The sequence below is a fragment of the Pagrus major genome, chromosome 10, assembly GCF_040436345.1.
Source record: "Pagrus major chromosome 10, Pma_NU_1.0".
Classification (NCBI taxonomy): Eukaryota; Metazoa; Chordata; class Actinopteri; order Spariformes; family Sparidae; genus Pagrus; species Pagrus major.
This window is the reverse complement of record NC_133224.1, coordinates 14,871,017-15,006,045: the sequence shown is the minus strand read 5'-3', so window position 1 is coordinate 15,006,045 and position 135,029 is coordinate 14,871,017. Positions and strand designations below refer to the sequence as shown.

The 135,029-nt window shown below is 41.1% G+C and overlaps 4 protein-coding genes across 5 annotated transcripts; 1 reads left to right on the top strand and 3 right to left on the bottom strand.

Annotated features, from left to right (window-relative positions):
- Positions 1–17,787: 17,787 nt before the first annotated feature.
- Positions 17,788–27,058, bottom strand: LOC141003166 (BPTF-associated chromatin complex component 1). The gene is made up of 5 exons (XM_073474449.1): positions 26,802–27,058; positions 26,396–26,490; positions 23,621–23,847; positions 21,477–21,584; positions 17,788–19,321 (listed from the first exon to the last, which is right to left on the bottom strand). Exons 1-5 carry the CDS (start codon positions 26,820–26,822, stop codon positions 19,254–19,256), a joined length of 519 nt encoding a protein of 172 aa, XP_073330550.1. The 5' UTR covers positions 26,823–27,058; the 3' UTR covers positions 17,788–19,253.
- A 43,408-nt stretch (positions 27,059–70,466) lies between these two features.
- On the bottom strand, positions 70,467–108,049 carry alox12 (arachidonate 12-lipoxygenase). The gene is made up of 15 exons (XM_073475352.1): positions 107,867–108,049; positions 96,557–96,703; positions 93,942–94,143; positions 93,241–93,322; positions 91,043–91,165; positions 90,698–90,804; positions 88,442–88,614; positions 85,117–85,260; positions 83,312–83,515; positions 82,050–82,136; positions 81,251–81,420; positions 79,073–79,194; positions 74,690–74,790; positions 74,359–74,529; positions 70,467–71,580 (listed from the first exon to the last, which is right to left on the bottom strand). Exons 2-15 carry the CDS (start codon positions 96,701–96,703, stop codon positions 71,401–71,403), a joined length of 2,013 nt encoding a protein of 670 aa, XP_073331453.1. The 5' UTR covers positions 107,867–108,049; the 3' UTR covers positions 70,467–71,400.
- Positions 108,050–113,845: 5,796 nt separating this feature from the next.
- Positions 113,846–131,694, bottom strand: pelp1 (proline, glutamate and leucine rich protein 1). The gene is made up of 19 exons (XM_073475304.1): positions 131,518–131,694; positions 131,220–131,284; positions 130,251–130,356; positions 129,945–130,094; positions 129,278–129,349; positions 129,039–129,098; positions 128,076–128,232; positions 127,623–127,755; positions 126,684–126,771; positions 126,263–126,351; positions 125,576–125,689; positions 125,051–125,201; positions 124,134–124,287; positions 123,991–124,046; positions 123,520–123,653; positions 121,884–121,986; positions 118,475–120,112; positions 114,576–114,884; positions 113,846–114,426 (listed from the first exon to the last, which is right to left on the bottom strand). The coding sequence occupies exons 1-19, from the start codon at positions 131,656–131,658 to the stop codon at positions 114,334–114,336; spliced, it is 3,813 nt and encodes a 1,270-aa protein (XP_073331405.1). The 5' UTR covers positions 131,659–131,694; the 3' UTR covers positions 113,846–114,333.
- On the top strand, positions 131,298–134,819 carry med11 (mediator complex subunit 11). 2 transcript variants are annotated; one of them, XM_073475306.1, is made up of 3 exons: positions 131,298–131,467; positions 132,969–133,099; positions 133,707–134,034. In XM_073475306.1, exons 1-3 carry the CDS (start codon positions 131,326–131,328, stop codon positions 133,935–133,937), a joined length of 504 nt encoding a protein of 167 aa, XP_073331407.1. In that variant the 5' UTR covers positions 131,298–131,325; the 3' UTR covers positions 133,938–134,034. The 2 variants fall into 2 exon arrangements, with proteins under 2 accessions (XP_073331407.1, XP_073331408.1); XM_073475307.1 differs by lacking the exon at positions 131,298–131,467 and adding an exon at positions 131,767–131,993 and having other exon boundaries at positions 133,707–134,819.
- The last annotated feature ends 210 nt before the right edge of the window (positions 134,820–135,029 follow it).

Here is a 135,029-nt window from a genome sequence, read left to right as displayed (position 1 = left end):
ATTAAGAAAAACTCAATCAAGTCCTTAAGTATTATCATGTGTAGTTTTACCTTTTATGGCTTGATTTATTTATTAGGGCTCAAGTACTGACAGTGCGAAGGCCCTATTGTATTTGTAAGGATTATTATTATTATTCATCATTCTGCGAAGTAGGCAGCTTTTTGGAGGCCTTAGGTACACATGTCTATCAAACCTACGCCTACAAAAAACTCTCCTGTGGCCATGACCAAAACCCAACAAGAAGTCGTCGATTTTGAGTTTAGGGCTTTTTTTTCACTTTAATGGACTCATCATACAGCTTCAACCCATTCAACATCAAATTTTGTCAGGGCAATCTTAACAACTTTGCCATTAACAATTATTAAAAGCTTAAGTTTTTGTTGAAGGGCATGGCCTTAGCGGTGTGGCAAATATCTAAATTGCTGTTAATCCACTGTGCATGCTCAAATCTGTACCAAAATTTACACGTTTGGTAAGACTCCCAGCCTGAATACATTTACATGTCAATATTCTGTTACAGACATAGCACCCCCTACTGGCAGGAGGAAATTACATTTTTAAAGAGTGATGTAGTCATCCTGGCCGGATGACCAAATCAGCCTCTAGCACATTGAGAAAAAACTTGACATTTAAACCTAACCCTACCTTGATGATGCTGTGTGGTGAGCACTGTGAGTTTTTGTTGTGGCAGCACGGCAAAGGCTGATGTGGCACCATTAAACAGGAAATTGCCATAACTCCACTGTACATTGTCAAATCTGCACAAAACTGCACATGCTTGGAAAGAGTCCCAACCTGAAGACATTTACATGTCAATATTCTGTTACATTCATAGCGCCACCAAGTGGCAACAGGAAATTACATTTTTCTATAGTTCTTTCAACAGCCCCTGCCACTAGTTTGATGTACATGCATGAAATTCGCAATTTGCACTTCCTCTACTGACTGACAGCTGTGTTGCTGTAGCTACCTGTTAATTACTGACCCTCAATTCTTCCTACGTCCACGACTTTGGCAGACTGCATGTGATGACTGCACTGACCGACTCAGAGAGAATAGTCAAAGGTTTTTACAGAGTACCAAAGATAACGATAGAAGATAAGTAAGATATGCCCACTATTCACTTTCTAACTTTCCACAAAGTTGAGAACACAGCTAACAACAAGCTTACAACGCATAGTGTGATAAAAGTACGACATTCAGCGGCAACAGTCCCTACCACGAATGAGCTCTTCTGTCTCTGTTATGATTTCTGGCCTACCTGCATGTATAAATGAAATGCTTTTGTCGAATCTGATGAATGACAACATTTTCTGAATGATGCTGCTAACTTTAACCTCTAACTTCAAAGTATCAGAAAGTGATGCCTCTCTCTTCTACAAATGGTCTTACCAGTGCCTAAGCTGAATGATTACTTAAAAAGAAAGCTATTAGGCCCACCTGTTTATTCCAAATGTTCATTGGTAAAGTTGGAATGCCCTCCAGTGGACAGAGCAAATAACAACCACATGGTGGCATCTGCAATGCTTATACCTGTGTCTACAGTGTAGGCTTGTAGTAAATATTAATAGTCAATAATAATAGCTTTAGGATTCAGAGGACTACTGAAAGCACTTTACAGCCTTTGAGAATCCAAAGAACTCCTGCTTTTCTTGTGTTTCTATTGTTATTCTCCAACTGGATTTATTTTGTCTTATTTCTATTTTTTTTATTTATGCAAAAGTAGATTATTTATTTCTGATAAAACAAAAGACAATTGTGAGCAGCAAACTTTAATTCTGGGATTTTACCAGGTGCTACCATTGTACACTATATATTTAGGGTATGGTTATTTTTTGTATGTGGTCATATTTACTTAATTACATAAGACAATTTTGCAATATATGTCAGCCAATACCTGCTTCCTTCACATCTATGTATTAACAATGAATGCTGACCAACATCCTTCTTTATTTTTATTTTTGCAACTTGTAGCTACATGAAAAATAAGATGTTAAGTCACTTGATCAGGTTCAAATAATACAACATAAAGGATGTTAGTAAAACAAATCTTACTTATAAAAGTTCATGACATTTGGTATTTCTAAAATCTTGGTTACGGACCTGCAATTTTCAGTTACATAGCCATGGACAGGTTAATCTCATGATATGAGGTCTAGAACTTCTATATATGTCATGTTTGAATTAGATGTTTGTTCAGACTTCTTGTCAGGCTGACCTACAGAATGTCCATGTCCACCCCTGCATGTACAAAGTTTGACTTGACAGTCACAAAGTTTGCCCTGACACGCGCGCGCGCACACGGCCCCTGCAGGGGGAGACACTGCCCTCCTCTCTGTCAGACCGGTTAGAAATTCAAAACACAACCGCCTTGCACAATTTCCCGTCCTGCACCGCGGCCTACAAAAGCCTCTGACGGTTATTTTAATTTAACATAAAAAATAAATAAAAATCACAGGCGCAATATTATTCAAAAGTAGCGACAGGGATCGATTGTGCTGGTCGACGGGCACATTTTGATACCGGTGAAATATTGCTGCATGCTCATTTGATTTTCTATTTATTTTTTGTGTGTGTGACGGCTGTGTGGGGAGCTGAGGAGCAGAGCGATTGGCGCCACTTTCAAATTCTCCACTGACACAGAATGAGAGTCCGGCTTCAAATACATTTTACACACCACTTAATTTCTCCTTTTCATATTTACTGTAAAACGAGGAGTAACTTAACACAATTTTCTTTTGGACAGTTTTTTTCTTCGGAAGGTAAGCAGTTCAGTCATTACATATTTTACATTTTTTATTATAGTGAGATAATTATTTACGTTTTAATTCTTATTTATCGTAAAGTACTATAACCTTTGGCATGTTACAATGTTAGGGGACGAAAACGAACTGCTTCTGTGTGAATTTGGTGTCACTGTATAGTAAAGCCGCTGTGTAACCTCCTGCTCAGTAGGCTGTAATGAACTGCTGTTAGAAACAAAGGTTGTTTCGCATTACAAACAAAGCTTTACATGGCTCCTTTGTCGGACAGCTGCTGCTTTAGCCTTTTCTACATTGAGGCAGAAAGGTTTTTATTTTATTTTATTCTAAGCCGTTCCTCCATGTAAGCTAAAATTAACACTGGATGAATTGTTTTATATTTCTGTACAAAAGAGTTTTAAGCGATAACTTAGTAAGTTTAGGTGGCGGACACTCCCCCAGTCACAGCCCCCTCCCCAAAGACCCCAGCCCACTCCGGCCGTCCACTCCAACTCAGTACGCCTCGAAATTACTCTTAAAGCTGAGTAAAATGAAGCAGCTACTTCTTCTTGAGTGTCATTTTGAGTGACAACTGGCTTAATCCAGTTTAGACTGTGTGCAAAAAATGCTCAGGCAAACACGTCGGTTCGCTAGGAAAAGCCTTAGTCAGCAGTTTGCCGAAGGCTCGCCCGGTCTGTCATCCTGCCATTACATGCAGAGACTGTCGAGGCACATTTCAACAACTCATCCGATACAATCTTACAGAGGCAGTTCTCTTAGCATCAGTTAAAGACTTTTAACCTGCTGATAATTCCGTTAACAACCCACTTACCGTCTTTATTAGACATTAAACACCACATCAAAAACTAAAGTGTTAAGAGTTGATTTCAGGTAAAAATTTGGCACAACAGTTCTGATGTTCAACTAATAAAACAGGCCCTTTCACAGAATAGTTAAGTAGATCCACACTAGAATATTAAATAGGCTAGCTGGTGTAATTTTCCAGGAAATTTAAAAATAGCTATAGCATAGTTAAACTTCATAAACTATCATTTAGTAGCATCTAATCCAATAACATAATGTATAGTAATGACTAGCCTAAAGGTACAGTGCAGACAGTTCTAATGCAGAAAGCCAAAACCTTTTCATACAGATCAAATAGGAAAAATGGTGGTCTGTGGAGCAATGTGTTCCCTTTTTGAAGAGATTTGACTAAGTGAATATAATAAGAAGTCCATATTATTCCTCCATCTCCCTCCCACTGCTCAGCAGTAATTTAGTTAAGACTGGTGTTCAACATCCAATGTGTAGTCTCACTATCTGATAAGCAGAATCAGCAAACTGTACAAAAAAAGTACCACCCTCTCAGCCCTACATTTGAGTTAGCTCATTGAGTGCAGATAATCATATAATGCATGCCTGTGTCCTGTTTATCTTGAAAAATGTTTTAATTATGAGTTGAAGAGTTTGTGTTTATTAATTGAACCCATTTTTAATGATCTACTGAGATTCAGAGTAAAGGTCAAGTAGTCAGCTATGTCTTATTATAAGGTATGGTATCTCTGAGGAAATTCACGTAATCTGAGCTAAATAGAGCTGAATATTGCTAATACGGGTGCTTACATGAAAGTAATGTGACATGTCTTTTCAAGGGCTGCACCTAGTGTTTATCTTTATTATGATATACTATATTGCTTAAGAAAATTTAATAGATTTCATCAATAATAAGTGAAAAAGTATTCCAAATACCCATCAAATGTTACGGCAGCCAAAAGTGATGTCTTCTAATAGCTCTCTTGTCTGAGCAACAATCCAAAACCCACAAACACAAACAAGAAATTTACAATGAGGTTAATAAAAAAAGAAACAAATATTCATGACATTTGAAAATCTATAAGTATTACTTTACTTTATCACAATTGTCATCGGTCTATTTCCTGTCAACTGACTGATTATTTAGGTGATAAAGATTTTAGGCTCTAATTGAATTACCAAGGACCGAAAGGATTCACCATATTCTCTTACGAAATGTATAACAATGTCTGCACTGAAAGAGTGTTGACAGTAGAATTTAACATTCAAATAGTTCAGAAGTATGAAATTGCCTTTTTACATTAAATTATAATGATATAATATTCATCATCTTAGATGTGCCACCAATCTACCACATGGTAGGATGTAAACTGAACATATCTTTCAGAGCCTTTAGAGTACAAATGTACCTTACTTTCTTTAAAGGATGAAATCTTCTAAGCAATTTTTGAGCTAAAACTACAGATATTTTTTACTGAATTGACAATTATTTTTTGATCAATCATTAAGTCTATAAAATGTCAAAAAGAAATAGTGAAAATGTTCCCCTCCCCAAGGTGACATGTTCAGGTTGCTTGTTTTGTCTGACCAACAGTCAAAAACCTGAAGAGAAAAGCAGCAAATCCTCACATTTCAACTTGATGATTTTTTGCTTAATAAATTACTTAACAATTAATTTAAAAACTGTTAACCAATTTTAATCTTCAAGGAAAGGAGCAGTTTAAACTTAAATGCAAAACTAGGGCTGGGTATTGATATTGAAATTCTTTGATACTAGTGCCAATGCCTGGTTTTTGCTACGGATATGCAAAATCCTACCTTCTTGAATGGCTCATTTATTAAGGAAAACAACAGTTATCTACCAAAACCTTATTTCTTTTTCACATGATAAAATAGGCCAAACTTCTAAACAGCATCAGTCTTTGATATTGTCTCAATGCAAAAAGACATACAAGAACTATAATATAACTTCAGAATAAATGTAACAATGTTTTGAATTAATTTTTCGAATCAGGAAATGATGAAATAAGCAAGTCTGAGAGTCTCACCAGGTACAGCATTTAGTTCAAATGTTTAGGTTGACAGTTTGTCATTAGAACAAATATAAATGTAAAGTTTTAATAAACATATCAACAAACCATGCATAGTTCTAGCCAGTTTCACTAACATCACCAACATTATTATCAGCATGGAATGATGGAATAGGGATAGTGTGGAGCCTGGTGATCATTATTACAAACTATAAGGGAGGTACTTTCTAGTGTTACACTGAGTAATTCTGAGGATTAAGTCCTTTGTATGTCTGGTTGAGGATTTTTTTCAAGTCAGAATTTAACCAACACTAAGAGCAGAGTCTTTTTTTATTATGTGCAGTTTTTTTAGTGTTTGTGCGTGTCTGTGTACGTACGCATGCACGCCTAACAGAAAGGGAGTGGGCAGGGCCTCGGCGTCCTCTTGGTAAAGCAGTGTAGTTTGAGAGCAGCACTTTCAGCCGACTGAGAGCCGGCCTCCTGTTCACCGATTCCTATCTAATGACCGAATTACATGAGAAAATGCAGGAGAGTCAGGCAAACACTGAGTCCAGCCGTTAGTGCAATTAACAGCATATTTCGGCATTAATGCGAGTCTACCTGTGTGTCTGTTTAGCCCTTTCCTTCTGTGTTTGGCTGTGTAAAGGTTGGCCTGTTGCACTCACTTTCCCCATGTCTCTGCTGTGGTTTATGGCTTTTATTTTCCTGTGAAAGTAGACTTCATAAACTGTGTGTATGAAAGTGTAGCGAGCTTCCTCTCTGAGCCACACTTTCTTCATTTTATCTCCCTCCCTCTCCTTCCTCTCAGTCTCCTCAGTCTTTTTCTTCCAGTCTGACAGCCGAGCAGCTTGGCAGGCTTACAGCTCAGCGCTCAGCACAGCGCAGCAGCCCCCTCACCTCCCACAAATTAATTTTTTACTCCTGACCAGTAGCTCCGTCAGACCCCTTCTTTCACACCTATCTCAAACACACCCACAGGGGTGACCTGATTTTTTTTCAGATTTTTCGGCGCCCCCCAAAATGGTGATTTGTATTGTAGAAAGTGATGGCCAGGGAAAAAGGCTGCAGCCCTGTAGGTTTTTATGCCTACTGAACCTCCTCACTGTCTCAGTGTGCGTAGCTGGGGCTCCAGCGAGGCAGCAGGCAGCACTGAGGAGGACTGGGACACACACACTCACATAGCTAGGAGGTGAAGATGTGAAGGGCCAGGATGGAAGGATGGAAGGATGGGGGTGGTGGTGGTGGTGGTGGGGGGCACTCAGTTTTTGGGGGGACATTTTTTGGAACTGGGACCAGAACCCCCCGACACTCCCCCTCTTACTAGAAACAGAAGCAGGAGCAACCAGAAAACCCTAACAGGCCTTTTTTCTGCTCTCTCTCTCTGTCACTATAGTAGACTGAGTATATTCCCATTGATGTGTGTGTGTGTGTGTGTGTGTGTGTGTGTGTGTGTGTGTGCGCGTGTGTGTGTGCTGTAGTGACGTTTTTAGGCCTGCCGTTTTTCCTGTTTTCATTTCAATACCTTTGTCATTCTGTAGCTTAAATGCAGCGTGTATGTGTCTGTTTGCTGTTTCTTTTATTTTTTAGTATTCATTTTTTATTATTTTTTTTGATGACTAGTTCTAACTGTAGACTAGTTTGTGTCCGGTTCGTGACACTGGCCTTATGGTAAGAGCATCCACACAAAGTAAGGGGAGAGAAAGTGAGGGAGACTTTCTTCAGATAACTACCAGTGTTGTTAGACAGCAGTCAGTCCTTGCATCATTTGGGTTATGATCTTAGCAGCAGAAGGTAAGTGAATCTTTCTTTTTCTCTGAAGCATTTAAAATGGCTTCTGTTGCTGTGAATGGGAGAGCAGCAGGCCATAGACAGGAGCTTTTGCTCTGCGTTGCTCCTCTCTTTCTTCCTTTCCCTCCACCACAATTGTAGTTGTGCCCTTTTTTCCCTCTGTCCCTCACCCCCTCCTCTGTCTACCTCTCTCTGTTTTATGTTTTTTTTCTTTTCTTTGAATGAGGCTGGGACTTTGGATCTAAATCTAATGCTTGTCTGTTGCTGCTGCCCCTGCTGACATGACCTCTAGTTTCAAAACCAATCACCTTCCATCTTTCTGATTGACAGTGTGGCCGTCTGGCTGTGCAGTCCTGGAGGCTCAGCATAAGTAACTGAGTTATTACTTTTTCCACCTCATCACGTTCAGATTTGTCTTAAATATTGACCTCTCTGTTCAAATTCCTAATCAGATTTTTTTCAAAGTGCATTTGATTTTCCAATATTTAATTTTGGGGCATAGTATTTGATGTATTTAAGCAATTTTATCACCTACACCCAACTTTACTGAAAGTGAAAGTCTTACATAGAGGCGGGTGTGGTGCTTGCAGGCCATGATTCCCTCCTCTGTCCTCTCCTCAAACTTTATTTCAGCATTACAGATAGAAAGGGAAGGCACACATTTTGCTTAGCAGTCGCACCATACTGTATATATTTTATATTGTCATTTAATTCATTTATCAATTGACAGAATATTAATGAGAAACATTTTTTATAATTGATTAGTCTTTTTATAGGCAAAAATGGCACAAAAAAATTCTCGGATTCAAGCTTTTTCATAGTTTTATATTATTGTAAACTGAATATGCTAAGCTAAATACATTTGGGTTTTGTCACTTGGCTTTGGGAACCTAGAATTGGGGTTTTTCATTATTTTATGACATTACTGACAAATTAATTAAAATTGGAGCTGCAGCAATTAATCGATTAGTTGTCAACTATTAAACCAATCTGCAACTATTTTGATAACTGATTAACTGGTTTTAGTAATTTTCAAGGAAAAAAAGTCACCATTTTTTGATCACAGCTGCTAAAATTTCTGGTTTCTTTACTCCTCTGACAGTAGACCGAATATCTTTTGTTGTGGACAAAACAAGACATTTGAGGACGTCATCTTGGGCTTTAGAAAATGCAGATCTGACATTTATAGACCAACAATTAATCAAGAACATAACTGACAGATTAATTGATGAAGGAAATAATCATTTGTTGCAGCCCCAGATCAGAAATTGTAAAAAAAAAAAAAAAAAAAAGATTGGCAGATTAACTGTGTTAGTCACAGTTTAACACAGCACAACTCAAAGTTTGCACCTACATCCTATTTATAGTGCAGTTTAATGCTAAAATAATGAATTCATTGGGCTAAATGGATTGTAGATCAACGGAAAATAACAATCTTTAACAATTTTGATAGTCAATTATTTGTTGAAGTCATTTACAAGCAAAAATATCAAACACATCTTTGACTATTGGTTGAAACATACATTTGAAGACGTACACTTGGAGTAAAAATTGTGAATAGAGGATTTTTACCCATATGGCCCACCCATATGGCCCACCCATATTACTGGTAATTATATTATACATTTTAAAGACAATGGTTTTATTCCTCTTGTTTACACACCTACTGTATGTACCAGAGCTGAAGTGAGTCCACTGTAGTGACAGTGTAAAACTGCTCACCCTACTGCTCATTTAACTGACACATAATGTAGTAATTGAGTGCTCTTTCATTGTTCCTATTAGAACCTTTTTTATGTAATATGGCTGGAACCATAGTGTAACAGCTTTATTCTGCTCACATGGCTCAGCAGCTCTCTTTTGGTTATGTTGCATTAATATGGCTTCATTGAATACAGATAAGGAATCTGATAACTTTACAACTAAAAACACTACTTGTGAATCTGATTCATTTTAGGTTTTCTTGTGTTTTATTAATTCTGATTTAAACTGGTGTCAGTTTGTCCAGTATGAGGTTTTGCTGGTTTCTCTGTTAAATATCCCTGTTAATTAGATATCATTGATCAAAACCAAATGAGTGATTTAAAGACCTCAATCCGACATTTTATAGACATTCAATTCATACAGCAGTAATTGGTGGCTGTATAAAATAATAGTTAGTTGCAGCTGTAGCTGTCCGTGGTGGCATTGTATTCAGAAGTTTGGATAGTTCTGCATCACAAGCCAAAGCAGGATACCCCTTTAGTTTTGACTTGATGGATCCTTTTCCAGCAGCACATATTTTCTTATCCTCTCACCTGACACATATGTTAGGCTATATTCCGATCAAACCAGCTGGTGCAGGAATAACCCAGGTCTTCCCATTCATTTAATGAGGGTAGTTCATTTTGGCTGTGGCCAAAAAGTTAAACAGGCTCAACTTCTGGAGAAACGCAACCCGACGTCACATTGCGGTGGCCAGTCACGTTAACTGGTGATCAGACTAGCAGCATGAATGGCTAAAACCACAGTGGATTATAATGTCATGTGTTATGTGTATTCACTCAGTTTGGCATTGTGCACCAGTTACAAACTTTTTTTTCATTAAAAAAATTTATATATTTCTTTTAATCAGTAGATGCTGACGATCACTGCAGGACTAGCATGCTTAACCTGATCTGGCAGAGGCATGACTGGAGATCAGTGACAGAATAGAACGGGTCGGTAGCGTGGCATGCTATTTAGCATGGATAAATGCTGCAGAAGGAACACAACAAGCATTCCTCTGTGTAGCACTATGTTTCACTTGTGATCAGTCGGTTTAGTCTTGTGCCCCAGTTTAAAACACACATCCTGGTTGTTAACCATTGTTTTTAATCTGTCAATGTGGACAAAAACGATCACTAGTAGGACCAGCATGCTAGTAGCATAACAACATAGCAGTTTCATCTTTCAGCAAACTGATCGGGGGGGTTGCTAACACGTCACACAAATGGACCATGGAGTGACACTCACGCCTGATTTAGTCTGAATGTACCCTTAGACTGAGCTCTATCTCTTCAGTCTGAGGAATAGATGCAATAATAAAGTCTGGTGAAAAACGTGCGTAGAGATGGAGAGCCAGTGAGCTGGACCAATAAACAGTCATATATAAAACTATTATATGTGGCATGAGCCTTTGATTATTTCCAAGGGCCACATCAGCTACACATGACCTCTCACTGGTCTCATACCCCTCTCATTAACTCATCTTCTCCTTTTCCAGAGTTTAATGTGTGACCCTCTGCGGGCCTGCAGGTAAGATGCTCATCACACCTTCCTTCTAGTTCTTTTTGTCTTGTAGCTACAAACCCCATCTGCTCCACTTTTTATTTTAGCCTGTGTCACACGGCTATTTTTGGGTTCTTCAAATTGCAGTATATGTTGATGCTCTTTACCATGCTCATATGTGCTAAATTATATCAGCTAAATTAGCATTTCCTTCTCATAGGGGTCTTGTATGGGCAGTAGACACTAGATCAGACCAAAATGGGGCCCACGGGCAAAAGTTGGCCCACCATAAGGTTTGATTCAGCCAGCCACATGCTTCTAGTTAATTTTAGAAATATATCATATGTCATAAAAATATATGATTTGAGTCAGTGTTTGCTGTTTTATTTTTTGTACAATAAAATGCTCTGTAAAAATATAGGATTTCTAATTATTCATTATTTTTCATCTGAGCATGGTGGGTAAGGTGACACTTTGTTCAAAAGTCAGCCAATTCAGGGAATTCGGTATCCTAGTATTATGAAAGCCCTGAGAGGCAATTGAAAAAAATATAAGGAACTTTAAAAGATTCCCTGGCAAAACATTTTTTCACCTGATCTTAAGTCATAAACACAGGAGAGAAGACAATTTAGATCACACTTGCCTCTCAGGGCCTCCATACAGTACCATTGTGCATCTTACCAATACAATACAATATAGTACAATATAATAGGTGTTCACTCTTGGCCCGTGATCCACCATTAAGTTTCAGTTTGGGCCCTCCAAGGGAAAATGTTTGGACCTCTGCATTAGAGTTTTAGAAATGAAAAAAATATTTTGCCACATCTGATATGTCTGATTAGAAAATAATGTAAGAATATTGTTTTATACTTCCAACAGAAAAGAACACATGTGCAAAGAAATCTCACATTTATTTAAAAAAAATTTTAAAAATGGCTGACTAGGTATGATTATTTCACTAATAGAGCTGTCTCTAATTGACACTTAACTGTAGAAAATTCTTGTAACAAGGTGATTTGTGTTGTTAACTAGTCAATCTCATCATTGGCAGATATACAACTTGTGTGTAAAAAGGTCCAGATGAGATGTTTGCATGGGTGAAAATATACCTTCATGTATAGACACATCAGCGTTAAAGATGATTTTTTTTCAGTCTTGCACTTGTTTCTTGACAGTTTTTTCTGCTATTTCTGGTGTTTTGTTTTGATCAGCACCATGCTGATTTTCACTTTGACTTTTTCCACTGTGTTGGGCCTCTGCTTTATCACAGGCAGAATGTAGTCATATTCCACAGTTAATGTTTGATCTGTTTTCTGTGCTTCTTCATTTTTATTTGTATTCAATGTAAAAAAGGAATTTTTTAGAAAATACAAATAACATGAAATCTGTAATATGTGAAATGGACCTGAAAAAATACATGAGCAGATTGATCTGCAACCACATGTTTTTTCCTCACCAAGCACTTAATACACAGTGAATAAAAAAGACAAAAAGGGAAAGAAAGTGAGAATATGGTTTCACACATATAAAATGGTTCTGAAAACAAATTCCTTTTATTTAAAATGTTCCACTATAATTCTAAACAGATATGCAGTGTTTCTCATGTCCTCTTCTCTTCTGTTCTTCCTCTTTTTTCTTCCTCTTCTTCCATTTTGACCTCTTCAACCATTTTGTTTGTGTTAGTTTTCCTTTACAAATAATACAGAACATTCCAAAATGTAATGTGTGTGTCAATCTCCAGAATAATTAAATTAATTCTGTCATTTAAAACAGATTGTTACACTTTTGGCTGAAATTATTGAATTGACTGAAGCAGTGTGCAAGCATAATAGTTATGCTTGTATTATAAATTTACATTAAGATATTAAGGAGTGTTTTATGTAATCTAACAAAATTAATAAGTAAGAAAAAAAGCATAACATATGGACTTCCCTGCTATGTTTTCTCCTAGAGTGTGTGCAGCATGAGCCAGTAAGTCTGATGGACTCATGGCCTCAGTATGTCCAGGGTGCGCTCTAGCAGCACATCATGTTTTGCAGATATGTGCTGATTCACTCCAAATCATTATGTGCTGCCACCGTGAGCCCTGGGATTCAGCTCCCAGTCAAACTTGACATATCTGACACTCTTGTTCCTGCTTCTTGTCTTCTTAAAGGTCAGAGCTGTGTTCTGCCTATATGTGGATGTGTGTGCATATGTGGGTTTTCTGCCCTGTGTGAGCAGCTTCATCTGCACCATTATGTGATTATTGTGTTGAATATTGTCCAAATTCTTTTTTACAAGTTTGGTTAATTTTCTCCTAAAGCTTTTGTAGGAAACATCTTTCTGACCATGGTAAGGCTTAGGGGCAGCATCAAGCTGTGTAAAATCAATGTTGAGATCATCAAAATTAAATGACTTTCCACCCATCTAATGGTTGTAGTTGCTCCCCAGTGGACTTGTTAAGCAAGTTTTGTCTTTGTCTTTTTTGGAGTGTTTATTTATTATCTGCTCTAGCTTTTCTAACTTTTTGTACACTGATATGGTCATAATAATGGTCCAAAATTATGTTTAATTGCATACTTTTTTATTGGAATCTTATTGTGTTAATAGTATGTCAAAGTACCAGTAGTCATCTCTACAATATTGTCACAATAATTATATCGAGGTACACTGTACTCGGTCATAAATATTTGATTTTGTCATCAAGTCCTAGTCCTAATTTATGAAGTGCTTTAGAGGAGATTTCAAAATGTTGATTTATACATATTGTGTGTCACAATATAGCCTAAAATATCACAATATTATTTTAAGGCTATATTCCCCAGCCCAACAATACTCTTGGTACCACCACTGAATGTTTTTTGGTGTGTTTTAGTGTTATATGTTGTGTATATGTTCAGCTCTGTTAGCCATTACAAACTGGTCAACTTGTGATCCTATGTACCACACAGTTCCTACCATGGTGACTAACACTGCCCTAACAAGGCATTTAGTCTGAGCCTTTTCTGACAACAAGCAACACATTATGCAACTTCTGCTCAGATCACTCACCGCTTCCCAGTTAGAAATGAGTATAAAGTACATTTGAAAATTAGTAAAGTTGTATTGGAAGTAAAATGTATATGATTTATTTGATTTTGTTAATTTGGACAAAATGAGGTTGAATGAAAGACACTGACTGAATGACTTGTTAGAGTGGGCATTTTTGAAAACTTCTGTCATTTATCATTAAAAAGATTCAGCGTAAAACCAAAGAATTTAAAGCCAGGATTTAAAGTGGTGTAATGAGTGACTGGAGTAAAATGCTGTTCAGCTGACTATCTGTAGTTACTGTTATATTGCTACCTTCATAAGGGCTACAGCAGGGAGACGGTTTTACTTTTCATTAACAAAATGGCCACAAACATTTTGGTAACAAAATTAACCAAGGTCAGAGTTTATTGAAATAATAATTTGTTAAACATGAACTGCGTCTTACTGTTCAGGTTTCTTGTGAGCTACAACCAAGCCCACCAGGGGTCGTATGGTAGAAAACAAAAGGTCTTGAAATATGTGAGTGAATGGATTAAGAAACTGTAAACATGGATTGATGAACTTAGAGCACGGTTCAGGGGAAAGCTTGAAGTAAAAATGATGGTACATGTATCAGGCAGTCACTTCACTGTATGCAGTTTTTGTAGTATCCTGTTTGCTGAAGCCAATAATGAATCCATCCATATCAGGAGAAATTAGTCATTTGTGTTCTTGAACTGCCTACATTTTGATGAATAATTTTCGCACAAATACAAATATCAAACCGTATTTTTAACATTTTATCATGTCAAAGCACAGCTGCCCAAACTTGGGCCCATAAGGTTTGATTTGGCCTGCCAGATGTTTGTAGTATAAAAATAAATTACAATACTTTTTTTTTTTTTTAATTAATCGCAGGTTATTACTGTTACTATTATTATTAAAAAGTAAAAATGCTCTTAAAATATATAGGATCCCGGATTATGTATTATTTTTCATAATCTAAGCACGGCTAGTAGAGTGACTTTTTGTGCAGGAAGTCAGGCAATTAAAACTAGGAACTTCCGATCCTAGTACCATTTTTAGATATTAACAATACAAGTGTTTTCTTATTGCCCATGGCTCACAATTAAGTGGCAGTTTTGGCCGTCCAAAGTTAAAAAGTTTGGGCACCCTGTGTTAAAGAACTGTCAGTCATGAAACAGCTTTGTTATCTTTGACATCCACTATTAAAATAGAGAAAAGCATATCCACATACAGTATGTCTGGCTAAAACCCAAAATAAATATTGTGTAGTTTGTTACAAAATGATACAAGAGCAAGTTGTTGATCCAAGAGCACATGTAATAAGATTGTGTGAATGATGAACGAATCAGACAATGAACGGATCATAAAAAACTAGGGAGCTGCGACACCTGGCAATATGTTCATGTTCTGACCAATAACTCTTCCACAGTCACAACTACATTATTACATGAGACCACACCCATCTTCAGCCTTCATTTTGATGTCAACCACACACCTGTAAAGTTTAGTGACTACATCTTGCACAGTTTTAACATTATCCCATATAAACACCTGGCAAAGTGCTCAGGACTAGTTCTTTGGCAGTCTCCCCCCCCCCCACAGTAGGTGCTCCAGAACCACATTTTATCATGGTGACGCACACAAACTGACAAGGTGAAAATATCACCAGCCAATGCTGTTGCGGCTGGTAATAACAGTGGGGACACACTATGAGGACATGTTTACTGGTACCAAATAACAAAAGATGTCCATGGTAACTGTGGCTGATGATAATAGAGATTTTTTTCCCAGCATCATTGCTTTAATGTGTCTAGCTGCCAGTGACTGACCCCAAGCATCTGAGTGATGATGAGCGTTAGCAGAGCATGCTTAACAATCTGTGTATCAAAGCTACCGAGTAAGATGTTGACCGACACTGTCACCATGACTGAGTTTCCATAAATGGCAAGAGGAAATCTGTTCCCTTCAGTCTTTACTAAGATAGCAGAAACGCACCCAATTTAAAGTTTAACATCCAATCATACATCGCAAATCATATTTCAGCAGAAATAGCACATCCTGGCTAAAATAAATAAGAACATTACGATTAAATAATCAAAACCTCTGCAACCCTGAACATTAAAGTCAAAGTGCACTTCATGAGTCAATGGATTAATTTATTTTGTATTTCTAATCATTTGATATAGATTATAGGAGCCATGGTTGTCACTTCTGCCCGTTCACACACATGCAGCAGTTTGTTGAAATGTATACCAGCGTCTCTTTATTACACATATATGTATAAAATTTAATGTCACACACACATTCTAAAAAAAAAAAAAAAAACCTTGAATTAAAACTTCCTGTCCATTAGCAATCAGTTAGTTAGCAGTTTCCTCTCTCCTCTCTGCTTCACCACATGACCATGCAGCAGTAACCGTCAAACATAGCAGCAAATAGAAGTCCTGCTCTCTGTGCGTTTGATAAAGTGGGCAGGGACACCAGAACATTTCTTTTCTCTTACTGCATGAACGGAGGGAGGAGAGACATGGGTTACTGACCTAACACTAACAGTGATTATTGTTGGAATATAGAGCTATTTAACACTTGTTTTGATAAAAAATAAATCACGTACAGCAGCTTTAGGTATTTGTTTAATATTTATTTTTGGTATTTCAATTACTAAATTCTTTCCTTCACTGTATGCATGAATATTTTTGGACCTGACTTGTCAAAGGTCTTCTTAAAAAATAACAGTAAGAATAACCATGGCCTTAACCTTAACCTACCATTACTTGAAGTAATTTTGCCTTGTTGCTATGTCATTATTTGACTAAAAGAAATTCGTTGTACAAACTGAGTATTCATTAACCCACTTGTGTTCACACACCCACTACAGAGCTTAGGTACATGCTACAAAGATATACAGCTGTAGTGAATGAACAGTCTGATACTTTTGAAGTGTCGTCACACTGAGCCTATCTTGATCAACAACACAGTGGAAGTACACGTTCTGGATATTGTTTAATTTTTCTACATGTGTGTGTGTGTTGAGGCAGTGTGTCAGGCATTAGCAGCACATCATTACTGGTAGTTCTCTCTGCATTGCCAGTATGATATGTGCTGCTCCTGTCAGACACATACACAATCTCCAACATCAGCTTCTCCTGACAAATAAGGAAATTATTCTGTGCTTTTTATTATTTTCTTCTAATCTGTGAAAATATGTATGTGTCATTTACTAAATATTACCCATTACTTCAACATATTGGAATTTGAAAGCAGACAGGAATATTATTAATCTGTTCATTAACATAATGTTTGTTAATTAATAAAGCCCACTATTTGAAAAACAAAATGTCTACTCCTTTCATGTTTTACACACTTCTTTATACCAAACTAATTAAGGCCAATGAAAGAGAGCCAAGCCACTTTCACTGAGGATTTCTCAAAAGGATTATTTTTTTCTAATTTTGGAAAAGGAAACATCTTCAATGGTTTCCTTAGTTAAAAATGAATACACACAGAAAACAGACAATTCAGATTAAATTGAGACCGAAAATCTTAATTTATGAATTAAAATCGTAGTAATTATCTCAAACTGCCAAGGAGGAGGTGGCTTCACTTGATTACAAAATAAGGACTGAATATGATTGTGTTGTGGTTATTTTGGTCTCTAGTGGTTGGATGAAATTTAGTGTGGATGCAAACATGAAAGAGACTTAATCATCAGTACAGTCAAATCAGTTTTATAAAACAGCATGTAATCTCATACAGTCATTTAATCTTAAAGGGCCTCTATTAAACTGCAGTGGTCTACTTCTGTACACCTTTAAAGGAAAATACCACTGTTTTTGCATGATTTCAAACTAATGACCTGTGTTGTATTTTAGATTGTCATAGCCACTGGTTTCACATCATTTCAGCACAATATACATGTTTGAGATGGATAGTTTATCAGAGTATGATGTGTGTGCATGTATATAAAAAAAAGTTACATTCTACTCAAATCCTTTTTTTTTTTTTTTTTTAAATTACATTTAAGTATTAAATACTTTTTACTACATGGCTGTGAATACCTTAGTAAATATTCTGACTTATTGATACAGATCATTTTGTGATTTTGCATTATCATCCAGCTTTCAATGAAAGGCAGACGAGTCAAGTGTAACTATACTTGTATCAACATCTCATGATAACTTCAATAAAGTTAGACATGATGATACTGGAGTGCCAAACGTAAGCAAGGCCCAAGTCCAAATAAGAGGGGGAAATCACATTAAAAAATCATGTTAAATATTTGAAAATAGCTCTGCATTAATCTCAAATATACCATACATGATGTAAAATGCTACAATAGCTAAAAAAGAACAGTTTGTATATACATTATTGACAGAAGCAAAACAAACTTCCACAGTTACGTTTTATATGCATGTTTGATTATAAATATGGGTTATTGCTATAATACATCCACATGGAAATATAGCTGAAAGCCAGGCCAGGAAGATGTTTCAGCACACATTTCCCTTTGTACCTGCACATTCTTCTTGCTTACATCTTTCCGTTGGTGTGAAAAGAGGAACAAATAAGGAACAACATATTAACCAGTGAGTCTTGGAGGTGCTGGTAGGGGTACAGACTAGCTGTTTTCTCCCTGCTGAGCCCGATCAACTGTCTGTATTTGAAGCAGTCATGAGATTGAAAGAAAGTAAAAACAAAAAACAATGACAAGGTCCACTTTTCCAAGGCTTTCCTCCACTTCTCCTTTATCAGCTCAAGTTTGATGATGTCATCTCTATGACAACTTTGGTTCAAAGCGCAGAAGAAAAAAAATAGCAAATGGACCTTGAATTAAGGGTGTTTTATATTACTGTTTTTTACTGTCACCACATGAACATATTTAATCTCCAGAAAATGAGATAATTATGGAATAAAAATAGTCGAGAGTATGATCTGACCCATTTGTGTCGCACACACTTTCACCAACAAGTTAAGAAAAGGGGAAAAACATTGACAGTTCACATTGAAAACATACTGGAACCAATTAGTCTGACATGAGTCCAACATGTCTTTGTTCTTAATACTCTAATATCTGACAACATTCTTATATAAACTGAGGCTTGTGTTAACATACACCGATACACTCATTTGTAAAATGTAGCAGTACTGTACTGAACCTGAAATAAATATTATTGTTGATAAAAATATCTGCTGTCCTTTTGCAATACTGGTACATCAGTGGGAAGCAAAAACTGAGTATTTGATCTTGTTGATGCAGCTGAAATTCTCTGCTACTTTCTCTGTTTTTCTCTAAAGAAACTAAGTATATCTAAGGAAGGGTTTCCCCACCACAAAATGTCTTAATTTTCAGATTTTCTGGACGTTCCTACAAAAAGAAAAGTCAACGAGAAGGAGAGGAAACCATCTAAAATAAAAAGTAAAAAAGAATCTCGGGAGGGGGGGTAAATGATCCTTTAAAGTTTCTAATAGTGGTCTGTCATGACAGTACAATGTTCAGTACTACTATAGTTCCTCTAATGTGTGTGGTCAGTCTGGCTCAATGTCCAGATCATTACAACTAATTTTCATAGTTTAGTCCATCATAGCAATGAAGTCGACAGAAAGTGAACGGTCAACGGGAGAGCAGAGGAGGAAGGTCACTGGGGTTCATGATTAGGCTTGAGTCCAGGTTCAGGTTATCTATGGAGACACAAAAAACAGCATTTTTAAAGCTCCATTTAAAGAGAGTTATTCTATTTACTATCTACTTTTTTTTAAAATTGTCAACAAATTCCATGAAAATAACTAAATTAACAATGTGTCAGTCTGTCTATCAATACTTTCTGATTCTGTACCCGGTCTGTGGCTCTCTGCTCCAAGCCTGTCCAACTGAATGTAAAAACATAAATCTGTGAAGGTTCTCAGTCATCCAGGTCATGATATAAAACTAAGGCAACTGGACTTTCTTAGGTTCTTGAAAACATTTCACCTCTTATCCAGAGGGCTTCTTCAGTGGTAACAGACTGGTGAGGAGTCCGTAGCAATAAATCATCTGTGAGGTTGTTAAAATCTTGAGGTTTACTGAGATCTCAGGTGAGTTGTTGACACATCTCTTGTGTGAGGTGTTAAGGTCACATGAGTTCTTTGTGCGCGGGAACACCAGGCTGACAGTCGACTGTCGCTGTGTGTGCGGGCCGACGGTGAGCGTCTGTTGCGTGTAGTTGTTGCAGTGGTCACCAATTGTTGGCACTATTCAGCCCTTGTCAGCAGCTTTTTGGCCATTTGAGCATGTAGAATTGGTGGAGGAGGCTGTCGGTAAGAGAAATCACTCTGATTGGCTGTTCTGCCAGGGGAATCAGTGCACTAGAAAAGAAATAGGGAAAGAAAGGGAAAGCCCTTTGAGCCTTTTGCTGTAGTATCCATGATTTCACCCATTTAGTGCGGTTTCTCCTAATCTTTCTGCTCTGCCCCTTCATCAGTGCCACTTACAACTTTTTATCAGACATGTTCTTGATTAGACAGAGTGGTGTCAAAAATGCTGCTTTATTATATCAACGGTTATCAGCAGTCCTGGGTCATCCGGTTTCCCTTTTTGAAAGACTAATACAGGCTAGCACCACCTGGTGGCATGGAGTTATACCTTCTCATGCAGACGCAGAGCATACGAGCTAGATGGCTGTCGGCTGTAATCTTCACAGTGTGTTCAAGTTCAGCTTCTTCGCGGAGACACAGGAGTTGGAAGCGATGCAACAGTCAGCCTTCGTCAACACTATTTCTTAAATGTCAGTTTGATGTCTCTGGGACCTGAGGGTGGACAAGTTTCTGCCTCAGTGTGTTACTGCGCTATGCCTGGGCAAAATACACAGGCAGAAGAAGGGCAATGTAGTGAAAAATTCCCTGTGTCAGTGACTCAAATGATGAACTGAGTGTTAATGACCCACTTTAGAGCTCAACAACTCTGAAGGTGTTAACAACCCCACAGAGGATAAACTGCCTGGGACCAGTCTGTTAGCACTGAAGAAGCCTTTCAGATGAGAGGTGAAACCTATTCAAGAAAATCAAGCAGGTCACTGTGCACTTTGATATCTCACAAATATAGTTTCATTTTTTAGAAAAGGCTCCATATTTTTTTTAAACAGCTGGCAACTGTAGTTTGTAGTAGTGGCTGGTGAATGAATCCATATTAGGTGGTAATGAAGGACCATGTCGTCACCCAGTACTACAGTGAAGTGACGTTCACATTTTTCAGACAACAACGGAGCTCCATGGCACAGAGGAACACAATTTATCAGGCTATCATACACACAACTTGTTAGAGGGATACATTATTTGATGGTTTTGGTCTGCACATGAGATTTGTTAAAAAGAAGAAAAATATAGTAATACAGTAAGTGCTGATCATGTTTACCTTTAACACATATAATCAGCACTCTATCTGTAATGAATTGTACTGTGTGTTTTTTTTTATGTAACTATCACATGAGGTTTTTGTTTGTTGAAAAATGTATGCATCAGAATTCTTAAAAGATTCCATAATTATATAAAAACTGTTATTTTTAACAGCACTGCTGTGGTAACTGATGGTGGAACATCACAGTTAGTATGGACAAATATCATCTGACTCAGTGGCATGGGACAGGGCTGTGTGTTATTTGAGAAACACTGGATACAACATCAGTGTTTCAGTACGGATACAAACATTTCTTTTCTGAACAGGTTTTTCTCGCAAACTATTTTTTTTACGTTCAACAAAGTTGTCAAATGTTTGATGTTATCTAAACACAAGCAGCCATGAAGCAGCCGTACAGACTTTACATCAGAAACCGATTGCAGAATTATAGTTCATGAACTTTACCTTGGTCAAAGTTGTTTAGTTTTTTGGAGTTGGATCCTTCACCCAGCCCCTCGATGTCCACAAGATCACTGTTGACATCTGAGTCATTCAGAGCACTGAGGGTCACATCTATACACACACACACACACACACACACACACACACACACACACACACACACACACACACACACACACACACACACACACACACACACACACACACCAATGGGAATATACTCAGTCTACTACACACACCAAAGCTTAGTCCTGTTTGTAGAAATCAAAAGGAAAAACTCTTTATACCAGTTAAAATAAGCTAAATTTATTATATATATCTATATATATAGATATATATAGATATATATATTTTCATTTAAAAAGGCTTTTAAATAAATCTTTTGATTTTATTAGAATTAGATTGATACTGTAAGGTTCTACATAAAGCTTAATATTCTGATGAAGTACATCTGTTACCAAATGTAGCATACTTAAGCAGAAATACAAAAAGTTGTGTGCCTGATGCCACCATTGATATTCTGCCAGTTGTTGATTTTAAAAAAGAAAATAAATTGTCTTGTCTTGTATTTCTGCTTTATAACACATGACAGACACAGCTCATAAGAAAAACTGTGCCACAAATTGATCAATTTAATTACTGCGAAAAATTTGAAAAGTTCTGTAAAATCAGTCGTCTCCACAGATAAATGACAGCTAGAATTTGTCTTATACTTGTTTACAAAAGATGTTATACATATTTTCACAGTTTAATGAATTGAATTATGTTACAGTCGTGGTCAAAAGTTTACATATACTTGTAAAGAACATGTATACCATGGCAGTCTTCAGTTCTGATGATTTCTACAGCTCTCATTTTTCTGTGATGGAATGAGACTGTTGGAAGTATAAAGTGCATGGCACAGTTGTGTCACTGCAACGATCAGGAAGAAAACACAAACTATCACCTGCTGCTGAGAGAAAATCGGTCAGGTTGGTCAAGAGTCAACCAAAAACCACTAAAAAGCAAGTCTGCAATGAATTAGAAGGTGCTGGAAGACAGGTGTCAGCGTCCACAGTCAGGTGTGTTTTACATCAACCTGAGCTGAGAGGCTGCTTGTTAGAAAGAAGCTCTTGATCCAGATGCAGCATCTTAAAGCTCCACTGAAGTTTGCTGGTGATCACATGGACAAAGAAAAAACCTTCTGGAGGAAAACTCTGTGGTCAAATGAAACAAAAACTGAGCTGTTTGGCCACAATGAGCAGCAATATGTTTAGAGGAGAGAAGGCGAGGTCTTTAACCCCAACAACACCAGACCTACTGTCAGGCATGGTGCTGGTAGTATTTTGCTGTGGGGCTGTTTTGCTGCCAGTGGATCTGCTGCTCTAAAGAAAGTAAATGGAATAATAATGAAGGAGGATTATCTCCAAATTCTTCAGGAAAACCTAAAATCATGAGCAGAAGATTGGCTGTTGGGTGCAGCTCGGTGTTCCAACAGGACAATGATCCCAAACACAAATCAGAAGTGATCAGTCAACAAATCTAGTTGAACTTCACCGATTCTGTCAAGAGGAGGGGTTAAAAATTCAGAAGACCTACAATAAATTAATTACTGAAGCAAACTTTTTTGTGACCATGTATTACTCTCATTCCATCACAGAAAAATACATGAAATACACATTCTTTACAAGTGTATGTAAACTTTTGACCAAACTCTATATATCATCTTACATTTCATAAACCTGAACTAAACTACAAGCTAGCAGTTAAACAAGTTCAGTGATGTTATCACTGTCAATAAATTCAAGTTATAAGTAATATGATGCTTGTGGAACTATATGGTGCCAAGAAAGGATGACTTACTGATCAAAATATATTGTCAAGTAAAGAAAGACTATGTGGATTCTACTTTGTTTTGCTTCAATATTTCCTGTTTTTGTCCAGCACCAGTTGAAGAGGTTTTTGGATGTACAAACCTCTGTAATTAAAATGTACAAAACTGTCAAAAAAGGGAGAGACAAGTCATTCATATTAAAAGTGATATTCTGTCTGCAATATGGAAGGAATATTTTTTATTTACCTATAGGAATGGACAATCACTTCATGATGAGGTTTGATGAAGATGTAATTGACTCATCAGCATTATTTTTTGTTGTACAGATGTATACCTGCAGTCTTCTGTTTCTTCAGCGAGGGCTGGCTGGAGGGGGAGCTCTGTAGTCCTGAGGCTACAACAACCTGAGCTGTGGGCACAGAGATGATGGTTGGAGTGCCCTGCGTTGCCATGGCAACAGTAGTGGTGACTTTCTTGATAACCTTCTTGGAGCCCTCAGAGGAGGCAGGCAGAGCACCGTCTTCATACAGCTTCCTCTTCACTGGGGTCTTTGTCTGACCACTGGAGGGAAGATGGAAATTACCATGTTAGCAGCAGCATCCACATGGGTTAGGATGCTTTACACATTTTTCTAGATGTACAGAATGAATCACTAGTCTTTGTGCTAAATTAACCCACACAGATTCACAACCGACCACTATCTCTGCTGCATACACAGACATGATAAAAACTTTTTTTATATGACTCCAGTTTACTGCATCCCCAGCAGTAGTATCACTCCTTCAGCTCCAAAAAGTGCCTTTTTTCACTGCCATGTGATTATAAGTGTAATACTGTATAACTGTATGGCCCCTGTTAATGATGTGGAAATAAAATAAAACCAACAAAGTACCTGGGCTCAATTGAGCCATTTGCTTGATGGGAAGAAAGGAGCTACAAAAATCTTCCACGGACTTGTAGTCTTAACAGGCACAGGTAGTGTGGCAGATACCAGAAATAAGACTTCCCAAGTGGGAAATACTCGTAAATACCGAGTGTTGATATTGTGTCATTCCATACCAACTCACCTAGGCCCTCCTAGTTCATGTCATGGATTTTCTTGGATGTTAGTAGAATCAGTTTTTCTGAAAACCTAGCACATGTATTTTTTAACATAGTCCCCTCCAACATTTACACACATTTAGCGGTTGTGGAGCATACCGATCCCTTATTTGGTGTCTCGGATCTCCAGAAAGTAGTCCACAGCACGTCATCATCACTATCAAAATAGTGACCACTGAGCTCCTTCTTCTTCTTGGGGAAGAGGTAGTAGTCTGAGTTTGTCAAATCAGGTGAATAGGATGGCATCCTGGATAGGAGCCATTGCCACTGTGGACTGCTGGAGCACTGTCTTAGACAGTCCTGACTTGCAATTTTCAATTACCCAAAACAGAAAGGCTGCAAAAGTTACTTACTTCAAACTTTCTGCATAGTCACTCAAACAGTTGAACTGCACATGCATGGAACAAGAGCTGTATAACTCATCTCCTTCTAGCAAAGCTGTGAGCTTATTGATCACCCCTTGTAGTATGCAACAAACCAAGCCATTACAAGCTGAGCCAGTCTCTTAAGGTAACACACAGATAGAAAACCTTGAAGTCAACACAGTACAAATATCTACCTATTAAATAAAAAGCTGAATGCAATATTACAGCCACTGGAAAGCCTTAAAAAATCAACTATTTTCCCAAAAATATTAAATGATGAAGGTGTGATATAACATCTTTGATTTTTTTGTATACTGTGTATATACACCGATCAGCCACAACATTAAAACCACTGACAGGTGATGTGAATAACATTGATCATCTCATTACAATGCGATGTTCTGCTGGGAAACCTTGGGTGCTGGCATTCATATGAATGCCACTTGACACGCACCACCCATCCAAACACTGTTGTGGACCAAGTACACCCCCTCATCACAACAGCACTACCCGATGGCAGTGGCCCCCCAGCAGGACAATGTGCCCTGACACACTGCAAACACTGCTCAGGAACAGCTCGAGGAACACAATAAAGGGCCCAAGGTGTTGACCGGGCCTCCAAATTCCCCAGATCCCAATCTGATCGAGCATCTGTAAGACGTGTTGGAGCAGGTCTGATCCATGGAGGCCCCAGCCCCCAACATACAGGACCCAGAGGATCCACTATAAAACTCCCTGGTGCCAGACACCACAGGACACCCTCAGAGGTCTTAAGTCCAGGTCTTGACAGGTCAGAGCTGTTTTGGCTGCACAAGGGGAACCTTCACAATATTAGGCAGGTGGTCATAATGTTATGCCTGATCGGTGTATATATGCAATGGATATTATACTCACATAAAAGTCAAGTCAAGTCAATTTTATATTTATAACCCAAAATCACAAATCACATTGTCTCAGTGGGCTTCCAAGAAGAAAGAAGAATTAATTCTACTTGGCAAAATATTCAGCTAAAACGTAAAAAACTGGGTTTTTCAGCACTGAAGCTATATTTAACAACACCTGTGGAGCTCAATTTTTCTGCTGGACCAAGTAACTTACTACACAGAATCCACATTTGGTTACAAAGAAAGTGGATACTAGTTGAATTTAATGTTATTAATTGGTTTACTGTAAACATTTTGCAACAACTAGTTGAATGAATACATGTTGTAAATAATCCAGAGGCTCTCTTAGATGTTCAGAACAAATTTTAACTCAATTCAGTGAAAAACAAGCAAATGGTGAGGTTTAGAATACACATACAAATAATTATAAAATGATTACATTTTGCTGTGAGGGCCAGACTTCAAAAAATCGTAATACAAAAGTATTTGGACTTTATAAGATATTTAAAAGACATTTTAATATGATGTTATTGAGAAAATCCATGACATGAAGTGGGAAAAGTTTCTGGATTCTGCCTGAGCTGGCATGAACGGACCCTATTGGAACAGACCCATTGGCGAAGATGCTTGACCACTGTCTGCCACAGAAAAAAAGTCTGTTTGGAGCATCACCACACCTGCAAATGTCTCTGTTCAACTGGTGATTAACCAAAAAGGAGTCTGAGCGTGTGTGTGTGTGTGTGTGTGTCGGGGGGTTACCCTGCAGGACTGGACTCTGCCACTGGGTGAAGCTGCATGGTGAGCTCTCCTAGTTTGGTGAAGGCAGCCCCAGCTGCAGAGAAAATCTCCCCAACCTGTGAACACACACCAGCATCAGAACTGGACTGAGTGCCTGTCAGTTTCACTGTCCCTCACACTGTTTGCACAGAAATAACTGAAATATTAAGTGAAACTGGAAATGTAGTTCTATGGAATCATTCAACAGGGAGCAGATACAATCACATGAAAAGTGCACAGTGTAACAGGCATTGTGAATGATCCACTGCAGGACCAGAAGTAGCAGCGGGGCGCATAGTGAGTAGCAAAAGGACACTGCTCACACGGGGCTCACTTCATTCTGTGGCGACAAACTACATCTCGCTGGTCCGCATGTAAAATGACTTACTTTAGTGGAAGCTGAGGTCATTGTGCTGATCTCTGCAGTACCACGAACTGTATAGCACTCAATGATGCCTTCGGGCGGACGGAACAGCTGCTAAGATGCTAACAGTGTAGCTAGGTAGCATTTGATGCTCCGTTTGATGTAACGCTAACTAGCAGAACAGCTAGAAGTCTGCTCTTCCGTTGCTTTCAGTGTCGATGGCTGGAACAGTCCAACAATCGAACAGACCACTGCATGACGCTATTACCGCTGTATCTGGTGAATTACCGCGGGGAACAGATGGGTCAGATCAGTCACTGAATGCAACGATAAGGCTAGCGTTGCCTTCAGAGTCACCTCGTAAATTCCTAGTTTGTATTGTGTATGGAAGCCCATTTCCGCCAATGCTGATTAAACAACGAAAGAGATCCTTACAGTCATTACAATGAGAAACTTTCTCAAAATAATAACTTGGTACCTCAAAACTATCTAGACTATCTCAATATAGTAACTTAGTATCTTAAAGTAATGAGTTAGTTTCTTAAAATAATGAGATACTTTCTCAAAATTATGACTTACCATCTCAAACAAATGCTCTCAAAATAAGGAAGGTTCTCAAAATGTGCATAGGTCCATGTGTTGTCCCCTCATATGCCCCAAAGTATCAGAAGCAGGTGGGTGAGAAAAAGTTTAGCAGACTTAATGGATAACGTAGGATCCTGAGGCTTACTTTGATACAATGTGATTCCTCCAAAACCACTCAGTTTGTTTCAATTTGTGAATTCACATCTAAAGTGGTCTTCAATTTGGGTCTGCTAAGCGTTGTCGCAAACACTTCTTCTTGTCACTTTGGCACATATCAGGAAACAAAACATAGGCCTATGATAATTTCAAGACTGTTTCTCATTATTTTGAGATACTAAGTCATTATTTTGTTGTCATCATTTTGAGAATGTTTCTCAATACTTTGCAGAACTAACTCATTATTTTTAGATACTTAGTCATTTTTGAGGTACTAAGTCATTATTTTAGGATAGTAAGTCATTATTTTTAAATACTAAGTTATTATTTTCGAGATACAAAGTTACTTCCTCTCTTCTCTCATGGTCTGTTGTGAAAGCTGGTGTGGAGCAACAACAATAACAATGTTTTATAAACCCTTTTCGATAGTACACATAGATACATAAGATCAACTTAAGAAAGAACAACATAATTGTATCATTTTCCATTTTGCTGTCTGTGTGGGCTGAAGTTTGTTTTATCCGCTAGTACCCGAACGCAGCCTAGTAGTACGTCACGCTGCGTTCGCGTCTGGCTTTGTAAAAACGTCCCTGGGGCTGTGACTGAAGATGTTAAGGCCACATCATTTATATCATTATTGCAGAAGGATAATTAATGTTAAATAGTTTGTTAAAACATCTTAATGAAGTTTTGCTTTACACTAACAGTTGACAGTTTTAATAGTCTGATGGAAGCATTTTATATATATATATATAAATAATATATATATACACACACACATATATATATATATATATTGGGGATTACTGGGGTCCCTCAGCTCAGATGAGGAACAACTCACAGACAATAGAGGAGGGATTCCTCTCTGATGCATGTAGAGATGACACATGTAAAGAGTATACCAACATTAGTGTACAAGTATCTATATGCAGACAGAATATTTCGCAATGGAAATGATGTACTGAAATAACACATGCCAATATAGTGATAACCTCAATCTAGCCCAAAATACACTTAATACCTTTCATTAAATTCCTTCAGATTTTTCATCACATGTCTTATGAGTCTGGACTAAAATGGATGTAAACTGTAACTTGACTGGTTAGCAGGGGGATATAACCGTGAGGCTGTAATTCTAGTGTTTGTCTGCACCCTCCCTGCATCACTGGAGTGATCTGCTGAGACTTTTTTCACACAATGCTGTTGTTTGTGTGAACACAACCTTAGACTGTGTGTAAAGCTTCATTAGCTTCCCTCACAGACTTTAGTGTTTATTACACCGCACAGTATTACTGTCTTGGACCGAACAAACAACAGTTAAGAACAGAGCTTGTATGAAAGTGTAATCGTGATTATTTTTAATCCATTCGTAGTCAGTTTAATGATTCGACAGATTCAGGATGGATCAAAATGTTCGGTGCCGCCTGTTGGATTGAGGAGCTCCCAGCAGCACCCTGACAGCATGAGGCGGTGTTTGGACATTCACCTGTTCTCTGATTACTGACCTGACTGTCTCAGGGTTTCACATTCTTAATGAGAAGCTATAGGGGTGAGACTGAATGCTGTGTGAGAGCAAGTCATTGTTCTGCACCTTAGTGTATTTATGAGATTAATTCTACCTCTGATCACAAGTGCTGAAATTATAATGCATTTGTTTAATAATTATCATAGTTGTTAAAGGCCCAGTGTGTAGGATTTTAGGCAGACATGGATTTTCTTAAATAAAGGACAGACAGAAAGGACAAACTAAACACTGGCACTAGAGAGGGCCTTCACGTTGTTAGTAGTCATCGAAAGCGTATACATTTATAATAGGGGGGTGAAGGGATGGGTTATTCAGTTGAAGGCAATCTGCCATCTCAAAACTAAATGCAGCTCAGTCCTACACACTGGACCTTTTAAAGGTTGTTAAGTATATTGTCTTGACTTCCTCTTTCATACCTCCTGTACTGTACAAGGGAATGTATCTCTGATTATTGCCAGTATCTACACTACCGTTCAAAAGTTTGGCGTCACTTAGAAATGTCCTTATTTTTGAAAGAAAAGCACTGTTTTTTTCAATGATGATAACATTAAATTAATCAGAAATACAGTCTAGACATTGTTAATGTGGTAAATGACTATTTTAGCTGGAAACGGCTGATTTTTAATGGAATATCTACATAGGTGTACAGAGGCCCATTTCCACCAACCATCACTCCTGTGTTCTAATGGAACATTGTGTTAGCTAATCGTGTTAAAAGGCTAATTGATGATTAGAAAACCCTTGTGCAATTATGTTAGCACAGTTGAAAACAGTTGTGCTGATTAGAGAAGCTATAAAACTGGCCATCCTTTGAGCTAGTTGAGTATCTGGAGCATCAGCATTTGTGGGTTCACTTATACTCTCAAAATGGCCAGGAAAAGAGAACTTTCTTCTGGAACTCGACAGTCTATTCTTGTTCTGAGAAATGAAGGCTAATCCATGCGAGAAATTGCCATGAAACTGAAGATGTCCTACAACGGTGTGTACTACTCCCTTCAGAGAACAGCACAAACGGGCTCTAACCGGAAAAGAAAGAGAAGTGGGAGGCCCAGGTGCACAACTAGGCAAGGGGACAAGTACATTAGAGTCTCTAGTTTGAGAAATAGACACCCCACAGGTCCTCAACTGGCAGCTTCACTAAATGGTACCCGCAAAACACCAGTCTCAACTTCCACAGTGGAGAGGCGACTCCGGTATGCTGGCCTTCTAGGCAATGTGGCAAAGAAAAAGCCATATCTGAGACTGGCCAATAAAAGGAAAAGGTTAAGATGGGCAAAAGAACACAGACATTGGACAGAGGAAGATTCAGGAAGAAAAGTGTTATGGACAGACACAACTAAATTTGAGGTGTTTGGATCATACAGAAGAACATTTGTGAGACGCAGAACAAGTGAAAAGATGCTGGAGGAGTGCCTGACGCCATCTGTCAAGCATGGTGGAGGTAAGGTGATGGTCTGGGGCTGCTTTGGTGCTGGTAAAGTGGGAGATTTGTACAAGGTAAAAGGGATTTTGAATAAGGAAGGCTATCACTCCATTTTGCAATGCCATGCCATACCCTGTGGACAGCGCTTGATTGGAGCCAATTTCCTCATACAACAGGACAATGACCCAAAGCACACTTCCAAACTATGCAAGGACTATTTAGGGAAGAAGCAGTCAGCTGGTATTCTGTCTGTAATGGAGTGGCCAGCGCAGTCACCAGATCTCAACCCTACTGAGCTGTTGTGGGAGCAGCTTGACTGTATGGTACATAAGATTTGCCCATCAAGCCAATCCAACTTGTGGGAGGTGCTTCAGGAAGTGTGGGGTGAAATTTCTTCTGATTACCTCAACAAATTGACAGCTAGAATGCCAAAGGTCTGCAAGGCTGTAATTGCTGCAAATGGAGAATTCTATGACGAAAGCAACGTTTGAAGGACAAAATTATTATTAGGGCCCGAGCACGGAATTCCGTGCGAGGACCTATTGAAATCGTAAGAATTCTTATTATTATTAGGGCCCGAGCACGGAATTCCGTGCGAGGACCTATTGAAACCGTAAGGATTATTATTAGGGCCCGAGCACGGAATTCCGTGCGAGGACCTATTGAAACCGTAAGGATTATTATTAGGGCCCGAGCAGGGAACCTGCAAGGTCCCTATTGTAATTGCAATGATTATTATTATTTTTAGTTTTTTTTCTTTGTCCAAAATGATCGCATTTTTCACTGCCTGAATGTGAATGAAAAGTCAATTTTATTTGGCAAACACATTAGGCTTGGCGAAAAATTTTATAATCTGTTGTCGTTGTGATTTTTCACCACTTGGTGGCGCTACAATCAAGGAAAGTGCGTTTTGGCTAATAACTCCCACATACTTTGTCGCACATTCAAAAACCTTATATCCACGCGTTCAGTGAATCGGGCTGAATCTCTTGATATAGGCCACGCCCATTTCCGCCTACGGTTTTTTATGCTAGCTCGCAAAATGTCGCAAACCTACTTTTTCGAACTCCTCACAGGCAATTTCACCGATTTGCACGAAACTTTGCACACAGCATCAGGGGACCCTCATGACAAAAAGTTATTAAAAGAATTTTGGAATTCCAAACAATACTCAAGTTATTACATAACAACTTCCTATAAAATCGGGTCAAAACAGGAAGTGTTGCATATCTTCACATTGCTTTGTCGAAATGACATGAAACTGAGGATACCACTTTCCCATGAGCCCATAAGGCTCTGTGCGAAATTGTGGTGGACGACCACTAGGTGGCGCTCTTTAAATTGAAGTATTTTATATCTCGACATTGGTGGGTCAGATTAACACAAAACTTGGTACAATTCTTGCCACTGCCCTTCTGAGGACAGCTGACGAAGGTGTTATTGATCTGACACTAGGTGGCGCTCTGGTGGCAGTTTCTTTTTAGATTTGGTACTGTGCCCACACCATAACACTTATGGATATGAAATTCATAGGGGTGGTATAGACTGGCCCCTGTAACTCACACACCAAAAATGACCAGCAGGTGGCGCTATTATCAAGAAAAAAAGTTTTTTGCTAATTACTCCCACATAATATGCTGCACATTGTTAAACATTATATCTACGTGTTCCCTGAATACAGTCGAACAGTGTGATGTAGGCCACGCCCACGTTCACACTGAATTTCCATTTGCAAATTCGCCAAATGTCGCAAACCTACTTTTTCGAACTCCTCCCAGGCAATTTTTCCAATTTGCACCAAACTTTGCACGCAGCATCTCTGGACCCTCCTGACAAAAAGTTATTAAAAGAAATGTGCTAGTCCACAGAACGCCCAAAATAAAAAAACAACAATTTCCTGCGCATTGTGCTCAAACAGACATTCTTGTGTATCTTGATGAAATACAGTCCGATGAACACAAAACTTTTGGCAATTGTGTTCCATGGCACGATGAGCATTTTTACAAAATTTCTTGCAAATCGACCAATAGGTGGCGCTTTTATTGCTAAATGACCAAACAGCAGCTTCACTGCCTTCAGTTTTGTTTCCTCTACGGAAGTTGTTGCATGAACAAGCCCCGACAGCAGCATGTAACGACAGCAGCTTGCCCCGACAGCAGCATGTAACGACGGCAGCACCCTCGACGCGCGTGGACTGCGAGGGCCCGTTCATCGCTGCTTGCAGCTTTAATTAGGGCCCGAGCACGGAACTCCGTGCGAGGACCTATTGAAATCGTAAGAATTCTTATTATTATTAGGGCCCGAGCAGTGAAACTGCAAGGACCCTATTGTTTTTCGAATGATTATTATTTTTTGTTATTTTTCTTCTGACGAAATGATCGCATTTTTCACTGCCTGAACATACCCCAAAACTCATCAAACTTGGAATATAGATCAGACCTGGCGAAAAATTTTATAATCTGTTGTCATTGTGAATTTTCAGCACTAGGTGGCGCTATAATCAAGGAAAGTGTGTTTTGGCTAATAACTCCCACATACTTTGTCGCACATTCAAAAACCTTATATCCACGCGTTCAGTGAATCTTGCTGAATCTCCTGATATAAGCCACGCCCATTTTCGCCTACCGTTTTTTTTCGCTAGCGCGCGAAATGTCGCAAACCTACTTTTTCGAACTCCTCCCAGGCAATTTCACCGATTTTCACCAAACTTTGCACACAGCATCTGTGGACGCTCCTGACAAAAAGTTATTAAAAGAATTTTGATATTCCAAAGAATACTCAAGTTATTAAATAACAACTTCCTGTGGATTCGGGTCACAACAGGAAGTCCTGCATATCTCCACATTGGTTTGTCCAAATGACGTCACACTCAGGATACTACTTCCCCATGAGCCCCTAAGGCTCTGTGCAAAATCTTGGCCCATGACTGCTAGGTGGCGCTATTTAAATTGAAGTATTTTATATCTCGACATTGGTTGGTCGGATTAACACAAAACTTGGTACACTGATTGCCAATGGCCTCCTGAGGAGAACTGACAAAGGTGTTACCGATCGGACACTAGGTGGCGCTCTGGTGGCAGTTTCATTTTAGAATTGGCACTGTGCCCACACCATAACACTTATGGATATGAAATTCATAGGGGTGGTATAGACTGGCCCCTGTAACTCACACACCAAAAATCACCAGCAGGTGGCGCTATTATCAAGAAAAAATGTTTTTTGCTAATTACTCCCACATAATATGGTGCACATTGTTAAACATTATATCTATATGTTCGCTGAATACAGCCGAACCGTGTGATGTAGGCCACGCCCACGTTCGCACTGAATTTCCATTCGCAAATTCGCCAAATGTCGCAAACCTACTTTTTCGAACTCCTCCCAGGCAATTTCTCCGATTTGCACCAAACTTTGCACGCAGCATCTGTAGACCCTCCTGACAAAAAGTTATTAAAAGAAATGTGCTAGTCCACACAACGCCCAAAATATAAAACAACAATTTCCTGCGCATTGTAGTCAAACAGACATTCTTGTGTATCTTGATGAAATACAGTCCGATGAACACAAAACTTTTGGCAATTGTGTTCCATGACACGATGAGCATTTCTACAAAATTTCGTGCAAATCGACCAATAGGTGGCGCTTTTATTGCTAAATGACGAAATGACAACTGGACTGCCATCAGTTTTGATTCCTCTATGGAAGTTGTTGCATGAACAAGCCCCAACAGCAGCATGTAACAACAGCAGCATGTAACGACGGCTATCAGTTAAGACATGCGCGCACAATAACGGGGCATTGGGTCCGGGTAAGGAGCACGCCCCGACGGCAGCACGCCCCGACCCGCGTGGACTGCGAGGGCCCGTTCATCGCTGCTTGCAGCTTTAATTATTATTATTATTATTATTATTTTTCTTTGTCCGTAATGATCGCATTTTTCACTGCCTGAACATACCCCAAAAGTCACCAAACTTGGAATATAGATCAGACCTGGCGAAAAATTTTATAATCTGTTGTCGTTGTGGACTTTCACCACTAGGTGGCGCTATAATCAAGAAAAGTGTGTTTTGGCTCATAACTCCCACATACTTTGTCGCACATTCAAAAACCTTACATCCACGCGTTCAGTGAATTGTGCTGAATCTCCTGATATAGGCCACGCCCATTTCTGCCCACCATTTTTTTTCGCTAGCTCGCCAAATGTCGTAAACCTACTTTTTCGAACTCCTCCCAGGCAATTTCACCAATTAGCACCAAACTTTGCACACAGCATCTGTGGAGTCTTCTGACAAAAAGTTATTAAAAGAATTTAGAAATGCCAAAGAATACTCAAGTTATTAAATAACAACTTCCTGCAGATTTCGTTCCAAACAGGAAGTGTTGCATATCTCCACATTGGTTTGTCCAAATGACGTGAAACTCAAGATACTACTTCCCCATGAGCCCCTAAGGCTCTGTGCTAAATCTTGGCCCATCACCACTAGGTGGCGCTATTTAAATAGAAGTATTTTATATCTCGACATTGGTTGGTCGGATTGAGACAAAACTTGGTACACTGATTGCCAATGGCCTCCTGAGGACAGCTGACAAAGGTGTTACCGATCTGACACTAGGTGGCGCTCTGGTGGCAGTTTCATTTTATAATTGGCACTGTGCCCACACCATAACACTTATGGACATGAAACTGATTGGGGTGGTATAGACTGGCATCTGTAACTCACACACCAAAAATCACCAGCAGGTGGCGCTATTATCAACACAAAACCATTTTTGGCTATCAGTTAAGACATGCGCGCACAATAACGGGGCAATGGGTCCGGGTAAGGAGCACGCCCCGACAGCAGCACGCCCCGACCCGCGTGGACTGCGAGGGCCCGTTCATCGCTGCTTGCAGCTTTAATTATTATTATTATTCTCCTTCTTCCTCACAAAGGATCGCATATTTGGCGGCCGCAACATACCCCAAAACTCACCAAACTTGGAATATAGATCAGACCTGGCGAAAAATTTTATAATCTGTTGTCGTTGTGAATTTTCACCACTAGGTGGCGCTATAATCAAGGACAGTGCGTTTTGGCTAATAACTCCCATATACTTTGTCGCACATTCAAAAACCTTACATCCACGCATTCAGTGAATTCTGCTGAGTCTTCTGATATAGGCCACGCCCATTTCCGCCCCAGGTTTTTTTTCCGCAAATTCGCAAAATGTCGAAAACCTACTTTTTCGAACTCCTCCCAGGAAATTTTACCGATTTGCATGAAACTTTGCACACAACATCTGTGGACCCTTCTGACAAAAAGTTATTAAAAGAATTTTGGAATTTCAAGTAATACTCAAGTTATTACATAACAACTTCCTGCAGATTTCGTTCCAAACAGGAAGTGTTGCATATCTCCACATTGGTGTGTCCAAATGACATGAAACTCAGGATACTACTTCCCCATGAGCCCATAAGGCTCTGTGCAACATTTTGGTGGATGACCACTAGGTGGCGCTCTTTAAATTGAAGTATTTTATATCTCCACATCGGTGGGTCGAATTAACACAAAACTTGGTACACTCATTGCCAATGCCCTCCTGAGGATAGCTGACAAAGGGGTTACCGATCTGACACTAGATGGCGCTCTGGTGGCAGTTTCTTTTTATATTTGGCACTGTGCCCACACCATAACACTTATGGACATGAAATTCATAGGCGTGGTATAGACTGGCCCCTGTAACTCACACACCAAAAATGTTCCATGGCACGATGAGCATTTCTTCGACGTTTTTCAAACATCTCCTAGCTCTGGCCTACGTTCACCTAGAAACACCATTCAAACTTTAAAATGTAGGCACGGGTCTTGTCTATTTAAGTCGTATTTGAACTTTTTTCCCACAATGTTTCGTTTTTGAACTGTGACCCTTTAATGATGCTGAGTGAATTTTAAAGAATTTTGAAAATTTTAGTTTTTTCAATGATTGTGTATTGCGGAATGTTCGTGCAGAACCAACTGCCAGAGTGTGGGAGACTCAAAAAAAACTCTCAGAAATTCTCTTTCTCTGACGATCCCAGCCACAAATTACACAGTAGAAATGTGATTTTTTCACAGAGTTGTAGCCACACTTGTCTTCTTTCTCCCAATGTGTCTTCTTTATCAGTAGGATTTACGGTTTTTGATTTATCTGCCCCTAACCAACAAGAGTAGCTCTCAACTGTTCCATTTACTCCAATGTTAATCGGGAGGAGGATTTTCCAGGATTTTCCAAACTGCACCTGTTTTGAACTCGCTCCTATTACCACATTTTAGAAGCTAGGACCACAAAAAATTATGGCTGTGTTCTTTAAGGCCTTTCTGGCTTGACGGTGAAGAAATTTTGCCGATATCATGTTTGGTTTTGAAGATATAGCAGTAGTTTGAAGTCCTACTTCTGAGCCAGAAATCACTCTCAGATCAGCTCTGTCACAGACAGCAGCTGTGGTCACAGGCCATTGCTAGGGAGTTCCGACAACCATCACCGTAGCAACTGAGATCAACTGGGCCAACAGAGACACACAATTAATATTCCCCCTGTCTTGGAATATAGATCAGACCTGGCGAAAAATTTTATAATCTGTTGTCATTGTGAACTTTCACCAGTTAAGACATGCGCGCACAATAACGGGGCAATGGGTTCGGGTAAGGAGCACGCCCCGACAGCAGCACGCCCCGACCCGCGTGGACTGCGAGGGCCCGTTCATCGCTGCTTGCAGCTTTAATTAGGGCCCGAGCAGGGAACCTGCGAGGTCCCTATTGTTTTTCGAATGATTATTTATTTTTTGTTATTTGTTTTTTTTCGTCGCAAATGATCGCATTTTTCACTGCCTGAACATACCCCAAAAGTCACCAAACTTGGAATATAGATCAGACCTGGCGAAAAATTTTATAATCTGTTGTCGTTGTGAATTTTCACCGCTAGGTGGCGCTGTAATAAGGAAAGTGCGTTTTGGCTAATAACTCCCACATACTTTGTCGCACATTCAAAAACCTTGTATCCACGCGTTCAGTGAATTGTGCTGAATCTCCTGATATAGGCCACGCCCATTTCCGCCTACCGTTTTTTTTCGCTAGCTCGCGAAATGTCGCAAACCTACTTTTTCGAACTCCTCCCAGGCAATTTCACCAATTTGCACCAAACTTTGCACACAGCATCTGTGGACCCTCCTGACAAAAAGTTATTAAAAGAATTTTGATATTCCAAGAAATACTCAAGTTATTAAATAACAACTTCCTGCAGATTTCGTTCCAAACAGGAAGTGTTGCATATCTCCACATTGGTTTGTCCAAATGATGTCAAACTCAGGATCCTACTTCCTCATGAGCCCCTTAGGCTCTGTGCTAAATTTTGGTTGATGACCACTAGGTGGCGCTCTTTAAATTGAACTATTTTATATCTCGACATCGGTTCGTCGGATTAACACAAAACTTCGTACACTCATTGCCAATGCCCTCCTGAGGATAGCTGACAAAGGGGTGATTGATCTGACACTAGGTGGCGCTCTGGTAGCAGTTTCATTTTATAATTGGCACTGTGCCCACACCATAACACTTATGGACATTAAAATGATTGGGGTGGTATAGACTGGCGTCTGTAACTCACACACCAAAAATCACCAGCAGGTGGCGCTATTATCAACACAAAGCAGTTTTTGACTAATAACTCCCACATAATTTGTCGGACATTGTTAAACCTTATATCTACGTGTTCCCTGAATTCACCTGAATTGTATGATGTAGGCCACGCCCACTTTTGCGCTAAATTTCCATTCGCAAATGCGCAAAATGTCACAAACCTACATTTTCGAACTCCTCCCAGGTAATTTCTCCGATTTGCACCAAACTTTGCACGCAGCATCTGTGGACCCTCCTGACAAAAAGTTATTAAAAGAAATGTGCTAGTCAACAGAACGGCCAAAATATAAAACAACAATTTCCTGCACATTGTGGTCAAACAGACATTCTTGTGTATCTTGATGATATACAGTCCGATTAACACAAAACTTTTGGCAATTGTGTTCCATGGCACGATGAGCATTTCTACTAAATTTCGTGCAAATCGACCAATAGCTGGCGCTTTTATTGCTAAATGACGAAACAGCAGCTTCACTGCCTTCAGTTTTGTTTCCTCTACGGAAGTTGTTGCATGAACAAGCCCCGACAGCAGCATGCCCGGACAGCAGCATGTAACGACAGCAGCTTGCCCCGACAGCAGCATGTAATGACGGCAGCACGCCCCGACGCGCGTGGACTGCGAGGGCCCGTTCATCGCTGCTTGCAGCTTTAATTATTATTATTCTCCTTCTTCCTCACAAAGGATCGCATATTTGGCGGCCGCAACATACCCCAAAACTCACCAAACTTGGAATATAGATCAGACCTGGCGAAAAATTTTATAATCTGTTGTCGTTGTGAATTTTCACCACTAGGTGGCGCTATAATCAAGGACAGTGCGTTTTGGCTAATAACTCCCATATACTTTGTCGCACATTCAAAAACCTTACATCCACGCATTCAGTGAATTCTGCTGAGTCTTCTGATATAGGCCACGCCCATTTCCGCCCCAGGTTTTTTTTCCGCAAATTCGCAAAATGTCGAAAACCTACTTTTTCGAACTCCTCCCAGGAAATTTTACCGATTTGCATGAAACTTTGCACACAACATCTGTGGACCCTTCTGACAAAAAGTTATTAAAAGAATTTTGGAATTTCAAGTAATACTCAAGTTATTACATAACAACTTCCTGCAGATTTCGTTCCAAACAGGAAGTGTTGCATATCTCCACATTGGTGTGTCCAAATGACATGAAACTCAGGATACTACTTCCCCATGAGCCCATAAGGCTCTGTGCAAAATTTTGGTGGATGACCACTAGGTGGCGCTCTTTAAATTGAAGTATTTTATATCTCCACATCGGTGGGTCGAATTAACACAAAACTTGGTACACTCATTGCCAATGCCCTCCTGAGGATAGCTGACAAAGGGGTTACCGATCTGACACTAGATGGCGCTCTGGTGGCAGTTTCTTTTTATATTTGGCACTGTGCCCACACCATAACACTTATGGACATGAAATTCATAGGCGTGGTATAGACTGGCCCCTGTAACTCACACACCAAAAATGTTCCATGGCACGATGAGCATTTCTTCGACGTTTTTCAAACATCTCCTAGCTCTGGCCTACGTTCACCTAGAAACACCATTCAAACTTTAAAATGTAGGCACGGGTCTTGTCTATTTAAGTCGTATTTGAACTTTTTTCCCACAATGTTTCGTTTTTGAACTGTGACCCTTTAATGATGCTGAGTGAATTTTAAAGAATTTTGAAAATTTTAGTTTTTTCAATGATTGTGTATTGCGGAATGTTCGTGCAGAACCAACTGCCAGAGTGTGGGAGACTCAAAAAAAACTCTCAGAAATTCTCTTTCTCTGACGATCCCAGCCACAAATTACACAGTAGAAATGTGATTTTTTCACAGAGTTGTAGCCACACTTGTCTTCTTTCTCCCAATGTGTCTTCTTTATCAGTAGGATTTACGGTTTTTGATTTATCTGCCCCTAACCAACAAGAGTAGCTCTCAACTGTTCCATTTACTCCAATGTTAATCGGGAGGAGGATTTTCCAGGATTTTCCAAACTGCACCTGTTTTGAACTCGCTCCTATTACCACATTTTAGAAGCTAGGACCACAAAAAATTATGGCTGTGTTCTTTAAGGCCTTTCTGGCTTGACGGTGAAGAAATTTTGCCGATATCATGTTTGGTTTTGAAGATATAGCAGTAGTTTGAAGTCCTACTTCTGAGCCAGAAATCACTCTCAGATCAGCTCTGTCACAGACAGCAGCTGTGGTCACAGGCCATTGCTAGGGAGTTCCGACAACCATCACCGTAGCAACTGAGATCAACTGGGCCAACAGAGACACACAATTAATATTCCCCCTGTCTTGGAATATAGATCAGACCTGGCGAAAAATTTTATAATCTGTTGTCATTGTGAACTTTCACCAGTTAAGACATGCGCGCACAATAACGGGGCAATGGGTTCGGGAAAGGAGCACGCCCCGACAGCAGCACGCCCCGACCCGCGTGGACTGCGAGGGCCCGTTCATCGCTGCTTGCAGCTTTAATTAGGGCCCGAGCAGGGAACCTGCAAGGTCCCTATTGTAATTGCAATGATTATTATTATTTTTAGTTTTTTTTCTTTGTCCAAAATGATCGCATTTTTCACTGCCTGAATGTGAATGAAAAGTCAATTTTATTTGGCAAACACATTAGGCTTGGCGAAAAATTTTATAATCTGTTGTCGTTGTGATTTTTCACCACTTGGTGGCGCTACAATCAAGGAAAGTGCGTTTTGGCTAATAACTCCCACATACTTTGTCGCACATTCAAAAACCTTATATCCACGCGTTCAGTGAATCGGGCTGAATCTCTTGATATAGGCCACGCCCATTTCCGCCTACGGTTTTTTATGCTAGCTCGCAAAATGTCGCAAACCTACTTTTTCGAACTCCTCACAGGCAATTTCACCGATTTGCACGAAACTTTGCACACAGCATCAGGGGACCCTCATGACAAAAAGTTATTAAAAGAATTTTGGAATTCCAAACAATACTCAAGTTATTACATAACAACTTCCTATAAAATCGGGTCAAAACAGGAAGTGTTGCATATCTTCACATTGCTTTGTCGAAATGACATGAAACTGAGGATACCACTTTCCCATGAGCCCATAAGGCTCTGTGCGAAATTGTGGTGGACGACCACTAGGTGGCGCTCTTTAAATTGAAGTATTTTATATCTCGACATTGGTGGGTCAGATTAACACAAAACTTGGTACAATTCTTGCCACTGCCCTTCTGAGGACAGCTGACGAAGGTGTTATTGATCTGACACTAGGTGGCGCTCTGGTGGCAGTTTCTTTTTAGATTTGGTACTGTGCCCACACCATAACACTTATGGATATGAAATTCATAGGGGTGGTATAGACTGGCCCCTGTAACTCACACACCAAAAATGACCAGCAGGTGGCGCTATTATCAAGAAAAAAAGTTTTTTGCTAATTACTCCCACATAATATGCTGCACATTGTTAAACATTATATCTACGTGTTCCCTGAATACAGTCGAACAGTGTGATGTAGGCCACGCCCACGTTCACACTGAATTTCCATTTGCAAATTCGCCAAATGTCGCAAACCTACTTTTTCGAACTCCTCCCAGGCAATTTTTCCAATTTGCACCAAACTTTGCACGCAGCATCTCTGGACCCTCCTGACAAAAAGTTATTAAAAGAAATGTGCTAGTCCACAGAACGCCCAAAATAAAAAAACAACAATTTCCTGCGCATTGTGCTCAAACAGACATTCTTGTGTATCTTGATGAAATACAGTCCGATGAACACAAAACTTTTGGCAATTGTGTTCCATGGCACGATGAGCATTTTTACAAAATTTCTTGCAAATCGACCAATAGGTGGCGCTTTTATTGCTAAATGACCAAACAGCAGCTTCACTGCCTTCAGTTTTGTTTCCTCTACGGAAGTTGTTGCATGAACAAGCCCCGACAGCAGCATGTAACGACAGCAGCTTGCCCCGACAGCAGCATGTAACGACGGCAGCACCCTCGACGCGCGTGGACTGCGAGGGCCCGTTCATCGCTGCTTGCAGCTTTAATTAGGGCCCGAGCACGGAACTCCGTGCGAGGACCTATTGAAATCGTAAGAATTCTTATTATTATTATTATTATTATTCTCCTTCTTCCTCACAAAGGATCGCATATTTGGCGGCCGCAACATACCCCAAAACTCACCAAACTTGGAATATAGATCAGACCTGGCGAAAAATTTTATAATCTGTTGTCGTTGTGAATTTTCACCACTAGGTGGCGCTATAATCAAGGACAGTGCGTTTTGGCTAATAACTCCCATATACTTTGTCGCACATTCAAAAACCTTACATCCACGCATTCAGTGAATTCTGCTGAGTCTTCTGATATAGGCCACGCCCATTTCCGCCCCAGGTTTTTTTTCCGCAAATTCGCAAAATGTCGAAAACCTACTTTTTCGAACTCCTCCCAGGAAATTTTACCGATTTGCATGAAACTTTGCACACAACATCTGTGGACCCTTCTGACAAAAAGTTATTAAAAGAATTTTGGAATTTCAAGTAATACTCAAGTTATTACATAACAACTTCCTGCAGATTTCGTTCCAAACAGGAAGTGTTGCATATCTCCACATTGGTGTGTCCAAATGACATGAAACTCAGGATACTACTTCCCCATGAGCCCATAAGGCTCTGTGCAACATTTTGGTGGATGACCACTAGGTGGCGCTCTTTAAATTGAAGTATTTTATATCTCCACATCGGTGGGTCGAATTAACACAAAACTTGGTACACTCATTGCCAATGCCCTCCTGAGGATAGCTGACAAAGGGGTTACCGATCTGACACTAGATGGCGCTCTGGTGGCAGTTTCTTTTTATATTTGGCACTGTGCCCACACCATAACACTTATGGACATGAAATTCATAGGCGTGGTATAGACTGGCCCCTGTAACTCACACACCAAAAATGTTCCATGGCACGATGAGCATTTCTTCGACGTTTTTCAAACATCTCCTAGCTCTGGCCTACGTTCACCTAGAAACACCATTCAAACTTTAAAATGTAGGCACGGGTCTTGTCTATTTAAGTCGTATTTGAACTTTTTTCCCACAATGTTTCGTTTTTGAACTGTGACCCTTTAATGATGCTGAGTGAATTTTAAAGAATTTTGAAAATTTTAGTTTTTTCAATGATTGTGTATTGCGGAATGTTCGTGCAGAACCAACTGCCAGAGTGTGGGAGACTCAAAAAAAACTCTCAGAAATTCTCTTTCTCTGACGATCCCAGCCACAAATTACACAGTAGAAATGTGATTTTTTCACAGAGTTGTAGCCACACTTGTCTTCTTTCTCCCAATGTGTCTTCTTTATCAGTAGGATTTACGGTTTTTGATTTATCTGCCCCTAACCAACAAGAGTAGCTCTCAACTGTTCCATTTACTCCAATGTTAATCGGGAGGAGGATTTTCCAGGATTTTCCAAACTGCACCTGTTTTGAACTCGCTCCTATTACCACATTTTAGAAGCTAGGACCACAAAAAATTATGGCTGTGTTCTTTAAGGCCTTTCTGGCTTGACGGTGAAGAAATTTTGCCGATATCATGTTTGGTTTTGAAGATATAGCAGTAGTTTGAAGTCCTACTTCTGAGCCAGAAATCACTCTCAGATCAGCTCTGTCACAGACAGCAGCTGTGGTCACAGGCCATTGCTAGGGAGTTCCGACAACCATCACCGTAGCAACTGAGATCAACTGGGCCAACAGAGACACACAATTAATATTCCCCCTGTCTTGGAATATAGATCAGACCTGGCGAAAAATTTTATAATCTGTTGTCATTGTGAACTTTCACCAGTTAAGACATGCGCGCACAATAACGGGGCAATGGGTTCGGGTAAGGAGCACGCCCCGACAGCAGCACGCCCCGACCCGCGTGGACTGCGAGGGCCCGTTCATCGCTGCTTGCAGCTTTAATTAGGGCCCGAGCAGGGAACCTGCGAGGTCCCTATTGTTTTTCGAATGATTATTTATTTTTTGTTATTTGTTTTTTTTCGTCGCAAATGATCGCATTTTTCACTGCCTGAACATACCCCAAAAGTCACCAAACTTGGAATATAGATCAGACCTGGCGAAAAATTTTATAATCTGTTGTCGTTGTGAATTTTCACCGCTAGGTGGCGCTGTAATAAGGAAAGTGCGTTTTGGCTAATAACTCCCACATACTTTGTCGCACATTCAAAAACCTTGTATCCACGCGTTCAGTGAATTGTGCTGAATCTCCTGATATAGGCCACGCCCATTTCCGCCTACCGTTTTTTTTCGCTAGCTCGCGAAATGTCGCAAACCTACTTTTTCGAACTCCTCCCAGGCAATTTCACCAATTTGCACCAAACTTTGCACACAGCATCTGTGGACCCTCCTGACAAAAAGTTATTAAAAGAATTTTGATATTCCAAGAAATACTCAAGTTATTAAATAACAACTTCCTGCAGATTTCGTTCCAAACAGGAAGTGTTGCATATCTCCACATTGGTTTGTCCAAATGATGTCAAACTCAGGATCCTACTTCCTCATGAGCCCCTTAGGCTCTGTGCTAAATTTTGGTTGATGACCACTAGGTGGCGCTCTTTAAATTGAACTATTTTATATCTCGACATCGGTTCGTCGGATTAACACAAAACTTCGTACACTCATTGCCAATGCCCTCCTGAGGATAGCTGACAAAGGGGTGATTGATCTGACACTAGGTGGCGCTCTGGTAGCAGTTTCATTTTATAATTGGCACTGTGCCCACACCATAACACTTATGGACATTAAAATGATTGGGGTGGTATAGACTGGCGTCTGTAACTCACACACCAAAAATCACCAGCAGGTGGCGCTATTATCAACACAAAGCAGTTTTTGACTAATAACTCCCACATAATTTGTCGGACATTGTTAAACCTTATATCTACGTGTTCCCTGAATTCACCTGAATTGTATGATGTAGGCCACGCCCACTTTTGCGCTAAATTTCCATTCGCAAATGCGCAAAATGTCACAAACCTACATTTTCGAACTCCTCCCAGGTAATTTCTCCGATTTGCACCAAACTTTGCACGCAGCATCTGTGGACCCTCCTGACAAAAAGTTATTAAAAGAATTTTGATATTCCAAGAAATACTCAAGTTATTAAATAACAACTTCCTGCAGATTTCGTTCCAAACAGGAAGTGTTGCATATCTCCACATTGGTTTGTCCAAATGATGTCAAACTCAGGATCCTACTTCCTCATGAGCCCCTTAGGCTCTGTGCTAAATTTTGGTTGATGACCACTAGGTGGCGCTCTTTAAATTGAACTATTTTATATCTCGACATCGGTTCGTCGGATTAACACAAAACTTGGTACACTCATTGCCAATGCCCTCCTGAGGATAGCTGACAAAGGGGTGATTGATCTGACACTAGGTGGCGCTCTGGTAGCAGTTTCATTTTATAATTGGCACTGTGCCCACACCATAACACTTATGGACATGAAACTGATTGGGGTGGTATAGACTGGCGTCTGTAACTCACACACCAAAAATCACCAGCAGGTGGCGCTATTATCAACACAAAGCAGTTTTTGACTAATAACTCCCACATAATTTGTCGGACATTGTTAAACCTTATATCTACGTGTTCCCTGAATTCACCTGAATTGTATGATGTAGGCCACGCCCACTTTTGCGCTAAATTTCCATTCGCAAATGCGCAAAATGTCACAAACCTACATTTTCGAACTCCTCCCAGGTAATTTCTCCGATTTGCACCAAACTTTGCACGCAGCATCTGTGGACCCTCCTGACAAAAAGTTATTAAAAGAAATGTGCTAGTCAACAGAACGGCCAAAATATAAAACAACAATTTCCTGCACATTGTGGTCAAACAGACATTCTTGTGTATCTTGATGATATACAGTCCGATTAACACAAAACTTTTGGCAATTGTGTTCCATGGCACGATGAGCATTTCTACTAAATTTCGTGCAAATCGACCAATAGCTGGCGCTTTTATTGCTAAATGACGAAACAGCAGCTTCACTGCCTTCAGTTTTGTTTCCTCTACGGAAGTTGTTGCATGAACAAGCCCCGACAGCAGCATGCCCGGACAGCAGCATGTAACGACAGCAGCTTGCCCCGACAGCAGCATGTAATGACGGCAGCACGCCCCGACGCGCGTGGACTGCGAGGGCCCGTTCATCGCTGCTTGCAGCTTTAATTTTTTTTTTTATTTTTCTTCTGCCAAAATGATCGCATTTTTCACTGCCTGAACATACCCCAAAACTCATCAAACTTGGAATATATATCATACCTGGCGAAAAATTTTATAATCTGTTGTCATTGTGAATTTTCAGCACTAGGTGGCGCTATAATCAAGGAAAGTGTGTTTTGGCTAATAACTCCCACATACTTTGTCGCACATTCAAAAACCTTATATCCACGCGTTCAGTGAATCTTGCTGAATCTCCTGATATAGGCCACGCCCATTTCCGCCTACCGTTTTTTTTCGCTAGCTCGCAAAATGTCGCAAACCTACTTTTTCGAACTCCTCCCGGGCAATTTCACCGATTTACACGAAACTTTGCACACAGCATCTGTGGACGCTCCTGACAAAAAGTTATTAAAAGAATTTTGATATTCCAAAGAATACTCAAGTTATTAAATAACAACTTCCTGTGGATTTGGGTCACAACAGGAAGTGCTGCATATCTCCACATTGGTGTGTCCGAATGACGTGAAACTCAGGACACTACTTCCCCATGAGCCCCTAAGGCTCTGTGCCAAATGTTGGCCCATGACCACTAGGTGGCGCTATTTAAATTGAAGTATTTTATATCTCGACATTGGTTGCTCGGATTAACACAAAACTTGGTACACTGATTGCCAATGTCCTCCTGAGGTTAACTGATGAAGGTGTTACCGATCTGACACTAGGTGGCGCTCTGGTGGCAGTTTCATTTTATAATTGGCACTGTGCCCACACCATAACACTTATGGATATGAAACTGATTGGGGTGGTATAGACTGGCATCTGTAACTCACACACCAAAAATGACCAGCAGGTGGCGCTATTATCAAGAAAAAATGTTTTTTGCTAATTACTCCCACATAATATGGTGCACATCGTTAAACATTATATCTATATGTTCCCTGAATACAGCCGAACCGTGTGATGTAGGCCACGCCCACGTTCGCACTGAATTTCCATTCGCAAATTCGCCAAATGTCGCAAACCTACTTTTTCGAACTCCTCCCAGGCAATTTTTCCAATTTGCACCAAACTTTGCACACAGCATCTGTGGACTCTCCTGACAAAAAGTTATTAAAAGAATTGTGATAGTCTAAAGCACGGCCAAAATATAAAACAACAATTTCCTGCACGTTGTGGTAAACCACACAGTCTTGCATATCTTGATGAAATACAGTCCGATTAACACAAAACTTTTTTGATTTGTCTTCCATGCCCACATGAGGGTTCGTGCCAAATTCGGTGCATATCCACCAATAGGTGGCGCTTTTATTGCTAAATGACGAAATGACAGCTTGACTGCCTTCACTTTCATTTCCTCAATGGAAGTTGTTGCATGTAGAAGCCCCGACAGCAGCATGTCACGACAGCAGCTTGCCCCAACGGCAGCATGTCCCGACAGCAGCACGCCCGACAGCAGCACGCTCCGACCCGCGTGGACTGCGAGGGCCCGTTCATCGCTGCTTGCAGCTTTAATTATTATTATTTTTATTTTTCCCAAATGATCGCATTTTTCACTGCCTGAACATACCCCAAAACTCATCAAACTTGGAATATAGATCAGACCTGGCGAAAAATTTTATAATCTGTTGTCATTGTGAATTTTCACCACTAGGTGGCGCCATAATCAAGGAAAGTGCGTTTTGGCTAATAACTCCCACATACTTTGTCGCACATTCAAAAACCTTATATCCACGCGTTCAGTGAATTGTGCTGAATCTCCTGATATAGGCCACGCCCATTTCCGCATAAGGTTTTTTTGGCGCAAATTCATGAAATGTCGCAAACCTACTTTTTCGAACTCCTCCCAGGCAATTTCACCAATTTGCACAAAACTTTGCACACAGCATCTGTGGACCCTCCTGACAAAAAGTTATTAAAAGAATTTTGATATTCCAAAAAATACTCCAGTTATTAAATAACAACTTCCTGCAGATTTCGTTCCAAACAGGAAATGTTGCATATTTCCACATTGGTTTGTCCAAATGATGTCAACCTCAGGATCCTACTTCCTCATGAGGCCCTAAGGCTCTGTGCTAAATTTTGGTTGATGACCACTAGGTGGCGCTCTTTAAATTGAAGTATTTTATATCTCAACATCGGTTGGTCGGATTAACACAAAACTTGGTACACTCATTCCCAATGCCCTCCTGAGGACAGCTGACAAAGGGGTTACCGATCTGACACTAGGTGGCGCTCTGGTGGCAGTTTCTTTTTAGATTTGGCACTGTGCCCACACCATAACACTTATGGATATGAAATTCATAGGGGTGGTATAGACCGGCCCCTGTAACTCACACACCAAAAATGACCAGCAGGTGGCGCTATTATCAAGAAAAAATGTTTTTTGCTAATTACTCCCACATAATATGGTGCACATTTTTAAACATTATATCTATATGTTCCCTGAATACAGCCGAACCGTGTGATGTAGGCCACGCCCACGTTCGCACTGAATTTCCATTTGCAAATTCGCCAAATGTCACAAACCTACTTTTTCGAACTCCTCCCAGGCAATTTTTCCAATTTGCACCAAACTTTGCACGCAGCATCTCTGGACCCTCCTGACAAAAAGTTATTAAAACAAATGTGCTAGTCCACAGGACGCCCAAAATATACAACAACAATTTCCTGCGCACTGTGGTCAAACAGACATTCTTGTGTATCTTGATGAAATACAGTCCGATGAACACAAAACTTTTCCCAGTTGTGTTCCATGGTTACATGACGATTTCTGACAAATTTGGTGCAAATCGGCCAATAGGGGGCGCTTTTATTGCTAAATGACTAAATAACAATTTCACTGCCTTCACTTTGGGTTCCTCAACGGAAGTTGTTGCATGAACAAGCCCCGACAGCAGCATGCCCACACAGCAGCATGTAACGACAGCAGCATGCCCCGACGGCAGAATGTCACGACAGCAGCATGCCCCGACGGCAGCATGTCCCGACAGCAGCATGCCCCGACGGCAGCATGTCCCGACAGCAGCATGCCCCGACGGCAGCATGTCACGACAGCAGCATGCCCCGACGGCAGCATGTCACGACAGCAGCATGCCCCGACCCGCGTGGACTGCGAGGGCCCGTTCATCGCTGCTTGCAGCTTTAATTAGGGCCCGAGCACGGAATTCCGTGCGAGGACCTATTGAAACCGTAAGGATTATTAGGGCCCGAGCAGGGAACCTGCGAGGTCCCTATTGTTTTTCGAATGATTATTTATTTTTTGTTATTTGTTTTTTTTCGTCGCAAATGATCGCATTTTTCACTGCCTGAACATACCCCAAAAGTCACCAAACTTGGAATATAGATCAGACCTGGCGAAAAATTTTATAATCTGTTGTCGTTGTGAATTTTCACCGCTAGGTGGCGCTGTAATAAGGAAAGTGCGTTTTGGCTAATAACTCCCACATACTTTGTCGCACATTCAAAAACCTTGTATCCACGCGTTCAGTGAATTGTGCTGAATCTCCTGATATAGGCCACGCCCATTTCCGCCTACCGTTTTTTTTCGCTAGCTCGCGAAATGTCGCAAACCTACTTTTTCGAACTCCTCCCAGGCAATTTCACCAATTTGCACCAAACTTTGCACACAGCATCTGTGGACCCTCCTGACAAAAAGTTATTAAAAGAATTTTGATATTCCAAGAAATACTCAAGTTATTAAATAACAACTTCCTGCAGATTTCGTTCCAAACAGGAAGTGTTGCATATCTCCACATTGGTTTGTCCAAATGATGTCAAACTCAGGATCCTACTTCCTCATGAGCCCCTTAGGCTCTGTGCTAAATTTTGGTTGATGACCACTAGGTGGCGCTCTTTAAATTGAACTATTTTATATCTCGACATCGGTTCGTCGGATTAACACAAAACTTCGTACACTCATTGCCAATGCCCTCCTGAGGATAGCTGACAAAGGGGTGATTGATCTGACACTAGGTGGCGCTCTGGTAGCAGTTTCATTTTATAATTGGCACTGTGCCCACACCATAACACTTATGGACATTAAAATGATTGGGGTGGTATAGACTGGCGTCTGTAACTCACACACCAAAAATCACCAGCAGGTGGCGCTATTATCAACACAAAGCAGTTTTTGACTAATAACTCCCACATAATTTGTCGGACATTGTTAAACCTTATATCTACGTGTTCCCTGAATTCACCTGAATTGTATGATGTAGGCCACGCCCACTTTTGCGCTAAATTTCCATTCGCAAATGCGCAAAATGTCACAAACCTACATTTTCGAACTCCTCCCAGGTAATTTCTCCGATTTGCACCAAACTTTGCACGCAGCATCTGTGGACCCTCCTGACAAAAAGTTATTAAAAGAAATGTGCTAGTCAACAGAACGGCCAAAATATAAAACAACAATTTCCTGCACATTGTGGTCAAACAGACATTCTTGTGTATCTTGATGATATACAGTCCGATTAACACAAAACTTTTGGCAATTGTGTTCCATGGCACGATGAGCATTTCTACTAAATTTCGTGCAAATCGACCAATAGCTGGCGCTTTTATTGCTAAATGACGAAACAGCAGCTTCACTGCCTTCAGTTTTGTTTCCTCTACGGAAGTTGTTGCATGAACAAGCCCCGACAGCAGCATGCCCGGACAGCAGCATGTAACGACAGCAGCTTGCCCCGACAGCAGCATGTAATGACGGCAGCACGCCCCGACGCGCGTGGACTGCGAGGGCCCGTTCATCGCTGCTTGCAGCTTTAATTAGGGCCCGAGCAGTGAAACTGCGAGGACCCTATTGTAATTGTATTGATTATTAGGGCCCGAGCAGGGAACCTGCGAGGTCCCTATTGTAATTGCAATGATTATTATTAGGGCCCGAGCAGTGAAACTGCAAGGACCCTATTGTTTTTCGAATGATTATTATTTTTTGTTATTTTTCTTCTGACGAAATGATCGCATTTTTCACTGCCTGAACATACCCCAAAACTCATCAAACTTGGAATATAGATCAGACCTGGCGAAAAATTTTATAATCTGTTGTCATTGTGAATTTTCAGCACTAGGTGGCGCTATAATCAAGGAAAGTGTGTTTTGGCTAATAACTCCCACATACTTTGTCGCACATTCAAAAACCTTATATCCACGCGTTCAGTGAATCTTGCTGAATCTCCTGATATAAGCCACGCCCATTTTCGCCTACCGTTTTTTTTCGCTAGCGCGCGAAATGTCGCAAACCTACTTTTTCGAACTCCTCCCAGGCAATTTCACCGATTTTCACCAAACTTTGCACACAGCATCTGTGGACGCTCCTGACAAAAAGTTATTAAAAGAATTTTGATATTCCAAAGAATACTCAAGTTATTAAATAACAACTTCCTGTGGATTCGGGTCACAACAGGAAGTCCTGCATATCTCCACATTGGTTTGTCCAAATGACGTCACACTCAGGATACTACTTCCCCATGAGCCCCTAAGGCTCTGTGCAAAATCTTGGCCCATGACTGCTAGGTGGCGCTATTTAAATTGAAGTATTTTATATCTCGACATTGGTTGGTCGGATTAACACAAAACTTGGTACACTGATTGCCAATGGCCTCCTGAGGAGAACTGACAAAGGTGTTACCGATCGGACACTAGGTGGCGCTCTGGTGGCAGTTTCATTTTAGAATTGGCACTGTGCCCACACCATAACACTTATGGATATGAAATTCATAGGGGTGGTATAGACTGGCCCCTGTAACTCACACACCAAAAATCACCAGCAGGTGGCGCTATTATCAAGAAAAAATGTTTTTTGCTAATTACTCCCACATAATATGGTGCACATTGTTAAACATTATATCTATATGTTCGCTGAATACAGCCGAACCGTGTGATGTAGGCCACGCCCACGTTCGCACTGAATTTCCATTCGCAAATTCGCCAAATGTCGCAAACCTACTTTTTCGAACTCCTCCCAGGCAATTTCTCCGATTTGCACCAAACTTTGCACGCAGCATCTGTAGACCCTCCTGACAAAAAGTTATTAAAAGAAATGTGCTAGTCCACACAACGCCCAAAATATAAAACAACAATTTCCTGCGCATTGTAGTCAAACAGACATTCTTGTGTATCTTGATGAAATACAGTCCGATGAACACAAAACTTTTGGCAATTGTGTTCCATGACACGATGAGCATTTCTACAAAATTTCGTGCAAATCGACCAATAGGTGGCGCTTTTATTGCTAAATGACGAAATGACAACTGGACTGCCATCAGTTTTGATTCCTCTATGGAAGTTGTTGCATGAACAAGCCCCAACAGCAGCATGTAACAACAGCAGCATGTAACGACGGCTATCAGTTAAGACATGCGCGCACAATAACGGGGCATTGGGTCCGGGTAAGGAGCACGCCCCGACGGCAGCACGCCCCGACCCGCGTGGACTGCGAGGGCCCGTTCATCGCTGCTTGCAGCTTTAATTATTATTATTATTATTATTATTTTTCTTTGTCCGTAATGATCGCATTTTTCACTGCCTGAACATACCCCAAAAGTCACCAAACTTGGAATATAGATCAGACCTGGCGAAAAATTTTATAATCTGTTGTCGTTGTGGACTTTCACCACTAGGTGGCGCTATAATCAAGAAAAGTGTGTTTTGGCTCATAACTCCCACATACTTTGTCGCACATTCAAAAACCTTACATCCACGCGTTCAGTGAATTGTGCTGAATCTCCTGATATAGGCCACGCCCATTTCTGCCCACCATTTTTTTTCGCTAGCTCGCCAAATGTCGTAAACCTACTTTTTCGAACTCCTCCCAGGCAATTTCACCAATTAGCACCAAACTTTGCACACAGCATCTGTGGAGTCTTCTGACAAAAAGTTATTAAAAGAATTTAGAAATGCCAAAGAATACTCAAGTTATTAAATAACAACTTCCTGCAGATTTCGTTCCAAACAGGAAGTGTTGCATATCTCCACATTGGTTTGTCCAAATGACGTGAAACTCAAGATACTACTTCCCCATGAGCCCCTAAGGCTCTGTGCTAAATCTTGGCCCATCACCACTAGGTGGCGCTATTTAAATAGAAGTATTTTATATCTCGACATTGGTTGGTCGGATTGAGACAAAACTTGGTACACTGATTGCCAATGGCCTCCTGAGGACAGCTGACAAAGGTGTTACCGATCTGACACTAGGTGGCGCTCTGGTGGCAGTTTCATTTTATAATTGGCACTGTGCCCACACCATAACACTTATGGACATGAAACTGATTGGGGTGGTATAGACTGGCATCTGTAACTCACACACCAAAAATCACCAGCAGGTGGCGCTATTATCAACACAAAACCATTTTTGGCTATCAGTTAAGACATGCGCGCACAATAACGGGGCAATGGGTCCGGGTAAGGAGCACGCCCCGACAGCAGCACGCCCCGACCCGCGTGGACTGCGAGGGCCCGTTCATCGCTGCTTGCAGCTTTAATTATTATTATTATTTTTATTTTTAGTTTTTTTTCTTTGTCCAAAATGATCGCATTTTTCACTGCCTGAATGTGAATGAAAAGTCAATTTTATTTGGCAAACACATTAGGCTTGGCGAAAAATTTTATAATCTGTTGTCGTTGTGATTTTTCACCACTTGGTGGCGCTACAATCAAGGAAAGTGCGTTTTGGCTAATAACTCCCACATACTTTGTCGCACATTCAAAAACCTTATATCCACGCGTTCAGTGAATCGGGCTGAATCTCTTGATATAGGCCACGCCCATTTCCGCCTACGGTTTTTTATGCTAGCTCACAAAATGTCGCAAACCTACTTTTTCGAACTCCTCCCAGGCCATTTCACCGATTTGCACGAAACTTTGCACACAGCATCAGGGGACCCTCCTGACAAAAAGTTATTAAAAGAATTTTGGAATTCCAAACAATACTCAAGTTATTAAATAACAACTTCCTATAAAATCGGGTCAAAACAGGAAGTGTTGCATATCTTCACATTGCTTTGTCGAAATGACATGAAACTGAGGATACCACTTTCCCATGAGCCCATAAGGCTCTGTGCGAAATTGTGGTGGACGACCACTAGGTGGCGCTCTTTAAATTGAAGTATTTTATATCTCGACATCGGTTGGTCGGATTAACACAAAACTTGGTACACTCATTGCCAATGCCCTCCTGAGGATAGCTGACAAAGGTGTTACCGATCTGACACTAGGTGGCGCTTTGGTGGCAGTTTCTTTTTATATTTGGCACTGTGCCCACACCATAACACTTATGGATATGAAATTGACAGGGGTGGTATAGACCGGCCCCTGTAACTCACACACCAAAAACGACCAGCAGGTGGCGCTATCATCAACACAAACCGTTTTTGCCTAATAACTCCCACATACTTTGTCACACATTCAAAAACCTTATATCCACGCGTTCAGTGAATCTTGCTGAATCTCCTGATATAGGCCACGCCCATTTGCGCCTAGCGTTTTTTTTTGCTAGCTCGCGAAATGTCGCAAACCTACTTTTTCGAACTCCTCCCAGGCAATTTCACCGATTTTCACCAAACTTTGCACACAGCATCAGTGGACCCTTCTGACAAAAAGTTATTAAAAGAATTTTGATACGCCAAAGAACACTCAAGTTATTAAATAAGAACTTCCTGTGGACTCGAGTCAAAACAGGAAGTGTTGCATATCTCCACATTGGTGTGTCCAAATGACATGAAACTCTGGATACTACTTCCCCATGAGCCCCTAACGCTCTGTGCAAAATCTTGGCCCATGACCACTAGGTGGCGCTATTTAAATTGAAGTATTTTATATCTCGACATTGGTTGGTCAGATTAACACGAAACTTGGTACACTGATTGCCAATGGCCTCCTGAGGACAGCTGACGAAGGTGTTACCGATCTGACACTAGGTGGCGCTCTGGTGGCAGTTTCATTTTATAATTGGCACTGTGCCCACACCATAACACTTATGGATATGAAACTGATTGGGCCGGTATAGACTGGCATCTGTAACTCACACACCAAATATCACCAGCAGGTGGCGCTATTATCAACACAAAACCACTTTTTGGCTTTCAGTTAAGACATGCGCGCACAATAACGGGGCAATGGGTCCGGGTAAGGAGCACGCCCCGACAGCAGCACGGCCCGACCCGCGTGGCCTGCGAGGGCCCGTTCATCGCTGCTTGCAGCTTTAATTAGGGCCCGAGCAGGGAACCTGCGAGGTCCCTATTGTTTTTCGAATGATTATTATTATTATTATTTTTCTTTGTCCTTAATGATCGCATTTTTCACTGCCTGAACATGTATGAAAACGCGATTTTATTTGGCAAGATCATTAGGCTTGGCGAAAAATTTGATAATCTGTTGTCGTTGTGAACTTCCACCACTAGGTGGCGCAATAATTAAGGAAAGTGCGTTTTGCCTAATAACTCCCACATACTTTGTCGCACATTCAAAAACCTTACATCCACGCGTTCAGTGAATCTTGCTGAATCTCCTGATATAGGCCACGCCCATTTCCGCCTACCGTTTTTTTTCGCTAGCTCGCGAAATGTCAAAAACCTACTTTTTCGAACTCCTCCCGGGCAATTTCACCGATTTGCACCAAACTTTGCACACAGCATCTATGGATGCTTCTGACAAAAATTTATTAAAAGAATTTTGATACGCCAAGGAGTACTCAAGTTATTAAATAACAACTTCCTGTGGATTCGGGTCACAACAGGAAGTGTTGCATATCTCCACATTGGTTTGTCCAAATGACGTGAAACTCAGGATACTACTTCCCCATGAGCCCCTAAGGCTGTGTGCAAAATCTTGGCCCATGACCACTAGGTGGCGCTATTTAAATTGAAGTATTTTATATCTCAACATCGGTTGGTCAGATTAACACAAAACTTGGTACACTGATTGCCAATGGCCTCCTGAGGACAACTGACGAAGGTGTTACCGATCTGACACTAGGTGGCGCTCTGGTGGCAGTTTCATTTTATAATTGGCACTGTGCCCACACCATAACACTTATGGATAAGAAATTCATAGGGGTGGTATAGACCGGCCCCTGTAACTCACACACCAAAAATGACCAGCAGGTGGCGCTATTATCAAGAAAAAAAGTTTTTTGCTAATTACTCCCACATAATATGGTGCACATTGTTAAACATTATATCTATATGTTCCCTGAATACAGCCGAACCGTGTGATGTAGGCCACGCCCACGTTCGTACTGAATTTCCATTCGCAAATTCGCCAAATGTCGCAAACCTACTTTTTCGAACTCCTCCCAGGCAATTTCTCCGATTTGCACCAAACTTTGCACGCAGCATCTGTGGACCCTCCTGACAAAAAGTTATTAAAAGAAATGTGCTAGTCCACAGAACGCCCAAAATATAAAACAACAATTTCCTGCACATTGTTGTCAAACAGACATTCTTGTGTATCTTGATGAAACACAGTCCGATGAACACAAAACTTTTGGCAATTGTGTTCCATGGCACGATGAGCATTTCTACCAAATTTCGTGCAAATTGACCAATAGGTGGCGCTTTTATTGCTAAATGACGAAATGACAGCTTCACTGCCTTCACTTTTGATTCCTCAACGGAAGTTGTTGCATGAACAAGCCCGACAGCAGCATGTAACAACAGCAGCATGTAACGACGGCTATCAGTTACGACATGCGCGCACAATAACGGGGCATTGGGTCCGGGTAAGGAGCACGCCCCGGACAGCAGCAAGCCCCGACCCGCGTGGACTGCGAGGGCCCGTTCATCGCTGCTTGCAGCTTTAATTATTAGGGCCCGAGCAGTGAAACTGCGAGGACCCTATTGTAATTGTAGTGATTATTATTATTTTTTTTATTTGTCTGCCAAAATGATCGCATTTTTCACTGCCTGAACGTGTATGAAAACGCGATTTTATTTGGCAAACACATTTGGCCTGGCGAAAAATTTTATAATCTGCTGTCGTTGTGAACTTTCATCACTAGGTGGCGCTATAATCAAGGAAAGTGTGTTTTGGCTAATAACTCCCACATACTTTGTCGCACACTCAAAGACCTTATATCCACGCGTTCAGTGAATCTTGCTGAATCTCCTGATATAGGCCACGCCCATTTCCGCCTAACGTTTTTTTTCGCTAGCTCGCAAAATGTCGCAAACCTACTTTTTCGAACTCCTCCCAGGCAATTTCACCAATTTGCACCAAACTTTGCACACAGCATCTGTGTACCCTCCTGACAAAAAGTTATTAAAAGAATTTTGATATTCCAAACAATACTCAAGTTATTAAAGAACAACTTCCTGTGGATTCGGGTCAAAACAGGAAGTGTTGCATATCTCCACATTGGTGTGTCCAAATGACGTGAACCTCAGGATACTACTTCCCCATGAGCCCCTAAGGCTCTGTGCGAAATATTGGCCGATGACCACTAGGTGGCGCCATTTAAATTGAAGTATTTTATATCTCAACATCGGTTGGTCGGATGAACACAAAACTTGGTACACTCATTGCCATTGCCCTCCTGAGGACAGCTGACAAAGGGGTTACCGATCTGACACTAGGTGGCGCTCTGGTGGCAGTTTCATTTTGTAATTGGCACTGTGCCCACACCATAACACTTATGGATATGAAATTCATAGGGGTGGTATAGACTGGCCCCTGTAACTCACACACCAAAAATGACCAGCAGGTGGCGCTATTATAAAGAAAAAACGTTTTTTGCTAATTACTCCCACATAATATGGTGCACATTGTTAAACATTATATCTACGTGTTCCCTGAATACAGCCGAACAGTGTGATGTAGGCCACGCCCACGTTCGCACTGAATTTCCATTTGCAAATTCGCCAAATGTCGCAAACCTACTTTTTCGAACTCCTCCCAGGCAATTTTTCCAATTTGCACCAAACTTTGCACGCAGCATCTGTGGACCCTCCTGACAAAAAGTTATTAAAAGAAATGTGCTAGTCCACAGAACGGCCAAAATATAAAACAACAATTTCCTGCGCATTGTGGTCAAACAGACATTCTTGTGTATCTTGATGAAATACAGTCCGATCAACACAAAACTTTTGGCAATTGTGTTCCATGGCACGATGAGCATTTCTACAAAATTTTGTGCAAATCGACCAATAGGTGGCGCTTTTATTGCTAAATGACGAAATGACAGCTTCACTGCCTTCACTTTCATTTCCTCAATGGAAGTTGTTGCAAGTACAAGCCCCGACAGCAGCATGTCACGACGGCAGCATGTAACGACGGCAGCATGCCGCGACGGCAGCACGCCCCGACCCGCGTGGACTGCGAGGGCCCGTTCATCGCTGCTTGCAGCTTTAATTATTTTTATTTTTTTTCTTCTGCCAAAATGATCGCATTTTTCACTGCCTGAACATACCCCAAAACTCATCAAACTTGGAATATAGATCAGACCTGGCGAAAAATTTTATAATCTGTTGTCATTGTGAATTTTCAGCACTAGGTGGCGCTATAATCAAGGAAAGTGCATTTTGGCTAATAACTCCCACATACTTTGTCGCACGTTCAAAAACCTTATATCCACGCGTTCAGTGAATCTTGCTGAATCTCCTGATATAGGCCACGCCCATTTCCGCCTACCGTTTTTTTTCGCTAGCTCGCAAAATGTCGCAAACCTACTTTTTCGAACTCCTCCCGGGCAATTTCACCAATGTGCATGAAACTTTGCACACAGCATCTGTGGACACTCCTGACAAAAAGTTATTAAAAGAATTTTGATATTCCAAACAATACTCAAGTTATTAAAGAACAACTTCCTGTAGATTTGGGTCAAAACAGGAAGTGTTGCATATCTCCACATTGGTGTGTCCGAATGACGTGAACCTCAGGATACTACTTCCCCATGAGCCCCTAAGGCTCTGTGCGAAATATTGGCCGATGACCACTAGGTGGCGCTATTTAAATTGAAGTATTTTATATCTCAACATCGGTTGGTCGGATGAACACAAAACTTGGTACACTCATTGCCATTGCCCTCCTGAGGACAGCTGACAAAGGGGTTACCGATCTGACACTAGGTGGCGCTCTGGTGGCAGTTTCATTTTGTAATTGGCACTGTGCCCACACCATAACACTTATGGATATGAAATTCATAGGGGTGGTATAGACTGGCCCCTGTAACTCACACACCAAAAATGACCAGCAGGTGGCGCTATTATCAAGAAAAAACGTTTTTTGCTAATTACTCCCACATAATATGGTGCACATTGTTAAACATTATATCTACGTGTTCCCTGAATACAGCCGAACAGTGTGATGTAGGCCACGCCCACGTTCGCACTGAATTTCCATTTGCAAATTCGCCAAATGTGGCAAACCTACTTTTTCGAACTCCTCCCAGGCAATTTTTCCAATTTGCACCAAACTTTGCACACAGCATCTGTGGACTCTCCTGACAAAAAGTTATTAAAAGAATTGTGATAGTATAAAGAACGACCAAAATATAAAACAACAATTTCCTGCACGTTGTGGTAAACCACACAGTCCTGCATATCTTGATGAAATACAGTCCGATTAACACAAAACTTTTTTGATTTGTCTTCCATGCCCACATGAGGGTTTGTGCCAAATTTGGTGCATATCCACCAATAGGTGGCGCTTTTATTGCTAAATGACGAAATGACAGCTTGACTGCCTTCACTTTCATTTCCTCAATGGAAGTTGTTGCAAGTAGAAGCCCCGACAGCAGCATGTCACGACAGCAGCATGCCCCGACAGCAGCACGCCCCGACAGCAGCACGCCCGACAGCAGCACGCCCCGACCCGCGTGGACTGCGAGGGCCCGTTCATCGCTGCTTGCAGCTTTAATTAGGGCCCGAGCAGTGAAACTGCGAGGACCCTATTGTAATTGTATTGATTATTATTATTTTTATTTTTTTTCTTCTGCCAAAATGATCGCATTTTTCACTGCCTGAACATACCCCAAAACTCATCAAACTTGGAATATAGATCAGACCTGGCGAAAAATTTTATAATCTGTTGTCATTGTGAATTTTCAGCACTAGGTGGCGCTATAATCAAGGAAAGTGCATTTTGGCTAATAACTCCCACATACTTTGTCGCACGTTCAAAAACCTTATATCCACGCGTTCAGTGAATCTTGCTGAATCTCCTGATATAGGCCACGCCCATTTCCGCCTACCGTTTTTTTTCGCTAGCTCGCAAAATGTCGCAAACCTACTTTTTCGAACTCCTCCCGGGCAATTTCACCAATGTGCATGAAACTTTGCACACAGCATCTGTGGACACTCCTGACAAAAAGTTATTAAAAGAATTTTGATATTCCAAACAATACTCAAGTTATTAAAGAACAACTTCCTGTAGATTTGGGTCAAAACAGGAAGTGTTGCATATCTCCACATTGGTGTGTCCGAATGACGTGAACCTCAGGATACTACTTCCCCATGAGCCCCTAAGGCTCTGTGCGAAATATTGGCCGATGACCACTAGGTGGCGCTATTTAAATTGAAGTATTTTATATCTCAACATCGGTTGGTCGGATGAACACAAAACTTGGTACACTCATTGCCATTGCCCTCCTGAGGACAGCTGACAAAGGGGTTACCGATCTGACACTAGGTGGCGCTCTGGTGGCAGTTTCATTTTGTAATTGGCACTGTGCCCACACCATAACACTTATGGATATGAAATTCATAGGGGTGGTATAGACTGGCCCCTGTAACTCACACACCAAAAATGACCAGCAGGTGGCGCTATTATCAAGAAAAAACGTTTTTTGCTAATTACTCCCACATAATATGGTGCACATTGTTAAACATTATATCTACGTGTTCCCTGAATACAGCCGAACAGTGTGATGTAGGCCACGCCCACGTTCGCACTGAATTTCCATTTGCAAATTCGCCAAATGTGGCAAACCTACTTTTTCGAACTCCTCCCAGGCAATTTTTCCAATTTGCACCAAACTTTGCACGCAGCATCTGTGGACCCTCCTGACAAAAAGTTATTAAAAGAAATGTGCTAGTCCACAGAACGGCCAAAATATAAACAACAATTTTCTGCGCATTGTGGTCAAACAGACATTCTTGTGTATCTTGATGAAATACAGTCCGATCAACACAAAACTTTTGGCAATTGTGTTCCATGGCACGATGAGCATTTCTACAAAATTTCATGCAAATCGACCAATAGGTGGCGCTTTTATTGCTAAATGACGAAATGACAGCTTCACTGCCTTCACTTTCATTTCCTCAATGGAAGTTGTTGCAAGTACAAGCCCCGACAGCAGCATGTCACGACAGCAGCATGCCCCGACGGCAGCATGTCCCGACAGCAGCACGCCCCGACGCGCGTGGACTGCGAGGGCCCGTTCATCGCTGCTTGCAGCTTTAATTATTATTATTAGGGCCCGAGCAGTGAAACTGCGAGGACCCTATTGTAATTGTAGTGATTATTAGGGCCCGAGCAGTGAAACTGCGAGGACCCTATTGTAATTGTAATGATTATTATTTTTTGTTATATTTTTTCTTTGTCCAAAATGATCGCATTTTTCACTGCCTGAACATACCCCAAAAGTCACCAAACTTGGAATATAGATCAGACCTGGCGAAAAATTTTATAATCTGTTGTCGTTGTGAACTTTCACCACTAGGTGGCGCTACAATCAAGGAAAGTGCGTTTTGCCTAATAACTCCCATATACTTTGTCGCACATTCAAAAACCTTATATCCACGCGTTCTGTGAATCTTGCTGAATCTCCTGATATAGGCCACGCCCATTTCCGCCTACCGTTTTTTTTCGCTAGCTCGCAAAATGTCGAAAACCTACTTTTTCGAACTCCTCCCAGGCAATTTCACCGATTTCCATGAAACTTTGCAAACAGCATCTGTGGACCCTTCTGACAAAAAGTTATTAAAAGAATTTTGATACGCCAAAGAACACTCAAGTTATTAAATAACAACTTCCTGTGGATTCGGGTCACAACAGGAAGTGCTGCATATCTCCACATTGGTGTGTCCAAATGACATGAAACTCAGGATACTACTTCCCCATGAGCCCCTAAGGCTCTGTGCAAAATCTTGGCCCATGACCACTAGGTGGCGCTCTTTTAATTGAAGTATTTTATATCTCGACATCGGTTGGTCGGATTAACACGAAACTTGGTAGCATTATTGCCAATGCCCTCCTGAGGCCAGCTGATGAAGGTCTTACCCATCCGACACTAGGTGGCGCTCTGGTGGCAATCTACGTTTATATCTGGCACTGTGCCCACACCATAACACTTATGGATATGAAATTCATAGGGGTGGTATAGACTTGCCCCTGTAACTCACACACCAAAAAAGACCAGCAGGTGGCGCTATTATCAACACAAAACCGTTTTTGGCTATCAGTTAAGACATGCGCGCACAATAACGGGGCAATGGGTCCGGGTAAGGAGCACGCCCCGACAGCAGCACGCCCCGACAGCAGCACACCCCGACAGCAGCACACCCCGACGCGCGTGGACTGCGAGGGCCCGTTCATCGCTGCTTGCAGCTTTAATTATTATTATTATTCTCCTTCTTCCTCACAAAGGATCGCATATTTGGCGGCCGCAACATACCCCAAAACTCACCAAACTTGGAATATAGATCAGACCTGGCGAAAAATTTTATAATCTGTTGTCGTTGTGAATTTTCACCACTAGGTGGCGCTATAATCAAGGACAGTGCGTTTTGGCTAATAACTCCCATATACTTTGTCGCACATTCAAAAACCTTACATCCACGCATTCAGTGAATTCTGCTGAGTCTTCTGATATAGGCCACGCCCATTTCCGCCCCAGGTTTTTTTTCCGCAAATTCGCAAAATGTCGAAAACCTACTTTTTCGAACTCCTCCCAGGAAATTTTACCGATTTGCATGAAACTTTGCACACAACATCTGTGGACCCTTCTGATATTAAAAGAATTTTGGAATTTCAAGTAATACTCAAGTTATTACATAACAACTTCCTGCAGATTTCGTTCCAAACAGGAAGTGTTGCATATCTCCACATTGGTGTGTCCAAATGACATGAAACTCAGGATACTACTTCCCCATGAGCCCATAAGGCTCTGTGCAAAATTTTGGTGGATGACCACTAGGTGGCGCTCTTTAAATTGAAGTATTTTATATCTCCACATCGGTGGGTCGAATTAACACAAAACTTGGTACACTCATTGCCAATGCCCTCCTGAGGATAGCTGACAAAGGGGTTACCGATCTGACACTAGATGGCGCTCTGGTGGCAGTTTCTTTTTATATTTGGCACTGTGCCCACACCATAACACTTATGGACATGAAATTCATAGGCGTGGTATAGACTGGCCCCTGTAACTCACACACCAAAAATGTTCCATGGCACGATGAGCATTTCTTCGACGTTTTTCAAACATCTCCTAGCTCTGGCCTACGTTCACCTAGAAACACCATTCAAACTTTAAAATGTAGGCACGGGTCTTGTCTATTTAAGTCGTATTTGAACTTTTTTCCCACAATGTTTCGTTTTTGAACTGTGACCCTTTAATGATGCTGAGTGAATTTTAAAGAATTTTGAAAATTTTAGTTTTTTCAATGATTGTGTATTGCGGAATGTTCGTGCAGAACCAACTGCCAGAGTGTGGGAGACTCAAAAAAAACTCTCAGAAATTCTCTTTCTCTGACGATCCCAGCCACAAATTACACAGTAGAAATGTGATTTTTTCACAGAGTTGTAGCCACACTTGTCTTCTTTCTCCCAATGTGTCTTCTTTATCAGTAGGATTTACGGTTTTTGATTTATCTGCCCCTAACCAACAAGAGTAGCTCTCAACTGTTCCATTTACTCCAATGTTAATCGGGAGGAGGATTTTCCAGGATTTTCCAAACTGCACCTGTTTTGAACTCGCTCCTATTACCACATTTTAGAAGCTAGGACCACAAAAAATTATGGCTGTGTTCTTTAAGGCCTTTCTGGCTTGACGGTGAAGAAATTTTGCCGATATCATGTTTGGTTTTGAAGATATAGCAGTAGTTTGAAGTCCTACTTCTGAGCCAGAAATCACTCTCAGATCAGCTCTGTCACAGACAGCAGCTGTGGTCACAGGCCATTGCTAGGGAGTTCCGACAACCATCACCGTAGCAACTGAGATCAACTGGGCCAACAGAGACACACAATTAATATTCCCCCTGTCTTGGAATATAGATCAGACCTGGCGAAAAATTTTATAATCTGTTGTCATTGTGAACTTTCACCAGTTAAGACATGCGCGCACAATAACGGGGCAATGGGTTCGGGAAAGGAGCACGCCCCGACAGCAGCACGCCCCGACCCGCGTGGACTGCGAGGGCCCGTTCATCGCTGCTTGCAGCTTTAATTATTATTATTCTCCTTCTTCCTCACAAAGGATCGCATATTTGGCGGCCGCAACATACCCCAAAACTCACCAAACTTGGAATATAGATCAGACCTGGCGAAAAATTTTATAATCTGTTGTCGTTGTGAATTTTCACCACTAGGTGGCGCTATAATCAAGGACAGTGCGTTTTGGCTAATAACTCCCATATACTTTGTCGCACATTCAAAAACCTTACATCCACGCATTCAGTGAATTCTGCTGAGTCTTCTGATATAGGCCACGCCCATTTCCGCCCCAGTTTTTTTTTCCGCAAATTCGCAAAATGTCGAAAACCTACTTTTTCGAACTCCTCCCAGGAAATTTCACCGATTTGCATGAAACTTTGCACACAACATCTGTGGACCCTTCTGACAAAAAGTTATTAAAAGAATTTTGGAATTTCAAGTAATACTCAAGTTATTACATAACAACTTCCTGCAGATTTCGTTCCAAACAGGAAGTGTTGCATATCTCCACATTGGTGTGTCCAAATGACATTAAACTCAGGATACTACTTCCCCATGAGCCCATAAGGCTCTGTGCAAAATTTTGGTGGATGACCACTAGGTGGCGCTCTTTAAATTGAAGTATTTTATATCTCCACATCGGTGGGTCGAATTAACACAAAACTTGGTACACTCATTGCCAATGCCCTCCTGAGGATAGCTGACAAAGGGGTTACCGATCTGACACTAGATGGCGCTCTGGTGGCAGTTTCTTTTTATATTTGGCACTGTGCCCACACCATAACACTTATGGACATGAAATTCATAGGCGTGGTATAGACTGGCCCCTGTAACTCACACACCAAAAATGTTCCATGGCACGATGAGCATTTCTTCGACGTTTTTCAAACATCTCCTAGCTCTGGCCTACGTTCACCTAGAAACACCATTCAAACTTTAAAATGTAGGCACGGGTCTTGTCTATTTAAGTCGTATTTGAACTTTTTTCCCACAATGTTTCGTTTTTGAACTGTGACCCTTTAATGATGCTGAGTGAATTTTAAAGAATTTTGAAAATTTTAGTTTTTTCAATGATTGTGTATTGCGGAATGTTCGTGCAGAACCAACTGCCAGAGTGTGGGAGACTCAAAAAAAACTCTCAGAAATTCTCTTTCTCTGACGATCCCAGCCACAAATTACACAGTAGAAATGTGATTTTTTCACAGAGTTGTAGCCACACTTGTCTTCTTTCTCCCAATGTGTCTTCTTTATCAGTAGGATTTACGGTTTTTGATTTATCTGCCCCTAACCAACAAGAGTAGCTCTCAACTGTTCCATTTACTCCAATGTTAATCGGGAGGAGGATTTTCCAGGATTTTTCAAACTGCACCTGTTTTGAACTCGCTCCTATTACCACATTTTAGAAGCTAGGACCACAAAAAATTATGGCTGTGTTCTTTAAGGCCTTTCTGGCTTGACGGTGAAGAAATTTTGCCGATATCATGTTTGGTTTTGAAGATATAGCAGTAGTTTGAAGTCCTACTTCTGAGCCAGAAATCACTCTCAGATCAGCTCTGTCACAGACAGCAGCTGTGGTCACAGGCCATTGCTAGGGAGTTCCGACAACCATCACCGTAGCAACTGAGATCAACTGGGCCAACAGAGACACACAATTAATATTCCCCCTGTCTTGGAATATAGATCAGACCTGGCGAAAAATTTTATAATCTGTTGTCATTGTGAACTTTCACCAGTTAAGACATGCGCGCACAATAACGGGGCAATGGGTTCGGGAAAGGAGCACGCCCCGACAGCAGCACGCCCCGACCCGCGTGGACTGCGAGGGCCCGTTCATCGCTGCTTGCAGCTTTAATTAGGGCCCGAGCAGTGAAACTGCGAGGACCCTATTGTAATTGTAGTGATTATTATTATTTTTTTTATTTGTCTGCCAAAATGATCGCATTTTTCACTGCCTGAACGTGTATGAAAACGCGATTTTATTTGGCAAACACATTTGGCCTGGCGAAAAATTTTATAATCTGCTGTCGTTGTGAACTTTCATCACTAGGTGGCGCTATAATCATGGAAAGTGTGTTTTGGCTAATAACTCCCACATACTTTGACGCACATTCAAAAACCTTACATCCACGCGTTCAGTGAATTGTGCTGAATCTCCTGATATAGGCCACGCCCATTTCCGCCCGCCGTTTTTTTCCGCTAGCTCGCGAAATGTCGCAAACCTACTTTTTCGAACTCCTCCCAGGCAATTTCACCGATTTGCACCAAACTTTGCACACAGCATCTGTGGACGCTCCTGACAAAAAGTTATTAAAAGAATTTTGATATTCCAAAAAATACTCCAGTTATTAAATAACAACTTCCTGCAGATTTCGTTCCAAACAGGAAGTGTTGCATATTTCCACATTGGTTTGTCCAAATGATGTCAACCTCAGGATCCTACTTCCTCATGAGGCCCTAAGGCTCTGTGCTAAATTTTGGTTGATGACCACAAGGTGGCGCTCTTTAAATTGAAGTATTTTATATCTCAACATCGGTTGGTCGGATTAACACAAAACTTGGTACACTCATTCCCAATGCCCTCCTGAGGATAGCTGACAAAGGGGTTACCGATCTGACACTAGGTGGCGCTCTGGTGGCAGTTTCTTTTTAGATTTGGCACTGTGCCCACACCATAACACTTATGGATATGAAATTCATAGGGGTGGTATAGACTGGCCCCTGTAACTCACACACCAAAAATCACCAGCAGGTGGCGCTATTATCAAGTAAAAACGTTTTTTGCTAATTACTCCCACATAATATGGTGCACATTGTTAAACATTATATCTATATGTTCCCTGAATACAGCCGAACCGTGTGATGTAGGCCACGCCCACGTTCGCACTGAATTTCCATTCGCAAATTCGCCAAATATTGCAGACCTACTTTTTCGAACTCCTCCCAGGCAATTTCTCCGATTTGCACCAAACTTTGCACGCAGCATCTGTGGACCCTCCTGACAAAAAGTTATTAAAAGAAATGTGCTAGTCCACAGAACGCCCAAAATATAAAACAACAATTTCCTGCGCATTGTGGTCAAACAGACATTCTGGTGTATCTTGATGAAACACAGTCCGATTAACACAAAACTTTTCCCAGTTGTGTTCCATCACCACATGACAATTTCTGACAAATTTGGTGCAAATCGGCCAATAGGGGGCGCTTTTATTGCTAAATGACTAAATAACAGCTTGACTGCCTTCACTTTTGATTCCTCAACGGAAGTTGTTGCATGAACAAGCCCCGACAGCAGCATGTAACGACGGCTATCAGTTAAGACATGCGCGCACAATAACGGGGCATTGGGTCCGGGTAAGGAGCACGCCCCGACGGCAGCACGCCCCGACCCGCGTGGACTGCGAGGGCCCGTTCATCGCTGCTTGCAGCTTTAATTATTATTATTCTCCTTCTTCCTCACAAAGGATCGCATATTTGGCGGCCGCAACATACCCCAAAACTCACCAAACTTGGAATATAGATCAGACCTGGCGAAAAATTTTATAATCTGTTGTCGTTGTGAATTTTCACCACTAGGTGGCGCTATAATCAAGGACAGTGCGTTTTGGCTAATAACTCCCATATACTTTGTCGCACATTCAAAAACCTTACATCCACGCATTCAGTGAATTCTGCTGAGTCTTCTGATATAGGCCACGCCCATTTCCGCCCCAGGTTTTTTTTCCGCAAATTCGCAAAATGTCGAAAACCTACTTTTTCGAACTCCTCCCAGGAAATTTCACCGATTTGCATGAAACTTTGCACACAACATCTGTGGACCCTTCTGACAAAAAGTTATTAAAAGAATTTTGGAATTTCAAGTAATACTCAAGTTATTACATAACAACTTCCTGCAGATTTCGTTCCAAACAGGAAGTGTTGCATATCTCCACATTGGTGTGTCCAAATGACATGAAACTCAGGATACTACTTCCCCATGAGCCCATAAGGCTCTGTGCAAAATTTTGGTGGATGACCACTAGGTGGCGCTCTTTAAATTGAAGTATTTTATATCTCCACATCGGTGGGTCGAATTAACACAAAACTTGGTACACTCATTGCCAATGCCCTCCTGAGGATAGCTGACAAAGGGGTTACCGATCTGACACTAGATGGCGCTCTGGTGGCAGTTTCTTTTTATATTTGGCACTGTGCCCACACCATAACACTTATGGACATGAAATTCATAGGCGTGGTATAGACTGGCCCCTGTAACTCACACACCAAAAATGTTCCATGGCACGATGAGCATTTCTTCGACGTTTTTCAAACATCTCCTAGCTCTGGCCTACGTTCACCTAGAAACACCATTCAAACTTTAAAATGTAGGCACGGGTCTTGTCTATTTAAGTCGTATTTGAACTTTTTTCCCACAATGTTTCGTTTTTGAACTGTGACCCTTTAATGATGCTGAGTGAATTTTAAAGAATTTTGAAAATTTTAGTTTTTTCAATGATTGTGTATTGCGGAATGTTCGTGCAGAACCAACTGCCAGAGTGTGGGAGACTCAAAAAAAACTCTCAGAAATTCTCTTTCTCTGACGATCCCAGCCACAAATTACACAGTAGAAATGTGATTTTTTCACAGAGTTGTAGCCACACTTGTCTTCTTTCTCCCAATGTGTCTTCTTTATCAGTAGGATTTACGGTTTTTGATTTATCTGCCCCTAACCAACAAGAGTAGCTCTCAACTGTTCCATTTACTCCAATGTTAATCGGGAGGAGGATTTTCCAGGATTTTCCAAACTGCACCTGTTTTGAACTCGCTCCTATTACCACATTTTAGAAGCTAGGACCACAAAAAATTATGGCTGTGTTCTTTAAGGCCTTTCTGGCTTGACGGTGAAGAAATTTTGCCGATATCATGTTTGGTTTTGAAGATATAGCAGTAGTTTGAAGTCCTACTTCTGAGCCAGAAATCACTCTCAGATCAGCTCTGTCACAGACAGCAGCTGTGGTCACAGGCCATTGCTAGGGAGTTCCGACAACCATCACCGTAGCAACTGAGATCAACTGGGCCAACAGAGACACACAATTAATATTCCCCCTGTCTTGGAATATAGATCAGACCTGGCGAAAAATTTTATAATCTGTTGTCATTGTGAACTTTCACCAGTTAAGACATGCGCGCACAATAACGGGGCAATGGGTTCGGGAAAGGAGCACGCCCCGACAGCAGCACGCCCCGACCCGCGTGGACTGCGAGGGCCCGTTCATCGCTGCTTGCAGCTTTAATTTCAAATAAAAATCATTATTTCTAACCTCGTCAATGTCTTGACTATATTTTCTATTCATTTTGCAACTCATTTGATGAATAAAAGTGTGAGTTTTCATGGAAAACATGAAATTGTCTGGGTGACCCCAAACTTTTGAATGGTAGTGTACCTGGGTTTGGAATAATAATCATTAGATCCAAGTTATTAAGTTATTTCATCTTGTTTCTGTCTGGACCAAACCGCAGAGAAATCATATTCTGAGTGTTGTCTTTCTTCTTATTATTCTAATGTCCACCAGAGTCAGTCACAAGCAGAGCATCTTACACACTGCTCAGGTGCTGCTCTTTTGCAGCACTGAACACATCATTAGCACATGACAGAAAACATAACAATAACAGTGATCTGTCTGGCATGCCACCTGATGGTTCGCTCATGTCAACATTCTGTAGTTTTGTACAAGTGGGATCTAAAGGTTTGTTGTTGCACTGTAGGCATTTTTAAAATGAAAAAGTACGTAGACAACTGAGTTAGAACATAGTTTATTGACATAAGCCTGGATTTTTCATTTCCCAGTTCACTTACAGTTCATCTTTCCTTAAATTTCAAACCTGCACAAGTACAGCTAATTTACAGTCCACTTTTCAGCTTAACACATCAAGATCTGTCACTGTAATTGTTTGAATTCATTATGAGCCGTTTTAAAAACAGATGATCAAAGTCGATACAGCAGAACCAGAGACATAGCCTTTCTTTGTTCCGCACATTCCTTAGCTGTATCTGATGGTCCTCATCAGTAGATGTTCTTGCTCAGTTCTAACCAGTGGTTGCATATGGGAGATGGTAACCACTGTATCTGGTGTCAGAAGGGAATGTCCTCCTTGATCTTACTGTCTGTCCACTGACTATTGACCCCTTCTCAGTTGAACACAAGCTATCACATTTTCGGATTGAAGCAATTCTGTATCAACAGGGTTTTTCTCAAAGGTATATTTCATGCTTCTATTATGCTTGCAATTCAGTAAAAATGCTGTGGTAGACGCCTGATGCCTGGCTAAGAGTAAAACCATTAGATAAACCTTAAACATATATTGATTCCTATGTACACCTCTTTACACAACATGTTCAACCATATTGATTGGACACTGGCCATGGTGTTGATGTGGCTGTCGTACAACCAAACTGCTTTTGGAGGACATTCCATTTACTGCCTGTTCAACAAAGACATGTCACAACAATAAATTCTTTGAACATTTTTCACATGAATAAATGTTTCCCTTACTTGAACTTTCTATTTCTTTCTAATTTTTACAATATTGAATAACATTAGACTTTTATTACATGATCAACAGAAAAACAGTTTAAATGCTAAAGTAAAAACAAATCTGAGCGATGTCAGGTATGCACCATTCTACCACATACCACACAGAATGAATCCTTGGAGGAGACTGTTAGTCTTTCTATATTGTGATGCTGTTTTCTATGCGGCTGGGCAGGAGGAAGAGGTACTGAAGCTCCAGTCCTTCATTCTGCTTTAGGATGTGGTCCTCAATCTCTTTCAGCTCTCTCCTGAACTTGTCAATCAGCTCCAGGGCTGTCCCCTCAGTGAAGTGCTCCTCTGTGTATTGGCCCAAAGGTATCTAGGCAAAAGAATACAGAAAGCTGCTGAAGAAAGAGGAACTATTGTAGATGATGTAATGTGATCACTGTCAGATTAAGTCAGCAGCATTGCATTCAAACTCTGGGATAACTGAAATGGTCATTAATAAAACAACTGAGAATAAAAATAAAATATGCATTATGGTTACTTCCTAACATATTCACTGACATCATGGCCTCTAGTTTCATGAATGACCAGTGACCAGTATGCAAAGCCTATGGAAAGGACACTGATTTTTATGAAGGCAGCGGGAGATAAATTCTATTATGTATCACACACTTGCACTACAAGCTTGTAAGCCAATCATGATCCAGTATGCACCTAACACAAATGTGATGAAGAAACTTGGAAACAAACACTGACAATGGCCTTTTCAGTAGGATGGGAGACATCTTGTCTGAAGCACTTAAACCTTTTAAATCCTGTTCATAGATTCTTCATTTTTCACTGAGGAAGAATAAGACTGTTGTTTACAGCTAAATATTTCAAGTTGATGTTGCAGTTGGGCTTGGGAGTGACGCGTTGGCTGTATAGTTCCCACAATAGCACACACAACAGGATTTGGAAACATTGCAAGAAAATACAGTGAATGGGTTAATGCGTGTATATGCCTGTAGCACCCTCATTTGTGTGGCAGACCTTTATTCAGGATAAAGTCATTCCAACATAATTAAAGTTATTTCAACATAAACCTAAAGTTCTTTCATAGTCTTGCACCTTAGTTGGTGGAGGCAGCAGATAAGGATTGGACACCAGTCAAAGAAACAGGCTCCTGAGGAGAGATATTTCTCAATTTCTACACATTATGTGTGACTACTATGTACTGTGTATGTCTCATGTTTGTGCATCCTCACGTCCAGATTACAAAAAAAACATGGTGCCATGCCCTACTCCCAACAGGAAGTTGAATTTTGAATTTACTAGGCAATTTTAGTGCATTTTTGATCATTTGCAGCATTCTACTTGTACAAACTCCTCCCTAGAACTTTTCCAGGATACATCACACATTTGGTCAGCAAAGACTAAAGTCTAAGCTTAACATGTATATCCATTGTGTTGTTGAGGCTTGATATACAGCAGCATCCATGGATGTGTTGAATGGGGTTCCTCAAATGCCTGACACCATGCCAAATAGGAAGTGGGAAGAACTCCACACTGTTGCATTTGATTCTATTTATGTATGCAAAAGTAGGACATCGTTGATAAGACTGTAAAAGCCTAGTGAAACTCATCCCCAAATTAAAGCCCTTCTGAATGACTCTTCTGAATGTTGTGTTTCCAAAGTATTGTATCAGTCTGTACAAACGAGCCTACTTAAAGAAATGTATCCTTGGTAGGCGAATCACGTTAAGGTAAGTACAGCTAAATCTGTTAACAGGTTAGTGTTTGGTTTAAGAGTCAGTCTATGACGTAATTCTAATTAATTACCGTATAATTAAAAGTTGAACCGCAGTCCACCACATACATCAACAAAGCCAGCTGGCCCAGCATATGTTACATATTAGACAAAAGTACACTGTTTGTTGGTTTGTTTTTTTGTTTGTTTGTTTTTCTGTTCAGACCTGAGGGTTGAGACACAAGATTTGGAAATCTCTATCTGGTCATATCAGGGTCACCGTGATTCAACCTGCCAATGATTTCAAATAGACCTACTTGATCCTTGACCAGGAAAGGGAGATTTCATTATCTGTGTGTGTGTGTGTGTGTGTGTGTGTGTGTGTGTGTGTGTGTGTGTGTGTGTGTGTGTGTGTGTGTATGAACAGTTACAGCTCCTGATGAACAGGTGGCACCATGCATGGTAGCCTCTGCCACCAGTGTATGAATGTGTTAATATGTGAATGCTGACATGTGTTGTAAAGTGCTGTGAGTGGTTGGTTCTATAAGACTAGAAAAGCACTTTATAAATACATATAAATACATTTACAATTGTCATCCGGGTTATAAGTTTTATGCAAGTTTTTACTGGCCCCAGGCCTTAAGACCAAGGCCATGTCACAAGGTCGCCAGCGAGTCTGGACAGGTCAGAAAGGGCAGTAGTACAGGTCAATCAGTTGGGCCGCTCTTTGGAAGATTCTACAAGCCGGGCTTAGTTTTTTTCAACCCAGCAACATATGACACCTTGCCCTGCCCCAAACCTCCACCAGTGGTTTGGCAACAAGGAGAGTTACCCCTCCTGTAGTACCAACAATGCTTTACCACATCCTGTCAGGATGCAAGACTGCACTGACTCAAAGGTGCTACAGATGGCAGCAGGACTGGATCCTGATGAAGCTGGCCGAAACACTGGAAACCTGTGGACAGGAGACAAACGCCATACAGCCTCCTGCAGGGAAACAGCTTGTCCAGTTAGTCAGGCTTGGCTGGGGTTCCAAAAACACCTGCCCAGGGGCTCCACCCAGGCTCCTCACCCCAGTAAGAAGTGAATTATGAGATTCAACCTTGGTGCACAGCTGCAGTTCCCCAGGGAAATAACATCCACACCTCTCTGTTCTGACATTGTTTAATGGTCCAACTCTGGATGGAGTTGAGGCACATTGCTGCTGAATTATTTCTATGTATTTTTTTAACGCAGTGAGCAAACACACAAAACCTTATTGTCTTCTTGAATAAATACTGTACCTTTCAAGGGAAGCGAGAAAATATGTTTTTCTGTAATTTCGTTAACTTATCAGTGATGTGAGCTTCTTAAAATTAGAATTTGGAATCCGCATTTAATATATAATTTCATACTATATGAACCAGACAGGGATGAACTCACTGCATCTGGTTGTGCTCGCCCCAGATGCCACGTGATAGCCATCTGTACACAGGACTGGCTAATATCAGGAAGGGTGGCCATGATCATCTCCATGGTGACAGCATCTTTGTCTGTTGGTGGGGGCAGTCTCATGGTGCAGGGGGTGTTGGGGACCCAGGCACACCAGTCAAACTGGAAAAAGATCAACAGAGAGAGAATGCATTAAAGCCCCTCTGAGTAGGATGTCTAACTTTGGCGACTGGCAACACTTCACGAGGGCATCTCAGAGCTAACAGCATTGTTGACAAAAACCACAAACATCATGGTGTGTAAGTGTCTGAGTGTCCAGCACCTGTCCATTGTTAGTCGCAGCATGCTGGGATGTACTGGAGAAGATGGCCACTGACAGCAGGGTGGAGAGTTCCTCTCTGGTGTTGAGCTTACTGGGCAGACCTGAACATACATTACATCCACCATCAAGTATTGGAATGGATTAGCTTAGCTTTAACTTTACTGTCATTAAACAGAGTAGAGACTTAGACAAAGAAATGCAATATAGATAAGGTAGACACCACCCTATGCACAAGGGATCTCACAATTTGCACTGCAAATTATCAAATAAGTATCTGAAGTAATTTTCTGTAATTTACTGAATTATTAAGTAAAATTAAAATTATATACATATTTACATGCAAATATATACTGTAGACTATGGGTTCACTGATGATCTGACTCAATATTCAGCATAGGGGTGTTGCTGATAACTGCTATTGACAATAACCGTGATATTTTAAAAATAAATAAATATTGATATTGTGTTAATAATTGGCATATGATTATATCATCACTATCGATATCAGCGCCTCTTAAAACGTTTCTGTTTCTTTCTGTTCTTGCTTTGTTATAGTAGGTGGCAGTAGTGCACCTTGCCACTGGTTGCCAACTAACATACAACAGAAAGGCTGCAGTAACAGAGAACTGTTAGCTAGCTTGGATCTGGTGTGTGGCTGCGATTCATTGATTCACTACTGCTGTGAAAAAAATCATGTCGAAACGACAGACATTTATGGTTACATAGACTCTTTCTCCACTTTCTAACAAATAACACTAATATGATGGCATACTGTATACTGTACATTGTATATACATATTTAGACATCACGTTTTCTAACAGTTATTCAGTATCTGGTAACAGAGCCATCCATCCATCCATCCATTATCTGCCGCTTATCCGGGGCCGGGTCGCGGGGGCAGCTGCCTGAGCAGGGATGCCCAGACTTCCCTCTCCCCGGACACTTCCTCCAGCTCCTCCGGGAGGATCCCAAGGCGTTCCCAGGTCAGCCGGGTGACATAGTCACTCCAGCGTGTCCTGGGTCTTCCTCGGGGTCTCTTCCTCCCGGTGGGGCATGCCTGGAACACCTCCCGAGGGAGGCGTCCAGGGGGCATCCGATACAGATGCCCGAGCCACCTCAGCTGACTCCTCTCGATGTGGAGGAGCAGCGGTTCTACTCCGAGCTCCTCCCGTGTGACAGAGCTCCTCACCCTATCTCTAAGGGAGCGCCCTGCCACCCTGCGGAGGAAACTCATTTCGGCGGCTTGTATCCGGGATCTTATTCTTTCGGTCATGACCCAAAGTTCATGACCATAGGTGAGGGTAGGAACGTAGACTGACCGGTAAATCGAGAGCTTCGCCTTGCGGCTCAGCTCTCTCTTCACCACGACAGACCGATACAACGACCGCATTACTGCAGCCGCTGCACCGATCCGCCTGTCAATCTCACGCTCCATCCTTCCCTCACTCGTGAACAAGACCCCGAGATACTTAAACTCCTCCACTTGAGGCAGGAACTCTCCCCCAACCTGGAGGGAACAAGCCACCTTTTTCCGGTCGAGAACCATGGCCTCAGACTTGGAGGTGCTGATTCTCATCCCAGCTGCTTCACACTCGGCTGCAAACCGCCCCAGAACATGCTGGAGGTCCCGGCTCGAAGGAGCCAACAAGACAACATCATCCGCGAAAAGCAGGGATGAAATCCGGTGGCTCCCGAACCAGATCCCCTCCGGCCCATGACTGCGCCTAGAAATTCTGTCCATAAAAATAATGAACAGAACCGGTGACAAAGGGCAGCCCTGCCGGAGTCCAACATGCACTGGAAACAGGTCTGACTTACTGCCGGCAATGCGAACCAAGCTCCTGCTCCGGTCGTACAGGGACCGTACAGCCCTTAGTAGAGGGCCCTCGACCCCGTACTCCCGAAGCACCCCCCACAGAATGCCACGAGGGACACGGTCGAATGCCTTCTCCAAGTCCACAAAACACATGTGGACTGGTTGGGCAAACTCCCATGAACCCTCCAGCACCCTGCTGAGGGTATAGAGCTGGTCCAGTGTTCCACGGCCAGGACAAAAACCGCATTGTTCCTCCTGAATCCGAGGTTCGACTATCGGCCGAATTCTCCTCTCCAGTACCCTGGAATAGACTTTACCAGGGAGGCTGAGGAGTGTGATCCCCCGGTAGTTGGAACACACCCTCCGGTCCCCCTTTTTGAATAGAGGGACCACCACCCCGGTCTGCCAGTCCGGAGGCACTGTCCCCGACTGCCACGCGATGTTGCAGAGACGTGTCAGCCAAGACAGCCCCACAACATCCAAAGACTTGAGGTACTCAGGGCGGATCTCATCCACCCCCGGTGCTTTGCCACCGGGCAGCTTCCGGACTACCTCGGTGACTTCGGCTTGGGTGATGAATGGATCAACCTCCGAGTCCCCAGCCTCTGCTTCCTCTATGGAAGACGTGTCAGTGGGATTGAGGAGATCCTCGAAGTACTCCTTCCACCGCCCGACGATATCCCCAGTCGAGGTCAACAGCTCCCCGCCTCCACCGTAAACAGTGTTGGCGGGGTGCTGCTTCCCCTTCCTAAGGCGCCGGATGGTTTGCCAGAATTTCCTCGAGGCCGACCGGTAGTCCTTCTCCATGGCCTCCCCGAACTTTTCCCAGGCCCGAGTCTTTGCTTCCGCGACCACCCGTGCTGCAGCACGCTTGGCCTGCCGGTACCCGTCAGCTGCCTCAGGAGTCCCCCGAGCCAGCCAGGCTCCATAGGACTCCTTCTTCAGCTTGACAGCATCCCTTACTGTCGGTGTCCACCACCGAGTTCGGGGATTGCCGCCACGACAGGCACCGGAGACCTTACGGCCACAGCTCCGAACAGCCGCGTCAACAATGGAGGCGGAGAACAAGGCCCATTCGGACTCAATGTCCCCAGCCTCCCTCGGGATCTGGTCAAAGCTCTCCCGGAGGTGGGAGTTGTAGACCTCCCCGACAGAGGGTTCCACCAGACGTTCCCAGCAGACCCTCACAGTACGTTTGGGTCTGCCAAGTCCGTCCAGCTTCCTCCCTTGCCAGCGAAACCAACTCACCACCAGGTGGTGATCAGTTGACAGCTCAGCCCCTCTCTTCACCCGAGTGTCCAAGACATACGGCCGGAGGTCAGATGACACGACCACAAAGTCGATCATCGACCTCCGGCCTAGGGTGTCCCGGTGCCATGTTCACTGATGAACACCCTTATGCTTGAACATGGTGTTCGTTATGGACAAACTGTGACTGGCACAGAAGTCCAACAACAGAACACCACTCGGGTTCAGATCAGGGAGGCCGTTCCTCCCAATCACTCCCCTCCAGGCAACACTGTCGCTGCCTACGTGAGCGTTGAAGTCCCCCAGCAGAACGATGGAGTCCCCAGTTGGAGCACTCTCCAGTACCCCTCCCAGGGACTCCAAGAAGGCCGGGTACTCTGCACTGCCGTTTGGCCCATAGGCCGAAACAACAGTGAGAGACCTATCCCCGACCCGGAGGCGCAGGGAAACGACCCTCTCGTTCACCGGGGAAAACTCCAACACATGGCGGCTGAGCTGGGGAGCTATGAGCAAGCCCACACCAGCTCGCCGCCTCTCACCGCAGGCAACTCCAGAGTAGAAAAGAGTCCAGCCTCTCTCAAGGAGTTGGGTTCCAGAGCCCAGACCGTGTGTGGAGGAGAGCCCGACTATCTCTAGCCGGTAGCTAGCTCAACCTCCCGCACCAGTTCAGGTTCTTTCCCCCTCAGCGAGGTGACATTCCATGTCCCCATGGCTAGAGTCACCGTCCGGGGATTGGGTCGCCGGGGCACCCGCCCAGGACAGCCACCCAAATCGCACCGCACCGGCCCCTTCTGAACCCTCCTGCGGGTGGTGGGCCTACTGGAGGGCGGGCCCACGTCACTCCTTCGGGCTGTGCCCGGCCGGGTCCCGTGGGCAAAGACCCGGCCACCAGGTGCTCGCCTGCGAGCCCCAACCCCGGGCCTGGCTCCAGGGTGGGGCCCCGGTGACGCCATTCCGGGCGACGTACGCTTCCTAGATGTGTTTTCAGTCATAGGGGGCTGGAACCGCTCTTAGTCTGACCTGTCACCTAGGACCTGTCTGCCTTGGGAGACCCTACCAGGGGCATTAAGCCCCGGACAACATAGCTCCTAGGATCATTCAGGTACTCAAACCCCTCCACCACGGTAAGGTGTCGGTTCAAGGAGGAGGTAACAGAGCCATGATTCAATATTTACTTTTTCTTACATAACAGAGCCACAAAGTTGTCTGAATTTTTGCCTGTCATATAAATGCTTACAATCTTTGTTAAAAACAAACAAACCAAAAATCTGTTAACCTGGATGTTTAGATATGAGAAAAAAAAATTAAATTAACAGACCAAAGCTGGGGAGCTCTGTGAAGCCTTCTTGTGATATGTCACTGAACCAGGCTTGAAGCTCCAGGTCCTCCTGCATATCATGGTCAGACTGGTAGTACAGGTTCACCATACCTGAGACAAAACTGAAGGAAGAGGTAGAGTTAGAAATATGACTCATAGTAAGAGGCCCGTTGAGTTCTCACAAGACCTGCCCTGCTCTGCCTCTGATTGGTTGGCTATGTTGGTTGCTTCCTCCATGCTTTACTCAAACTCACACAGTAGCTGGGCCAAAGCCAGGATTTTAGAAAATACTGTGAGAACATTTTTGAAGACTATACTGTAAATCCATGCATTTGAATACATTTTGAGAATTAAAATCACGTAAGAAATAATGTCTCTGCCAACACAATGAAATAGAAGATTGAACTAGAACTCTATAGAATATAAGTGAGAAATATGGACAATTTTGACAGCCTAACTATTTCAAATTTAGTGGTTGTGCAGGAAAGAAAGGAATTTCTTTTTTACTCAGAAAATTACATTTTGATTTAAACTTATTTTTTTGAAAAACTTTTGCTATCTGTGCCATAGATTCCATGTTGTCTAAAATAATTGAAAAGATACAAAGGTCTAATATGTCTTCAGATTAAGTATTTACCAAAAATATGCCCTTTAAAATAAAAAGATACTATAAATGTAATTCTTATTTGTAATACAATATAAAGAAGAGGTATTTCTCGTTAGTGATCAATGGAATAGTTATAATGAGGTCACTGTAACATTTTGGTAATGATCACTGGATGCACAGCTCTCTATCTGTGCCTCATTTCCTTTCTGCTGAGGTCCTGGTGCATGAAGAAGCAGCACAGAGTCCAAAAGGAATTAGAAAATCTTGTCATGACAAAATCTTTGGCAGCACAGTGACCCAGGACAGAGTGACTTGTGTCTCATATATATTTGAAAATATTTAATGCCTGATAAGATCTTCCAAGGTTCCAATGTGATTCACTACCAGACAAAGCACAGAGCTAACACAACACTTTTACTTCAACAGTTGAAAAAACCTAAGACTTTTTGTGTGCACACAAAAGGCTTATTTCTCTTGAATTTTGAGCATAAATGAGTTAAAATCAGTGCTAGTGAGCACCTCTCTTTTGCCAAGATAATCCATCCACCTGACAGGTGTGGCAAACCAAGATGCTCATTAAACAGCATTATTATTGCACAGGTGCCCCTGGGTGGGTGTGGCACAGGTAGACATGCCAACTGAGCAAGTACAGTTGGCATGCCAACTACAGGAATGTCCACCAAACTGTTGTCCATTAATTGAATTTTTATTTTATCGCCATAAGCCATCTCAAATGTGGTATCTGAGAATTTGGCTGTACATCCAACCGTCCTCACAAGACCACCTCAGCCCAGGGCCTCCACATCCAGCTTCATCTACAAGATCGTCTGAGACCAGCAACCTGAACATCTGATGCAACAGCTGGTTTGAAAAAGAAAACATTTCAGCACAAACTGTCAGAAAGCATCTCAGGGAAGCTCATTGTCCTCACCAGAGTCTAGACCTCACGGCCGTTTGTTTAGACAAATGTTCACCTTCAATACTGAGTTGAGATCCTGTCATACATTCATCCACCACCATCACCTCATTTTGCAGCATGATAATGCACAGACCCATGTTGCAAACATCTGCACACATTCCTGGAAGTTAAAAAACATCCCAGTTCTTGCATGGCCTGCGTACTTGAGCATGTTTAGAACGCTCTGGATCGACGTGTACAATGTTCCACTTCCTGCCAATATCCAGCAACTTCACACAGCCACCAAAGAGGAGTGAACCAGCATTCCACAGATACTATCAACAATCTGACCAACTCTTTGTGAAGGAGATGTGTTGCACCGCATGAAGCAGATGGTGGTCATACCGGATACTGAACATATTTAAATGAGAAAGTGGATACAATTTAATAAAACTATGCAGCATGATAAGGCCATCAGCATGAACGGTTTTTCCCCTTTCCACATGCTTGGCCGCATTTCACTCTTAACTGCATCACAGTACTAAAGATAAAGGTGCTCTAACTTCACTGTTAAAATCTCTCAGATCCATCAGATTGGTCTTTTTCAGAATAGACCAGACCCAGCAGTAGTGTCAAGTCAGCTGCTAGTATGTGCATGATGTGTTTTATGTACCCGTAAATGGCCTCCCAAAGCATTAAGCTGTGTTCTCTGTAGAAATACTTTGGAAGCTGGGAAACTCCTCTGTCAGTGAAGTCATTGTGGGGCTGGAGGGAGCGGTAAGTCAGCACCTTGTACTCCCTTTGAGCCAGAATCAACAGGCCATCACCACCAGTGGACACAACCTACACAAACATGACCATCATTCATGAGCACCATCAATCATTCATTGACAAATTATTTAACAGAGTTTGTTTTTCATTTCTTTTATACAGGACATCAAAAACGAATAACAATCACACAATAATGTGGCCAAATAATATTATTTTATGAAATTTTGTGATAAACGATATATATTGATATATTCTGAAATCTCTTTTGATAAATAATCATCAGTAGTGTGGATATAAGTATTGGGAGTGGGAACTGGCTGTGATATGGCATTAGTGTTGTCTTTTCCTGGTTCATTACAGTAAAGTGATAAAAATGATTGTGATTGATGACTGTTCTACTTATTCTAATACTTTGTCATTATATCCACACTACTGAAGTAAGAGAGCGTCACAGTTTGAAGCTGAAGGCCACTGACTAAGCTGCTGTATTTTACGAGTTGGGACTGAGAAAGTGGTGCATTTCATGATATAACTACTATATATCTAAAATATAAGACAACATATAATTTCATATCAAGATAATGATTTAATATCAATATTTTGCCCAGCCATAATAGTCTGGCAAAATATATCAAGCCTACATCAAATAAGTTCAAACATTTGAAAATCCCAATCAAATGTACTGTTTCTGAGTGACACACCCGTTTGAAGATGCCATTGGCAGAGATGAGCTGAGTGCGTCCCCTGCAGTTGATCTCTAGAGTGTAGCGCAGATGAGGAGCCAGGAGCTGCAGCAGGAAGACAAAGACAGCTGTTTAGGGTAGCATCAATATTGAGTGCCTGTTTCTTTAAATGCTAATGACCTAAGCATTTAAATGCCAATTTACCCCTATAGCGTTACTTCTTGAAGTGCCTCTCTACTGCAGTAGTTGGGGGATGGATTGGGTAGTTAGACGGATCATCACCCAACTTTCCCCCTCAAGACTGTAGTTCATGTCCAATGTGTGACCAAGTGTTAAGATTGATTTATTTTGAAGTTATGTTAAGTAAGTAAGTTAACTTGCGTAAATCAAGTAAGTTACTTGATGGAATGTAGTTATTCTAACCCAAAGTATCATCTTTTCTTTAACCTAGCCAAGTATTTTTGTGCCTAAACCTAACATCAGTACCAGTCAAAATGTCATAATATGTCATAATATGCAAACTGTTTTCAACAAACTTTATTTTGAAAGTCTAACTGAATGTTGTATGTTTATTATTGCTAACTTGACCGTAGAGCCCCTCACATGCAAAGCTGAGTCAGAGGCAAGGTACAGTGTCCACAAGGGCGTCATTTCACGTGAGGCCGCCTGTGACCAAAACAGACTTCACCCTTCAACAACAATGCAAACACTCAGTGGCTGCACCTGATTGGACGAACGCCACTCATGAGCTGTGCTCCTGGATTTCCAACTTAACCAATATGGCAGCTCGTTTGGGAACTTTCTTTTATATTACAAAAATAGCTCAACAAAATGTTTCTGAAGACCTTTTAGGCTAGAAATAAGCCATGCATGCATCGTTTTAACTTGTTCCAGCCGGATGCCCCCGATTTGAAAAAAATAGCCAGAATTCAACTTTATGCAAATGAGGAGCGAGCAACACAACACTGTCTCTTGAAGAGCACCGCGTTGCCACCAGAATGGGTTGCATGGCTTCCTACATAGACAAAGAATGGGAGGCGTGAAAACAACAGATCTTGCTGACACGTACACTCAGAGCATCACTTGAAGCTTAAGGCCCCTGACCAAGCTGCCACCTTTGACAAGCTTGGAGTGAGAACGTGTTGTATACTTTCATATTGACCATTCACTGTAAACTTACAATAATTCCCTACTCTCCACAGAACTGAATACAGACTTTGATAAAATCTTCTAACTAAAAAGATATAATTCTAAATAATATGACTTGTGCAGATGTTTACCTTATATATAGGGTGCACAGCTGGCAGCTGTCTCAGAGTAGCTACACAAAACACTTCTACGACCAGGTGAGTCCTGAGCAGGTGAGACAGCACCTGGAACACCTGGAACTCAGAGTGACGCACCCACATCTTCGCCAATAGCCAGGCCAGGGGTGGGTCTCTGGGCAGGAATATGGGTGTGTCCAGGCATGGAGTCTGCTCCAGCTGAGGACGAGTAGGGGAAATGATTATAGTCAGTCCTGTTCCACTACATAAAGGAAACTTGAACTTCAGAACCTCCCAGACCAAATGAAGTTCAGCTATAAGTCACCAGTACAGCTTCACATTCAGTACTCTCCAATCTTTTTAAAAAGTATCGCATTTCCCTTCAGTATTCTCACATTTTTAGAAATACTAATAAAAATGGCATTCAGTTCTCTCAGATTTATATAAAATGTTCCTTCATTTACATGCAATATTCTCTCATGTTATAATTTCTATAAAAAACACATTCAGTATTTTAAGATGTTTATAAAATGTTGTCAGAGTACTTTCTGTATTCACACATTTTTAAAATAATTCAAAAAGTTATATTCAATATTGTATGATTTTAATAAAATGTTCCCAGGTTTACCTTCAGTATTCTCACATGTTTAGAATATTGCTCATGTTTACATTCCATTATTACATTTTCTATGTTTCATATTCATGTCATAGTTTTGGTTTTCAGTTCAGATGTTTCCTCTTTAATTTGTAGAATTTTGTTGAATTCATCCTTATGTGTCCTGTGACGTTCCACTTCCTGTCTTTGTCCTTTTCCTGCCCTTTTTCTGTGTTCACCTCTGTTTTATTTGTTCTTTAGCCCTTGTGTATTTAAGTGTGTCATCTTCCCCTCGTTCTTTTGTAAGTTTGTCTGTTTTCATCCCGTGTCTCCTGCATTCCTGTTCTTGTTCCCCTGTCCTCATGGCTTTATGGCTTGCATTTCACAAGTTTCCTTTTTTTTTTCAGTTTTTTTTTAAATAAAATGTTTTATAAAATATTCTTTCCATATTCTCAAATTTATATACATGATTCTTCTAAAAATAAGTCTGTGTTCTGAGAATTTCAGAACATGTTCTCCGCTTTAAGTTCAGTATTCTCAGATTTTCATAAATATTTCTCAGATTTACAGTCAGTGGTTTTTATTAAATATTCTCAGGTTTTTATATATTCTTTCATAATTACATTCATTAAAGCACAGAAATGGAAGGATAAATTCTGGAGCCAAATTCTGGTCAACTTTTACAGAGGAGCATTAGGAAGCATCGTAACTGGAAACATGACAAACTGGCATGGTTCATCACGGCCCAGGACAGGAAGGCTCTACAGTGGGTGATTAAAACCAAAGAACATCACTGGTACCATCTACAGAGCATCAGCAACATTGGTGAAGTGAGATGTCTGCACAGAGCCCAAAGATACTAAAAGGATACTAAAACACCCACCCCAGCCACAGTCTGTTCACCCTGCTGCCATCTGACAACAGATACACAAGTATCTGCTGCTGTGCCACCAGACTACAGAGCAGCTTCATTCCTTTGGCCGTGAGACTCCTCAATTCATCATCAACACTCCATTTTCTAAAATAGAAGCACTTACACATAGTTTTGTTTTTTAAACCCATGTGTTCTCAAATATGACAATACATTTCCCTTGTAACCTTGTAACCCTGTAGTTTAGTTCAATACTCTCATGTTTTCAGTATTGTCAGGCTGCATCAGTGATATGTTGACTTCATTCAGTATTTCAGTACAGGTCTTTGGGCATGATGGGTGTAAATGATTTACCTGTATAGCAATGGGTATGAGTCCTTCATCTGGGTGTTGGTACAGGAGACAGAGTGGAGCAGCAATGTACTGAAGTTTTCCCTTTATGGTGTTAGCGGGAATGCCATCCATGATGGCATAGTCTAACAAGTAGATGTTCCCTGCCTGGACAGGAGAGAGGCAGAAAATTGAAATATTTGGAGCAGTAAATTTGTCATATTAGTAAAGTTAATCGTATAGTAAAGTTAATCGTTCCAACACTCGTGGGAGGGTCACATCTAACCTGATTAGTATAAAAACAGTTCCTGTCCCTCCAGCTCTTCCCCCTGTCGACCTCAGTTGTGCTTTACTCAACATTAGGTCACTCTCCAGCAAGACATTTTATATTAATGATTTTATTACTCACTATGGTTTGCATTTATTTTTCCTCACTGAGTGTTGGCTTTCCTCCACTGCCAGTGCTGTTCTTATTGAGGCGTCTCCCCCTGACTATAGCTTCTTATTCTCCGCTAGGAAAGACAAAACGGGTGGGGGACTTGCGGTTATCTTCTCTAATCAATTTCCCTGTACAGTATGTTCACTCGGTGATTTTACATCTTTTGAGTACCTGGCCATGCTTATTGGAAACCGCCAACATATCCTGGCATTACTCATTTATAGACCACCCAGGTTTAATCCCATTTTTTTAACAGAGTTCTCTGAATTTTTATCTACCGCTCTGATTAAATATGACAAAATAGTTCTGCTCGGTGACCTGAATTTTCACATTAATGATGTTTTGGATTCCAAAGCAACGGAATTTCTGGATCTTCTTTCGAGTCTCAACTTCATCCAACATGTCACTGGCCCCACTCATAATCTCGGTAATACTTTGGATCTAGTCTGTACAAAGGATATTACCGCTGGCCACCCTTCTATTTTTCAGGTCCCGGTCTCGGATCACTCTTGTGTCTTTTTTAACCTTCTCACGCATACACAGACTATTCGCTCTGAATCTAACCCTCATTCTTTTCGTTTCATTAACAACCATATTAAGTCCCTTCTAGCTGATCATTTGCCCGATAAACTGGAGTCGCTTTCCAACACGTCCATGTCTGTCAACAACCTTACAGATGGCCTAAACAGTGCACTGTCAGAATCGCTTGAGTCCTTTGCTCCTCTCAGAACTAGTAGAGGCACTCGAACTAAATCTGCACCTTGGTTCTCCGACCTCACTCGCTCTTTAAAACGGGCTTGTCGTAAACTTGAAGACAGATGGCGCACCTGTAAATCAGAGTCCTCTCGCCTCGCCTGGACTCTTAGCTTTAAACATTATAAACACGCACTTTCTGCTGCCAGATCTTCTTATTTCTCCAATTTGATCGAAACCAATAAGAACAATCATCGGGTCCTGTTTAATACTGTGGCCAGGCTTACACACTCTTCACCGGTTCTGAGCTCTTCTTTCACAGCTAATGATTTTCTAGATTTTTTCACTGACAAAATCTCCCAAATAAGGAACAATATCATTAGCCAGCAGCTCTCTAGCACCGTGTCCAGCAAGTGCTCTGTGTCCTGGTCCACGAGCTCACTCTCTCAGTTCAAACCCATTTCTGCTGAGGCCTTGGCCTCAATGGTTGCCTCCTCAAAGCCAACAACGTGTTCACTAGATCCCATCCCTTCTGACCTCCTTAAGGAACTCCTTCCTATTCTGAATGCCCCTATACGTGCCATCTTGAACACTTCCCTCTCTGAGGGGTGTGTCCCCTTAACCTATAAATCTGCTATCATTAAACCACTCCTCAAGAAACCCAATAGCGATCCACTGGTTCTTGCCAATTATCAACCTGTCTCCACTCTCCCTTTCTTATCTAAAATACTTGAGAGAATTGTTGCTGATCAACTGACTGTCCACCTTTCTACCAATAATCTCTTTGACAATTTTCAGTCTGGTTTCCGCTCCTGCCACTCTACTGAGACTGCCCTAACTAGAGTAGTCAATGACCTACTTGTCACTGCTGACTCTGGATCAGCCTCCGTACTTTTAATTCTTGACTTAAGTTTGGCCTTCGATACCGTAGATCATTGTGTGCTTCTACACCGACTGGAGCATTACGTTGGTATTCACGGGCTGGCGCTCTCATGGTTCCAGTCCTACTTATCTAGTAGAACCCAATGTGTTAGTTTCAATAACTCTTTGTCAGAATGTTCTACAGTTACCGCTGGTGTGCCCCAGGGGTCTGTCCTGGGGCCTCTGCTGTTTTGTATTTACATGCTCCCTCTGGGTAGGATAATTGCCGAATATGGTATACAGTTCCATTTCTATGCTGATGACACACAGCTATACATCCCATTACAGCCTAATGACCCCTCTCAAATACAAAATCTGGAAACATGTGTAAGCCGAATCAAGATCTGGATGAGTCAAAACTTTCTCATGCTTAATACTGCTAAGACTGATTTGCTGGTGATTAAGCCTAATAACTACAAGTACTTCTCTGACAGTCTTTGTCTTAATATTGATGGTTGTTCAATCTCTGAAAGCACGCACATTAGAAACCTAGGTGTTATTTTTGATCCGACCCTGACTTTCCAGACTCACATCAAGGAAATCACCAGGACGGCTTTCTTTCACCTGCGTAACATTGCCAAAATCCGCCCTGCTCTGTCCCGGCGTAGCGCCGAGGTGGTTCTCCATGCCCTTGTGTCTTCCCGTTTAGATTACTGTAATGTCCTTTTTTCTGGCCTCCCCATCTGTACTACTAGGAGCCTTCAGCTTGTGCAAAATTCAGCCGCCAGACTTTTAACAAAAACAAGTAGGTTCTGTCACATAACTCCTGTCCTGGCATCACTACATTGGCTGCCCATTCAGGCTAGAGCCGATTTTAAAGTTCTTCTCTTAACTTATAAGGCTTTAAATGGACTTGCACCATCTTATTTAACTGAACTACTTTCTCCCTACATTCCGCCACGTCCTCTTCGTTCTCTTAGTTCAAACCTCCTTGTCATCCCACCAATCAATAAAAAGTCAGCTGGTGGCAGGGCCTTCGCCTACCGTGCTCCTTTTCTATGGAATGGCCTCCCACTAGGTATCAAAGAAGCTACATCCACTGCAATTTTTAAGTCCCGTCTTAAAACACACCTTTTTACTCAATATTTTGGTTTAAACTAATTCTTAACTGTTTTATCATTTTCCTGTGGTGTTTTAATATTGTTTTATTGTCTGTTATTATTGTACTTGATTTTATTGTAAAGTGTATTGAGACCATGTACCATGGTGATTTTGCACTCTAAATAATAAATTGATTGATTGATTGATTGATATTAAAACCTAAATTGTACAGACAGATGTAGAGCATTCATTCACCTTGAGTTCTTTGTCCAGGTTGGTCCTTGGAGCCATGGAGCTCTGCACCATGTTTGGGGTGACAGGAAATTTCTCTGGCAGCTTCTTGCACCTCTGGATCATCCTCGGGTTAGAGCCATTCATACACTGGTAGCCAAAGAACCAGTCTTCCCTCCAATGCTCCATACAGTACTCTGATACAAACACACACATACTGGGTGACTAATTGACTCTGGGGGCTTCTGCATCAAAGTAGAGTTATACATACTGTATATACTGTATACTGTGGGTTTTTGCAAATATAGGAAATGGTGTCTTTTTTTAAAAGGCGACTTGCCTGTAAAATAAATAAATTTAAAAAGTGCTACTTGTGTGATGGTTCTGATGCATCATGTGCACTGCAAAGTAACTAGTAACTACTTATCAAATAAACGTAGTGGACTAAAAGTACAATATTTTGCTCCAAAATGTACTGGAATGGAAGTATAAAGTAGCAGAAAATGAAAATAGGTAGAAGTAACTCAAAAATTGTACTTGCTCTCGCTTCTTTCACCTCTCTGTTGAGAGTTGCACATGTGCAGTTCTGATCAGGCAGCTGACAGGGCTCAGTTAGTGACAAACAAGTCACTGACTACGTTAACAGTGGTTATTTTGTCAACATCTTTTATGTCAGTCTTTCTTTTAAACTCAGTACCGACTGAATGATGTCTGTTCGAGCTGCTTGAACAAAGACAGAGGTGATAAACACCTGTGACTACTGCAGTCCCGTGGGAGTGAATGCCCCCTTGTTCCTTTTGACATTCAAGACAACAGCCAGACAGTAGTGGGTGTTAGGGGCTTTTTAGTCCTGTGTATATGGGGGTATATGACTCATACTGCAGCTTGTAAAAGAGCCACGATAGATACCCTCTTTGGGAGAACACATTGTGTAACAGAGGCTTTTGACAAAAGCTTGTCCAGAAGTAGATCAGAACCTCAGCTCTTTATTGGTTGCAGAGATGGCTCTCGAACAATCTTGTTCCCATATGCTTTGGGAAACTGTTTTTATCCATTCTGGCAACAGCTATCAAGAAAGATTACTTTAGCCAGCAAAGTTTGGGTGTAACATAGGCTTTTTAGCCTTGTATATAAAGGCCTTGATATTCTAAAAAAATAGGCTGTCTAAAGGCTCAAGAGGATATCAGTGCGCTCTTTGGATAGTCCTTGTCCTTGAAGGCATTTACAGTATTGCACCTGGTCTTTCATGCAAAAAGTGATGCAAACAGCTGTGTGAAGAATGAAAAGGGAGCTTGAGAGAGAAGTACAAACCCTGTCAAATTTCACACTTCCACCACCCTAACTAGTCACTACATAAAGAGGTCATATTTGTCAAATCGTCTTTTCATAAAGTTACACAAATTGTCAGATACCAAGTGACTCGCAATAAACCCTTCCTTTGAATCATACTGAGGCCTTCACTTTAACCAAACAAGAATACCATGGTATCTCATGCTACATAGCTAACCTGGAGCAGGTTACTTTCAGAGGATTAGATCAAAATTTGTAACTCTAATTAACCCACTCGGATGATCAAGTTTCTCTACATTCAAAAACATATGCCACCACAATCGTTTGAAAGGTCATATAATCACATAAATACCCTTCACAAAAAAAGCAGATATATTGTTTATAGATAGAAGAACTCTACTTTAGAACCTCTTCTATCCGGTATTCAACAAAACAGGCCTTCCTCTATAAAGGGATGTACAATAGCTGAATAAAAACATGCTGAGATGTGTGTTTCCTTTTTACATATGCATTAATTGTGTCATAATAAAATACAAACATATGTTAAAATTGCAATTATTAAGAATTTAGTCTATAATAACTCAATAAGTGAATATGAATAGGATTAAAGGTTTCAAATTAAAGTTGAATCGCAGTGTAGGACTCTCACTTGGGAGACTGGAGTTTGTACCCTGCTTGGAACATATTGTTATACTGTTGACTTATTATTTTTATACTAAGTTCACGTATTATTTTGCATTTCTTTTCTGTCGTTGTCTGGTTAGGTTTAGGAAGAAGTTACAATGGAACCTTTCAAAACATTTAAAGGTGTTTAAAAGGAACATTTCTCCCATGCGTGTATTTTTCCGGTCTTTTTCCACCAGTCGCTAAGCTATGACATTACAAAACTGTGATTGGTCAGTTTCATTGATGGTCTTGGACCAACATTAATTATGATGTCCCAGTAACAACACCAACTAAGCAATATCACATACATGTGTATTAACCCACCAGCTATGGGACTTCGTAGCTTCCAGAAGATCCGTTTAAAATCATCCAGGTCATTCCAGGACTTCCCGAACCTGATGGCCAGTTTCTTCAGAGACAATTCCAGCAAGCTAATGAGAGGGAAGGATGCATACGTACTTGATGTTCATCATAATGTTGTGGGGATACAAGTATAATACAGTACATTGTAGGAACTAAACTTTCATGTGGGGAACAAAAAAACAGCCTCCACAAGTTCACCCATTCATTTTAGTATTAAGACTTGTGTTGGTTATCAAGAAGCAATTTTCAATTGACTATTTGTTATTTGTGTATGTGTGTGCATGTGTGTGTGTGTGCACCACCTACGCATAGTGTAAGGAATGTTCGAAGTCGCTCCTCTTCTCATTGTCAAAGCGGACGTCTTGGGGTAAATCTGCTTCTGTTTTAGCGTCAATACATTTGGGAATCCCTGGAGCCCACGTTACCCATCTGAAAGACATTAACACACAGTATGATACAAATTAAGGGGAAAGGGTTTATAAAAGTCACAGTCGTGTATTATTTTTGAGACACAGTTCAGATCGGCAAAGGTTAGGGTTCCAGTTTATTTATTTAAAAATGCAGAACTTTTGCTCTGATGTAGCTTCCTTTCGATTCAATTCAGTTCATTTTAAAGAGGCTACTGTGCCAAGGAGACTGGAGCTGCTCCAATTAGCAAGTGGAGAGGTGTGACGAAGGGAAAGCAGCCGATAATGCCGAAGTTGCAATAAACATCACAGTCTTATGAGGATAAGCGAGCCCAGTTTCTCAGTTACACCCAGTGTTGGGGATTTCTGTAGTCACATTACATTTATCTGTAACACAGTACTGTTCCTAGTCAAAACAATTATGTTGTTACTTGCGTTACATAAATTGTTCATATGGCTGAAGTTTAAAGTGTGTTGGCTGACAGAAGAGAGGGAGAAAAGCCCTGAGGACAATAGTCAATAGTCAATCAATAATCAATCAATCAATCAATCAATCAATCAATCAATCAATCAATCAATCAACCAATCAATCAATAATCAGTCAATCAATAATCAATCAATCAATCAATCAATCAATCAATCAATCAATCAATCAATAATCAATCAATCAACCAACCAATCAATCAATCAATCAATCAATCAATCAATCAATCAATCAATCAATAATCAATCAATCAATAATCAATCAATCAATCAATCAATCAATAATCAATCAATCAATCAACAAATCAATAATCAATCAATTGATCAATCAATCAATCAATCAGTCTGTCAGCCAGTCAGTCAGTCTAGTCAGTCAGTCAATCTTTATTTGTATAGCACCAATTCACAACAAAAGTCATCTCATGACACTTTCCAAATTGAGCAGGTCTAGACTATACCCTTTAATAAATTTATTTACAGAGACCCAAGCTGAGTTTGGCAACAGTGGCAGAAAAAAGTGCCTTTAACAGGCAGAAACCTTGAGCAGAACCGGACTCAATGGTCAAATCGGCAATCTGCCTAGACCAGTTGGGTAAGATCTTGTGTATTTTCTTCTTAGGAGAGGGATTTGTGCTGATATGTAGACATGTAGGTTTTAAAATTGTTTTGTTAACTGGCAATTATGTGACAATGCATATCAGGTGATGTTGAGGAGTAACGCAAAAGTAATGGAATGAAAAGTGTGACAAATACCTTTCTACTGGAAGTATAAATTAAAATAAAGGTTTTTTTAAAAAAGTAACCTAAAAAGTAAGTAATGTATTACACATTACTCCTTTTGAGTAATTACCCCAACACCTGTTACACTACTGCCCAAAGTCATAATCCAGAGGATTTCACTTCCAGGAGTGAGGGCTTTTAAATTGGTCACTCTTCCCTGTATATGTAGATTTTTTCAACAAGTTTCAACAATGTTTGTGTTCACATATCCTGCTACTGCAGCACAGCTCCTGCCTGCCGTACCATTACATAGAGTTTGCCTTTGATAATTATCAATTAATATGATGACGTGATTTTCCTGTATCCCCTTTGAATGATCGAGAAAGCTCGAGGGGGAAAGAGAGGGAGGGAGGGAGAGAAAGTGAAAGAAAAGTTAAAGTGAGAGAAATATAAACTGCCCCTCACCTGTTGGGTGTATTCTATTCATGTCTGTGACACATTCTACACATACAGTACAGACATTAAAAACAATAAAACTGTAGTGAAACGCTGGTATGATATCGGTATGACTATCTATTTTTATACATGCAGTGTTCTATTTTTGCCAAGAACTGCACGCGTCGCGGTAGAAATAGGCAACTGAGCAATGTTTGAACATTGCTTGAAGAGAGATGGATGGAGAAGTATTAACAAGTCAGCAGCCTAACTTCAACAGCTAGCATAGCATCACACCTGTAAAGGGGAGAAAATTAGATTTGTATGTCGATTGTACCCATTCAAATATAAGACAAAAGACAGATGTTAGTGTGAAAGGGGAATAGTACTAATAGAAATCTTTAACACAACCACTCAGGTTAGTGAAGCTGCATCTGTGTGTTGTTATGTGTGTTGGACCTGTAAGTCTTCTGTCTCTCCTGCAGCTCTGTCTTCCTGTGTGCCAGCAGCTGAGGTGAGGTGTCGGTCCTCAGTGTCTCCGCTACAGATGTAGGTAGAAGAGAGAGATAGGAAAGTCGACCTTTAGTAACAGATAAGACCTACATGGGCTGATGCCTGCTGGCCCAAGGTTTGAGAAAGGGGGCCCACAGAGATGAGTAGAAGTGAAGGGCCCCTGCCCACAAAATAAGTTATTGTTATTTTAATGTAATGTCACTTTTCTATTCATGTCTGTGACATTGAAACTGTAGCTTTCTTTCAACTGCTGTGCGAACTAATCCACTACTAATCCATTTCAAAACTGATTTTCAGATCACAATGCGTTCTTCTGCATTTACATCTGCACAAATGTGGTTTCCAGAGATCGCATATTGATGGGCAGTGATGATGAAGCTCAGAAGTTCCTGAGTCTCATTTAAGTGTCCCACACGATTATAACAGCCAAAAGACTGATCAGTCCACACACCAGGAATCGAATGCTACTGGCCTTGTGCCAGTACAAAAGAAGAACCCAATGCTTGAGGCGTGGCTATCACAAGACATTTTAAATGCAAACTGTTGCAAACTCCATTTATGCAGCTGCTGAGTTGGCTGCCTTGCTGACATGGCAGTACCTTTACAGCTTACCATTAGGGGTAAATTCTGAATGGAATCTTTCCTACCTGTTCCCTCTCTTATCTCCACCTTGGTGTCTCCGATCAGCCAGCGGTAACAAGGGAAAGTCAGCACTTTGCCTTCACCTGGATGTTCCACTGTCACATAGCGACAGAACCAGTTATCTTCCACCCAGTACTTCTGTTTCTCCAGTCTGACCAGTAGCAGGGAGCCTAATGGTGAAGGGCTAGTAACCTTGTACTGATCTACCTGATGGAGATGGGGGGATGGAGAAAAAGAAAGTGAAAAAATCATTGCAGCTCAACAACCACAAATGTCCATACACAATTCATTTTATTGACAACTTCCTCCTGTCACACCATCATCCTCACTTTTATTGTACAGTCTCTGCACCCTCCAGCCTGCTCAGTCTTTCCCCATAGAAAACAGCAGGGCCCAGTAAATCCCTCTCGGCATCACCCTAGTTTCACTCACCTTTCGATCCTCCTTCCCCAACCATAACTCCACCATATCTCCTTGTACATTTCGAACTACCTCCTCACCACCTAATGTACTGTAGTGGTTAATTTCTCTTTCTATATTATAGACTTATTATTAATTACAGGTCTCATTGTATTACATGTGTAGCTGAAACTGTGGCGCGATTTCCTTTCCTTTTTCTACTCAGCCCAAAGTCATCCAGCTCTACACCGGTGAAACACCCTCCATCCAATTTTGAGAGTGGCTCGCCTCCAGAAATGTCCTTGCATCTTCCTACGCCCACTATAAACCCTATAGTCATCACTACTCTTCTTAGGAGGCCTGACTGGCCCATAAAAATATACTGGTTTATTCAGAAAACCGCACTGAAGATGATATCATAAATAAAGGTTGCCCACCATCACTAGACATCATGAAGTTCATCTGCAGACTGAGCTTAATCTCAGCCAAACAATAATTCATCATCAGCACCACCCACAATCCAGGCTACAAAAATCCATCTTCTTTGTAGCCTGGAAGAAGGAGAGTCCCGCTCAAGTTTCTCTTGTCAGAAATTCAAATCCTCAGCAGTCTCTGAGTCTTGTAACTCTAATGAACTTATCCTCTGCAGCAGAGGTAACTCTTGGTCTTCCTTTCCTGGGGTGGTCCTCATGAGAGCCAGTTTCATCATGTGTTTGATGGTTTTCGCGACTGCACTTGAGGATACATTCAAAGTTCTTGAAGTTTTCCAGATTGACTGACTTTCATGTCTTAAAGTAATGATGGACTGTCATTTCTCTTTACTTAGCTGAGTGGTTCTTGCCATAATATGGATTAGAGCAGTAGTCGAATGGCGCTATTCACTTTATTGAACTGTGTACCAACCCTAGCTCTGCACAACACAACTGATGGTCTCAAACACATCAAGAAGGCATTAAATAGCTCATGACCAAAGATGAGGGTTGGCAGAGTGACCTGTAAATTGAGAGATTCACCTTCAGAGTTTGCTACTTCTTATATTTTTTGGAAGGGACGGTTAATAAACAAGGATTCTGGTCCTGAATTGGTCTTGAAATTGTCTGATTGACAATTTATTGAAGGTGTCTATCATGGAGAAAAATGTATTTCTAGTAAGAGGATTTTCTGCCAAACTTGTCAACGTACAAGGTGATCGCAAGGTGGCTGTAAGGGTGCCCCGATTGATCAGACACCGATTGTTATCAGCCGACATATATGTTGTGGAAAGTTTGATCAGTGTCTCTATAAAGCCCGATCAGAAGAGCCGATCAGATAAACACACAAGATAGTTTCTCTATGTGCTGTTAAAATGCCACAGCTACACACACCGCAGGACCCTGCTGCTTACTGGCTGCTAACAGCTCACTAGCTCTCCTCCTGTCAATATCAATATGGATTTTTAGTGCCCACTTGGTTTACATACTCACATATGTGCAAATGTGAGTGTGAATGATTGTTTGTCTCTACATGTCAGCCCTGTGATGAACTGGTGACTCTAGTGTGTACCCCACCACTCGCCCAATGTCAGCTGAGATTGGCTCCAGTTTGCGTTTGGAGTTACAGATGCTTTACATCATTGTATATTTTACCAAACTTCTGTCAGAGATTTAAGTGACTAGACACAAGCAGTGGCTTCAGGGCACAAGGACCTCAGGACCAAGACTGAGACAACTTAGAACGAGATGCAGATTTTTTCCCAGTTTCCTATTTAATTTTTCTTTAATCTCTTTTTACAGTTTAGAAATAACTTTTTATTTGGTTTTAAACCTTTTTCTTTAAGTCAATGTAAAATAAATATAATTATTCACTTTCCTTTTAAATTTCTATGGTGATTTTATTATGCCATTAAAAAATAACAACTATATGACAATAAAGTAAAGAAACATTTTTGATAAGTAATCGGTATCGGCCTATACTGCTTCCAGCAAACGGAGATTGCCCCCAAAAGTCCTGATTGAACCACCCTTTGGTGTGGCCTGACATTAGGGTGTCAAATAATGCTAGAATGACAAAATCAGATCCAGTGCAAAAAGGCTTTGCATTTCATGATAACATACGTCTTCAGATTGGATATACAACTGAACAAATAGCAGATTCTTCACTGGTAAACATTAGGATGAAATGTGTGTGTGTCAGATTATGTAGTTTGAACCCCAGTTTAAATCACCATTACACACACACTTACTGCTCCTCGACAGAAGTCCAGTCCAGGGTTGTCCAGAAGGGTGCGTTCACTCTCTCCTTTCTCCCCCACCAGGGTCACAAAAATGTAGTTGTTGGTGCCTGAATACTCTGATGTCCCAGTTGCTACTGTTACAGTGTAGACTTCCATCTAAGGATAAGAACACATACACACAGCATGCTTATAACCAAGGGTTCAGTGGACAACATTTGGGAACTTTAAGGCAACGACAGATGCTCGTGGACTGCAGCTGTCAATAGGTAAAATGTGTTACATATCACTTTTTTTTTATTTATTGGGACAGCAGTTCATATAAAAAGTCAAATATGCATACAAAGTCAGTTTAAACTCTTCTTTGTTTGATACAAGCAAAGTTTCTGTTCCATGACATAAATGTTATTCACCATATAAATCCATTCTTGCATTGTGGGCAGTTCAGGAAGTAACCAGCGCCTGGTTATAGCTGCAGGCTGATACCAAAATATCATATTTATCAGCATACTTTGTCAGAAGGTCAACATTTCCTAGGAATAATACAGTAAATTCCAAGGGCAAGTCAGTGTTAAGTATGTTTTTGAGTGCTCTGTGAACCTCTACCAAAAAGGGTTTTATCACTGAACAGTCCCAAAATATATGCCAGTGGTTGGCGAGCACAAGTTTGAAACACGAAAAGATGCAGAAGACTTTCTCAACACAGGACGGGAGTCGCTTTCAATTTGTAACTTTCGTCTTGTCTCATCTGAGTTTGTTTGCCTCATATCAGCTATTCTGTCTTGAGAGAGCACCTCAACATAAGATGTCAAGATCTGTAGTGTGATATAGTCACCCCTTTTTATGCTCACTCTAATATGCTAACAATTAATGACGGGCATATCCTGTGGTTGATAATAGCAGTAGAGGCTTTATGCTGACAGGTGGCCAGAAAGATAACAGACAGGTAATACCATCATGTTGTGGGAGCGGGGGTGGGATACGGAGGTTTTTTTTTGTTTTTCTTTCTCCTGAAGTGGAAACTCCTTTTAGCAGCACGTGCTCCTACAGTACTACCCAGTGGGAAGCTTTTTGGGGGTTTTTTTGTTTTTGATTGTTCATATCTCTTACTTTATCATTTTATCTTTATGCTTACCTTGCTTTCTGAATATGAAGAAAGTTCTAGTTGTTTTCCCATCAGTAGAAGATGGGAATGTTCATACCAGCACAGTTCACCTCGTTCATGGGCCAAATAATACTGTATTGCACTCTATTAGTTATAATGGGTCATTAATCTCTTTATCTGGATCATTCTTTATTAGTTATCTGATCAAACAGCCATTTAATGAGTAACACAAGAGTCATAACACTGAATGTCAAAGGAATTAACCATGCCGTTAAGAGACGCAAAATACTTTCCATGCTCAAAAAAGACAAGGTACAAGTGGCGCTGTTACAGGAGACCTTACAGACAGTCACCTTACAGGAACATTTAGAATTAAAGCGTGATTGGGTGGGCCAAATATATTATTCTTCTTTCAACTCAAAAAGTAGAGGGGTAGCAATACTTATCCACAAACATCTTGCTTTTACACTTGATAAAGTCATCCATGATACAGAAGGAAGATTTGTTATAATCACTGAGTTCTTATATGGAGAACAAATTCTAATAGCAAGTGTTTATGTGCCCAATACTTTTGACAGCTCATTTTATCCCAAGTTACTGGCTAATATTTCCTCAGCCTGCCGCTTTATGTGTTACTTAGAGGGGATTTTAACTGCGGTCTGGCTCCTGAAATAGACTGCAGTCCATCTAAGTCCCAACCTCTCTCAAAAATGGCAAAGGCGACGCTGGACCTTTGCTCAGACCTTGGCCTATTTGACATATGGAAAATCACTAATCCACAAGAGAAGGATTTTACATTTTTTTCACGTCCCCATCACTCTTTTTCTAGAATTGATTATATTTTCGTTTCAAGATCAGTCCTCGACAGGGCCGGAGATACACCAAATAAACTAAATTTTAAAGAAACTTTGATATCAGTCAGAAATGATCTTCATAGGTGGTTTGATCTCCTGCTGTCTTGAATGGGCAGAATTAGTTTGATCAAGATGAATGTACTTCCCAGGATATCATACCCTATGCAAATGCTGCCACTTAAGATCAATAGGAGAATCATTTTAGATATTGAAGGATTTCTGTCAAAATTCATATGGTGTGGAAAGAAAGATGAAGACTTTACAGTTGCCAATAGACAGAGGGGGTCAAGCACTTCCTAATTTTCTTTATTACAATTGGGCCTGCCATGCCCGAATAATATCAAGTTGGCTTAAATACTTTTTACATCAAGGAGAGCCACCTGTAGATGTATGGTGTTGTGACCCTCTCTCTCTTTTCAGTCTTATTTCAACTGACATCGGAGAACTTCCAGCAGAGTTTAAAAACAACCCTATCATGGTTAGCACACTTAGAATTTGGCGGGATATCTCTAAACATATTGGCCGCAGAGATTTTTCATTCGGGATTCAACCTTTAATTAAGAATAAAGCTTTCCCTCCAGGCATAGGAATGAGTATTTTTGATGACTGGTATTCAAAGGAACTAAGATTTGTTTCTGATTTACTTAAATATGGTAATTTCATGTCATTTGAAATTATTCAGAATAAGTACAAAATACCACATAACCATTTTTTCGTTTTTTCTCCAAGTGAGACATTTTGTAAAATCATGCCTTTACGTTCCCAAATGATCCACCAATTTTAAGTCCTATTGAGAGCTTCCTTCCTAATTTTAATTTAACTGCCTGTAATGTAAAAAAATTCAGTTCTCTTTTTTAAGGAAAATTAACCTCTTGTAAGTCTGTTAATGCTGATAGAGCCAGGGAGCTATGGGAAAAGGACTTAGAGGTTGAGTAAACGCAGAGGCGTGGTCAGATGCTTTTGTATCTGCTAAAAAAATATTTACATGTAATAGACTCCGAGAGAGTCAATATAGAATTTTACACAGAGTGCAGTGCACTCCTCACTTTTTACATAAAATTAACCCTCAGATTTCCCCCCTTTGTGTGAATTGTAAAAAAGAAGTAGGGACCTACGACCACTGTATTTGTCAATGTTCATTAATTTCCAGATATTGGAAAAATATAGCTAAGGTGCTTAGCTTAATTTTTCACAGATCAGTTACATTAGATCCAGTATTGTCTTTTCTGAGTATACCTAAGGAATGGCTCTCTTTATCCACTGGACAGCTGATTGTGTAAACTTTTGCTTCTAGCAAGGCAATGTATTCTGTTCCAGTGGATCCAGGAGAAGCCTCCCTCGGTTACTCAATGATACAGAGAAACATTTAAGGTTTTTCCTATGGAACGTCTCTGAATTTAGTACTAATTTCTGGTTGTGCAGTTTGAGTTGGGGTACACGAATTGAAAATTGGAGACATTTAATGGCTGATTGTACATAAGTTGTATTACAATATAAAACTGTGTCATCTGTGTAAAGATGAAATTTGAGGAACACCTTTACTTATAGTTAAAATATCAGAGTAAACATCACATTCTTACACACTGTTATATATATATTAGTGGGGTAGTTTTCAAACCATTGATAACTGACAGAATCAATGTCAATACAGGAGAGTTTACTGAAAAGTAACAAATGGTCAACAGTGTTGAATGCTTTTGAAAAAGAAACATTGCAGCACAAGACATTTTGCTATCTAGGGCTAGTGAAATGTAATTTAAAACCAGGGATGTTGAATAAATGATGCTGTGTTTTGGCAAAAAGCCAGACTGATAGAGGGTGAGTAAGGAAAATAAAGAGAGCTAGGACCTGACCTAATTATTTACTAAAGATTGTAAAATCTTAGCCAAGCAACACAATTTAGAAACGAAATGATAATTATTTATATTAGTTTTGTTGCCATCTTTATTCAAAGGAAGGACATATGCTGTTTTCCTTGAGTTGTGAGAAAGGCACCACTAACTTCCCTAAAACTAGAAGGTAACAAACAGAACCTTGATGGAGAAATACTACCCTTTAGTTCAGCTTGTGGTTGGAGATTTGAGATAAACTCGAAAGCAGACAGGGAGACAGGCCTTATCACTCAGTATTGACCATTCTCTATAAGTTGTCTTTACCTGAGCTTAACCCCTCCCGTCTAACACAGGGTTTGCCAATTCAGTTATGTATGGGTTCACATGGCTTAGATGTTTTTTGAAACAAACAACCAAACCACCACAACCACAAAAAATAATGTTTAGTTTAGATGATATGACTCTTTAGTAAGAAACGCCTTTCAAGCTATTGCATGAGCTATTACATTGTCCAGCATGTCATATGAGTCAAACTCTTCTTCAGAAGATTAATAGTTGTAGCTGTCACACATTCTGTGAGGGCACTGATGTGCTGATGTGAATGTTATTTCCTGGTGATAATTTGAATATTATTTCCAGAGTAACCAAATGTGTGAACCACACTGATGCAAATGAGATGATGAAACAACAGATAAGTGTAGACATACCTGTAACAGGATGTGACTAAGACCTGTTGTTCGCAGCATGAGACATTACTTGCCTTAATGTCATTTCCACTTGTTCACAATACTGTAGCACTTAAAGCAACTTTTGTCATGAGATATCTTACAAGTTGTAGGTATATGGTGTGGTTAAATATAGGCTACAGACTACTCAGAGTGCTTTACAACACGTCACATTCTACTATTCACACATACAGTACATTCATACATTGATGGCAGACATTGCCATGCATGATTCATACCTGCTCATCGAGAACAATAGAGCGCTTCTATCCAGTGCCCCACAATATTTCTGTGCTCACCTATTTAGAAAAAAACTCACACACCATTGGAACAGCCATCAGGAGCAATTTGGGGTTCGGTAAGGACCTTTGACATGCAGACTGGAGAAGCTGGGTGATTGATCCACCACAAACACCCCAAGCCCAACAATCTATATTGATGTGAATTTGTTTGTGAATGTAATAACAATCCAAAGTGCATGGATAAATTGACCAAATTAATCAACTCTGAGGGTGGAAAAAAAATGTGGCGCCCTAAATCAAGATGAATTTATGGGTTTAAGACTTCTGATTCAGGCCTCTGGCCTTCAGATTAAAAGGAGTGTTTGGATAGTATTAAAGGAACTTGGGTCAGGATCAAGAAATAAGACTCAATAGTGACACGACGGCCGTTGCGGCTGTTAGGGTAACTGCAGCCATCAGCTGAGCTGGCGCGGGGGCACGCATGAACTCTTCACAGCAGTGCAGCTGATGCCTTATCCCCTACACACACAAAGCAGCCGGGAAGCTGGCTCGCTGTGTGTAGCGACACACAAGCGCAGCGATTTACCGTTCTGGTTGATGCAGTCTGACAGGCACAGGCGAAAGCAAAGACGGCATATTGGGGGACGGGGACAGCCTTCCATTCCGAAACACCTCCATTGCGAAACCCCTCCATTCTGAAACACCCCCACTCCGAAACACCGCTGTTCCGACTTTCAACTTCAAATTACTTCCCAATAGGGTTAGGGTTAGGGTTAGGGTTTCCCCAATAGCCTTTTCGGTATAGCGGGGTCTTTAGAAAAAATGGGAAACCCTGTCATTACGAAGAATTGAAGTCTATTTTCGGAACAGCGGGGTTTCGGAAAGGCGGGGGAACATATTTCTAACTATCCAGTTTCAGACTAAAGTACCGTGGAAAATGCGCAGTCTGTAACTATTCAGTGTTACACAGCGGTGGACTAAGTTACATGTTTGCAGCTAACGCTACTTTGCACGTTAGGTCACTCCGAGTCCTCTGTGATCTCATATGATTTTCAAATCAAGCTCTAAACATGACCTGGAATGTTTTCTTACCTGGTTACTAGTAAATGAGCCATGTCAGCATCTGTTTTCAGTCCCAAATCAAGTTGAAGCTGCCTCCATGAGTCGAACGCGTATCCGATGTATATTCAGGTGCCAGCCCGGCTTTGGTCGTAATTTCATTTCGACTCACAATATGCCGCTGATAAAACCTTTGTTTTCCTCTGAGTATGATTTTTTAGTGGACTACTGGCTGTAGCAGAATCCGTTACTAACACTAGTTTGGGTCCACCACGCTTGTCTTCTTCCCGTATCCAAGGACGCGCATTCAGCGTCATCTGACGTCACGTCCGCAGGACTGCGCGGGAAATTCGCGCCCGAATTGCAGTACATTATGCAGCACACAGCCTGTTCAAGGCAATGGAGAGATATGTGGGTGGGCTCATTCTTTTTGGTTTTGAACGCTTCATCACCCATTAGCATTAAAAAACTTAAAATGCATGTTTATGTTTTCACAAATCCTGCCCCAAGTTCCTTTAATATAATGTCATTTTTACTTATACCCAGTAAGTGGAAGTACAAATTATTCAACGGTGTCACAAAATAGGAATACTACAATACGTGTCCCCTCCTGTATGCTGCAGTGAGCCAAGTAGATTAGCTATATCAGTTCGACACTATTCAGGTTTATTTTGAGATAGAAACTGTTTTATTTGGTAAAATGTAAAATGCCACAATTTAGAATGGTCTTTCATTGTGACTTGCCCAAGGCACACCTGAGCAATGGTCATGCTGCTACTAACAGATTTGAGCAAATTTGTTCTGAAAATCTGATAGAAATGAGTTTTTTTGTGCACAGAAAACGTCTTAGATCTTTTACTTGACTTGGAGCAAAAACAATTGTGTTTATTTTTGAGTAGAAACCTCGGTTAAATGGGTTGGGATAATTTGCAAAACCTTATTAACAGCTGTGGAAAAGAACACTGAGCAGCTCAATGTAAAACTGACTGACATGGATGGACGCGGATGCAGGAATAGTCATAGAATTCATGGATTAGGTGAGAAGACGGAAGGTAAGGATCCAGTGTGCTTCTTTGAATCATGGCTTCCTTCATTCATGGGAATGGAAACCAAATGAGGCATAATTAAAATTGGCCATTGCAGGTTCGGAAGACAAAGAAATGAGATGCCTCAGGTGGTTATTATCAAGCTTCACAACTTATCCGACAAGGCCAAAGTTTTGGCCAAAGGCGAAGAATTGATTACTTCCTGACTTCTAAGGGCAATATTGGATTGGAACAGAGAATTATACAACTGGCTCTTGCACAGTAAGCGACCATTCACCTATATTTATTACATTTCCCCTCCATAAAGAGACCCCACAAAGGGGCATTGGCGACTGAATCCATCTCTGTTGAGTAATGATGTCTTCTGCACCTATCTTAAAGAGCAATTAGATATTTATATTCAAGCCAATGATAGAGAAGATGCTGACCCATCTATGGCATCAAGGCTCTATGTAGACAGGTGGAAGCTACAGTCAACTCCTTAAGAAAAAAACTGAGAAAGCATTATTCTTTGCAAAACAGGATATTTGAAACCAGGGAAATTACTGGCACAGCTTGTTAAGACAAGAGGAAACACAAACTTAATATCACAACTTAGGAATGATGAAGGAGAACTGCATCACAAAAATGAAGACTTGTCTGATATCATGCACGGTTATTACAAGAAATTATATACAAGTGAATGCTGTAAAGATATGGAAAAAGTAAAAACATTTTTCAACAAACTTAAATTACCATATGTTAATCAGGAATATAGAGATAGTCTATGCAAAACCTCATTGGAAACAGAGGTTCTAGAAACTATTAATTCTTTACAAAGTGGGAAAGCGGCAGAACTGGATGGATATGGCCCAGAAGTTTCGGGCAACAATATCTGGTCTTTTAACAAAATTGTATATTGACTCTTTCCAAAAACAAAGGCTTCCTCAAACTTTAACTACGGCAGATATTGTTTTGATACATAAAAAAGGCAAATCACCTAATCAAAGTAGCGCTTACAGACCTGTCAGCCTCATTAATGTTGACAGTAAAATCCTCTCAAAAATTCTTGCAAAACAAATTGAAAAAAATAATCCCTGACCTTGTCAAGTCAGATCAAACAGGCTTTATCAGGCAAAGAATGTCTAGTCACAATATGAGGCATCTAATATACATCATACATCAAGCTTAAATTACCTCATCAAAAAATCTGGTTATCTCTCTCGATGCTGTAAAAGCATTCAACCGAATTTAATTGAATTACTTATTTACAGTGCTTAACAAGTTTGGGTTTATTAAATGGATACAACTGCTGTACTCTGCACCAAGGGCAAGGTTTATTGTAAATGTAATACGTTCACAGGATTTTCTCTTCTTGCAGAAGCTATAAGAGCTAATGATGATATTTAAGGTAGATACATATATAGGTATAGGTATATATACAAAAATACTTACAAAATTCCATTGTATGAAGATGACATATTATTTGTATCAAGCCTAGTAATCTCTCCACCTGCTATCCTGGAGGGATATACAACATTTTAGTTGGTTTTCAGGCTATAAGATAAACCCGGAAAAATCTGTAATGATGCCTCTTGGCTCATACGGAGATATTGTCTTAAAAAAATTTCCTTTCACGCTATCTCTCAATGGTATCTGGGCATAAATGTCTCTGCCAGTGTATGTGAATTGTATTAATGAAATATGAACCCTCTTTTAAAAGCGATGATAGCAGACTTGGAACACTGGGCTAATCTTCCTATTTTTTGGATGGGTAGGATTAGCCTAATTAAAATAAATATATTACCACATATTCTTTATATAATACAGATGATACCACTTTATATAGATTAGAAAATAGGAAAAGAAATTGATAGAATTTTAGCGAGATTCATATGGAGAGGGAGGAAAGTGAGATTGAGACTCACTGTACTGCTTTGCCTAAAAATTCTGGAGGACTTGCACTACCAAACATTTTATTTTAGAAACTGGGCAAATACGCCAGAATTGTTGCACAGCTCGCCATTTCTCCGCCTTTGTTTGTTCACACTGAACCAAGCTGTTGTTTGGTCCTGTAACGTTGCTTTGTGGGACATTTCTCTTTCATTTGATGAGTGAAGGATCTGTTTAGCTGTCAGACTGTGAACACCATCAGACCGACACACTCCTGATCTGCGCCTCCGGCTTTTCCATTCACACAGATGCCATCTCTCCTCTGCTGGGGATCAGAGCCGCAGCGAAACTGTCCCCCCTCTCCGCATATGTAACTTTCACACAGACAGCAATTGCGGAGAATCGGCGCATGATTGCTGCACTGAAAGGGCAGTGTGAATGGGACTGGGGTACCATAAAGGGATTAAGATTGTCAATGATCTAGTGCAAGGAAATAGTCTAATGTCATTTCATCAAATTCAGTCCAATAATGAAATATCTTCATCTCACTTTTTTGTCATTCTTCAAATTCGTAGTTTTATAATGACCAAAATTCCAGATTAAGGCAATATGTCATCTTTACATAAGATGGAGGAATTCCTGTTAAAGAAAAGGAAGAGTAACCACTTTCTTTCTGAGTGTTATAACTGACTGGGCTTGTGTTCATTTTTAATTGTTTTTAGTGTTGTTGCTTGTTTATTTGTTGTTGTTGTTTGTTTGTTTTTTTGGGGGGGCTTTCTTCCTTCCTTCTTCCATTACATTACTTACATTTACAAGTAGAACTCCTCACTTTCATCCTAAATGCTGGATGCATTTTCTGAAAACCTTGACCTCAAAGTGTCTTCATATTAACCTGTTGGGGGTACTGGGCAAAAAATTTGCCTTAGGGCCCCTATTGACTCCCGTTCTCCTCGCATTCTTTGTGCATTGTGTATGTACCTTGTAGCCTCCAAGTCTGCTTTTAAGTACAGTTAAAACAGCAGATTATTCATCATATTTTTTTATTTTGGAATATACACTGTGTCAGTACAAAGCAATCAAGATCTTCAAACTCACTGGCTAATAATAATTGGCCTTAATTGATATTCTACTTAAACAATGCAATTTCCCTATATAATATACATTTTGCTGAATACCGGTGGAAAGATAAAGCAAGGCTCCAGCGTGCAACTGTTTTGGTGGTCGAAAATGATGTGATTCATACGCTATGACCGTCGCAGTCAATGCATCGGAATCCAACTGAACACCTATGGAGGATTTTTGAATGAGGTGACAGTGCTTTCCATCACCAACATCAAAACATTTAGTTTTTAGTACATCCAATGCAACCGTATTGAAAATCTACTGAAGAATTAGGGTTACAACACAGACGTGGTTCAGTGCTGGTTACATCATAATGAGGAAGTTGAGATGATTATTTCCTGGCTTGCCACATTAACATTTATATATTAAATACATCTGAAATTGGACGTGAAGACCATTCATGCTGATTTGAGTTTAATGTTACTAAGATAACTAAAGAGATATTTATTACAGTTTCATACATATGAACACACACACACACACACATATATATATTTGTGTGTGTAAAAAAAATGTGTGAAAAAAAATAAGACATTTAATGTTTCAAACTGATCAACTTAATTGGGTTTTGCTAGGGTGTTTCTAGGATTTGAGGACATTGGGTCTCAGCCCGGACCTCTGTAGAAGTGCACTCTGGCACTTTATTTACATTCAAAGTATATGTCTTAATCATTGAAAATGTTCAGTGTGTACCTCAAAGAAGGCTGTTCACTTTCCAAACCAATATGAATATTAATGTTAAAACTATTAGTTGTTAGCAATGAGTATTAGTAGGTTGCTGAGTAGAAACAGAAGACTTAAATTAACTTCAACACAGTTAAATGCATTTATCTTAACATCACTCACTGAAACAAAACACACACACACACACACACAAAAACAAGTCTGTGTAGTGTATTCAGATGTCTACAAGATGTGTAACAAAACAGTACTAAGACTGTGTAATAGCCATGTTTTCTCCTTTTAAACAGTGAAACCTGTGTGTTTCTATACAGCAGTGACAGCAAAAGACTGCAACAGACTGTGGTGAGATCAAACAGATCCACTGAGCAGATTCCAACACTATGGAATTTCAGTCCAGTGTCGCTGCACACCCTGCTCATTAGTCAGGAAAAGTCGTTCTAGTAACATTGTTGACTTCTTGCAATACAACCATGCTTATCTGCACCATAACAATATGATGAATAGCTTTACACACTTGACAAGAAAGCAGGTGACTGGAATATTAGGATTTCAAAAACATTTTTGAATAAAGTTAAAGTACGTTTTTTAAGAAAAACATGAACTATTATGAGTTTAAACGCATATTCAAAAGTATGGAAATACTCAAATTTGAATACTGGAACAAAATGTTACCCACATTGGCTGAATGTTACCTAATTTTACCTGTTGATGCAGCATATGCATGTTAGAGCTTATTCAAAGTAATCAAAGTCAGCTAAGAAACAACAAAAATACCTCTTACTTTAGTCCAGAAGTGTGTTCACAGTTCAGTATCAGTTTCCTCCTCTTCTTTTCCTGAATATTTCCCCCAGCTCTGTTTGTCTTCTGTCGCTTCCCTTTTTTTTCCCTCCTCCCCTCTCTGTACCGTGTGTTAAAAGTCCTAACAGCCTGTAAGGTCAACAATCACCTGGTATTTAAAAATGCAAAAAACCTTCCTCTTTTTCTCTGATGGCAGTTTCTTTCACGGTCTCTGCCTCAGTGTTACAACAGAGCTCTACTGACTTTCTCCCTCCCACTCACTCAATCATTCCTTTGTGCAGTGTAACCTGTAGAGAGAGAGGAGGGGGGGGGGGAATTGGGTCAATATCTGGGCTGAGCAGCAAGCCAGCAACAGCTGCAAAACAATCAAGAATCATCAAGACACAATCTAAAGAAGTAGGCGGTAGTAAGGCCACACTATAGCACCACATGCACCATAGATATTTAAAACATGATCTTTGCTTCCAAGACACGTTAGCATAAAAAGTACCCACAAATATCTCAACTTACTGTGTGTTGTATTTTCATTTGGTCACTTGACACTTTAACTTCCGTGAGAGATTAAGAGAGTGAGGAAGGAAGCCAGAGGAAACCTGAAAAAACATTACTTGTCTGTGAACTACACACTCACCAGAGACTCCAGTTCTCACTCTTCGTTAAATTTTCCAATCAGCTTCATGTTTGGTATGTTTGGTATTGGTGTGTTTCGCTTCATCGTATTAAATGCTGAGCTGAAATCAACAAACAGCATTCTGATCTTTTTACATCAACAGGTGGCTTGGACTCCCACGTTGCCTCAGCAGTATTGGCTTGTGTGGACACGGTGCTCTAGAACTGCTGGTGTTTAGCCTCACTGAAGAGTCCAAGTGCATCAAAGTGAGGCTGGATAGCATGCTCTGACTGAATCATGCTCTGACTGAGTCATGCCCTGACTGAGTTTCAAGATCATAGTAGCTGCTGCTTGCAACTGGGAGGAAGTAGACCCTGTCTGAGGCAGTGCAGCAAGCAAAATCTGCTCCTAGGCATGGAGACATTGTAGGACAGGTGCAGCAGGGAAGAGGCGGGTTTGGAAAATTCAACCAACATGGCACAAGGCAACATCCACCTGGAGAAGAAAGCTGGTGGTGAATGAGGTCCAGCAGAGAGATACGCAAAGGCAGACTCACCGTCCAAACAGGACCAATAGACTAGTTGGGAAAATCTGGAGCATCATAAGCTCACCTGGAAGGATCTCTGGGAGACGGAGGGAATCTGACTCAGCTTCATCAATAGTGCTACCTACAATGTTATTCCCACACCCAAGAACCTAAACCACTGGGTTGGAGAAGATCCCTCATGTGCTCTCAGCCAAACTCCAGCAACATTAAGGCACATCCTCACGGGCTGCAAAACTCGTCTGTTTCAAGGCCTCTACACTTGGAGGCACAACCAGGTCCTATGTCAATTGGCAATCACTCTGGAAGAAGGGGAACTACCACCAATGCAGTAGTGAGGTGTGAAGTGGGAAGTCCTGCTTTATTGAGTCTCTGGAGGGGGTGGATTTGCTGTTGGGCTTTCTTGGATGAGGTCTTGATGATGGAAGTCATGTCGTAAGCCAGTTGCACCCCCAGGATGTTTCTTACCCTCTCCACAGTGGAGCCATCTATGGTCAGCGGCGTGTGATGAGGCCTGCTGGTCCTCCTGACGTCAATCATCATCTTCTTCATTCTATTCACATTGAGGGAGATTGTGGGATGTGCACCACGCTGTTAGCTGTTCCAACTCCATCCTGTATGCAGACTCATCATTGTCCCTGACAAAATCCACCACAGTGTTGTCAGCAAACTTAATGATGTGATTGGTGTTGAGTCTGCCAGTGCAGTCAAGGGTTAGCAGGGTGAACAACAGGGGCTCAGGATGCAGCCCTGGGTAGAGCCTGTGCTCATTGTGATATATATACACCGATCAGCCACAACATTAAAACCACTGACAGGTGACGTGAATAACATTGATCATCTCATCACAATGCAATGTTCTGCTGGGAAACCTTGGGCGCTGGCATTCATGTGAATGCCACTTGACACGCACCACCCATCCAAACACTGTTGTGGACCAAGTACACCCCCTCATCACAACAACACTACCCGATGGCAGTGACCCCCCAGCAGGACAATGTGCCCTGACACACTGCAAACACTGCTCAGGAACAGCTCGAGGAGCACAATAAAGGGCCCAACGTGTTGACCGGGCCTCCAAATTCCCCAGATCCCAATCTGATCGAGCATCTGTAAGACGTGCTGGAGCAGGTCTGATCCATGGAGGCCCCAGCCCCCAACATACAGGACCCAGAGGATCCACTATAAAACTCCCTGGTGCCAGACACCACAGGACACCCTCAGAGGTCTTAAGTCCATGTCTTGACAGGTCAGAGCTGTTTTTGGCTGCACAAGGGGAACCTTCACAATATTAGGCAGGTGGTCATAATGTTATGCCTGATCAGTGTAAATATATATATATATATATATATATATATATATATATATATATATATATATATATATATATATATATATATATATACATATATATATACATGTTTTATATTTTATATTCTTCAAAGTAGCCACCTTTTGCTTTGATGACAGCTTTGCAAACTCTTGGCATTCTCTCAGTCAGATTCATGAGGTAGTTCCCAGAGGTGCTGAGCACTTGTTGGCTGCTTGGCCTTCACTCTGCGGTCCAACTCATTCCAAACCATCTCAATAGGGTTTAGGTTTGGTGATTGTGGAGGCCAGGTCATTTGACGCAGAGGTGTGTTTGGGGTCATTGCAAGGGAGTAGGTTTGATTTTGAGATTGGTGGGGACACAAACGTGCTCGAATATCCTCCTCTTCCTCTACCTTCTCTGGCCTCTCCTCCTCCATCTCCTCCAGCCTCTCCTTCTCTACCTCCTCCTGCCTCTCTTCCTTCATCTGCTCCTGCCTCTCCTTCTCTACCTCCTCCTGCCTCTCTTCCTTCATCTGCTCCAGCCTCTCCTTCTCTACCTCCTCCTGCCTCTCTTCCTCTACCTTCTCTGGCCTCTCCTCCTCCATCTCCTCCAGCCTCTCTGCTGTCTGTCACCTTACAAAAATATGTTGATGCATGACATGAACAGATACATTAGGGATACAATGATCATAGAGCTTGATGGTACAGTTATTGCCTGAGCAAAAAAGGCTTTTACTAAATATTAGGATTACTTAATATTAATTAATTATATTTTATAATTATAAAATCACATGATCATCTAGAATCTGAGGTTTTACTGTATTTCCACCACGAATTTTCTTTATTTGTGTTTTTAAACCGTTGCTCTCTTCTACACAAATACATGAAAATAAGAATTAAAAATAACTTTAAAAAAGTGTATCTCTTTGGCATTAAATATTCTCTTTTATTCAATATCTGTATTGTTGAGCCTCTACCTATACACCCTTGAAGTAACTTACACTTTGACTCCTAAAGAAGTCTCTTATATCCACTTTTCTTTTCTTTGACATCCTTCAAATCCTATATAGCACACACGCACGCACACACGTACACGCACGCAAACAGACACAAACACAAATGTAAATGACACCACTGATATTAAAATCCATCTAGCTGACGTGACCCAGGAAGAACAAATGCCGAACATGTTGACAACTTACACTCGCAGTTGCAGATAACATGCACTGCCTCTCCTCCGGTCCAACTAGCAGGTTGCAGGTAGTATTACAAGCAGAAGGAGTGACAGTGGGGACAGCCAATCACATGTAAGTTAGCGAGAAACCGGCAGCCGATCAGGGAGCGGTATTTAGGTTAGAGGCGGGACTTCTAGCAGAGACCGACATTTAACCCTTTGTGTGCCATAATCATTGACTAAACACTGCGGACAGCGGTTGTATTGATAGTGACTACACAGTAGCGGCTGAATATTGGTAGGGACGTGTCCCTAGCGTCCCTACCCAATTCTACGCCCTTGGGTCATTGTCCTGTTGAAAAACAAACGATGGTCCCACTAAGCACAAACCAGATGGGATGGCGCGTCGCTGCAGAATGCTGTGGTAGCCATGCTGGTTCAGTGTGCCTTGAATTTTGAATAAATCAGCAACAGTGTCACCAGCAAAGCACCTGACACCATCACACCTCCTCCTCCATGCTTCACGGTGGGAACCACACATGTAGAAACCATCCGCTCACCTTTTCTGTGTCCCACAAAGACACTCTTATTTGGCCTCATCAGACCAAAGTTCAGATTTCCACTGGTCTAATGTCCATTCCTTGTGTTTCTTGGCCCACGCACGTCTCTTCTTGTTGTTCTTCCTCAGTAGTGGCTTCTTTGCGGCAATTCGACCATGAAGGCCTGATTCACGCAGTCTCCTCTGAACAGTTGCTGTTGAGATGTGTCTGCTATTTGAACTCTGTGAAGCATTTATGTGAGGTGCTGTTAATTTGTGGTTTCTGAGACTTGTAACTCTAATGAGCTTATCCTCTGCAGCAGAGGTAACTCTTGGTCTTCCTTTCCTGGGGCGGTCCTCATGAGAGCCAGTTTCATCATGTGTTTGATGGTTTTTGCGACTGCGCTTAAGGATAGATTCGAAGTTCTTGAAGTTTTCCGGATTGACTGACCTTCATGTCTTAAAGTAATGATGGACTGTCGTTTCTCTTTACTTAGCTGAGTGGTTCTTGCCATAATATGGATTAGAGCAGTAGTCGAATAGCGCTATTCACTTTATTGAACTGTGTACCAACCCTAGCACTGCACAACACAACTGATGGTCTCAAACACATCAAGAAGGCAAGAAATTACTCAAATTAACTGATAACATAATTCCATATGTGTTCCTTCAATGTTTAGATGTCTTCAGTATTGATCTACAATGTAGAAAATAATAAAAATAAAGAAAAACCATTGAATGAGAAGGTGTGTTCAAACTTTTGACTCGTAGTATGTATACATACATATATATGTATATCTATATATATATATATACATATTATATATATACACATATATACACATATATTTATATGTATATCTATACATATATATGTACACATATATATACACATATCATATATATATAGACACATACATATATATATATACACATATATGTATATCTATATATAGATAGATATATATATATCAGCAAGAGTCACATAGCTGTGTTCCAGTTACCGACTACAGTCATTCTTAGCAGGTTTTAAGTCTGAAATATGTCCATGTTATTTTTAAGTGTGCTGCTGATGCATACTAATGCATAGAGTTAATGGAGGATCAGCTCACAGCAGCACAATACAACAAGCTGTAGACTGTTGTGAGAGTTAAGGAGAGCTCCAGGTCAGGCCTATTCAACTACATTATAGAAGGGGCAGATTTGGCAGTTTAAAAACAATGCATTTTTTCCCCACTTTGGTTATTAGTTTTTACAATCAAAAAAGAAACATTGCTTACAAAAGTACAGTAACAATATAATAACATAGCAATGCACCTTTTAGTTAGACTGTTGTTAATGCCCTCTTAAAAAAAAAATTCAAACAGAGTACTATGGCAGTTAATATATAGAAAGTACAATATACAGTTAGTGTGTAGTGTTGGGAGAGACTTCTCTCAATGTTAAGGATCAGTACACCCAAATTACACAGACACATTTTCTCTCACAGTATCTGTACAGGTTTATTTTGTCCAGGTTTTAAGATCTCTGTCTGAGATTTCTGCCTCCAAAACAACTATCTAGAGGTGATGGAATTTAGTTTGTGTGAATCAAAACACTAAAAGTTCCATTTCAAAATATAAAAGCAAAAAGTTGTTTTCAAAAGTACCATTCTGGTCACAATGAATAATCTGCAGACCTCACTTGGCTACCTAATGTAATCTGGGGGAACCAACCCTTTGAAAAAAAAAAAAGAAACCAGGATTATTGAAGCAATTAACCATTAAATCTCAGAAAATGACATGATTGATTTTTAACTTTTTTTATGACAAAGCATGTGACAGTTCTGACAAAACATACAGAGCATAAAAGGTACATATAAATCCAAGAAAACCACTTCATAGTCTTAACTGTAGGATATTATGTACTGCAAACAAGAACAAAGGCATCACAACGTTCCAGGTAATTGGTTTGATCTAGTCTCAGCTCTATACTGGACAGCTTTCCTTGGGGCTATAGAAAAAGTACTGCTTGTTTAAGTTAAGACTAGTTCTTGCCAATTACAAGTGGGTGCTGTGACAGTAACAAGTCTGATTTTCCTTCTCCCAAATATTCCCATGCCCCACATATTGTAGCTGGAAGGTGAAAAAAAAAGGAAAAATGACTTGAAGATGTTAAGATTGAGGGAGATGTTGTATGAGGTAACTAAGCCTTTGAAAAAATTATACAGTATCCTAGCAGTATATATTGTATCCATGGTCATTTCAATCACATCAGTTCAGGCTGGCAATTTTTTATGAGCGGTTTGATCCAGTGGCACCGTCTTCATCATCAGGTGGACAGGCAACAAAATCAGCCAACATGGAGGCCATGGCATCGTCATCCAGCTGAAGGACAGACAAAGAGAGACAACTGCTGACAATGTTTGCACAATGTTACTATAAAAAGGCACCATGTGTAAAATGGATGGGATAATGCTGCATCAATCCTATACATATTTGAACCAGGAAATCCCAAAGCAGAATCAAATTTTTACCTTTTTCTTCTCAGTGCTTTGCCCCGCCTCTTCCTCCCTGTGCACCTCCTCTCTCTTCCTCTTCACTCCTTTCCCCTCCTCTCCATCACTATCTCTGCCTCCTCCTCCTTCAGTCTCCTGCTCTGCTTTTATTTTTTCTCTTGTCTCAGGGTCTGTCTCCTCTTGGTCTTTTGTGTTCACATCTCTTGAGGTTTCAGAATCAGCCGCTGCTATGTCTCCTTCTTTAACAGCTACTAGCTGTTCCTCCTGCTGACTTGATGGCTGGTCATCACTCATGGTGGCTTCCGGTACAGGGTCAGCTCCTGACTCCTGTTGAATTGAAGAGAGTCAGCTTTGGTTGGAGAACTCAGTTGCCTTGTAACAACACTAAGAATATCAGTTTCATTTATCTACCATTAGTGGAACAAATCATGTAAGAGAACACTTCTGGAGCTTCTCAGCATTCTCCTAAACAACTGAATTAGCTGGGGACTTCTTTTAAAAAGAAAAAAACAATTTTAAAAAATGGCTCTTGGATAACTGGCATTATACAAGTCTCCAAAAGCCCGGAGATCTCAAATTGGTTTTTAAAAAAAGATTAGTTATTTACAACCTCGACAGGTAGTCGAGTTTGTGTACCAACTTCAGACAGGGTGTGCGCTAACACTTTTTCCTCAGCAGCCACAGTGAAGATTTCAGGATGGATGGAGAAAGGATGTAGAAAACATCTTAAAATCAATTTGGGATCTCAGTGCTTCTAGAGACTTGGATTACACCAGATGAGCTCTATGGAGCCATTTTATGTTAATTTGGAGTTTTGTTATGCTTTTAAACAAGTCCCGATCTACTTCAGTTGTTTAGGACAATGCTGCATCGCTGTTTTGCTGTGAAGCTCCACAAAAGTTTGGTGGATTACAAAACTGCACCCAACTTTTCATCAGAATTGGGGTCGAGTTGATTATGACATTTTTGGGTGAATTTATCTTTTAAATTGCCAGTGATCAGTGAAAAAGTGTGAAACCACCAGCAGCAACACCATCTTCCACATGCTAGCAGAATGCATGATTAAATGGGATAAAATGGTGGCCTATTCTCAATTGCACTACTAGTGGTCAACAACTTCACAGGTTGCCTTCAGTGTTAGGTTTGAACAGGGCTAAATGTAGACCAGAAGCTGGATGAAGACCTTACATGTCTTCAGAGTTCACAATGACACATAATTCAGACTTATTCTAGGAATGGACTATACAGTTGCAGCAACATGACATTTATAGGAATCATTAGATGGCTGCATATCTGTGTGTGTTTATTACTACCTGTGAGGGTTTAATATACAAGGGGCAATATGTGTTTGTTAAAAAGATTGCAAAATAACTAAAATTATTAACAGAATGTGAATCTGTAGCAGTATTGACATCATGATGTCTATGTTTTGTGTTGCAGAGATATCAACTGCAGTTAGCATGCCACCTAGCTAGCCCTGTCTCATCACAGTCCAAAGCTCCTATGCTACAAGTGTAAACACTAACCCTGCGTTCCAATACTACCATACTATTTAGTGTGCCAGAAAAAGATTTAGTATGTCCCAGTATGCCAAAAAATATCAGGATGTCCAACTACATCCGGTCACATTTTGCAGTATGCAAGCCAGGATGCTTTTCTAGCCATTCTGAACCACAATCATCTGCACAGTGTAAGATACGTCACATATGTCACAGTGTGTCACACAGTATAAACAAGGCTGAGATAGCACAAACATATGACAGCTTACTGACAGATGGCAGACACCACAATGACAGATGAAAGCACTTGTAAGTGCAGGTACTACGTTCTTTGAACGCTCAAATTTTGTGATGGACATAATAGCAAGAGGGTCAAAGTTCAAGGTGCACTGTCATGGCTAAGTAGTATGTCCCAATTGTATGAATATTGCAGGCAACTGTATGTACTTTGTAAGCGCAGCTGCAGTACATACTAAAAGAAAAACTATGCGATTCAGAATGCATCTTAACATTCCCCTAGACCCTGAGCTCCCAGTGTGAACTGGTAGCTGCACAGCTAACTGAGCTAACGGCAGCTATAGTTGGCAGCAGATAGCGGTTACTCTCTGTGATATGCTGCCCCTTATTTGTTTTGACTATGAATTTCACAGGTGGCCGGTGAACTTTATTCAGCCACAATTCCCTGTCTCTCTCTCTCGAGAGAGAGAGGCAAACCATTTGTCATAGATAATACAGAGGTCTTCCATTTGATTCACCAGTGAAAGCAGACAGTGGGGGATATAGGAATGCGATGATTGTGGCAAGAAGTTCTGCCCATTGTCCACATAATCAACTCAATATGCCTGGTCTGAATGGTGTTGCTACGCTAACTTATTCTCTTGAGTCTTGTGCCTTTGTCACAAATGGAATTGTGACTTTAATTAAATCCATCACGGATACCTTTGAATATTATTATTATCCTCGATTGTTCCGATAACCTTCTGCCTAACTTACATTGTTTTCCCTCTTTCCCTCATACCAGCTTATAGAAAACTTCAACCGAGTTAATGGTTAATGGATTTAATGGATATCTTAACTCAGATGAGATGCTACATGGAAGACTAGACCTGTCTCTGCCGGTTGCATGGCAACCAGCTGTTAAACAGTGAATGGTTGTCATCAAACTTCTGTTTTTGTACAGATTAAGCAAATAAATACTGGGTTAATCATTCAGCTTTATAAGAGCTTACAGGTGGAGTATGTTACTGTACAGGTACACTGGATGGGTCAGATGTTCCCTTGTTTATGCTAAACTAACCAGCTGCAAACTGGTTTCACTGTCCATTTCACATTTGTTCCACTTTTTTTGCACTTTAATTCTCGTCAGTGCTTACACTTAAACTTCAACTTCAACTTCTTTCATTTGGCTCATTTCAGGAGTCCTCCATCAACTGCAATTTCAACTCATTTCAGCTGGCATCATTTTAGAGCTTTTCTTCATTTCTGTCATCCTTACACCCTTTTTTGTATTTCAGACTACTTAAACACTGTAAGCCGTAAGTATGCTTCAAAAGGTGAGATTTCCATGAAGTCATGTTTCTAATCACACATGTCTGTCTCTCTATCTCACCTATATTCTAATATCAGTTGTTTTGTAAGTATTCTTACTAGTATCTTAGAGTTTGTTAAAAATGACTCATCCAGCACTCCTGTATACTAATTTTTCTTCCAATTAATGCTTTTTAAATTTTTATGAGGCTGCCATGGATGTTTATAAAGAGAAGGATGCTGTCGGAGCAGGGTGTTCCAGGGGCCAGATGGGAAGGATTACTGTACTAAAACACAAACTTATAACTTTATTCACTAATTTAGGTAAAACTGGATCATATTTTATGGAGAAAGTATTTTCTGATGTCCTTCAGCTGCTCTGCCTCTAGACAGATAGCTATACTTGTTGCTAAAGTAACTGCTAAACAGCCTCTCAATGAACACTGGACTGGGGCAGTATGTGTTTTCCGCAAACAATGGAAGCTGGTTACAGTGATTTATGGAGTTTCCTGATGGACAGATACCATTAGCTTTGTGCTAAAGTAAACAAGAACTGATGATGAATGTAGTGGATTTAAGGCAGTTAGCTTGGTTAGCGGCCCCATTTGCCGACTCAGGGGGTCTTGAGCCAAACCAGGCAAGATAACCACCTCTGTTTTGTTTTCGGTGTTATTAAACTGGCCTCTGTCTCAACATAGGTGTTGTCTGGCCGTGTTCACTGGAAGCTGATGTGGTGTAACACACAGTCAGTGCAATTTGCTACTGTAAACACCAATCAATAACAATGAAAAGTCCTCCTCAGCTACCTGTTCTTACAGGAAACACTTCGCTATGCCAAAGCAAATAACACCTGAAAGCTGTTTCATGGAAACTTTTAAGCTGTGGTGGTACCTGTAGATTCTTATTGGTTGTGCATTCTTCTGAGGCAGCCTTCGACTCAGTCTCATTGGCTCCTTGCTCCCACAGGTTTGCTTCCTCCTGCAGTGCTCCTCCTCCCTCCCCTCTTCCTGCTTCCACCCCCCCCTCCTCAGCCTCGTCTCTCTCCTCCATTGCTCCTCCCGTGACACACAGGATCTGTGGCATGGTGGGGTCATCCATCCTTTCACTTTCATCCTCCTCTCCCTCCCCCTCTCGTGCCTCCTCCAGGACTCCGATGCTCTCCACCTCCTGCACCTTCATCCTGTCCTCCCCAAACAGTGCTCTGTTGGTCTGGATTTCCTCTATCCCTCCCTCTGCTTCTCCCTCCACACTGAAGCCAGGCATCTCTCCTTCATCCACTACTGCTCGAAGCATCTTCCCCTCCTCTGTCCCTTCCTCTCCAGCCTTGTCCTCTGCTCCCTCCAGTGGAGGTATGTCCCCATCCTCCTCCTCCTCCTCTTCCTCCAGCTCATCCCCCTCTTCTTCGTCATAATCCTCATACTCTTCCCCATCATAAAACTCTTCATCACCAAAATCACTCACTTCCTCCTCCTCCTCCTCTTCCATCCCTTCCTCTTCCTCCTCCTCCAGCTCTTCATCATCCTCCATGTCTTCCTCTTCCTCCTCCTCATCGTCAGTGCTGTTAATGTTGATGACACCAGAGTCTTCGTTGCTGGGGGGTGGTGGTTGGTGTTGGTGGAGATGCCGTCCCTGCTGGCTCAGCTGATTCTGCAGCTGGTGTATCTGAAGTGGCAGGCCGATGGGACCAGGCTGACCCGGGGTGGAGGGCTGCAAGAGCATCTGTTGGAGTTGTGGTCTGCTGGGCAACGAGTCCCCCAGACCACCAGGTGGAGCTGTGAGTGTGCTGGAGTTCAAAGGTGGAACCAGGGACACCACCGAGGCCCCGGAAGAAGGGAAGGAGTTGATAGGGGTGGTGGAGGTGGTGAGTAGGGGGGAGGAGGTGGCGAGATCATTGGGAAGTGAGACCCCGTCCATTGTCGTGGTTGTTGCTGTGGTGGGGACCATGGTGACAGACTCGCCTCCTGGTAGTGCAGCTGTAGTGCCCCCTTGTGCAGCAGAGGCCATGTTCTGAGAGTTTGCTGCTGCCGACTCATCCTGCTGGTTCTCCATGTTGAGCATCCCCGGAGGAACGATGACCACGCTGTCATCTGAGTCACTGGCTAGAGAGATCTCAACATCGTCTGCTTCCTCTCTGTCGTATCGGACAAACACGGGTCTCTGCCCCTCTGGAGGGGCCAGTCCGGCAGGGTCCTGCTGGTGGTGTGCATGCGGGGAAAGGATCATGTCTCCTGGGGTGGGGGTTTGGCCTGGCAGTCCTGGGACCAGGGAGAGGTGGTTCTCCAGAGAACCCAGCAGGGAAGCGTGGCCCAGGCCGAGGGGATGGCGGGTTGGAAAGGGAGGACCAGGGGCAGGGCCTCCTAGGAGGGTTGGCAGAGTGAGACCAGGGGTAGGTCCCTGGGAGGAGGGGAGAACTTGAGCGGTAGGGGTGGGTTTCAGGGCGAGTGGTGGCAAGGGCAGGGCGATGGAGGGAGTGCGAGGGTGGAGGAGGGAGTTACAGATGGTCAGAGCCTCAGTACAGAATGTAGAGACCTGGGAGGGGAGAGAGGATGGACAAGCACAGAGTTATTAAAAACTGTGAAATGACTGACAGCAAAATGTAAGCAAAGTACATGATGCTGGTACTGAGGTGTTTTCGTTGCCATGTTCGACACCTCTGGGTGTAGTTCAGAGACTATTGTCACAAAAATAGAAAACTGTTTTCAAGAATCATCCACTTTTAAAGTTTCACCAGAGAAAAGTACAATTGCTATGGTTACCTGCAATTCAATACGCCTCTTTACCATTCTAAGTCATATTTACATAGACAAGAGTACTGATTGAAAAATCCCTGTCGCATCATTTTTTTAAAATAAAAATAATCTCAGATAAGACTGAAGTCCTTATCATTACTTCAGACTGCACAGTTTCTTTCATCTAAGAAACATTGTTAAAGTCAGGTCTGTAGTATCACAGCCCGAGCCAGAAATGATAGTTTGTGTTTCTATATAATCCCAGCTAGAATACTGCAATACCCTTGTGCAAGTTATTATTTCTACAAAATAATCAAGTGTGTTTAAGTGTTTTATTGTAAGTATTATTATTTTTGAATGTTAATGACTTAATGATTCACATGATTTGTGTTTAAGACAGTCCACATTAAGCCATGGTAACTTTCTGGGAAAGGTGAAACACAATTTGAAACATTAAAATGTTTTAGTTTAGTTTTAGTTTCTGTGAGTTTCAGACTTGTTATCTACTCTGAGGCCAAAGCTGGCAGCCCTGCCCCCAGGCACGCCTGTTATCAGAGTGGACAAAACGGAGGGACATCCCCCTCTGAGCTCACTTCTTGCACTTCTTTAACACTTTTTGAAACTCTTCACTTTAAGTTTTAAGTTCTTTACTTCACGTTTTACTCTCTTCGAGACCTCACTCTTAAGAGAAGTTGCTCGCGCATTATTTCTTTTAACTTTTATACTCTTCACCTTCAACTTTCATTAAGCTTCTTCCAGAACTAAGTTCTGTTTTTAATTGTCTTACCAAGTCAAGTATTGTGACCTGACTTAGGAAAAGTGAACTTTGATTTGAAATCCTCTCGTACTAAGTTAACTAAAGACAACTTGATCGGCCAACGAAGCATCCTTGAGTTATTTTAGCAAAGAAGTTAAATTAGTTTATCAGTCAGAGCCTAAGAACCACCACTCAAAGCGACTGAAGAAGACCATCATCATCATCATCCTCTTCATCAAGACCATCATCATTAACGAAGACGTTACAGCGACCAGCTGCTTAAGAAACCGTGTGAACGGTTTTCAACAAAAGAAAGACTTTTTTACCGGGCCGAACCAGCTCTGCTTTTACCCCTTATCTAACCCGAGTGGTGCCACCCAGTGGGTATTGGATCGAGACTGCCACCCTGCAAGGGTGGCAGTCTCGATCTCCAGCGGCCTTGGCTGTCCTGTTAAAGGACAGCCAAGGCCGCTGGAGATGACCACCTGCCACTTGCTGACCCTACAACCAACATTTCACGATAGATAGAGATAGTAAAATGCATTTATACAGTTTTCCCTTGTTAGATCCATGAGCTTATAACCACGTGATTTGTTGACTTGTTGGTAGATGTTGACTGTCAAATAAAGGTCATAAAGATAGAGTTATTGGCACTGCATAATTTTCCTGCTGTTCATTTGTTCCATTTGAGTTTTGGTGACTCAGATAAAATTAGAACTCATTGATCTGTTCCTCAAACCAGTCACCACACATATACCATACAGCAGTCTCTCCCTCTTAAACTCTTACTTTCTCACTCACAACAATCACTTACCTTGAGGTTGCGGTCATTGCGTCCGTTGCTGAGGATGGACACAGCACAAGTCAGAGGTGGGGGCCAACAGGGTGATGGGACCAGGACCAGAGCCAGCAAAAACCTGAAAATTAATACCAACAAAACAATGATATGAACACATCTACACCATGCAGACTTTATTGTTCTTATATTTGCAATAATGTATATATCAAACTGAACATTAGACAGACAGGTATGAAGTAAACTCAAATCATTTAACTGAATTCAGGCACACTCTCAGCTCTGAGTTTATTAGAAATAACAAATAACATTTGGTCTTGGACTTTTTTAGTACCAAACAGTAGAATGTTGCTGACTGCTCAGTTATGAGTGTGGTGCACCACCTGCTCTAATGACAAGTGTCATAAGATAACTTTTGTTCTGAATTGACATTATATTAATATAATTGACTTGGCCACCTAAAGTCAGTCAAAATATTCATGCAGGCAGTATAGTGGCACAGTCGATAGCACTGTAACTTCACAGCTCGCAGGCCCTGGGCGGGGGTTTCTCCACCCATCAAATCATGTAGAACACCAATTTTCCTGTCAGTGTCCATGACCAAGGATTAGGGATAGCATCAATATTAGTATGTATAAACAACAGGATGAAAATTAGCAGGGATAGTGATAGCAGCCACTAAAACATGAGTTCTTCTTGGGTATTGAGAAGCGCCAGTTTATTCATGGTCAAACTGTAACCTGTACTGCTCATTTACTACCACTCGACAACTTCACTGCTAAACTTTCTCCATGCTCAGATTGGTAACATCTGTCTGCCCTGAGTACTTCTAGCATTGCTCTCCCCATTTCTGTTGCCAAAAACTCCTCTTTTAGCATGTATAAAGGAAGCTTGGAGGATGAAGCATGACTCCCATTTCCAACTATAGTCATGCTCCATGGTTCCATTTTAGAACCAGCTTAAAATTTGTAAACTTTTTATTTGGCAAAAAACTTTTCAGTGTGGCTCAACAACATTCTCAGAAGACGACTAAGAAAAATATGAAATATCATAAAAATACCAAAATACACTGAGGTGGGCTTTAAGTCTTTTACTATCCTCCTGAAGTTATAGTGACAGGCGACATAATGAAACTTGACATTACCTTAAATAAAATTAGGCTTCTGATTCTAGTTCTGAACGTTCTCTTGAAAACATTTGAGTAAGTACACAGCTCAGGAAAATATATAATCTACCCTAGGTCTGATTGCTTTAAGACATTTTAGTGCCAACATGTAACATGTTATCTTTAATATATTCTGTGTCTTGCATAGATCTATTATGTCAGAGTAATTATACATTTTAAAAATGTTGGATTCACTGCATTTTAATCTAATCTATTTTACCACAACCTGAATTCCTAATAATTTAGATTTATGTGTTGTAGTGCCTCCCCATTGAAAACTGCCTTGCTCTGCCACTGCTTACTTCAGCAGACAGTTTATGCAAAGGACTACTAAGTGTGGATCTCAACACTTTAGATTACAGCTGACTGTTAGCCTTTAACATCATAGTCATTAATAAGTTATGGCAAAAGGTATTTAAAACACGTACATTGAAAGTAATAACCAAAACCATGGCACTTGTACATCTATGATGTGAATGACTGTCGTACCTGTACAGCTCTTGTCGGCTGAGAGCACTGCTGTACTGTCCACTGATGCCCCCTGCAGATTCACATGAAGTGTTGCTGCTGGACTGTTGCTGTTGTAAACGCACACACAGTGGCAACACCACATCATGTAGGCGCTGTGAGAAAAACAAGAGCAGAAAACCACTGACTGTTTGCTATTAAAGAAGAGAATGATGTATCCATCATAAGTAAGTAAGTGATTACACGATGAAGACAAAATGGGAGAATCATCACATCTTATCTAAGAACACTATAATTTAACAGGAAAATTACAGAAAATAACAAAATGTGTGTTCAGATAGATCAGCTGCTGCACTATTCAGTATTAGTAGTTAAGCAGTTACAGTCAAGATCTTAATGTTCTGGTTAAAAAAGAAATTAATTTCCCCAAACAGTGTTTTTGCATGTTTCAGCTGCATTACCATGCAGCAACAATGTAACCCTGACATTTACCTTGTGTATATCATCCTTTAGCAGTGTACCGCAGGTCAGTATGATTTGCCTCAATACTGTTAAGAAGAAAATAAATGTGTGAGATTACACCAAAAATACAGAAGCACAGAAATCACAGGACTATTATATAAAGATGTAATCACCCCTGAGGGCTGAAAGGCAAGTATCCTGATTCGCCAGAAGGTCTCCTTTTCTCTGGAGTGACGGCCCGACTGCATCTGCTATGACTAATGTTTTTGTCCGCCGCGGGCCAGGCTTCCCTCCAGGAACAACATCTGCTGACAGACCCGCCCGAAGCTGTGGGAAATGACACAGAGGGATAAGAGGGATAGAAGGGCAGCTTGAGCAACACTTACATGCTGCTGCATTGACATATGACAAACAGCTGACACATTTTTTATCACAGATCAGGATACAAACACTCAGGATAAGTTGATTGTGGTGACTTTCCATTATCAGGATAATCATGAATATTCTCATGAGTCACATGAAAACACTGTCTACAACGTACAGTCTTATGTTGATTTCCAGATTTATTTTGCGTTGCCACAAGGGAGAGCCCCATCTTTCCAGTAATTCCAAAATTGTATGTTAGTCACTATGGCTGAAGGCTCAGTTTGCTCGTTGTATGCCCCACAAATAAAGTTTAATCAGATGTGTGGCATTTCTATGGATTCCGAACTAAATAAAAAGAGAGCGATGACATGCCCTCCCATGGAACCTGCTGATGGACACCAGAATCTCCAATTTGCAATCTGCGTGACCACCAGCCAGGTCTTTTTGCCAAACAGTTTGTTTTTCGCAAAAAGGATGTTCACAAAAAAAAAAGATGCGTGTCCTATCTGTGATGCAATAAAAATATTTGTTTCTTGACAAAATGTAAGGTTAAGTGATTCCAGTCCTGTCATAATTATCAGGATAATATTGTGTATCGCAATTATTTTGCAGTGTAATTGTGACCAGAAATTTTCAGATTATCCCATTCTAAGTGCAAACTAGTGGTTATTCTAAGGTTCAAAAAGAAAATCTTTAAAACCAACTACATGGTGATTGAACTAACCTTAACAGACTCCGCCCCTGGTGTGATGTCACCTAGCAGGTGGCTAAACAAGAGCTCTGAGTGGCCAGGGCTTCCCTGAAGGATGCTAGCAGAGGTTCCGGCCACCTGGAGCCACAGCTCTAAGGTTCTGTACACTGACACGCGCACGGAGCTGTGGGGTGAAGAAGAGACACAAAAGACAAGTGCTTCAGCTGCAAAGTTTTATCTGACATCAGCATATCATCCACAGTGCTGCTGCTAAATTAACCCCTTCCTTCCCTACCCTGCTGATTTTAAATACAAGCTAGGTAACTTTTCTCAATAGAAAAAGAAAGACTTTAGAGTTCTTTCAGACCTCAGCCCCTTCACAAACCAGTTTTTATCATTAATGTCACCCAGAGCAAACAAAAACATCTACTAAAAAACAGTCTAGTCTAGTCTTTATTTATTATCTTATTATAAAACAGCTAACAGGAGAAATGTTACTGCTTCACTTTGCTTCTTTAATAATGTGGTGGGATCAGTCTGTGGTAGTATTGCAGTTACCTGTAGGCTCTCTGCTGTCCCAAACTGGCTTCAGGTAAAGGCGTCCAGGCAGACAGGGTTTGAGAAAACAGCCTCTGTAGCACAGCAGCATACTGAACCATGCCGCTACGTACACTGTAATACACACAGTCCAGACAAAGTGTCAGTACCACACAACCATCAGCACAGTATTTAAAGTAGTGTTGCCCAAAGTGGGACCAGCAGGCCAAATTTGCCTCGCCATAAGGTTCAATTTGGCCCACCAAATGTTTCTATGGAGAAAAAAAACAAACATATAATATACATATAAAAATAATTCAAATTAAATTAGATAATTCATAATATATACTTGTTTACACCATTTACCTTTTCGTGAGGTAAAAATGCTAAATATGTAAGATCCCCAATAATTAATTATTTGTTATAATCTGAGCATGGCTGGCAGAGTGACAGTTTGCACAGGAAGTCAAGAAATGAAGGGAACTTCAGTAAGTAACATTTTCACATCATAATTCTACAAAACAATACGGGTTTGCTTTTTGCCCATGGCCCACCATTTAGTTTTATTTTTGGCACTCGAAGGGAAAAAATTTGGGCACCCCGATTCAGAGTGTTACATTATGTAGTGGTTGGTATCTATAGAATTATTAAACTATTAACTAGTATTTACTGTACTGAAACAGTTTGTGTGCACATGTCAATACTCACGCTGTGATGAGGGATGATAAGACCTCCAGTGTGTTGGTATGTATGATGGGCAAGACCAGCAACCTCACACTTCCATCTCCTGTTAAATTCTGACACACACACACACACACACACACACACACACACACACACACACACACACACAATTAAAAACACGGATTATGATCAATATTGTATGTTAGCATGTTCTTTAAAAAATGTAGATGCTCTATTGTGCTGCTTATATACAATGCACCACCACCATCTTCCATACATCAATATGCCCTTGATGTGATTTAAAAAGGCCAAGCTGCACAATCACCAATTTTAGTCAGGCAGTGGTTCAAGTTCAGTCTGGTGTCATGTGTATGTGTGTATGTGTGTATGTGTGTATGTGTGTATGTGTGTGTGTGTGTGTGTGTGTGTGTGTGCGCACACTCACTATGCTTTTGGAGCTGACAGCAAGGGCTCGGCACACTAGGTTGAGTATTGGTCTGACAGGCAGACGGACAGCTGAGGCTGGATCCACCCTGGTGGACAGAGATAAAAGGGAATAACCTAAATGGTCTTCTGAGCAAAACATGCTATCACTGTTGTATTTGGTTTTTGATTTACATCGTTATATGTTGCTAAGAGGGAATAAGGCAATTAAAAGGAATGGGGCGGAAATGTTAGTGGTTGTCAAAATAAGTCTACATAGCAGTTAAGCTCCAATGCAGTGTCTTAGTGCCCCTGCATGGCCAATGATGGCTTTAGAATGAAATTTCAACATTTCCTCCAATGTGACAGGCTGATAAGATGTGGCTTTAATTATGCATATGTGACATGAACCTTTGACTAAGCAGTTGTCTTATGCCTAGTGAATGTGTACATCTTGTGTACATAAGCATAATAACATTAATTCTTCAACAGGAGAGACTTGATGTTCTCTTTGATTAGGAGGAAAATTAAGTGTTCATATTTCAGCATTCAGCCAAAATGAGTTGGAAAATAAAATGTATGAGAAACTGCTGAAGTAGCAGACTCCCTTTTCCAATCAATAAATTATGTAGTATCGGATCGGTGTATAGGCTCATGTACTCGGCGATACCAAATTCAGCACTATTTCTTCATTAAAGAGTGGGCTGTTGGCAGTGGGGCCCAAGTAATCTGGACATTGTTTCAGACAATGAAGTTTTCAGTGCTGTATGCATCACAAATGGCATTCCATTGAAATGAGGAGAGGCAGTTTTCTTTAGATATCTAAAAACCTCAGCATTTTAAAGACAAAAAGTATCCTCATAGCTGTAAACCAAATATAAATGAGAAATGCTTTGTTATTTGGGTAAACTCACCCATTAAACGTGGAATTTTCCTTTTATGTTCTGTATAAGTGTTGTACCTGAGCGTGTGTTTGAGTGCTAGGCAGACAGCTGTGTATCTGTGCTGGAGCTGTAGCAACAGCAAGGGATCAGATTGGTCAAGATAAGGAAATGCCAGCTCCACCCCTGGACCTTCGTACTGCACCGTTCCATCTGTCACAGCAAAAGAGCATCACCAAAAGAGCATCATCAAAAGAGCATCATCAGAGTTCAATACATATGCAAAGTGATCATGCTGAACTCATTCCACCCAAACTAACATATTGAGGTGTGTTGACTTCAGACAGAATCTTCATCTATTTAAGTCAGCAAACTTTCTTGAAAGTGCTGGGAGAGATTCCCATTTCATCGACCAACATCATGATATTTATATGTCAGGTGTGTAAATGACATATAGAAGTAGATCATCCCTGAATATGACCCCAAAAGAAGCTAAACAGAGGAATTCAACCACCACTAATAGAAAAGTGTACCTGTTTCTGAACCCTGGTATATCTGAGCCAGTAGGCCATTGGCTGAGGCTAGTAGGCAGTGAATCTGATTGGTCCAACCCTCAGCTCTGCCAGCACCCACCCCTCTGTCCAACAGGCCCCCCAGGCAGGGCAGGCGACCATAACATTGACAGGCCATCTGAAGAAAGACAGTGGGACAGAGTGAGATGATGAAATGTTAAAAAGGTTGCAGAAAAACAGCTCCACTTTCCATGTTCTGTTCACCTGTTGAGTTTGCACTGCACCTTTTTGTGAATAAATCTAGTCTTACTGCCAAAAGGCAGGAGTTGAAAGTGTTTGTGATAATTTGTGAAAATAAAAAAACTGCTGTTACTGATCAATGCACTACATCTCTATTACCGTCTGTTATTAGACGCTGGGGTACGTTGGTGTTTCTTGTCTCTTGGCCGCTATTAGTGTGTTTCTTTCAATTATGCCATTGTTATTCACGCTATTGTTTTCTTAGCTAAGCTTCCCCAGTAAAGCCAACTTTTTTAGGGCTTTTGTGTTTTTCATATGTAGGAAAGCTGAAAATCTTTGCAGGAAAGATCTATGTGCATCAAAGGCTGTGGGTCAGAATGAAACCCAGGCCACTGCTAAAGACTCAGCCTTTGTACATCTGGCAAATTCTCTACCAGGTGAGCTACCAGGGCACCCCAACAAAGACCCTTTTAAACCTGGCACACAGATGTACGTTGGATGCTCGATATCACTGTCCATCGCGATGTTTCACTGTGGAGATCATCATATGCCATTTGGTAGACATCACCCAACCCTAATCTAACTAGTAAGGAATAACTTTGTGGGGGGAAGAGTACCTCGTTTGTCTTTTGATTACAAATTCATTTACAACTATTTTGTGTGGTAGACCAAGAAAAAGTGAAAAGGATAATAATGATTATGAAAGCCCTACATAACCTCTCCACAACAGTGAGAATCACAAACCTCTTGTGTTTTCTTGTTTGTGCTGTCCATTTTGGAGAGAAAATATGCCCCCAGTTTGTCCTAAAAGAAAGAAGAAAAAAAAGACTTCAGGTTTTTCAGTTTTTTCCTCAAATGACTCAAGTTAAACATAGATGATCCATGAAGTTATTTGTTAATAATCTGAGCCAATGATTTGACGATGACAAACAACTAATTCACTGCAGTCTCCACTGTCTCATCTGTCCATCAGTGTGTCTTACCTTGAGGGATCCACAGGCTCTGGGGTAGTAGGTCATGCAGGCCATCATGCCCTCCATGGCTGCCAGCTCACACTAAGATCACAGCAGGAACAAAGAAAATTTAGCTACTAGCAGGACTGAACAAGTCGTTTCAGCATCGACATCGCAATGTGTGCATGCACAATAGTCACACTGCAGAATGTGTATTGTGCAGTAAGGCAGATTAACAAATTATTGATACAAAATGAAAACTCACACAGTTCTCATTTTCCATTACTAATCTAAAGGAAGTCAGTCTGATATTACATCAAGTACAATATAAGGGTACTTGGATGGGAGTTTGTTGCTTGTGAGTGACATACAGGCTCTGCATGCACAGCAAGCAAACCACCAATCATAATAATTCCAAAATATAATATTTACATATATTAATTTCCAAATAGAGCTATTCAAGTAGAAATAGTGGTAAATTTCTTTGTTTATAAAAAGGGTATTCATCTCAATAAAATAGAACTTCATATAGGTGCCTTGGTCAAAATTCAAAAACCCTCACATGGTTTGAGACATCTCTTTCAAATTAAGCTCTTGATGTGCCATTTTGTAACATTGGCCGTTTAATCATGATCATGAGGCCCCGGCATCTTGAAACTTCCTTGTCATAACTGAAGGTCCTGCACTGACCCCTCACCTCTGTCTTAAGGCCCAGCAGAGATGTTAGGATGCCGAGGATGGAGTTGAGGCCGACCTCCCTGGCCAGCTCTGGTAGCTGGGATGAATACTGCAGCACGTCCTTCAGAATGTTTGCTGCAAGCTGGATGGTCTGAACTGGAGCCTGAGACTACAGAATGAAATCCACATACACCAAGGAGAGAGGATGAGAAGGAGAAATCAGAAAGGATGGTGTTGGGCTTTGTAGATTTTCATTTTTCGTAATGTAGGTTTTATCCAAGATACAGACCGACAGTGTTTGAGTGTGTTTGTGTGTGTATCATACCTGTATGACCTGCTGCAGAGAGCGCAGCCAGGAGAGGCAGTGTTGCTGGAACAGATCACTGGAGCTGTCCTTAACCAGCATGGAGAGCAGGCAGAGCCCCTCAAACCTGTGTGTGTGCACACAAACACACACAAAACAAAAATAAAGAGATTTTGTATTGATGCTACTACTTAAATCTTCACCTAAATAATTTGGAGTAACTCTCCAAAAATAGACACACAATTCAATTAAAAACATCCAATGCAATATTTAATTTCTGTCTCTCAATCAAAACAAGAGGCCAAGGACTGGGCAGAGCCAGGAGCAGACCCAGACCTTCTGGAGTCACATGAGATTTTGCTCTGATCTGGAGCTGTTTAAAAATAGGAGGAGAGCTCTGAGATTATCTTTTAACTTTTGGGATTAAGAAGTGGGTTTATCCTGACTCACTTTACTTTGAACATGTTGGAAACATTTGGGATAATGAAAGTTCACAACTCAACAAAATATATAACAAAAGGTCTAGTTCTTACAGATCAGATCTTTACATGTAACACCTTAGTTCTTTTATGGCTGTTGCATTTGGAAAACATTTAACATTTGAGAACTTTGGCTTCTATTGCTACATCAGTGTGTTGAGGTTATTTTCATGCACACAGCTTGTCTTCTCCTTGATTTTAGATACGTGACAAACAGTATCCAAGTTTCTGTTAATGAGGGCTCTTTGGTTTGTTGGGTTGGTAACAGTACATCTGTTGCTCGATATTATTGGCCCATATCGGCCAACACAGACATATCGATATCGATATATATGTTGTCCGATATGAGTCAAGAGGAAAACTTTATTATTTTTGAGATTAAAAAGAAAAACAATAATAATGCCTGGGATAATTTATCAATATTAAATTAGTGAATACACAAAAGCTTAACAATAATAACACAACAACGTTACCATTGGCATCATAGGTCTAGTGCCATTCATTTTCTCACCTCGTCTTGCTCGAGCTGAGTTTGGCATTGCTGAAACCCACGAGACCACCGACGGCGCTCGCGCCCTGCAGGGATAAAGAAATGTGTTAAACAATGAAGGTAAGATATGTTCAGCAGCTCAGCCTCAGCCTCAGCCCAGCCTCAGCCCAGCCTCAGCCCCACAACAGCTCCACACAACAGCTCCACACAACAGCTCAGTGAACCACAAAGCGTGGAGCAGCTGCAGCACAGCGACAGCAGGCAAACAGGTAACTTAACTAGCTTCCAAGCTAACACGCCTCTCTGGGCCGGGCTCTACCTGCGTCGGGAACACGCCATGTTCTCTGTAGCTGGCTAATAGAGCAGGTATATACTCTGGACGCTGTTCTTTCAGAACCGACACCAAACCCTCTGTTAGGCGCATAGCAGATGGGCCACGCAGCCAAGCCGATGTAGCCATCTTGCCTCTCCGCAAAGCGTACGTCACCGGTGTGCGACGATGACGTCAATTTCGTGAACTCTTTGTTGTTGAGCAGCTTCAGCTTCAGCCGCTCAGCTTTCGTGCTTCAGTCTTGAAGAAGTGGATCGTGTCGAGCATATTGAGGTTCACTCCCGTCTACACTGACCTGAGTTGTGTGGACTACACAGTGTGTTCATGTGACGGTACAGTAGAGCCTGTTCTCTGGTCGGATAGCCGCTGACTGGAGCTGTTTTCCTTCCGACTCATGGCTAACGAACGGCTGAGAGCTCTGGAGGAGGTCGAGAAGGAGATAGCCACGATCCTACAGTGTGCCGGTGAGGACAGGGTTCATCTCACAGCACGGCGACTGCAGCATTGCTCATATGAGACGGTTTCATACCGCTGTGGTAATTCCTTAACATTTAAGATTAGTAATCAGACATGGCCGGAACCAAACATTTAGAGGCCCAACAGGCGGAATCTTTCCTCTGCGTTAAGTAGCAGGGTTTGATTCCTTTCATGTAATCGTGACCTTAATATTTATAACCTGAGCAGGGCAGGACAAACAACTAGGCAAAGCGGGCAATTACCCTGGGGCCCTAGACCCCAAGGACCCCAAAAGTCCAAGGGTCACTACATGTCAGTTGGGGTTTTCGTTTCTGGGAAATTTGATTTATTACAGATCTGTTTGAAAATTTGCACCTTTTAACTTGCCTAAGTATACTGGTTGGTTTCAGTGTGTGTGTGTGTGTGTGTGTGTGTGTGTGTGTTGGAGGGGACATCACCTGTCAGTCTGGCTATGGACTTGATCATATATAATTATCTCAAAATCATTTTTCTTTTAAGAAGTTTCCTAAATCAGTCTTATGCTCAGACCTCCACACTTGGCATTTTTAGGCTAAGTTAGGAGCTCTCTGAGAGAATTCTCAGAATGTTTGTGAATACGGGCCTAGGTGTCTTCCTCAGGAGTTGGTGAAGACAGAAAACAGCTAAGAGAGAGTGAACTTACATTCATTACCAGGACAGAAATATGATTCAATATTTCTTTGCGCCTGCTGGATGTCTAAATTGGAAACAATTTGCTAACACATTCTTATATTAACTTTATAGGGTTAATCATCTGTCAGATTTTGTGTTTCTAGCCTGTTCTAGTGACCCTTTGTTGCCCAAAATACAATTAATGTACCTTTTGTAAGTATTGCGTATTGGTGTGCAATCAGTGAGTCATTGTAAATTCAAAATCATGTTTTTGGCACTGCTAACATGTCTGTTCATAAAACTCATATGTTGCTGTATGTTTCCCCTGGCAGGTAATATAGTTCTGGAACTCTCCAAAGACAAACACAATGCCAGTCTCCTGGACAGACAGCTGGTCCAGTTCCAGAGCTCTGTCAATCGAGTGGAGAGCGAACTAAGTGGACAGATCCGCTACCTCACACAGGTCAAACAACACAGTAGTAGAATTAGTTTTTATATTTGTGTATTTTAACTGAAAGACCACTGCTACAACAACAGAGCTTTAGTGTCTCATGGTAGAGGTATTGTAAGTTATATTTAGTATTTTTTATTGCGAAACATATGCTTGCATATTGGCTAAGCTACAGAAGACATCAGATTTTTTTCTCAGAAACCAGATTTTTAATTTTTTTATTTAAAGTTTTAAATTCCAAGAAAAATTCAGAATTCAGAGTTTATTGTCAGAACAGAGAAAAATTTAGAACTAAAATTGTTCATAGTGGCCATAATCCTCCTCTGTACTAAGCTAATATGGAACACCTTCATATTGTAGGTTTGTGTAAAAACTGTAACTGAAAACTGTAAAAAGTAGACTGCATGTACTGTTGTTACAGTGAAATTGTAGGTTTTCCTTCTTTGGTCATTACTTTTTTTATTTTATTGAAATAAATCGTTCAGCCTAAAAGACATTTTATCTGACAGTGGGATTCTCAAGTGCCATATTGTCCAATACTACAATAAATATGTAATCAATCAAACTGCGCCAAAGAGCAGCAGAATAAAGCAGTGGTTCTCCTCTCTTTTTTCCCCAGGTAGCTACTGGTCAGCCTCATGAAGGTTCCACTTATTCAGCTAGGAAGGACTGTCAGATGGCATTGAACAGAGCTGAGTATGCCAAGGTCAAACTGGGAGAATTGGGACGGACATGTGAAGTGATGCTGGAGCAGCAGCAGCAGCAGCAGCAGCAACAGCAGCAACAGCAGCAGCAACAGCAGCAACAACAGCAGCAGCAGCAGCAGCAGCAGCAACAACAACAGTCATGAGAGCAGAGGGGGAAACTGGCTGGATGCTGAGATAGTGTTCACTGAGCAGCATTTCACTGTGATACCTGATGTGACTGTATCTGTCCTCATTCTCCACTTAAACCAACAGCCTTAAAACCTTTTCATAGATCATCTTTATTCTTATTACGACTACTGAGGTATCGTAAGAACCACAAACTTACAAGAAAATACGTTGTTTCATGCAAGTACTCTGATTTTCTCAGTAGAGTGTGTTGCATTTCTGGGTGTATGTTATTGTTCGGCACTCCTGTTCATTTTTCCTATTCATGTGCATAGCAGGCCAAATGTAGGCCTTGATAAGATACTTAAAAATACAACCATAAATACATTAGTCAGGGTTCTTTTTTCTCTTGGAACCCAGAAAGGTAGAAATCCAACAGAAGAAAAGCTGTATGGAATATTGTCAGTCACAAATGTTCTGAGTGATGGAAGTCAAGAATTGAGAGTGGCAGGGACAAGCTCTTCAGCAAACATAGTATATATTTTGTTTGTACTCCAAAATGTGCTCTCAGTATTCCCTTCAGCTTTAGTTTTGTCATATTCTGAGCACCTGAGAGTGTTGGAAGTTACTTCCCAACATTTTTTAGCTGAAAGACGTCTCCAAGACCTGCCAGTGTTTGGCTGTTAGCATCATATCTTTTACATTGTTAGAGCATTTTGGACCGCTGGCAATACTGATGGAGCATGGTGAAAAATACCTCCAGACTGTCCATAATGTGTATCTTGGTAATGGGTTCCAGTTACTCTGCAGCTCATAGAATATGTATGTGTTTTTTACATGATCAGTTCAAGTTAACATCACCCTCGATTATGAAGACTTTTCTTATGTTTTTGACAAAATAAACACATTTTTATTTAAAACCCTTGATGATTATTTGAGTATCTTGTAATAGGTTTTCTTACGACATATATATATAGTATTGATATTACAATATAGCGTATTCGGGAGTTTAATACTTCTCAGGTTTGATTATAGTGATATTGCTGGAGTTAAATGGCTCACATTTACATCACTTTACTATTCTAAAATCTATATGCAAAAACTAGAGAGCCTGTTTCGAGACACTTACA

Coding starts and splice junctions, on each gene's coding strand:
- LOC141003166 (XM_073474449.1), bottom strand. CDS start 26,822: ATGACCTCAGCTTCCACTAAA. Junction 23,848..26,395: donor GCAGAGTCCAGTCCTGCAGG/GTAACCCCCCGA, acceptor TCTTCCCTCCAG/TGGTCAGACAAAGACCCCAG. Junction 21,585..23,620: donor GAAGAAACAGAAGACTGCAG/GTATACATCTGT, acceptor GTGTGTGTATAG/ATGTGACCCTCAGTGCTCTG.
- alox12 (XM_073475352.1), bottom strand. CDS start 96,703: ATGGAAGTCTACACTGTAACAGTAGCAACTGGGACATCAGAGTATTCA. Junction 90,805..91,042: donor GAACATTCCTTACACTATGC/GTAGGTGGTGCA, acceptor CCCTCTCATTAG/CTTGCTGGAATTGTCTCTGA. Junction 82,137..83,311: donor CTGTGCACCCTATATATAAG/GTAAACATCTGC, acceptor TTCCTGCTGCAG/CTCCTGGCTCCTCATCTGCG.
- med11 (XM_073475306.1), top strand. CDS start 131,326: ATGTTCAGCAGCTCAGCCTCAGCCTCAGCCCAGCCTCAGCCCAGCCTC. Junction 131,468..132,968: donor CAGCGACAGCAGGCAAACAG/GTAACTTAACTA, acceptor TTCCCCTGGCAG/GTAATATAGTTCTGGAACTC. Junction 133,100..133,706: donor AGATCCGCTACCTCACACAG/GTCAAACAACAC, acceptor TTTTTTCCCCAG/GTAGCTACTGGTCAGCCTCA.
- pelp1 (XM_073475304.1), bottom strand. CDS start 131,658: ATGGCTACATCGGCTTGGCTGCGTGGCCCATCTGCTATGCGCCTAACA. Junction 130,357..131,219: donor CTCAGCTCGAGCAAGACGAG/GTGAGAAAATGA, acceptor GCACACACACAG/GTTTGAGGGGCTCTGCCTGC. Junction 126,352..126,683: donor CTGTCAGCTCCAAAAGCATA/GTGAGTGTGCGC, acceptor TGTGTGTGTCAG/AATTTAACAGGAGATGGAAG.